Source organism: Lepeophtheirus salmonis, chromosome 7, assembly GCF_016086655.4.
Source record: "Lepeophtheirus salmonis chromosome 7, UVic_Lsal_1.4, whole genome shotgun sequence".
Lineage (NCBI taxonomy): Eukaryota > Metazoa > Arthropoda > Copepoda > Siphonostomatoida > Caligidae > Lepeophtheirus > Lepeophtheirus salmonis.
Window position 1 is genome coordinate 15,562,932 of NC_052137.2, and position 144,179 is coordinate 15,707,110.

General features: G+C 29.1%; 1 protein-coding gene across 1 annotated transcript; it reads left to right on the forward strand.

The window, feature by feature from the left end:
• The first annotated feature begins 3,939 nt into the window (after positions 1-3,939).
• On the forward strand, positions 3,940-104,905 carry LOC121121597 (short-chain dehydrogenase/reductase family 9C member 7). Its single transcript, XM_040716558.2, has 5 exons — positions 3,940-4,646; positions 92,502-92,654; positions 101,810-102,005; positions 102,071-102,248; positions 103,458-104,905. Exons 1-5 carry the CDS (start codon positions 4,289-4,291, stop codon positions 103,728-103,730), a joined length of 1,158 nt encoding a protein of 385 aa, XP_040572492.1. The 5' UTR covers positions 3,940-4,288; the 3' UTR covers positions 103,731-104,905.
• The last annotated feature ends 39,274 nt before the right edge of the window (positions 104,906-144,179 follow it).

A 144,179-nucleotide genomic window follows, 5' to 3' on the forward strand; every position in this document is an offset into this window, starting at 1 on the left:
ATAAAAAATAATTACACTAGGGTGGTTCTAATTTTTTAAATTTGAGAAATGTTGAGCTGCGAGGGTCACACTATTTCCTTTTAGATGAAAAACATCATATACAATTTTTGAATAGTTTCCAAAAAATTTTAGATGAATCTCAACGGCTACTAAGTTTTAAATTTTAAGATTTCAAAATAAAAAGTATTTTGACCTAAATATCAAGCAAATCTTTAGTGTTACAACAAAATTTATATGACAAGAAAGTTCATTTAACAAATTTTCAATCAAAAATTTTTATACCTTTTTATGATGACGTTTGTTTCTAATTGATAAAAAAACAAATTTTCCTATAACTTGCATTTATTATTATATGTCTATCAGCCCCCTTGTAAAATAAATATTATCTATATTTACAATTTATGTTTCCAAAATTATTAGCAATGGTCAATTTATTACTTTAAGTGGACAGAACAGGTTAAATTAGACCTTTTCCCGATATTTTTTGATTAAAAAACCTTTATAATCAAAATTCATCTTATATACCCAAAAACTTTGTAGTAGTGGTAATTAAAAACTATTATGAGATAGTTTTATTTGAAATGTATACTCTCAAAGCAAGATTATTATGGGGTAAGCTTAAGAAAAATCATAACGTAAAGAAAAAATATTTTTATTTTTTCAATGATAAAACTTTCAAGTATTTTCCTAATTTATAATTCATATAAATTTTGAACATAACGTAATAAAGTTCTAGTAATTTATTTTGCACTAAGAAGATTAAAATCTTAAAAGAGTATTTTCCTTGAATTGTCGACCACTTGGAGGTGGAATTGAAGCTGCGATTCATCAGATATAAGTAGACCACTATATATATACATATAATTTTTTCACAGGATATTCATTCTAAACAATACAATGGAAACATTATTATCAGGTTCTGATTTAAAATAAAAAAACTTAAAAAGAAAAAACGACAACTGTATGTTTAACTAATATTAGGTAATTGACAAAGGATAAAAACAAAAAAGAAAAACCGGCAAAACCAGAGATCTGATAAATAAATCATATAGTGAAGAGAGGATCTTGAACTAGTTCTGACAAATAATGGAGATTCAAAGGTAGCTCTTGGTTCTTGTGATTCACTGTGTATAATATACACTGTATTTTGGAGATGAGCCACTCAATCTTCCACCTATAATAATGAGCATTCTAAAATATTGTGTATTAGTATTTCCCGTCGATGGAGAAGGAATTGAGGACTATCATTGCCTTAGAGACGTAATCATGGAGATTCAAAGGTAGCTCTTGGTTCTTGTGCTTCACTGTGTATAATATACACTGTATTTTGGAGATGAGCCACTCAATCTTCCACCTATCCTTATATCGTGAGGATTTTACAATGAACCAATCTGAGGGACTCAATCTCACATGAAACTTTCTCCAGACATCTTCTTCCACCATCCTAAGGATCAAGGTAATTTTTTAAACATTGGTAGAGTACATGAAAAGAGGTCTCCAACTTTTTTTGGCAAAAATAACGGTTTATCCCTTAGGGTCTTCCCGGGACTTGATTGTATAAATACAGAACGCCCCCAGTTTGTACATCAGCCATTTATGACGTGCGTCAGTGAATGGGTCCTTCAAAATAACGTTTGGATCTGAATTTTCCATGCCATCGCTAATACCAATCCGTTCAAACCCTGCCTTGTGATTGATGAAGGCTCCTTCTCTTCACGACCAATATTAACAATCGAAGCTTGCCTTATCATTTATCTAGGAATGACTTCTAATGCAATGAATTCAGGGATCGGAGGACCCAGATAATTACTTTTGAAATCTCGGCCAGTAGACCACTATATTATTGAATTATTCCAACTTCACGTTCAACTAGATCATTAACAGCTTTTAGATGAATGATAGTATCAAGAGCTTGTCGGTAGTCATCTCGATCATTTCATAAGTCTGGATCGTCTCAAGAAATTTCTCTTGGAGATGCAGAATTTGAAACAGTTTCTCTTATTTTCCTGTATCAATATCTTCCAAGTTTTTGTATTTTCATTCATTTGTAATAAAGAACGGTTTTTTTAGTTTCACTACTCAAATTTTGCATGGCCTTAATTATACGTAATTCGTAACAAGCCTTATAATACAATAAATCTAGTAAAATAAATAAAATATCCCAACGTTATGTACTAATTGGTCAAAAGGAGCAAAGACTACCATAACTTGCATTATTAAATCTATGTCCATCTATCTGTTCGTCAAAGAAATGATGTCCATGTTTACAATTTATGGGTACAAAATTATTAGCATTTGTTAATTTATTACTCGAAATAAAAAGAAATAGGTTAAATTAGGATAAACTTAACCTTTTTCCGACCTTTTTCCAATAAAAATACTTTATAAGCTAAATCCATTTCATAATTCTTAATTCAGTATTTAAAAAAAACCTCATGGCAAAGACCTTTTTCTGGATTTTATTTCATCCAAAAAGTCTTTATTTTAATCACTAAGTAAAGTAATTAAACCTTATTTTATTTCAACTAAGATAATATCTTGAACAATTCTATTTAATTCAAATTTTTATTTCACAGAAAATACGTTATGAAATTCAAGATATGTGCTTTAAGACAACAAATTCAAATACGGATTGGACTGCTAGACTTAGTGTTACTCTTCAGAAAAAAAACTAGGAAAAAACCTTTCAGCTCTCGCATGTAGAGTCTATATTATGGAACTAATCATACGCACAGCATTCTAGTCATGTTTTGGACCTATGTCTTTTTCTGATTTTCAAATGTTCAAAAGATTTCAAGAAAAATGACAATCCATTAATACAGCTAAGGATGATATTAGAATTGAAGATCGTGAAATAGCTAGTCTCGTAGACGATATGAAACAAGAGACCCTTTATTATGTAAAGAAATGTATGGAAACAAATCTTCCTCGACACGACTATAAAGGATTCCTTAACCTGGTAATTATGTTCCTTGGTAATATACAGTGACGAGGTGTAAATTTATGTCCCCTGATTGTTATACACGACGCCTGATGGCTATCAAAAGTTTTATACTCCCTAAAAATTTAAATGTTTCAATCTCCTTTCAAATTGACTCACATAGAGGAGCGAGGATTGCACAATATTTCTTTACAAAGTGTTTAGATTATATTTAGGTCAGAACATTAATTTTTGAAAAAATCGTCAAATTTTAAAACTTTGGAGCTAAATACTTTTCAAAACCGCTCAATATATATATATGTTGTTTTTCGTCTAAAAGGAAAAAAAACTGCGACCATCGTAATTCAACATTTCTCCAATTTAAAAAATAAGCTCACCCTAATGTCAATTCAAATTATATTCTTCTCCTTTGGAAATCATCTCGCGACCCCCACTTTGGGAACCACTGACCTAAAGGATATGTAGCAGAGTTATAATTGTAAGCCCTCGTAGGACTTTGAGTATAATTAAGGATCAAAATCGGAGTAATTCTTGGCAATGCCCTTGTTTACTTCCTCCTCCCCTTCACCCTTGTCACATCAAATTGTAGCTGATATAATGATATGATATGACAGCTAAGCTGCTTTCCTCTAAAACATTCTTCAAATTGTTAGGGTTACCAATTTGACTTTCGGTTAGTTTTTTTTTATCATGCCCAAAATACAGAGGATTTTTGTATCCCCTAAATCCTATCCACTTACAACATGAAGAAAAGAAAAATGCATTCATGTATTTTCTATGTACTCTTCATAATACATATTATAGGTAAATTACAAAATGTCAAATATCTTCAAATAACTCGCGCTCTTGGAATATTGATGAAGGGCCTTAATATAATCATTTTCACTACTAGTAGTACTACTCTGCCTGACCCTTACCTATGATGAGTATGAGTATCGTATATTGTACATACCTGGCCGGAAAACCATTACAAACCGCGCTTGCCCTCACTACTATGTGAATACCATCATCATCTTCAACGTACTATCACATCCACGCTGCTGCTTAAAAAACCGCTAAATATCCATAAAATGCGTATTCCATTTAGTACATAATATCTTTTCAGATAGATCAGTGAGAGTTTTCCGATTTTTGATAATGATTAATTTGTGCATGTGGCACTGAATAAAGTGTGGTTAATTTCAGTTATGGTACATATCATGAATTGATGATCATTTGTGTGTTTTGATAGTGAATTATATTTATAGCAACTTTGGCTCAGAGTACTGCATTGAACTCGATATTATAAAACACCTATACTCATAGAATAAATATCGATATACTTCAAATTAACAATTGACTCCAAAAATGACGGATGATTGGTACTTATTCTCTTTCCAATTATTGGTTGCAGGGACTTGCATTGGAAGTCTCTTTACTTACCTCATCCGAAATCTTGTATGCAAGGCACGAAATGAAGTAGAATGTAAAGTGGTTCTAATTACGGGATGTGACTCTGGGATTGGCCATGAATTGGCTCGTCATTTGGATTCACTTGGATTTCATGTCTTTGCAGGCTGTTTAGATACAGGGAGTGAGGGAGCACAGAGACTAAGGATTGAGTCTTCACCCTTTTTAAGATTAGTGAACATGGACGTTACAAAAGAGGATCATGTTAAGCATGCTATCCATTACATTACAGAGAATTTACCCGCTGGAGAATCAGGTAAGAAATCAATTCTAGCATTACCCAAGTTTTCATATAACACTCTTACGCATTTTTCTTTTCTACTTTTTCTTACGACATGAGCTACATGAAAAAGAAAAGAAAAATAAGGTCAAGTTACAAACATATAATATGTGGCCTGTCAACATAAAAGCTAGACATATTTATTTTTTTCAAAATTATTTGTATTATAATTGGAGTTATAGTCAATTTCTATCTACAAATTATTTTTACTAATCCTTTGGGAGTATTCCAAATTGCACTTAAAGTAGTATAAAATTCAAAGTCACAATAATAAAAAAATTGACAGATTTTATTTCAAACACCATATCGGAGCCTATATAGGCCCCTAAAATCAAATCAAGGTTCTAAACTATAGATAAAATTATTGGGTATCTGGGCCCATTCCATAAATTTGAATACAAAGCTTGTAATTGACTTCCATATGTCTATGAAATATAAGGCAGTATGTACGAATATATAACAAATGAAGTTCAAAATAAATAAAAAAATTGGATTTTCTTCCTTTTCTTGATTTTTGCCAAGATTTTTTTATGTTGACACTCGACATATATAAAGATTTAGATCAATTTTTAATATTTTATTTGCTATATCAACTGAGTAATATTTTGTATAAAAACAAACTTGAGCAATGGTCATGAAAAGGAAAACTGATTTATTAATTTTTTTACTTAATATGTTATACCAATATTTCTTAGACATTTTTGAGTCAGTATTTGTATTCAAATATTTGGGGTGATTTAAGATACTCAAGAATGTAATCAATAGCTTATATCCTTCGTTTGGCTTATGAGTCTTCATTTAAGCATGATATGGTACCTTTAAAATACCATCAATCAATATATATAATTCTTTCAGTTTTAGTGTAATTTACAGTGTCTTCAAAGAAGTAATCAGATTATAATTTTTCAGATAAAAATTGACAATAATCCATCAAATAATACAAATATACATAGGACTCAATTTTTAGAAAATCATTATAGCAGACGTTTTCGTTGATAGGTTATATTGTGTTCTAAAACTTGCACACTAACCTTTTCTAGTCGGATTTTTTTAATGATAAATTATGTCCATTCACGTATAAAACTGTGAATTTGATGACGAAACATATAATCAACGTTATTATGACAAATGAACTTATTGCTTCTAAACAGGAATGCGTACACAATATCTCTATTGTATGTAGTATAATTTATATAAATCAAAACTATAATGACATTTGAGATTCAATTTTTAATAGCTACAAAAATGTTAAAAAATATATTTGTCATGTAGGTACATACAAAACTATACTTTTAAAATAACAATCCATGATTTATTTATAAAAGTTTTATTTGAAGCAACACATATGTGGTGGTGCAGGATAAAAAAAAAATCTTGAAAAAAAATCCAAAAAAAGACATAAATGTTGCGTATACTTTTGTGCATTCATAATACCAAAAATAAGTAAGGATGATTTCGGGCCTTTTACTGTTTCTTTTGAGGTAAACGTTGCGTGATAAATTAAGGTAATGACGTGCCATATATACTGTGATCCCTAGAGCATGCCCTGTCGGTATGTAAAAATAAAAGAAACCTCAAAGTAAACGTGTTAGTTCTGACAATTTTAAGAATGTTTGGGTAGAGCGCAGCTTAGCTGCCCTCAGGCCAGAATTACTCTGTTGTCGAATCTCAATTCTATTCTTTCTTTTTTTTAAGTCTTCCTTCATTAGTCAGAAAGAGTTGCACTGATTAAGTATAAGTCAACATTATAGTATTGTATTTACTCCATCTTCTTTGAAGTCCATATACATTTACATTATGTATATTTCCTTCTCTAGGAACTACCAAGCGCGAACATACGCACATTGAGTTAAAGAAAATAAATTTGTCCGAGCGCGTTGTCCATTGAGCTATGTTGTTCCATAATTCTTTTCTGAGTCCAACATGCACATGAACTTATACACCCGAGCAAACCTTCATGGTTACTCTCCATCTTTTATGAGCACAAGCATGAGTTATTACTTCATACTTTGATGCTCGCTTTTCAAGAATAGAATGATAAACGGTTTGGAAAATGAAATAAAACTATTCAGATTGCCAACTAGAAAAGGCCACTCCTGCATGCTAGGAAATGTACCTCTGATCATAGGCATACTACAAAATATTTCATATTTTGATCTCCGTCACTGATAGAATTGACTTCAAATACGTAAGATAAGTTAAGGTAGTCCATAATATTAACTTTTTTTTACTGTTTTCATTTAACTGAAGAGACTGTATTAGGCCCCGAGACGACCCCTTTCAAATAAACTCTAATAAATTTTATCAATTTTTTCATTGTGATAATGAAATTTTGCAAACTTTATGTACAACTTGCAAAATTTAGATAATCTGATGTTAAAAATTGACACTTATTTGTCAAAAGTACAAAAGAATGTTGTCAACATAAAGGCAGAACGATTTTTTTTTGGTCATGAAAATCGATCAGTAAGCTTAGACAATTGATTAAACTTCCGCTTTTTAAATTATACAAAAAAAATTATTTTTATTCGTTGTATGGTAGCCGTTATTTTTAACTGATTCATTAAGTGTTACTAAAATTCAATATACAATGTAAAACAAATAAATAGATTTGCTTTAATTTAAAAAAACTGCAATTTTCTAGGGCCTTCAATTTAAAATCAGAGGTATCATGAAAATATTTAAAGCCTTACTTATAATAACCCTATACTGACAAATAATATTTTCCTAATATAAAGGGGCCAAATGTTCTGTAAAAAAATAATAAAGTCTTTTCTTATAAAGTAAAATAGCTAGAAAAATCATTTTTCTAGCTATTTTCTTTTTTTACCACATATTGAATGTAATCTATATTTATTTTTTAGAAAAATCTTTCTAGCTTGCTTATGTGTTGACGAGGCCAATATTTAGTACTTTATAGATAATGAAGAAAAACATGAATATGTAGTCGTACACAAGAAGTAGATAAATTATATGTAAAAGTCTATAATGATCGTTACATATGTTTATCAACAGCAACGGTAGTTGTAGTGCTTTTTGTTCCCGAATTTTAATTGGAAATTTTATTAAAATTGCTGTTTTCATGAGGCAATTATTCATTTACTTTTAACATAGTAGTTATTTGTACTATTTTGTTTAATATATGTTAAAAGCTAATTCCAAAATGTTTTTGATATATTTGCCATCAAGTTTTGAAAAATTAAAATAATTTTATATAGCTTTTTCCTATGGCGTCAGTATTATATACGTTGGCAATTTTGGGAGCCTTAGCAATTCTATTTTAAAAGAATAAAAACTTTTTTAATTAGTTTAAAGGAAAATAATCAACTGATGGATGTCAAAATGAAAAGAGAAAATAAAAGTACTTCAATCTTACTGTCCATCAAAAATATACTATTATATCACCTAATTTTATTATATTATATAATCATGCTCTTAAATATATTAAAATATGTTGTTACATATTTATACAATCTTATTTACGTAGTGTAGATAATAAATTTACAATTACAAATGAAAGAATAACATACTTTTCTCTAATTTTCCTGCTTTTCACGTCTCTAATAGATAAAAAAATCTACCATTTGTACAGTATTGTAAAACATATTACTTTTATTCAATTCAATTATCACTGTTTATTTTGGACATCAAATAGTATTCAAGGTAGGTATTAATCTTTTTTAATCTTAAAGCTAATTGATGGAGATTTATTTGAAATGTTTCCATTTTATCTACTAAAAATATCAACTAGGAACCCCCCAGAATAAGATGGCGTTGCCTTAAATGGGCCATGCCCAAACAAAATAAAATATATTATCCGCAAGAGGCTGTACCAGTCTGTAGCTTGTTGCTTAAAACATGGTTCATGCTCAGGATAATTTTGACAGCGCCCTCTATGTGAGAAATATACGTATATATTATTTTTTAATAAATAATAATATCATTGAAGAAATTGTATTATTTCGCCACAAGACGGTGGAACTCTCTGTTGCTTTGTTTACCAACGAATATAAGTAAACAGTGTTCATGCACCATTATGATGCAATTGATAACGTCATTTAAAACGCTTTATAGAGTGTTTTTTCATCTAACGTCGGTCATCTTAAGGGCGTAAACAATCCCATTTACAGGAATAAATTTTTTATTATGGTTAAGTAAAGTTATGAATTACTGCATTGTATTTGCATATGAACATGGGATTGACAAAGAAAAGGTTTTATCCAATATTGCCAATCAAAAGTCCAAATGTCAGAATCCATTATTCATCAGACCATAATATCAATATTAAAGATGTTATTTATTTCGTTATAGTATCTTATTTTTATGTTGTAGACTCTAAACAATAAATTAACTATTACAATGGAAACAAAAAGTATTATTCTCTAATTATCTTGTGTTTTTCGTTTCTAATTGATTCTACAAAACAAAAACAGAAATGTCCAAATCTAGCCATGTTATATGGATTTTCAATAACTAAACTTAATTCAAATATCACTTTTTTTCTTTTGACTCAAGTAGTATTCAACACAGGTCTATGTTTTTTAAGCCATTTGATGAATGTATATCAAGACTACTTTGAAATTGTCTCATATTATTAATTAAAATATCAACTATGAGCCTCTTCAATAGTTATGATGTAATTTCTGACGCTATTGAGAACGTTCTATACAGAGATAACTTCATAATAATCTTGATGTCACTTCATTAAATAGCTTTACGTCTAATAAAAAACTTAATATCTATATTGAATACTACTATAATGTAATTTCTATTGAATATCCCTAAAAAATGGATAGATTTTTACAATTACTATTAAATCATGGATTAGGGTCGAGGCTAGTTGGTTAATGAAATAGTACATTCTACATTATAGTAGTCAATTTAATGTCTGCACTTGATATCTATTTAATAAAATATTTTTAATAAATATTAGGGTTTGATATGTAACAAAACTACGGTTGAAAGTGACACATACATACTTTTTATTTGTTTGTCCCATTGAGACATTCAGTATTTTAATATTTTCCTTCATAGTAATGAAAAAGGTTATTTAAAAAAAAAAAATATGCTACAGTTGTTTACCCCCCTGTCAAACATGAACAATACTGACGGTCACATAAAAATGCTCCATATTTTACCAAATTATTTTTTCTTAATTGAAACCCAGGAAAGGAATATGTTTAAGGAAAAAAATGAATGCCAGTTTGGAATGTTTTGTAAATAAGATACATTCTCTAATCAATTTAATTGTTCAATGCATGCCCTTATTTTTGCCATAGAACATATAGTTCTTGTGGGTTGTTTTTTCTCAAATATTATATTGGAGACATTGATAAATATTCCTTTTCATTCATTAGTCAATATGAGGATTAATTAATAGTTTCAAATGTATTTCCGGGAACCCTTTTAATTGTAAGTCAATTCTTCAGACATTGCGACTAAAAAATATGATTGTGCAATTAAGGTATGTATGAAGATTGTAGATCGATCAAAACAAGACCAAAAGTTTTGACTTTTGATAATAAATTTTAGCAAATTGTTAAGAGATTACTTTTAAATGCCAGTTATAGTGATCATAATCAATAATTTGATAACAATACTGGGATAGGGTAAAAAGTTATCGGCCTAACACAGAGATAATGCTGCAATCTTCAAAAAAAAGTGAAAGGGTTATACTTTAATATGACTAGCTTCCTTCAACGAACTTTTTCAGTAAACATCTTCTTTTTTTTTTTGTTAAAATTGATAAAATTGATATCGTAGGGTTATGTTATTCTTCTTTTTGGATGGTTTAAAACCTTAGGAAATTCATATAAAATTGACAAAAGTGGACAATTGATAATTGTAACCTTCTTTGGCAGCTGGATGCCAAAATTCCTGGACAGAAAGTCTGGCTTGAAGAAGAAGAATATCAAAAAAATGTGTAGTAATGGAGAAACTACGTAATTTGAGCTGTGGGTTTCTCGGATGTTTCCATTTTTTCCATAATTTCCTAATTAGTCACCCTCAGACTTCCATCTGTTCAGAAATCTAGATAATTTTTTTGGGGGGAAGTGTTTCGCATCCAATGAAGAAGTTAACAGGACTGTATATTATTTCCTCAAATGTAATTGGTAATAATGGAGTTAAAAGATCTTTGTTAGATATAAACTAATACATAGATTGGAACAAAAATCCCGTGATCATTATTTGGCCAAAGTAATGGTCTACTCCACACTTTTTTGTCTGATGGAGGTATTGAGGCACCTACCTATAACTCTAATCTTAAAAAAGAAATGAAAAACAAATGCTTTTTTATATTTTGACATTTTATTATAATTATTTTTATACTTGAGTTCGTATATTAATAAAAATAATAAAATATTTTAGTTCATATTATTCATATCTTTTTACCATTATAAGGAGTACATCTATCAATGCTCACTTATCTCATAGCCGAGTACCCTCTTAATTCAGTTGATGCTTTAAATAAAATTGAAGCTCTTCCTTCTTATTATTAATATGATATAAATCAAAGAGTAGGGACTAAGACTTTAGCACCACATGTTAAATGACATGTACCTATTAAAAATAATCATTTAATCAAAATATTAAAAAAAAAATTACTAAACTTATATCACAATTCTTATTTAGTGTTTTTATACATTAATCTATGAAAAAAATAACATCTGTTATTTTTTGTTCTTTTTTAGTCATTTTTATGAACATGATTTAAAAAATTATTATCCTAATTGTGAAATATAAAAATCAACGGCAAAGCTATACATGAAAAACTTTGCAATTATACGTGTTGTTTAACATGCAAAAAATAATTGCATATACATAAATTCGTCATGAAATTTCATACTACATATTATTTATAAATACCAAGAAAAATTAAAAAGTGAAATCAGTTTTTATAATACATAAATAAACCCCATTCTAGGTAATTAAATAATAATAATCAGTAGGATGAGCCTTAAAAATAAATGTTTGACTTTTACTTGTCTTGCTCTGCAAAATATTTCCAACTTTAGTTGATATTTTATGGTGACCCTTGTTTATGAATGTTTTGCGCTATATTGAAAAATTAGCAGGAAAAATAAAATATATTTCCAATTTTAATAATAACATTGTCTGTGAGCATAAATTAATATTTAATGTCAATACCAATACATTCACTAGTTGTGTAGTAATTTGTCGTTTCAATATTCAATTCTTTTTAATATCAACGGTTTATGATCGTTATTTACTTTAATTAAGTTGTACACAAGTAACGTAGAGTGGCGCTTTCTTGTGAAGAAATAATACAACATTTTGAATGATACATTTGATTCTAAAGACCTGGAATAATCAGCATTATTTTTATTCCCACATGAGGGGAATATTAGAGGAAAAAGGAAATAAAAAGTCCACGTTATTTTTACTCCATTCCTTCAAGAGGGGAAATAACAAATTATAGACGATTACTTTTTATGACAGTTAGAAAAATTTCGGGGTTATAGTTTACCTATTCATGACTCAAATAGGAGAATTATATTTATAAAAAATCTTAAAAGATATCTGTAAGAGGGATTGTAACCGCAAAATTAATTAACCTATCGCTAGTTTTACTTAGCATTTAGATGTATACAGAGATATGTGATTTGGAGACATATCTGCTAGTAAATCATAGTATTCAATTCTTAAAAGTTATACAAAAATATTGAAATGTGTTCATTTAGTATTCACATGAACAAAGTTTTAATAAAACAACTATAGGTATTCTACACTCTTGCCTTAAAAAATAGAATATCCTTGAAACTGTCTCTAAAATTTCGTTAACACTAAGTTATTTCCTATCAAAACAATATACATTTCTAAGATGCTTAATTTTTTAACCAACTAATTTCAAAATGAAATAAATACTTAAAAAATAAATGGAAATGATTAAAAATGGGTGCTGAGCAATATTAACTATTATAAAAATATTTTTCATTGAAAATTAATTTATAGATATTATACTTAATGAGATATTCGCCTTTTTCTGGAAGGCATAATTTTGAATTAAACAGCACTCTCCATTCGAGTTAGACTTTTGAGTAGTGCTGCGCCCCAGAAATAATTAAAACTTTTTTTTATATTATGTTAAGTAAAATACTCAAAAAGACAGATAAATAGAAATAATTGTTGCTTGTAGATTGAAAAAATCATACTTATATGGAGTGGTAAATTAATTAAGATATCCCCTGTGATGGGTTAAAGAAAAACAAACTCAGCTGCATGCGGGATTATTCAGTTTGTCTAAAATTCCATGAATGATATTATTATTTAATATAAAATATAGGTCTATTGACACACACATAAAGTGCGCTGCGAAAATTTTTCTCTGCATGCCCCATTTTTTTAAAACAACAATTTTAAATAACAAACTAGAGACTGTCGCACTACCTTGCATCTAATATACATATATTTTTTAGTTTGTTCATTAGATTATTCAATATTTATTGCATGTGTTACAAAGTACTTTATCTACAAGATGAACCATTATTTGGTGGATTTTTCTCGAGTCCATAGTGATAAAGTGTACATTTATTCGTCAATTATGTTTCATTTGTGTTTCAAGAATAAACAAACGTTGGCTATTTCGAGAAATTTCAGTCAAAATTTTAGGGGCATGGGCAAAAATAATAAAATATTAGGTGTAGAATACAAGGAAGTTGAAAGAGGGTTATGTATTTGCCTCTGTTTGTTAGTTTATATGCTGATCACTAGGATTTTGGTCAACGTTATAAATCGATGTTTATCTAACTTGGAACGAAAGTTATACTTGGTCACAGTAAGGAACCATTAAATTTTGAGACGTGGAGGTCAAAAATCAATATCAAGGTAGCACAAAGCTTCAAAAATGCATAAGCAACCATAATTTTGGAATATATGGATCTCGCATTGATGTTCTTTATGTAAGTTTAATAAAGATGCTTCATTTAGCAAAAAATGCAATTTAAAAAAATAATCACAGGCGGAGGTTTGCGCTCTACCGTGTACCCATTCTAATTTCTCTATTAGAATTGATTGAAAGGCTGGGTGACCGAGTAAGTTTGAAGTACAAGATAGGAGCCACCCTAACATGGATGTATTCAACTCTTTTATATGTATATTATAAGAAACTTGATAGATGGAATCATTATTTAGCGTTTTTCTTATTGTATTCGTATTTACTAAAAGCTCAATTCTTTTGGACGAAGAAAAATTACTTTGATAATAATGGTTATTCAACTTTTATGTCTATGAATAATACAACTGCCCATATGATAAAAGAATAAGGGGAAAAAAATAAAGAAATAATAAAGTCAGGACTTGCAAATCATCGTAAAATTTTCTCTCTATTTGTTATTTTAGTTTTCTTTTTCTTCTATTGAGAAGTGAAAACACAACTATTCAAAATATTCTTTTATAAACTTGAATCATCAAAGCCTTATTATGCAATGTTCATATTATATTATAATTTCCAAACAATCCCCTTATAGCTACTCCATTAACGATGATCAAAGGCTCAATATCCATCTTTATTTAATATGCATTCATCATTTTTACCCCATGATCCTTATTGATATATGTATACTTGTAAAAAATATGACCTTCCTGTATGTTGGAAAAAAGAAAACCGGGAAACAACATGGTTATACTGACAATTTGAAGGAGAACAGTTTAACTGAGATGCTATTTCATTATACTGTCTTCAGGAAGCTATGTGATTAAGGAAATAAACACAAATTTCACTCTGTATCTTCTAAAGACATAGGTAGATATTACTCCTATGTCGATCCTCAATTCTACTTTGAGTCCAACAAGGTCTTACAAGACCTTACAAATTTGCAACAAATCCTCATTGTTACTTTTTGTCTTTTACGCACTAGTGATTATTTTATATGTATGATGCTCTCTCATCAAGAAAAAGAAACTGAAAATGAACTTGGTAACCCTGACAATTTGAAGAATATCTGAGAGGAGATACGCTTACCTGTCATGACGTCTCATTAGAATGGCTGCAATTGTCCGTGGGAGGGAGGAAATAAACACAAATCCCATTCCGTATCTATCAAGGATATAAGGAGGAATTACTCCATATTTGACTCCTAGAGGAACTTACACTTATAACACCCTAACCAATCCTCAGAATTACTCTCCATTATCCATACACTCTGTCACTTAATACTTAGATGTTCCTATCTCGAAAATTAAAGAATAAGTATAACGGTTTTGGAAAATAAATGATAAAATGACAAAAAGTCTCGCACTGGTCTAAGATCATATGTCTCCAAACTTAGATGTATGTTGTGTACAAGTTTACAATTCATGAACAATTAGTAATGTTTATAAGCAGATAAGCAGATTGTACAAATTACTATTTTTTCTTCTCTTTAATTTAATTATGAGTCATTCTAATTCGATTTACATATTCGCGTCGTTACCTTTATTGTATTTCCTTCTCTCTCCTTTAATAAAAATAATAATAATAATAAAAGTCCCAAAATCAGTTGATAGTGTGTTAATTCCTCCAAACAATTGAACAATTATTCAACAATGTTCAAAGCCTGATAAGAGCTCATTCTAATTCAACCGGTCAAAGTTCAGAGTCTGATTAGGAAAGTTTTTCATCTCACTTTTTTGTCTTGCAATTTGCTTATACAACTTGAACATAACCTATACAGGGTTCAAGGGATCCTACACCTTCCCCACCCTCGATACTACTACTCCTGTTATTTTACTCCTCAGAATACAGACTATCCTGAGAGCTACTCAAAAATTTAGGGGTAAAGCTCATATATCTCATTTTTGAACTCCTTGACAATTTGCAGAATGTTTTGGAAGAGAGCAGCTTAGATCCTATGATACTTTATTAGATTAGCTGCGAGTACCTATAAGATTGGAAAATCCCACTCTGTATTCAGCAATGATATGTCAAGGATTTACAACGATGTCGATCCTCAATTATGATCCGTGTCCAACAGGAACTAGTTATTGTTCATCTTTCACACACTAATGATTAATTTATACGTATGGTTCTATCTTCAAGAATAAAATAATATTGATAACAGCTTTGAAAAATTAATTAGTCCCCTGTAGATTTCTAGCTTCTCACAGCTAATCTAATTGAACATTATCACAGCTAAGCTGCTCTTCTACAAACCATTCTTCAAATTGTCAGGATTACCATATTTGCATTTGTTGTCTTTTTTTTTTAATAGCATATTGCAGGACATATTTTGTACAATTATAGTTATGATACTCCTCATCTTTGTAACAACTATTAAACAAATTTGCTTATTCGTTATTCATGAATGTGAAAAAAAATAAATAAATAAAAATAGAAATTCCACTTAATCTTCTTTTGAGTTTTGTATTTATAATATTATTTTAATACTGAGTTTCTCTTTATTTCTTTATACATATATGGTTCGATTTGGCAAGAAACCTGTTCGTTGTTAATTTATATTTTCTTCTTCATTCCCGTACACTTATGATAATTATTCAAATAGTTACAAGAAATTTTGTGTACCTACACAATACCTATATATTGAATAAACAAATTATATACTTTTTAAAGAGGTTAGAGGTTAATGAGTAATTTTTAGGATTGCAATAGTTTATGCAATTTTTCTATGAATGATCATTTTGTACTGACTTGTTTCAAGTCAAGTATATGTTATAAAATGATATTTATACATAATGTATGGACCTTTAAACAGCTTATATGTGACGTTTCAACAAGGAGTGGGGGCGCTGCATATACTTTTTTGGGGCCAAGGTATGACCCTGGTCATTATATACATATAATAACAATCAGATAACATTGATTTTTTTTTTTTTTTGGGGGGCTCCCCAGTTTCTACAATCCTGGAACAAGAAAAATAACTTCATATTATTGAATTTCTTGCTCAAATATACATATATAGGACATATTCGAGTGTAAAATTTGAACTATTTATGAGAGTAGATTAATATGAAATTTCAAAATCCAAGGTTACAATTCGACTACCTAGTTTTCATTGCTTTAAACCATATTAAAGTACCCATTTCTTATTTTGTTGAATAAAGGTTATGCCCTTGAGATTTCTCCTTTGCTATTGGTCAATATATGTATTTCAACACAGAACTATTTCCTTTTATACTTAACTGTAAAGACATTGATGAATAGATAACCATTTTTCTGTATAGGTAGTATTTAAATCATCACGCTCAAGGATAAGGAATTGAATTTGACTTACTGTTTGTGAATGTCCGTGTTTAAGTGGAGGAGAGTTCAATGTTCCATGTGTTATTAATATGGAAAAGTCTTTTTCTACTTTTCCTACGATTTACATTTACCTGCGTTATAGTTAAACCAATTATATTTTTAACTTTTTCTTAAGAATTTAGTACTTCATTAATCACAAATCTTGAATTTTGTAAATTAGGGATTTAGAAATCCCAAACTTTTTATTTCTTGTGTTAAATCTTAAGGACGTCCCATTGAATAATCTCTGCTAAATGAAATCATCATCGTTATAAGCCTATGAACTCATCGTCAATGTACTTCAACTATGGAGACTGTTTAATGCACAATAATATCCAATAGGGTGTCTTCTTTCCAGTAAACGCCTGAACAGATCTCAAATTTTAAACACTAAGAGGATGCCCAATTTCTGTCAATAAATTCAAATGCGTCAAGGGTATCGTTTTCTTGTGATATAAACCTTGTATTGAGCTTTAATTTTTCACATATAATAATTTATTCAATCATAACTATAGGTTCAAATCCTATTGAGTTTTGCCATAATACAAGTACAGTGCATCTGTAAACAAGTCGTGCCAGACGTCAAACAGTCCTTATAGTGGAGCTCTGTCCTCTGTTTGTAAAAAAATATTATCCACATGTGAACAACTACCGTTTTTTGGGATTTAAAAAAATATTTCGATTATCAAAGTAGCTAAGTGACTAATTTATCAAAGCAAGTAAATCTGGAAAACATCATTTATTCTGTGGAGGCAAGGGGAAAAACTTAAAAAAATATGGATATTACGTTTTACAAACAGAATTATTGACGTTGATCCTTATAAGAAGTATATATACTTTAATTAAGCCTTTAGGAAAACCTATTAATGACGGATTTCAGGTTACCAATAAAATATGTTTACTACAAAAGAAATCCCCCAGATCAAAATTACTTTATAAATTTCGTGACCAAACACTATAATAATTCTAATATGTTAGTATTATACAAACTTATTTATTTAAAAGCTCGAGACAGAATTTAGATTATCTTTTGTTTACTTTTTATATATAACTAGTGAAAAAAAAATCCTAAATATGCTACTGTTTAGAACATGTAAGAATAAATGAGAATAAATTAGTGTGTATTAAAAAACCTACGTGGTTTTTTTTTAATTTAAACAAGTTAATAGTTTTTATTTTTATTCTTCTTTGAGCCTGCGCTACTTTTAGAGGGAAAATAATGCACTGCACAAAAAATAATCATCCTTTATAGCAAAAGTCCTTCCGAAATCTTCCTTAAACGAAGAGCCTCATTGTATACTCTTATACTGAGATACGCGTACCACTTGTGGAATGAGTTTTGGATTTTGGTGTGAAAATCCTAGTAACGGTCGGAAAAGAAGTTTAGTATGCAATGTACAGAGACGGAAAAATTCTTGCACGATTTGAAAAAATTTCCACCAAAATATTGTTCTAAAAAAATCACGTAATACCCTTTAGGGGATCAATTCTGGCTAGGCCCCTAGTTTCAATCCCAGGTGGTACGTAGCAGAACGTCATAAATATGAGGAGCTTCTGCTATTGTATATGCCAGTGTTATGTTGACCAGAAATGGACCCAAGTACTCTATTGAAATTTTAACTATAAGTATTAAGCTTAATTTTTGGAAGTATATAAGTAATTTAAAATTACCTGCAACGTATTTAAATACAGTTGTAAGAACTATGAAAAATATATATCTAATTATTGTTATGTCACAATCCATTTGTATGAGTTAGCTTACTTTTATAAGAAGTAAATTACTGGAAGTTCACTTCGAAATTCCATACAAGGGATGACAATTTATCATCTGAAATGAAGAAGAAAGATTTGATTTTCTTCATTACAATGAGTGAAAATATTTATGGTTTTTGAAAGATTTTTAAACAAAATACATGAAATTTCTTTGTCATAATTTTCTGTCAGAGAACTTAGAAGTACTTAATTATTTAATTATTCATAAGTACTACTTTTAACTAAATATTAGCATTCGTGTTGAATGAATACGTGTACTATTATGAATATAATTACTAAATTATAGGACTGAAAGACAGTTAAGTACATGTACCTATGTACTTAACTCCTACCTGATGTCCACTCGAACAATTATGGTCTCAGTTCAACTCCAACTCAATTTGAAAAAAAAAAAACATGTTTCGAATTCACATTTTTTTTGGCCGCCTTTTATTTTTATCTCTAAACGTCATCCAATTACTCGAGTTTTGTGGTCTTGCATTATGCACCAAATCACTTAAAGAACGGCAAAAAAAACCAAAATTTCATAATCTCCTCTATGTTTTGAATTTTGTAAAGCCTTTATTCATGAGGTATCAAAAATAAATTTTGTTTACTAAATCGAGGCTTCTTTTGCATCTAATTGTCACAAACAAAGTTATTGATAATTTCCTAACCTTTGGATTTTTTTCACCGTTCCAAGGCACTGTACACTGTATATAAGAGGTTCTTTTTTAATCAATCATAATTTTTTATGCTATTCTTCTAATATCTGAAAAGACAGATTAAAGACAATATCATAGTTTTCTGACGAATTGCATTAACTGCCACTTAATAAAAAATGTTCACTCAATTAGTGTTCAGAAAAAAAAAACCGAAATAATAAATAAACAATGGCTATTTGTAGCTACTTAATTGTTTATCTTTCTAACTGACTTACTCTAGTGGATCTTTAACGACTCAGTTTGATTCGGTTCAACATTGTTAGATTCAACTCAACTCGACACAACACTAAAAGATTCAGTTTGTCCATAATGGTGGTACTGGGTAGTTTCCAAAGTAATACAACAGTAAAAAGTTTGAAAACCACTGCTCTATTAAATAAACAATTTGGCAAGCTTTCATAAATGTCCATTATTAATAAATATCCGTATTATTTGGTGACGTTTTAACCAAGTTATATATACAATAAGTAGGTTTCTCCCCACCAAGGTAATGTAAAATTTCATACTATGAGTTTGAATTCTTAATTTTCTACTTAAAAATATGTTTTTCCATTATTTTTAGATAAACGAAAAATGTCCTTATTTTTCATACAGTTTCCTTTTTATAAGATTTGCAGTAGTTTGAATAAATTATGATTCCTTTTAAAGCATTGAATTAATGCTGCTATTAATTTGTCTAAGGATATAATAAAAAGAAAATTAATTCAATCAGTGTTTCTGTTGTTAAAGCCTATAATTATATTTATACATATATATATTTTTCTTAATTGTGAGAAATTTCTAATTTCTATTATTCCAACGTTAGGGTTGTGTCTAAAAATCCTAAACCGGTCTAATAGTTACATTAATGGACCGAACTCATTCGGATCTTTAAAAAAGTTCGGTCTCGGGCACTCTTAAAGAAAATTCGGTCTGGATTGCTCTTAAAAGAAAATCGTTCTAAATTTGTAAATTTAAAATTAAAGGTGAACCGATTCTATAAATAATTTGTGTTTCATAATTGTGAAGTTTTTTTAAAATCGCGTCGTATGAAGATAAATGTGTTGCATAAATCATATTTGTACAACTGATTAATCACATGGGTATAGGGAGGAAATTGCTCCATATATTAAGACCACATATATCGGTCCATGATTTGAAAATGATTAAATTTCGGTCTACGGTGTAAGATTGGGATTCTACCGAAATATCAGTACAAATTGGTCAAGAAAAAGTCCATTATACCAAACTGAAAAAAAAGAAATCGGGTTTTGGGCGAGTCACAACACCAATGAATTAGTTATGTATTTGTGACGTACATTGTATGTATTCACCAGTCATTTCTTATTTTGAAAAAAACACCATATTTCAAGATATCAAGTAAAATCACTATGAAATAATAATTTTTTTAGTGTTATATAGTGTTGAATTTGCGGTTTTTGCTTGGTATAGGCATCAGGAAGTTTTAACTTATATTGCAGATGTATGTATTAGAAGTGGTATATCCGTTATACCATACACCAAGTTATCATTTTTATTTTATAGTTTGTTTATAACGGAGTATTTAGATTGTAAACATTATGTGAGAACTTCTGATTTAAGTAATAGACACAGAGTGGGGACCCAAAACTTGCAGTAACATGATTTAATTACGAGAAACGTGAATTAAGAAAAGACAACTCAAAACCTAATTGTGATATTTTAAACTAATATATTAAGCCATTTCTTTATTCAATGTATGTCCTCCTTCATAAGTAATAACAGCATCGTATGCCGATGAACAGATTGGAAGCTCTGGATGATGAATGCCGTGTCCATAGTGTCATGATTGCATCTTGGAGTGAATCTAAATTTGGATGTGAGGTACGGTAGACATTCTGCTCTAAGACACTCCAAACTGAACAGTCTAGGGGGGGGGGGTTGTGAGGTGAGGGGGCTTGAGATGGCCAACAAAGAGGGAGGCCAGACTTTGTTGCTGCGGAAAGTTTTATTTTTTTGGTCTGCATGAGGCTATAAAGGAATACAAAAATTGAATTATATTACTGATAAGGCAGATGCGAAATTGAAAAAAGTAATTATTATCATAAGTGTTGTGCCGAATCCCTTCAACTCTATACTAATTAGCAGCCAATTATAAAATTCGAAAAAAAACCTAAAAACAGAAGAAGACTTCATTTTTTATTGATCCTGCTGATTTGCATCAATAAACTACAGTAAATGTTTTGAGTTTTGTTTGATGACTGTCCTTCAGTTACTTTTTAATATGCCATATTTTTTACGGCATCAAGAAAATACAACTCAAAATGTTTTTTTGAAATGTTTAAATACTATATTTAGCAATTTTTTATTCAATATGTCCTCTTTTACAAGCAATAATAGCCTTGATACACAGGTGAACAGATTGACAGCTCTTCTTCATTATGAAAACTGTGTACATGCCCTAACACGCTGTCATTATGGCAGCTGCGAGAGTATCCAGATTAGGATGAGAGGTACAGCAGACATTCTTCTCCAAAACACTCCCAACCACAAAGTTCAGGGGTTTAGGTAAGGGATGGGGAGGGCCACATGTAGGCAGACCAGAAGTTAGCCATATTGATAGTCCTGATGTTTTGGTTCTGTTTGGCTGTAGAATCAACAATATTCCCATCCTTAATAGACTTCTTGATGTTTTAGGTAGTCGGGATGGAGATGGTAACAGTCTTTGCAGCCTTCTCGACACAGGCACGGAGGAGATTGTACAAGCGTTGCTTTTTTTATATTACATTTTTACTTTTAGAAATATGGGTTAAAAACAAAACTTGTTTATTTTTGGTTCACCTATTGTTTGGTTGTCTGATAAAATCTCTTAGTTAAAAATAACAGGGATAAAATCGTAATTCAATACTACCGCAATTTTTAGATCACCAATCTGTAGGAATAGGATTTTTTTAGATACAAAATACCATTATATGATTAGAATAAAGAAAAACGGTTGACCTGCCCGTTTAAAAACAAAAAAATATTCATTCTATGTTTAGTCGTTGCTCTGATAATTTCACTCTTTAAAAGAAAAATTATAACAATTCTTACCTATTTTTGCAGTCAATTTGGTTAAAATGCAAAGTAAAATTATTTATCATTTTAAATATTGAAGTAAAAGTATTAATACATTTTAAGAATTAAATAAATATAATTACCACTTGGAAAATATAAAAAAATAGTTATATTCAAAATACACTAAGAAAAAGTATTGGGCGTGTTCCAGGTCATATTTTATGCAATTCTAATTATTGCCCTTCAAAGCAAAGTATTTTAAATTCTTATTTAATGTAAGTCTATCTATCTCAAATTGTTGTATTCTCAAGAATACATTTCAACAATATATATGAATACCAACTCCCAACGTATACAAGAATATACATATTTAGTTTTTATATATATTATAACATCAAATATATTTTTCATTGTTTGTAATTTTATTCACTAAAAATGTGTCTATATCTTTTGTGGCTGAAAAAAAACAGAATTTTATCAAATTATAATTAGATCAGCCGAGCGTTGTATTTTGTGTGGTTAGCCCTATTCAAGTGTGAAATACGAATATTCATTTTAATTACTTATTTCAATTCGAATAATTTTCTTATAATTATTTTAACAATGTACCTAACGGTAAGCAAAAAAAAAAAAGAAGTTTTCTCTCTTATTATATGTGGAGTTGTTAACGTTGAAAATAAATATTTTATATACACACACGAGGAAGTATTCATATTTAATCATACTGAATATGTGCCCCGTCAACAATAAAAAAGCTAGAATGATAATTTTCCAAATTATGAATGTGTAGATTACATTTTTATTCCTTTACAAATTATCGTCAATTTCTATCAACAAATTCTAATAACTATTGTCCCTTTTAGTGTGTCGGAAATTGCACTTGTAGAGTAGACAAAATAGACAAGTTTTATTTAAGATGCCATATCAGGACCAATATTTGTCTCTGAAATCAAATCAAGGTTCTAAATAAAAGCTTTAAATCGTGGGTATCTTAACTCATGCCACAAATTCGAATACAAAGCCTATAATTGACTTAAATATGTCTATGAAGTAGGAGGCTGTGTGTGCATATGACTTAACATGCATTGGGATTTTCTCCTTTTTTAGATTTTATTCAAGATTTTTTTAAAGATTGATGTACTATATAATGTAAAGCTGTGGAAAATATGACATAAACGAGTGCGATAATTCATTGAGTTTTGTTTTTTATTCTTCAAAACTGTTATCATTAGTCTTAATATTGTAGACAATATCGGAGATGATTAATCTACTGCATTTGTATGACTCTTGGATATGAATTTGGTTGATTTTTTCTTTTAAATTCTTAAAAAAATATGTTTTACAAGTATAAAGATAAATTATTTATTCTTATTTTTGTATATAGATATTATAAAGAAAGTAACTAAACCTCGATGAATTATTTATGGCTGTTATTATTATTATTTCTTTCATTTAATAAGAAAGGTGCACAAGTTGAATAATATACAGAAAAGTCTCTAATGTACGAAGAAAAAATAAAAAGGGAGGAAAAAATTAAATAAATCATTCTTAACAGATCATGAAAAAAGACAGAATTACAAGTTCCAAATCAAAGAATAAGAAATGTTGGGAAATATATGTACACATATTTCTAAAGAAGTAAAAATCGATCCAACCATTTTTTTTTGTTCTTCGTAGATTGATCCTCTCAATAAAAGAATGAGAAATTGATAAATTAAATAAAATGGTCCCAAATCTGTGGGCAAATCCATACCAGTGTACATTTTGTGTTAGTGATGTAGGAGTCTATCTTATTCAACATTAGATCCTTGATTGTACAGATTGATTGATAATGAAATCACTGGCTGATATCCACCATGACGTCATTTAACAAAGATGTGTCTATAGGACGCATTTTCTCACATCCCATTCCGAACCAGAAAAAAATATGTTATACATCAATAGTAAATCCTAAGTATTCTGAAATAAACATGCGTCTCATTCCGTATCAAGCATATACATTAATCGATATTAATCTGTTTTCATCCTCACTTATACACGAAGTACAACAAGGATGTAAACTAATAACTTCTCAGTGTAACTCTCTGTCAAATATGAGCACACTCATTGAAATGTAGCATATTTTTTTCATATATTATATTTCCCAATGTTGTTATCCTCCTTATTATTTCATTCTTCCAGAGATCACATCTAAGTGTGAAGTAAGTACTAGTCGGTTTGCTCATGTTTGACGGAGACTAAAACTGAAGTTTTGTTAAAGAGTTATAAATATACGTACGTGCAAGACTCAGTAGAATTAAGAATCGACATGGGAGTGATTCCTGAATATAATTATGGTCAAGGTATAGACGGAGTGGGATTTGTATTCATGACTTTTCCCTCATAGTTGATCACAGCTAATCTAATAAAGTGTCAGTACAGTTAAACTGCTCCCTCTCAAAATATTCTGAAACCTATAAGGTCACAACACTAAATTTGGGGTCCTTTTCTTTTTACATAACGGCAGGTCATATTTTATTCAACTATATTGAGATATGCATTTCTAATGTGTGATATAAATTATTTATCAGCTTTGTAGGTTGTGAGCTTCAACTAATGTAATTTATTGCATTTTACAACATAACTTTTATCTCATTAACCTCCATTATAAACTTTTTAATGTTTGTAGAATTAATAACAGCGTTTTAGCTAAATATATAAGTTTGGATATTATATAATAGATAATAAAAGATGAACTTTGATATGGACTAGTACCTAGGATGAGAAGAAATACCCACTAATATTTATTATAGTTTGAAAATTTTATTAGATTTATGGATCTTAATTTGTCAACGATATTATGGTCTTTCAAATAGAATCTACCAATTTAAACTAATTCTTTCAATGTGACAATTAACTTTTGCTTATTTAAAAGCAATCAGAAGAAATTTTTTTGATAGAAATGAACCCTGATTCATAGAAGAATACAAATGTAATCCAGATTAACTTTTAAGAAAAATCATTCTGGCTAGATTTTGTTTTAACAGACCACGTATACAGATAGATATACGGAAAACATTTGATTGAGCCATAAAGGTATTATCAAATAGTTCAATAATGTCCTAATATTTGCACATATTTATAAGTCTCCGATTATTTGAAATCCTTTATTCATTGTACGTGTTGAGATTTTATTCAAATCTATGTATGAACAACATCATTCCATTTGAAGATCAGTATTCCAACAAAGAAACATGCTCCTTATTGATGGTACTTACGTTATATGAATCACTTTGTATGACATTATATGCAATATAGTTCTTTATAAAAGACTAAGAACATTCTTTCATCTACTGATATTTTCAATGAGCGAGTATTTCGATTATTTAATGCATTAGGTACTTCACATCTCCTTGTGTTTATTTAATATCAATTGATAGAAAATTTCTGCACAAATGCTCTTTCAAACAAGTTCAATCAAAGAATGTAATCCATTAACAATTTTCTATTTAAAATAAAACTAACATATACAGTAAATCCTCGAATAGCAAGACTCTTTGTTTTACTACGTTGATCTTTATTTATATCATGTTTAGATATATACAAAACATAAGATAATATTAAATGAATGGCTAGGAGGAATTGCGTTACATTAAACTGAATAAGCCTTTTAGCTTAAAGTTAAAACCCCCAGCCAAGATCTAACCTAAAAACAACAAACATTTTAAAAAGACAAGCACAAAATTATACAAAACTGTCACATACTAAATATTTTAAAACATAGTAATCAATCAATTAAAAAGTTCTGACCTCCGAGCAATTCTTTTTAAATACGTCATGCATTTAGCTGAATCTCACAGATTATATTATATTAATGTCAATAGCATGATCCCATGAATCACCACTTATCCTTGTTATTGTAATAAAAAACGAAGAATATATAAATATAGATGACAAAAATATTGATCTCAAGTTTTTTCTATGAATTGGCTCTTCACATTTTTAAATTTTTTGGCTATAAGAGATATGGCGCTCAAAAGAACAAAATCTATTGTTGTTTGGTTTGATCTTGCTCACAAGGCAAAGATTTTAAAGAATCGAGATCAAAACGAGACATCGACATTAAAAAATAGGTTTCAAGACCATAACAGATCTCTAAATACCATATAACTAATGTCTTAGAAAATTACAAGTTTCTTGTTTTTGTCACTCTATGAAAACAAATCTATATGGCTAAATGCAATATACATTATTACTATACGCAGGGACCATTTTACCGAAAGCAGGTCCTATAACAAAGATAATTGTTTTATATCTTTTTTAAATCTGAATTTAATTTGGAATTAAGTTTTTTTAATAGTTAATAGCTATTTTTTTTTCCCCCAGCATTTTTACTTGTTAGCCATAGAATACGAAAATAACAACTCAAACTTAGAATCACTGTAGGTTTGGTCTTTCAAAACTTTAAAAAAAAATCATACTTTCTAAAATATAATTTCAATTCAAAGCCATATTTGGATATGCAAAAAATATATATTTGTAAAGTTAAGGTAATGACTATAGAAAAAAATAAAGCAAAATTTCTGCATTCAATAGATAGCAACAGAATACAATTCATACAAAATGTGTATAATGATACAAAAATCTTGTAAAATAAAAGATGGAAGCTAATTGTAATCAGTTATTAAGGTTTTAGAGGTAGGAGGTTTTACTCCAATTAAATTACTTCATATCCAATATATTTGATGAATATTTATTGATATGACGTAAGTAATCTAAAACACAAATTTATATTTAATTTATGAACTTTCAATTCCCTCTAAAATATTGTTTACTTCTTACAATTAGTCAAATAATTGACCTTCATTTCGAAACATTTTCACACAACCCAACATTTCTTATTTTTATTCTATACAAAAATAAAAGATAGAATGAAAAATCAATCAAAATCGAACTTTTTTTTCACAACAAATCCTTTTAAGTTGTAACATAATGTTTACTATTTAGTTATAGCTATAATATTATAGAATTGAAAAAATATACAATAAATATTATTTTCCATAAAGATCCTTCATCTTACTTGATTTTTTTTTGATTAAACCCTTTTTACAAGAACTGTATTCATCATGATAACTTAATAAATATTTTATCTTTCGAATGCTGAAATGTTTTACAGATAGCATAGAGAGCATGTCTGTGATTAGTAAGGTTTTTCTCACCGGATATTGAAATCCCATTTTCTGGCGATTTTACACTTATAATAATTATTAATTTTAATTATTTCATAATAAAGTTGCTTCCTCTATGAAATTCATAATTAAAAAAGTTGAATACATATTGAAGATTCACTAGAGATAAAGTTTATAACGATTTATACTACAATGCAAATGATGTTCATTGACAAAAAAGATGCCTAACGAAGCACATATAGCAATCCAACAAAGGATTCTTTAATTATTACTTCACCTGTTAAAGTAGGAAATATTAATTAATTTTAGATCGTTCACAAGTTTATAAGTTATACTAGCTTATAATCAATGTTTTCTTTTTCAAAGAATAAAATAAATTACTTAAATTTCACATTAAATACTCTTTACTATCTACTCCTGAATAATTTTGGGATCTGTAAGTTTAAAAATTGATTTTCTGGGATCTGACTAAAGGACAATGTCTTTGGAAATGAGAAGGCCTTGTTATTTTGCTTATAATATAAAATCATTAACAAGACCTTTTTTAATTGACCAAAGAATGTATTTGTATTTTTATACCTAAATATGTTTAATTACAAATAATAATTATGTCATGGATTACCTTAAAAGTATTTAGATATGCTTACATGCATATCTAAATACTTTATAAAATGTAAGTTTATATATTTCCAGTATTCCTTAAATAAAGGGCGTGGAAAATGAACCTGTATTATTCGTAATTGTTTTTTACCATTAACGATTTTTTATTATAATTTTCTCTTCCTTGAAGAGGTTATAATTATATTACATTTCCTTGATTGTTGTTATGTCTACCTATATAGAAAGGTTAAGTTTCGGTCTCAAACTCCAAGACCCGTCTCAGTCCGTTATGATTTATGGAGGAAGAAACTAATTCGGTTCTATAAATCAATTCGGTCTAGATCAGACATATTTAAAATTCGGTCTAGACCGATTTAATAAATACATTTTGATAAAATCAGTTTTTTTTAAAATATATAGTGGCTCGTCTCAAAATCTTAGATCTGTCTAAGACGACTATGGTTTTTGGTGATTTAAATTTTTTGGTCATTTTAAGAAGTTTGGTTTGAATCAATTTCACTTTGAAAAATTGTCTTAACTCAAATATTTATTTTACAAAATTAAGCTTATTCAATTCTTTCACTATGAATATTCTAATTCACGTATTCTAATTTTTACAATATAATGTATCTGAGAAAATCTTCTAGGATGGTATTAATATTTGTAATTTTTGGCCCTCAATCCTGGAAATTTGATGACGTCATTTGTATTTTGAAATTCTGAATAATACCCTACAATAACGTAATATCAACTTATATGTGCTGGATAAATCATATTTGTACAACTTATAAATAAGAATAAAGGACAAAATCGCTGATAGACTGAGACCAAAAACATCGTACTACAATTAAAAAATAATTACATTTCGGTTTATGATCTGAGATCGCATTCTAGACCGAAATATGAGTATTAATCGGTCTACAAAAAATCGTTAAGACTAAACTGTTGGTCCGAGTATCATACGACTATATATGTACATAGTCAATAGACATATACAGGGTATAAAACGAAATCCCGCGCTTTTGATCTTTTTACTTTAAAATAAAATAAAATAATTAATTTAAAAAACAAAAACAGAGCACCAGATACAATCATTGAGAATATTCCTCACTCAATGTGTCCTCTGTTTGCACAAATAATGACTCGATTGGGGTCCTGAACTACGAACATACCCTGGAAACGAGAGCCCTATATAAATTATTGCATTCCAGGACGATAGAATCGATAAAGGACTTCTTGGTGGTGTAAGGAACTCTGTTGACCTTTGACTTAAGGTAGCTCCAGACAAAATAATCCATCTGTTTCAGGTCGGGGAGCAAGGAGGCGAAATATCCTTGGATACGCAGTCGTAGCAGTTCTCCTGGAGCCAATCCTAAGTCGCTTTAAAGGTGTGGCAGGGTACATCATCCTTTTTCTATTCTACAACCCTTCTTTTGTTGAACTTTGTCATCTTTTTATACCTCAACATTGCTAATATCCAGATTGTTGTTCCCCAAATTCATTACAACAGCCCACTTGCGTTCTGCCTCTGAAAATGTAAAAAGCTTGAAATCTACTATTATTGACTTCATGGCGGTGTTTTTACATGTAATTGAAACGTTGTTGTGTATATCTCACTAAAAAAAAGTAATGTGTTATTTCGTCAGCATAAATGCTGGAAAAGTTCGTATACCTAAAGCTGTTGATGTCGTTGTTGTATCCTGTAAAGTTAAGAAGGATGTCTTGTTTTGACAAAACAATGCCATATTATATACATTAGGTCTTTGATATGGGGCTATGAATGCCTCCAACCAATTGATGATCTTAATTGTATAATCAAGTAAAACTAATTGTATATATACAAAACTAATATAACTATTTCATGATAACGATTGTCCTAAGGGCTCCATATTTTCTCATCAAAATAATTATAGAACATTTTGCAATCCCCGAATATACATAAAAATAGATAAAAACATTAGTTTCTGTTTCTTATACCTATGTACATACATATAAGTATTTGAAGGAAGGAAAAAATACTGACCTGCTTCAAGGCCCTCAATCTTGTTTATTTTTTATTGACTCGTATAATATACTTTGATGTGGTTATATTTTACCTATATAAATACAATATGAAGCAGATAATTTTTTTTTCACCATACTAGAAATATCCTCAAACATAAGTATGTGGATGTCTACCTATATAATGATTGTAAGGAAGAAGGGTGTGGCCTTCTTAGTGCCTCAGGAGTTCATGCTTTATGGAGAAAAACACTTGCATTGGGATACTATGTATCTATAACATACCATTAACGCACTTATTTATCTAACATTTTGCTTACATAGGCCCTGTTTAAGACCTGGATATTTTTATACCATAGGACCAAGTTCTACCGTACATAAATGGGTTGCAAGTAAAATATCAATACAATAAAAGTGTTCTTTCTTTATATGATTAAGTTAGACGGATTACATGACCTGCAGGGAAACGTCAATAAGACAATACGGAGTACTCTAGCAGTCTCATTTATACCTAAAAATAGGAGGTAACACTTTAGGCTCAATTACTTGGAGTTGCATTGACTAAAACACGCCAAAATATATCTTATCTCAATTATATTTACCGAGTGTGTAGTTGAAATCTGGACACTTATAAAAGAGAGGAGTTAATAATCCCTCCCATCAGCTAACATACTCTGTGTTTTGAATAACCCCTCCAAAGAAAGAAAAAAAAGAAGAACACAATCAATCGAAAAATGGCCCAACAAAGATACAAAAGAATCGAGATTTCATCTCTACTTCGTGCAAAACACACACCAACAAAGATCCAATCTGGATTTAGGAAAGCAGACAGACTAATTAAAGGCCAAGAAAGGCGTTAATGATTATATTCGGGTTGAGACGCGCGTCAACGAGATAGTGTACCGACATACACAGTTACAGTGTACCTTTTCGAGACTAACATTCCATTTTAGCCGCCATACTCGCCAGATGCCAAACCTGCTCGACTTTTCCTTCTGGCTGCATATCGAGATCAGGTCCTGCATGATCTCGAAGCACTCAAGGAATTTATTGATGAGTAATGCAACTCCATGGGTCCCAATTAGATTATTACCACATGTTAGAGCCTCCAGCGGGGCATTGAAACCATTATTGAAGTCGACGTAGGCGATATTAAGGATGATAAATGTCAACACATGTGTCTAGATCTTGTACAAAGTTTATTTCATGTAGCTTATCTAGTTGTTCAAATTAAGCTACTTAAAATTCCCGATTCAAAATGTCTAGTTGTCAATTACTCACTCGGTATCTATGTGCTATTGTTTGAATCTATTTAGAAATTATATCAGTGTTGTATTTGCTTTATGAATAGCGAATGTTTCAAATCTCCTGTGGTCAAGAATGGTTGCAACAATTTCAAAAAATCAAATTTATAATTGTTGAAAAATGCATTAAAATCATATTTTTGAGATATATTTAAAAAATCTTTCAAGGTGTTGAATTATTTACTTTCAATTTATTATAGCAGATTAAGATGTAAAAAGATTTATATTATACATCAAAGATAAGTATAATAGATCGGATAACTCACTCTAACAAACATATTCAAGGCCCATCCCTGACTAATATACATGCTTGCTGTGAAGCGAAAATATATAAAAGAATAAACAATACATACATGGAATGTTTTAGCACTTTTTGCAAATGTCCTTTTTGTATAATAATTAAAATTTCTCAATTTATTCTCAAGGAATTAGTTTTGAATTTTGATGTCATAATATCAAATAATAGCAAAAAACACGATTGGACCAGGATTTGATCTCATCCAGATCCTTAACAAATGCATTATGACGAACTTTTCGGGTTTCGTTAATAGCATAGACGGCAAATTTATATAATTTTGAATATGACCTCTATGATCATCAATCACTCCCTCAATTCTTCCACGCAGTATCCATTTTAAATCATAAAGAAAAATAGTAATCCTGCATAAACTGTCCCATATCTTATAATATTGATAAGTTATGCTTTTTGGTATTTGTAGATATTTTTAATATACACAGGTTTACATTATTTGACCTAACTTTCCATTCATTTATATTTTGAAATTGAAAAATAATTCTAAAACTTTAATATTTTTTTATGGATATATTTGTACAAATAATCATTATTTGCATTTACATAGTTTTTAAAATTTCAAATTAGCAAAATGCTATATTTGATGATATCTCACTAAAAATAAAAACAAATAGAAATTCACTTTATTAGTCACCTAACCTCTTGTAGGAATAGGGGTGAGGAACATGCCCGCGAAGCAGTCATACGGGATCTGTATAAGGTCAAAATATGTTATTTTTATTTAAATTTTGTAACTGTTAATACAACTCAACGGTCAACCAATCATATTAATTCATTTATTTTTAAACTTTTATTATTATACTTTCACTCTTAAGGAGAGAACACGTCACGTGATCGAATGTAAGTTTTGAGTATTTAAGTGTGAGTGTGCTCATGAAAAACAGAAAATAACAATGAAGTTTTCTTGGGAGCTGTCTTCTATATTATTGGTGTTCAAGAAAATTGGTATTCTGCAAGTAGCAACTGTTCCAGTCCCCACTACTTCCCTTTGTTTTTCCTTAGGTGGACTAAAAATATTTATTCCGTTAATAGATTTTTTTTTGTCGTCCTTGAAGGAATCCATGATTCCTTTAGTTTTAAATCATTTCATTTCAATATATGCCATATATTATCATTAATATCCTTAATTAATATAATGTTTTTATCGACTACTCAACAGTTGTTTTTTAACATAAGTTTATGAAACATTTTGAATAGAATAGTATAATTACTTGACCTTGAAAGACAAGTTTAATAAACTGTATGTGTAGGTACATACTTAATTTTTATATATGTAATAACTAGATTTAACAGCTTGCACTTGCAATAATACCTTTTTTATTGCTCTAATTTATTACATATTGCAAATGTGAGTAAAATTTGATTTGATTACAAATAAAACATTATTGAAATTCGTATTTTATTAACATTAAGAGGTATATATTTGTAGCCTTTATCAAAATATTTAATTTCTGTGGTAGTATTTAATGTAAGAACATTCTTAGACTTTTTTAATAATAATGGAAGGAATGGATTTTATAAAGTATATTTTCGTTTTCCTTTATGCTCTAATAGTTATGGTTTGTTTGATTTTGAAGAAATAATAGTCCTACTTTGTACTTATCATGAAAAAAAGTATATAATTTCAAGGGGAAAATATCTTGGTTATGACTCTGTCCTTAAATGAAATTTAAAACTTAAAAGCCACTCAGAGGTTTCAATTTATATTACAAGTTCTAGGAGAATTTGCCTCAGAGAGAAATAAGTACTTCTTAGTTCTAATTAATTGAAGTCTGGGCTTAGGTATGAAATAACAAGTTGACTTCCATAATTCCAATAAAATAAAAATATCTTTATAAGCTTGAAGTTTCTTTTTTTTACCGTTCCATCACTATTCGAAGATACTAGAAGCAAAGACATCCACGAATGGCTTAGCACAATGCAGAATGTTACATGTGTATAGTTTTAAGATTCATACTAGTGTATGAATTTTGGATAAACTTGACGAGGCAGACTATTTACTTTTCATTTTATAACTTTTGACGGTGAAAGTGCTGGGCGGCAAGTATGTAGCACGGCAAACATGTTGGAGGCAAGCATTTATGACGTTAAAGAATGTTGACGAGCAGGGCGCTCTAGGAAAAAGAGTGCAAGGCGAACGTGTTTGAAGCAAAGCTGCCTGTTACTTATGTTATACTTGATCAGTTTTACAAACTTCCATACCTTTATCTTTAATTTTTCAAGTAATAAAAGAAAGGTAATGACTAGTTTATGATTGCAGAATTCCCTTTTTAGCATATTACTGAGATTATAGAAGTCCTTTTGGGATTAAAGAATTTATGACTATTAAAGTAAAAAATAAATCTGCTATTTCCAGCACCAATTTCATACTATAGTTAACTTATTTCTTTTGTGTATCAACTTACTTCGTTGATGGTGTAAGTTGAAATATCTGAGGATGTGATTTTTGTAGAGAATAAATACAGTTTAGTTATTAGAAAAGAAAGGAAGGTCGCGTGTCTTCTTTTTTGTCCATTTTTGATTAAATTGTCGTGGTATAACTATCTTTGATGGAAAATTCCCGCTTATTTTTGTTGTATTTAGAAAAAAGCATTGTTAAATCATTATATATATCATAGAAATAAAGTAAAGTTTATTTGTATGTGTGTATAAATGTATTATAAAAACGGTAAAAGAGTGTATATCATAAACATATTTTGATATAACACATAATAATCTAGTGTTATTAATAACCTATTGCAGGCGTGTGCATATAACATTGGGCGTGTATACAGGGTGCACTGTATATAGTACTCCCTAATGTATATCATGAACATATTTTTGATCTAAGCAATAAGAAATTAGTCTAACAATGACATATTGGAGGGGTGTGCATGTAGCATCCAGTATGTATACAAGGAAACTGCTTTTTCATGTTATGGCTCTCTTACGTACAATATCAATATTAATATGCATTCACAGTGCATGTTCAGATTTGAATAAAATATAAAAGCTGGTATACGCGGATCATAGGTTTGTTTATTTTTGTTTGCTATCACTCTAGAGATTAAAATACTCATCAGTCATCCCATCATATTATTTTTTCTTTTCAAACTATTATTATTATTCCTTCATTCTTGAGGAGAGAAAAAATACATATTTAGTAGTTACGTTTGAGTTACGGAGAGTAACACTGGAGATATATTTGGGAGTTATCTTCTGTATTATTTAAGCAAAATTTGTCTGTTAGACGACACTTAATTACTCCGGTTAGTACCAAACACTCTTGCTAGTATTTAAATTTAACTCAATATAGTTTGTATTTCGGGGTAGCTGCGGTCTTTTTCCTTTTTTTCTTCTAATTAGTATTTTGAACGTCGATCAGTTTAAATAGAATTAACTCTTTTTAAGCTGGAAACAATTCTCAACAATAGTTTTATTTTTGGGAAGAATTGGCTCAAGTGATTTTAGGTCTTTTTCTGGTTTCTTATCGGAAGAAAAGTTGAGTGATACAGCGCGCTACGTAACATAATTTGGGGCATTCACAGATCCAGGGGGGCATATTTAAAGCTTCTTTGACTTGAATAACATGGGAAGAGGGCATAAATGACGTCACAACGATATGGATTGTTTTACAAATTAAAGGTTGTCTACAAAAGCCAGCTGAAAACCATTTTAGAGAGAGAGAGAGACTTAACAAAAAACTTAACACGGGATTTTTGAAAGAATCATGCACGTCCACGGGAGGGGCGAGAGGTGGACTAATTAGAAAACAACCACATGATTTATGAGTGACTCATTTTTAAACTTAAAATAATACAAAAATAGACAACAATAATAAGAAAAGCAAAGGAACAATGTTTTATTCCAATTATTAGACTGAATAATAGTCTTTTTAAAAGATATATTTGTATTTTTTTTAATTGACCAACGATTTTCCTCCTCAAATGAAATGGATTATTACTTTTATTATATAGACATAACTTATCTCTCTGTCACTTCCCTCAGGTGTTTAATTAATTATAACAGCTTCAAAGAATGTTTTTACGAACCTTCTTATTATTTAATATAAAGTAAATGTATATCAAATAGTATAACTCTGAGGCTGTAAAATCAGAAAATGTGTCACAGCTCAGAAATGGGTGTTCTTACCATCCTCAAAGAGCTGTATCTAATGTAATACTAATAAGTGGTTGACACAGCACAGAAATATTTGTTCTCACCATCTTCAAAGAGCTGTTGCTAATGCAATAATGATAAGAGTTTGTCACAGCTCAGAAATAAGTGTTCTCACCACCCTCAAAGAGACTCAAAATACTAATAGGTGGTTATTAGACAAAAGTGCTGAAGCACAACTAATAGAAAGTGGCTAGAAAATGAAAATAAGTCAACTACCCCCTTTAAAAACAATTTTCATAATCTAACTTGGACATTTGAGTACAAAGTATGATTGTAATAATATTTTTTTGCAATTTGTATAAAAGTTTCTTATAAAAAATGTAATATTTCATCATTATTCTCAATTTATAATTAATATAAAGTGTTCAATGCTATTGAATTTTACGGACAAATCCCCTTGGAGTAATATACTTTCAATTACGATGAAAATAAATAAAAGAAAAAGAGGAAGGATCATTTTACGGATATTTGGTTTTTCTATTGTCCACAAATTATGACTGTCTCATTTCTTTATTACATACATATATATAAAAACACAACCACTGTCGTCTAGAGTTTTAATGAGTAAGAAATTGAAAATAAAGTAATCTAATGTCAATACATATATCAACTAGCCCTGCTCTCCCTTCGAAGTGCCAATTAACCCTATTACGCTCACTAAATTAGTGTGTGTTCATGAATGTTCAATGTTTTTAAATTGAAATCAATAACCATTTTTAAAACATAAATCCAAGATTATTGATCATTTTCATACTCATATTTTTCAATTTTTCGTCGAAAATTGATATTTTTTTTTTTTTTTAGATTTACTGACTCGCTATTTTTGCTGGTGTTTATACAAATGATCAATTTATGAACAAATTTATTTTACTTTAGGAATATTTTTTTGTCGCTAATGGCACTGACGATATCATGAGTTATACTTTGACTAATTATGTAGCCTCCATAAATTGACAAGGGGAGTTTTGCAGTAAAAAAATATGCATACATCACACAAAAAAAAAAATTACAACATCTTTAAAATTAAATTTGTAAGAAACACACGTGGTTTTAGCACTTTTTGGAAGAGCCAATACGTTGATAACACTTGAAAATCATAAATTACAAATTTCGAGTTTTTTTTCTTTCATTTGAATGATCAATTGATTAGTTAATTAGTTGCTATTGCATTCATAAAGTTTTTGATTAAATAAAAATTTTCAAACAACAGACAATGGATGATTTCAAAACTTTTGTTATCAAAAACATTATGGAGGTGAATCGTTTTTGAATGAATAAGAAATATTACATATTCACATAATTAATTGCAAAGTTCAATTTACCATTCTGAGAAAACTACTTATATTTTTTATAATGCCTCAAAATATTATTTTATAGTATTACGGACAAATATTGTAGTAATGACACTTTTTGAAAATATACAAATTTATTTTATAATAACATAGAATATTATATGAATAGAGAGGAATAAAAACAAGGAATGAAGGTAGAGAAAAAGAGACAGAGGGAGAAGAGAAGAGGGGACAAATAGAGAAAAAGGAAAGGAGTTTTTATTTCTATTAGTAATTTTTTACAGCTTAACAAAACCCAATTCAACCCATCAAAGTTTAGGACTATGGTTATGAGAAAAGAAGCTGAAAAATTAACACCTTATAGTAAAATACTGGGCCAATCATTATTGTTTCCTCATCTCCACTATGAAAAATTTGAGTGGTTAAGAGTATTTTTTTACAATAGTCCTATAATCAATATTGTAGAACCCATGATTAGCTGTCAATTGCTAAGAAAAGCATCGTCCTAGTTACTACCATGAGGAGACAGTACGAGATGAAGCTTGAGATAGTAGAACTCTTCTGCGTGAAGAAGGCCATCGGGGAGGGGGGCTAGCTGACAGGGCCTCGAGGAAGATGATTTAAAATGTCTCCATGAAAAGGACACATTATAAATCATCTTCCTCTCGGTGGAATAATAATAGTTGGCCTGGTAGATTGTTTAATTTTGCAATTATTAGTCAATGTTTTTAAGTTATTGTAGAGTACAAATGAAGCAGGGTGAGTTTCAACCCATCACCATGATGGGTTTGCTTTAAAAATAATTTGAATTTGTAAGTATATATAAAATTAAAAACCAAACCATTGATCAAATCGTAGTAATATTTAATAACTAAATTATTCGTGCTTTAGGCAAGATTTGTGAAGAAGACTTTAGTAGTTTCCGCCCTTGTGTCGAGATCCTATCCCTTTCGCTGGAGGGAAAGATCATAATTTATAAAAAAAATTTGAGAAAACTCAATACTATTCACAACCTTTCCTAACTTCTAAGAAGATTTATTATTTTTTTTACATGCATAGTAAATTCATATTTGTAGGAAATGGTTTGTATTAAAAGCCCGTCTACTGAATTATGACTTTTTTTAACTTCAAAAATAATTAATATTTTCCTATTAACACATTGTTGTTATTTTTAGTAACTTAATTGTATCCATTTTAAAGCAAACTTTAGAATACACAAATTAAGTGAACAAAAACATATAAAAGATGGAAAACTAGAATAAAAAATAAATATTCTTCAAGGAGGTTGTTAAGAAGACGTTTTGTATATCGGTCCTGTTATTGTAATAGACTATTTTAGGGCCTTCCTTTGGTTTATTATAACATAAAAGTACCGTATCTGCTATTAAATCATGAAAATATATCCCAGGCTTCAGGGTATGTGGTGTGTCAACATAAAAACAATAATGAATAAAATTCAAGAAAAGGAGATAATCACTATGAATTTTTTACTTTAAATACCATACGTACAACATTATATTTCATGGACTTATTTGAGTCAATAATAGGCTTGATACTTAAATTTGTTGGATTAGTTAAGATTGAGTTTATTACCATTATTTGACTTATGTTTGCCCCAACATGACCTTTCATAGAATTATATCTATTTATCATTCATTTACTGTAACAATACATTTTGATTACTTTAAACGCGATTTGTAACGTACCCAAAGGGTTAATAATTTGTTGATATATATCGACGTTGATTCGTCAAAGAATACGAATGTAATCCATTCACAATTTTGCGAAAAATCATTCTAGCTTGCTTTTGTATTTATGGGTCCCAATTTTTTATTTTAAAAAATACAAAAAGGTAAGAAGTCTTAAATAAGCCTTTCAAGCAAAAAAAAAAAAAAAAGTCAAAGGTGGATGGGAGTGTCAGACAAGTTAATTTTGTATAAAAGTTTGTATTTTGCCAATAAGGAAATTTTGATATGCTTAAGTTTATGATGTCTCTTTTTATGATTTCCACGATTAATATGGAACAATATTGTAGAGAGGAGGGGCTCATTGAAGTCTCAATACTTACTAATTCTATTATTAATGATGGTTGAGTGATTGAAATTAATTAATATTTTGATATATTAAATTAGTTACGGCATAAACCAACCAGATCTCCCTGGCTTACGTATAAGTCGAGGAAGTGACACCTGAGCGTAATCGACGAATTTTCGTTCGCGCACCCTAATCAGTTAGGCGTCTCCAGGATCACCGTCTACATTGTCAGCAAGCCAGAATGTTAGAGAGGTAGAAGGTCCAAACTGAACCCAGATGAGTTAAATAAAACAACCCAGGCCCCCTAGTCTATGAAGGCCTATAAAGAGATTTCAGATTTCGGAGTTTGGCATCAGACTGTCCAGACAGCTATCAAACAAGTGGGGGAAGAATCTTATGAGGGGAAGTCCCCACTTTGGACACCAGCAATCAAAGAAACCTATCTCCTCCGCTGTAAGACTGTTTTGAAAGAGTCTTTTAAACTTTTTTTTGACACTGCTGGTCCCCTACAGCCCAGATGCCAAACTCCTCGACTATACCTCTTAGGTGCACGTCAAGGGAAAGGCCTGTAGTGTCCTTTATCCAAAAACCAAGGCCCTCAAAGCATCTATCAGGTAGAATATGCTTTGAAAGAGGACTGCAGCGGGTGAACCTTCTACTGAAAAGGAAGCCATCATTTTGGCGACATTAATGATGAAATTTTTGTTTAAATTACATTGCTAATTAATAAATTATATCTTGTTGAACTTTAAAATTCAAAGTGTTCAGATTTTAATTGACCACTCGATATAAACAAAATATTTATGTATATATATTTATATATGTTGTGTACAAGTCATTACAGCTTGTAATCCGTATTTGCAAATTGTAAAAGTTGTACAATATAGTAATAATGTAATTTAATGCTTTTTTAATAAAAAATAATAATTATTAGTATTCTGTGGCACATTATAAAGTTGAAAGGCCCACAGCTTAAGTACATTACTCGTAAATACAATAATAAATCAGTAGTTTTAATATTGATAGAATTAAGTAATAGTGGACTGATAATTAATTAAATAAGGCATTATTAGGAGTTACAACTTGTAACTACATCAATTGAAACTTTTCAAAAAAATACAGATGTTATAGGTGGTCTGTCAACACAAATGGAAGCTATAACAATTTTTCTCAAAATTGAGCACGGATTACATTTGTACTTTTTAACGAACTATCGTTATTACCAATTTGAGAAGAGTCGCAAATTTCAGTTAAATTATCCTAAATTAACTTAAACCTTAATAACATATGCCAAAAAAAATAAAAGTTTGAATTACAGTCAACTTCTATTAACAAATTATTCTTATTAACCCTTTGGAGGCACCGAAAATTACGCTTAAAGTAGCCAAACTTAATTTAAACTTAAATAATGTATAATTGATAGATTTTATATGAAAAGGGCCTTAGTGGGGCATATATAAGTCTCTGAAATTAAATAAAGGTCATAAAATATAGCCAAAAATATTGGGTATTTTAACTCTTCTAACCAATTTGAATAGAAAATTTATAATTGACTCAGATATGTTCATGAACTTTTTCAAATGTATATTTATCCTTTTTTTAATTTTTGTTCTAGAGTTTGTTTATGTTGACGCACCAAATATCTTTATTTAATATTTCAGTACATACTTCATCCCATAAACAAAATGGCATACTACATACATTAGAAACAGACTTATATATATATACTTTAATAGACAAAGGAAAAATTATAATATTATCCAATAATAACATTAAACTGAATACACGGCCACAAATTTTCTTCCTGATCCATAAGTGAATTTTCCAAAGTATCATATCCAATAAGTATATTGTGGAATTGTTATCCAATACTCTTTGCTTATGGATAAAAGTAAAAAAAAAAATCACTTTTGACAACGTTATATTTTGAAAAGTAATTAGTTGTACAAAACATACATATATTATTTCTATAAGGGAGTTTCATTTTGTGTAGTCGAATGTGTATGGCGTATAAGCTGACGACATAAATGTGTATAATAGGGGGGCTTGTGTTTCAACTTTTTTAGAACTTTGATAATTGCATTGACCTACAAGGTCATCTGTAGGTAGCAAATCTCGATAAAATAATGAAAAAAGATAAAAACTATTTACTTTGTCAATAGTGATACGAAGAATGCATTTTTAGTTCTTTTCCATCACATTATTTTCATAGGCAATTTCCTAAGCTATAAAGAGCACATAATTTTTTTTTCTAAAACTATCATATTGAGCAAAAAAAAGAGAGAAAAATTTGATGACCCAAATATAGTGCATTATTATATTTTTTTTTTTACATTTTATGAAAGGAAAGATCAAAACTTTAATAATTTATTCTCTCTTTTTCCTCAATAGTGTGGGTCTAGAAAAAACTTTATAGGTTAGAATTTTGTCTATCATCATTAATACATGAAAAATAAAGATTAATGCCGTATTTTAATCTTTATTGAATAAATAAATGGCTAGGGTCACCTTTCAAACTTTGAACTAGATGTGCTACCTAAAGATGACATTGTAAGGCAATGAAATTCTGCATAGTTTATTTCCTTACCACTTCACAACTTTTCCAAGGTAACCGTCATCAAAATTCGAAAAAAGTTGAAAAACAAACCGGCCTAATCTATAAGTAAATGACTATATATGTATAGTCATATATTATGCGTATATACATATGTACTTGAGGATGCTAATGAGCTACAAAAGAAGGAAGGAAGAGGGGATATTCTTTCTCCGTTTTCCCACTCCCTGACATAAAAAACACTATTTTTCTTGTATCAATGAAATATTATAAAGGATTTGAGTGAACACAAAGAAATGACCTTCTCCATAAAATTATTTAATACTTTATGATGGAGGAGATAGAAAAACATGTTTAATGGATTGGCGTTACTTACCCATACAAACATCATCTTCAATCTTGTTTTTTTTTTTTTAAGTTTCATATATAGTATTTGGCACATCAACTCAAAGGCATGCTTAAATGATTTTTCTCCAAACTATGTATGTAATTCATTTGTATTTGTAAACAAATTATTCTAATTAATCCTGTGGATGCGATATTTAATGTAGGAAAAATTCTCTACAATTTATTATAATTATGAATGATAAATAGATAGGTTCTATTGGAATGGTCATATCGTAGTTAAATTAAGTCTAATAAATAAAAATAATACAACAAATATATACTTAAAATTATTTGGTGTCTCAACTCATCTTAAAAAATTGGAATACATTATGTGTAAATGATTATAATATAGCTATGATATATTTTTCTATGTACAATATATATGATGTAATAAAACTAATTGGGCATATTTTATTTTCTTGATTTTATTCAAGATTGATTTTGTGAAGAATTACGACTCTTTATGTATTTTACAAAGAGTTTGAATGAATGTTGAATACTTTTTCTTTATTTAACAAAAAAATAAATCTTAAAAAAAAATACAAAAAAAATGATACACCATTATCTTTTTTTTTTGTATCTTCCAACATTTCCGTCATAAGTAAAAAAATAACCATATAATTAGTTGATTACTTTAACCCAGTGCTTCATAATGTAAAAAAAATCAACAAAATAAGTTTCTTTTAACCTTCCGTTAGTGAATTGAGATATAATTCACTCCAATATTTATAAAGATCTGTCTTATTCCTTTTAGTGAACATTTTATTGTCAATAAATTCAGTATGATCCTAAAAATTAAATCTGAGTCTAAACAATTATTTATATATCTTGCTAATGTTTTGGTAAGGATTTATTTGTATATTTAGCCAGTTTTAAACGAGCTTAAGTTAATTTATATGAAAGTAGTTAGTTTGTTTTTCCTATTGATTTCTAGGTAATTTTTTTTTAAAATATTGTAGCTATTATTTTATATAATCTCATCAAACAATTATGGACAAAAATTGAATGATCAAAATTAATAAATATTTTACAGAAATTTTCATAAAAAAAAATTCAATATTTTTATTATGAGAACATCAAATTATATCTTGTTGAAACTGCAAACTCATGTTCTTAAGATTTTTTGATTAAAAGTTATTTTTTATCGATGTTTTATATTCATACAAATATTTTTCGCATTTTAATTTATATATATAAGTGCAAAATAGATATATTAGTCAAATAAATTATAAACATTAAAATTCTCTGATATTTATAGTCTTATAACTGTTTATCATGTAACTAAATACACTTATCATTGTAACATATTTTTTACCCATTTCAATAAATATGTTATAAAAAGGATATGAGAGGATTAATAAAAACATGAAATCTGAAAATATACATATACCCATTTAAAACAACCGTCAATAAACTTATTATAACCACATCAAAAAATGATCACATAGGGAGAACTTTATTGATTTATTTGATTATATGGGACTTGACAAACAAAATAGTTTGAAAACCAATGCTTTAGCCAATTATTTTCAACTGTGCAACGTATTAAAAAAGTGCCTATACAATTTAAAGGGCAGAACTTAATCCATCAGTTTAGCTTACTGATCGATTTTCACATAAACATTTCCAATCTGCTTTTATGTAGACACATGACGTTTATGGAATTATTTTTATAAAGATGAAACAACAACTTATAAAATAAATTTTTATTTATTATTATTCATTTATTTTATTTTTTTATTTATGAGGATGTGTGCATCACTTTGTAATGAAATAGTAGTTTAAAGGTAAAATAAAAATGCACTTGTAAAATATGGATTTAGCACGTTTTATCTACCTTTTATATTAATTACACATCATGATTGAATAAGTGCCGTATTTTTCAGACTATAAGTCCCACCTGAGACTATTAACATCACTTAAAGAATATACAAAGTAGTCTTTTTTTTATCTATAAAAAATGTATTCAAAAATTCATATAAAGCAAGATCATTAAACTATTCAAAACCATTGAGTTCTTTACCTACAGAATCACTAAAAAATATCTCGAAAAACTCAAGAATAGGATATTTATCATACATGCTTTTTGCTAAATGCTAATATTTTCTTACTGATCGATTAGCATTTTTTTATTCATCCTTTATCACATTAAGTTTAAATGTTGACTTTAAGTTTAAATATTGCAGTATAAACTTTTATATTTGAATATAGCTTGATGTAACAATTATAATAATTACCTATTTAAAAAATAAGAGGCATAAGAATGTATATTCAATTGGGGGGGGAGTTGACAAGTTAATATGTTTTATAATACGTTAAACGGTTTTGCCATAAAGGATTTAACGAATTTAAAACCTGCTTTAAATGATGTACAGTATATACTACATATAACTTTATATAATTTTTTTATAATATGCGACAGTCAAACCTGGTTGAACGACAATCTGTTTGAAATCTATCGCTGCAATCAATACAGATTTGTCTGTATTCATATTTTAATAAAATTTATGTTATTATAGCAAATTTTGATAGTCTGTGGAAAACTCATTTTTGAGCAAGCAGTTAATAACATCGAACTGCATGACAAATGGATCTTATAATTAACAATGTACCAATGAGTGCAAGTAGCTAAAGTTCAAAGCTTCATATTAAAAAGGAAAAATGAAAGGGGAGTGGATATGTATATAGGTATAACGACGTGAATATTGGCTAAATTGCGGTGAGCGTAATTTTGAAAAAGTACATGTTGATACGAGAATAATATGAATGCTTATATATGTTATATCTCCATATTTTAGAAATTCAAACGATTCGGCGAAAGGAAGCACTATAGTTAATAATAATATCTGTCAGTAGATATGTCGTCTCTCAAATTTATCTTAGACATGGTTTTTATGCTCCCCTCAATTGGGTCTATATTTCTATCACTAGTAATAGCTAGGACCAGAATATTGACTATATTGTAGTGAATCTAAATTTTACAATTAATTATATGAATGCTCTTATTAATTATTCCTCTCTATTTTGAAAAAATCAAAAGTATCATGTATTCAGTGATCACTATAGTTTATTATTGTTGTCCCGGTTCGTACTTAGATTCCCATCCCTACTCATTAGTAGGGATGGGAATATTGGCTAAATTGCAGTAACAGCAAACTTTAAAAAAAGATTATGCGGACATGAGTAATAATTAAATGATTAAAATATTAAAAATTATCACGTATCAGCGAGCGTGAAGCATTAGAGTTTATGATCTCTGTTAGCAGATATGCGGTCTTCAATGTTACCACAGTATACAATATGTATAAGATTAAATAGTATACAGAGTGTGCACGTACTAGTGTTTGATGTTTGGCAACAAAAATAGTAATTTATGTTGAATTTGTATATTTTTTAAAGATTCACTTTTGCAAGAGAATCAAAATTCTCTTGCAAAAGTAATCCATGATTTTCCTGCCTTAACGCATATTTGGTTAAAACAAACATAATTTCAGTTTGAAATTTGTTCTAGAGGGAGCTAAATTGTATTTATTTAAAAACTACGTAAATAAAATATGCATTTTCATACAATATATCCTAAGGGTCAAGGATAATTTTCTCCCTCCGGCTCTCCGGTAAACTTTGCTTATGGTTAATAGGACATTGTTATGGTTGTTAAAGTACATGTCCACTCTGTTCTACGATTACAACATGCCAAAAATGTTACATAAGGAACGAAGGGCTTCCAAGGAAAAGCTGTCATTACGAGGGAATGGATCAAAAATCCAGAGAATGCTGTCATGGAAGCTTGTACCGTGTTTAGGACGAGAGTCGAGTCATGTGGTCAAGGCTATTTTCTGACATATAAAATAAGTTGAAGATTAAAATATATACATTTCATTATCTCTCAAATTTCATTGTGATAATAAATCTATTCATTAAAAAGTTAGATTATCAAACCGGACATTTTTATGTATGTAATCTGTAGATACAACTGATTGAAATATCAAATATATATGTACATAAAGGTGTCCAGAACATAAAAAAGTGAACAAATAATATATTTAATCCGAACTTATTTAATTTTTATACTTTTTTTAGATGATATAACTTGACCTTAATAACATATGTCAACATAAAAGCCAAATTCTACTTTTTTTAAAATTGAATGTGGATTACATTTATTTTCTTCAATAACAAACTGTTGTCCATTTCTTTCTACAAACTGTTATTATCAAACCCTTTAAAGGCCCTGCAAATTCCTCTTAAAGTAGCCAAATTGGATCCTCACAATAAAATAATGAGAAATTTAATGAATTTTATTTGAATGGCCATGTTGAGGCTGATATATTTTTTAAAGTAACATAAAGGTTTTAAACTATGGTTCATATTCTTGGTTTCTTGAAACTCATCCCATAAATTTAAATAAAAAACATATAATTGTCTCAAACATTCAATGAAATATTGGACTGTATGTTATGTATAAAAAAAAAGTTCCGGTCTTTACAAAGAAAACCCGTTTTTTTTTTTTATAAAGAAAAAATATTCGCCTTATAAAGTAACACTTTTCAATTCATTTCCATTGAATCAGTGTAAAATTAACCCACGAATTTCTTTTTGATCCATTGTTTGAGAAATAACAAAATTAGTGTCACATTTAGTACAATCACTCACAAAGTACGGAACAGATGGTCATGTAATTTTGTCAGCTGTCTTTTGAAGGTCGGTACTAATTGAAAGTAAATTGAATTGAAAAAAAAATAAGGCCTTTTATTTGATAAGCCCAGGACTTTTCAGCTCATGTGTTATATGAAATAAGTTATTACTTTGAAATTTTCTCCTTCTTTTGCACTTTATTCAAGATTTTTTCTATGTAGACACCTCCGAATATATTTTATGTGTACATAAAATTAAGAAATGTGTCGTAATTCAAGAGATTTATATCAATTCCTTTGAATTTAACCACCTACACATGATAAAAAGTAAAATATGTTGAAGAGGTGTATAATATATATTTATAATGATAAAATAATGGACTAATTTTTGTTTTATCATGGTCAAATTACAATCTACATACGTACATAACCTTTACTTCCCTCATTAAGGTCCATCAAGGTTCTATTTTCTATTTTTGAATCATTTTAAAGATTGTATATACTATGTACAGTGTGCATACCTATAAAAATCAATTAGGACCATCTACTTACAATTAATTATTACTTCCCTACGTATTTTCTACTTATATTCTTCATTGATTAATAATAAAAAAATACAAACATTTTTCTTTTCGAAAAAATGTCTTTCAATATCATTTGACTGAAAAAAAGTGAAAAAAAAACTTAATTTATCTTTAATACAAGTTTAAAAAAAGAAGAAATTAGTTGATTAGTATTGTATTGTTTCATTTTATTTACATATCGTTGGTTTTTAAGGGAAATAGTACTGTGTGACATTTTTTTTCTCCAAAAATTGAGATATTACCACTAATTATCTAATGGAACCATTATTAATGAACTAAGATATTATAAATCTTAATAAAGATCCATTTATCACAAACACTGTTCAGTAGTGCATTAAATTTCATTATATGCATTTCTTTTTTTATCTTGATAATGCCTTATTCATTTTTAAATCGAAGATACGTGAATTTATTTGACTACTTTCAAGTCGTTCCTTTGTTTATCCTTTTGATTTTTTTGTATCCGTCTGTTTTTCAATGCGGGGAAATATAATATTGACGCTATTATTTTATATAATACACTCATTCTCGTTCAAACTAATGGGTACTTATTTGAGTGCTAAAATTGGCATAAACTAATTAATATTTCATCGGAATATTCATACTAAAAACAAAAGTTTAATTTTTTTAATATAATAATAACAAAGTAGATCTTAGTGAAACCTCAAACTCATGTTGTTAAAATTATTTATAAAATCAGGGTTTTTTTCTCTCGATGTTTGTTATATATTCAAGTATTTTTAACACTTTAATTGTTTGGAAAATGAATGGAATAGTTAAAAAGACGGTACAAATTGGAATGATGCAATTATTATAATTGTTTAACTTAAATATTTTGTATTGAGGTTTCTTTTTTACCATTTCACTAACTGTGTCATGAAAAGGTTTTCTCTAATGGAGAGTTAAGTAGTATTATGATTTCCGATTTGATATTTTCCCATATTTCAAAACGAAATACGTTTTTAAAATTCCAAATTGGGTTAAGTCTATGGAAAGTTTAAGACAATATGTTGTATCTACCATTTGTATTATTAAAACGAATAATATGTCAAATGATTTACTGATAAACCGTTTTCAATGTTAGCCCTGATCTATCTTTGCTCATTCCATCTTCTAAGCTCTCAATTACAAAAACAGATCATAAACTTGTGTTATCTAACTTGACATAAGCTATTGGAAGTATAAGTACATACTTAAGCTTGGCCTATATTTTAGGCAAAATTACAAGAGAAGTTGTATGATAAAAAAAATATGATAATCTAAAAGAAGCATACAAAACCAAGCTATAATTAACTTGTTTTGAATACTATAAAAAAGAATTCACGACAAAAGATTTATTTTTAATTAAGCTCCTCAAAAAAAAAAAAATCCTTAAATAGAGAAACATCACCAATGTGTTATAAAATCTTTTGTGAGCATCCCAACTTATATTTACGTATATGTGTAGCTATTAATCTCATTGAGACCTACATCTGATTTAATATTTAGAGTAAATAATAAAACTGTTTATATCCCTACTTTTTCAAAATGCCATTTAGCACAATTGGTCTTTAAACCAAAGATATGATAATAATATAGCTTTCAATTAAAGGCTCAGGTATAAGGTTCATTTCATGAAAAGTTTATCTTGAGGAAACAGATATGACTCATATAATTAAAAAGTGTTAAAATTATGAAATTAGTATAAATGATCTGGTTTATAAATGTAAATTGTAAATTCATTTACATAGTAAAAAAAGTAAAATTGGTTTTATCAAACATATTCTATTAAAATAAAATTGAATAAATGTACAAAAAAATACTATATAAATTAGTAATAGGACAATTAATTTGAATCAAGAATCAGGTGTTTTTTCTGGAATCAAGCTCAACATTGTGAAAAAAATGTTTAATTTGGGATTCCAATTCCTATTTAATACTAGTCATTACTTTTCTAAGTTATGTAAAAATTTAATTTAATTTTTTAATTTTTATTTCCAAAAATTGAAGTTTTCAAATTTCATGTTCAAAAATATTTTTAACTACCAAATTGTATATTTGAAATTATTTTCAAAAAATTTTTTACTGGATTTTTGGAATTTAAAATGATAATTTTTGGATTTTGTTTCAAAAAATTCCAAAAACTAAGCCCCCTCCCCCTTAAAAAAAATCCTTTGCTCGGCCCTGATAGCAGGATGCCATTTTTTAAATATTAAATAATTGGAATAGGCATTTGAGATTTGACAAGAATTGCATCGGAATTTGGATTTTTTTAAATCGTCCAATCACTACTATAAATGAAGCTATTTTTAATATAAATCCTACCATCTCCAATAATTCAATGACTTCACCACTCTAACCTTTTTAAAAAAGATTTATGATTGTTTTATTTATAGATGGTAAAAAATTCAAAAAACTCAAAGATCATCAACCTTAAAATATGTATAGTCAACATCTCATCCAGGTCATGGTCAACTTTTTTTGCGTAATACAAGTTAAACATTTTTTTAAATCTAACTAATAGGTTTTTTAAGATATATTATACATCCATTTCTACGATATATCAGAAATCAAAAATTCATCTAATTGCTTATGTCTTTAAGTTTTAAGACCTCAAAACTCTGAGTTGGATTGAGTTAAAGATCCAAGAGTTCATTTATAAATAGGACTAGTATCAATAACTATTTCACTATACTTTTTTATTATGAGATCAAATAAAGGTCCAAATTACATCGACATCAAATGCTTAAAGCTTCAGTTATAACATTATTTGCAATCTTTTGTGATCATTATTATGGTTTTAAAAATAGGGAAATCCCAAGGAGACAATTTTAAAGAATCATCGTATATAATCATTTATACCTATCTTGTAGGATACAACATATATTTTATAAACGTGAGGTTTATAACTATGAATAAATGATTATCCCATACTTGAAGATCTTTAAATGTCGGTTAATCAAGCTAATTTATCATTAGACTAATAAATTTGAATATATGTAATTAGTAGCTGGGCCCTACTGCTATTTAACCTTCACCTATTCTTAAAATTGAGAACATGAAATGACTATTTCAATCAATTTGGACACTGATCGTGTAGCAGTTTACACTTTTTCTTTAGTATTTAAATAATTTTGTTAGGGCATAGTTGTACAAATATATATGTGTGTACGTATAGCTGTATAATGTTTAACCTTTGACAATAAAGATAATTTCCATAGAGTATATAGAAATTTTCCCTCTGTTATTCAAATTTAAAACATTTTTTAAATAAGATCAATACTATAATTATATAAGTATGCAAGGTAAAATTTTTATACTATCTTGAAACAAACAAATATTTAAAATATTTGCTAGAATAAAAGGGAGCACGACATTTTAGGCTTATCACAGACTTCTTTATTTATATATATATTTTTTCAAAATGATTTCATTGCTACTCTCCAACCTGGGTATAAAGGCGCCGTAGCAGTTCTTGATGAAGGCCTCGAACATGACCACACAGTTTTGCTCTACTAAGGCCTTGAAATTAATCTAATTTCGGCAAGGGGTAGGCTTTCTTTCACGCTGTTACACATAAGAGGCCTTCCCCAAATCCTTCACAAACCCTCTTAATGTCCAATCACTGACATTGAGAGCCTTGGCATGTTGCCTCATTGACTTGGGCAGAATTATGTTGATCGCAATCTAAGTCTCTAACCTGAAGCTACTATTCTTTTAATTTTGTAAATAATACTCCGGGAGTACCCTACGACTTTTGATGATCTCCTCGACATTCACTTTGGCCGTTGAACAAATCAGACCCCTTCACCTTTTCGCGTCTATGCTGAAAACTGCAGATTTTTGGAAGTTTTTTTCAAATTTTATTAACCGGAATGGTCCTAACTTTTCATATCGCAACCTTGTGTTTTTGAATATTTACCCTAAATCAATCCAGATCGATTTTAAGTCAAGTACACAATTTTACCCCGCATACTCTTGTAGGTTTTCTCATTTCCTGGTAATTTTTCTTTGAGCTGTATCCCATGGAACAATTTTCTATCTTTTATATCTGAAGAAGAAATAATAAATTTTAAGCTATTATTGTTTAAAATGACTCAAAGTAGAGGGGGATGATTTATGAGAATGAACCAATTCAAAATTAGTGAAACTTTTCTAATGACTACATATTAAGTATTGTATAAGTAAACGACTTAGGCTAAAAAATGCTCCCTAATTGTAAAATAGACATTTTAGAAAAGTTTAAACAGTTTTGAAAATTATTATTTTTGAAGAAAAACGGAATATATGCCTGAACCATTTTTTTAACCTAAGCTATTTACTTTAACAAAAAAAATTATTCTATTGTCACCCTACAACATATCTTGGTTGTATTTTGTTTGGAAAAAAAATCAAAATCAAACAATAGTTGAACTATTTTTGTCTGCTATAGTGTTGGCTCATGGTAGTCGTCAGGAACGCGAAAGATTTTTTTTTCAACTTATATTTAAGCTCAAATAGTATTTACGTATTAATTTTTAGTTATTTCTAAAATTAGTATATAAAATGAAAAGAAGTTTTGGGTAATATACCCAATAACCCCACCAGTGGCATGTACCTTGTAGTGCAAATTACTTCTGATTAATCGAATTTGTAAAATTTATAATCGACAGTATAAATACTTGATAAATATTTCGGAAAAAACAAACAATAGGAAAATTACTGCAAAATTTGATCAAATGAGCATTTATAAGAAAAATAAATTTTCGACTAAGGTTTTTTTTTTTGGGTTGAAATTCAAAATTATTTTTTCTGGAAAACTTGAAATATGTTCTTGCATCCGAAAATGAGGGGTAAAATTCAATTCCATTTTAATACCACTCCCTATTCTAAGGAAAGAGGCAATATACTGGTTAAATGCGACATTTGGTAGACTGCAAGGATAATATAACTGGAATATTCATTAAGAAAAATCCCATTCCAAACAATGACATGAACCGAAAGATGAACATAGCGCAATTTCAAATATTTAAAACCTATATGAATTCAAAGCGATAATTTCCCTTTTCATTGATGTGTCAACTTTTCCTGAATTCCTTTTCATAATCTAAGTAAATGCTTGTGACTGAGAGATTTCATTATCATGATTGACCTCCCATCTTGGATAGCTTTGTTAATATACCAAGGGTATTTATCGTCAATATTTTAAAATTATGCATACTTTACTTCCTTGTGCATAGAATTTATTATATTTTCAGGAACATGATTACTTCCCCATTTGAAATAATTACATTAAGCAATGGCAAGTGGGATACACACGTAAATATTTAGGACATTACTCGGTCATATCAATTGAGGTACCTTTACAAAAGACATATTGACAGAAGAATGCGTGTTTCAATTTCTATTATAGTCATAATATATTTCTTTAGCGCGTGCGAGACTTTTTTCTATTTGTCAATTTGAAGAGTTTATTATATTTTCCAAAACTATAATTAATTATTTTTAATTCTCGAAGAGAGAACGTTTGAATACAATGTAATCAATATTGCATTTGCTCAAGAATGAGGGAGAGTAACACTGAGGATTTGTTGGGGAGTAAATTACTGGATCCCAGTAAATTGATACGCAAAGTAAAATATTTATACTGGATTGGTATTGTTTAGCTAATCTAAAGCATTAAATGCTAGTAAACTTTACGGACAAATCTTATACTTTTAATCACAAAGAAGTATAATCACATATGTAGAAGAATAGAGAAAAGAAAGAAGGATAATTTTTACGAATATTTGGTGGTTCCATTGTCTACAAATTATGTATTGTCCCATTTCTTTAATTTTATATATACGTATATATGAACCCTTTGTTTAGTGGGCTTTTTATATTTTACAATTGATAATTAAGATTCAGTGAGTTCAATTAAATTGTTCGCTTTAAAATCTTTCTTCTGTTTTACATTTCCTCTTTTTAAAAGTGGGAAATTGCATCGCTAATAAAGTAATACTGGGATCTAATTAGATAATTTATTAGATCTCAGAGTAATATATTCTGTATTTCATATATCCTCCGCAACTTCATCACTTTTGTGGAGTACTTGATTCAAAATATGACTCAATAATAAAATTATAATACGTTAACTTTAATGATAACAAATTATTGTTTGTTGAGGCCCAAAACTCCTGTTATTAAGATTTGTTTTTTAAATATAAAAAATTAATCCTTTGCTTCTTGAACTCATATATATATTTATCATTTTGATAAATGTTTAAAAGTTCAGAATGGATGAAATATTTCAGAAAATAATACAATTTAAAATATTATAATATTGAGTCTATGTCGACAGTGTAATATGTAATAATATCCATTTATATTTTCGGGCGAATAGATGTTACTCCAAAGAGTGTTAAACAACATCCACTGACCCATTGAGCTTTTATAAGATTGAAAATAAAGTCAAATAACTTTCATAACTTACCAATGGGTACAATTATAATCCAATATAATTACTGACTAACCTGTTTGATATATAAACAATTATACAATATTTCGGTGCATATGTTGTATGAGACGACCTTTAGAATTGTTTAGTTTATAAGAATAATTTTAATAATTGATAAGTTCAATGTACATTGAAGTCCTTCATCCAATAATTTGTGGTTTCCTTATATTTCAATACTATACCTACATGATTGACTACAACTTGAAATGACTACATGTACAAACCTACCACATATGTACCTATATACTTATTGGCCTACACGTCAAGAATGTATCACAAGAAGCAAATAGCAACATTTAATTAATAAATATTATTATGTTGAACACATTTCCTGCAAATATTTACAATATTTATATTGTGATACTTGGTTTCCACTTGTTTAAACACTAAAATAAATAATAAATGTTTATATTAGTGGATAAAGTAAGCACTTTTTAGATTTGACTATTTGCTTATGGAAAAGTAATTATTCGATACAAAGTAAATATGGAATTATTTTGCAAAAATAATTATTGTTTACACATTATTGAATAATTATTTAACAAATTATTTTCTATAAAAGTAAGGATTGATTTGCTCCTTAACATTGGACTTATAATTAATACCGTCTTATGTCCCATTTTCATTTATCAGTCCTTTTATAATTGCTCAAGTTATAAAGTGCCCTCTACAAGGCATTATTTTAACTAATATAACGTATCGTAAAATATAACTCAGAATTGATTAATTCGTTTTATAAAACTTTAAGTACATTAACTCAAATCCGACCGTCCGGGACAGGCAAATTGTTCTATCAGATAAGTTAATATAGTGTATACGCTCTACGAACGGAAAAGTGGTGCCAATTCATGCAAATTAAGTTTGTTTTGACATGTGATACAGTTGTGTGATTGTATAATCATTTTATTCGTCTTTATTTTGACAAATTTAGCACATTCACAAAACGTAACAGAGGGTATATTACATCATCAAACTCTAGGACTTGTAAAATGTAAATGCATTCAAGCACGAAAATTGTTAGCCATATTCATAATTTTTGTATAATCAAAAAAGTATTTAACCTTTTCTATAAATATAGGGTTAAAGATGGTCGTGATTGACTGACGATGAGAGCATTTAGTAAAAAATATTGTTGCATGGGAGATTTTTACGTTCGATTGGAGTGTATCTTTAAGATTAAGGAGGAATGTAAAAATTTTAGGACTCATAGGCCCTAATAAAAATTATAAGTGTGTATTCACAATAAATTTAAAAATGTAAGTCCCTTGTCTATCACACAAAATACTTTTTTTTTTGTATCACACAACCTTTCCTCCAAATAGTAACAGAGAAAGGGAATAAGGAAAACCCTTGACAATATGTTTATATTTATATAAAAAAAAGATCATTTAGCACAATTTGGCTTTAAACCAACGATATATAGTATTCAGTTGACAAAAAATATTATCTTCGAAAAAATACTTTCTTTTCATCTTTTCGAATTTATTTTCGAAAATGACTCTGTTCCTGTGAAAATTCACTAAACACTCAATTGAAACTTATTTGGATGAGTGTGAGCGAACGAGGTCCCCATCTCGCAATGAGGTTTCTCATGTTTAAATATTCAGATAATATGTGTTGTACCCCAATTTTTGAAATATCTATAATATTTGCTAGAAAGTGCAATTTCAGTAAACCAGTGCCGCTTTGTGGATTTTTTTCACAATTTCGGGAGTTGTCATCTCAGTTGGTCTACCACTGCGATGCTCATCTTGACAGCTCGTACGGTTTCCTTTAAACTCAGTTGCCCAAAACTCTACTTTTGTAAGCGAAGAAGCAAACTCATCCAGAATATAGTACAGTTCAGCTTTTATATTGGTTGGACTGAGGCCTTTCAAAGAAAACTATTGTTTCACATAACGATGACCAATTTCTCAAATTTTCCCAAATTTCCCACCACCCTTCTATGTAAAATCTTATATTTCATAATAAGATAAGATTCAAATTCATCTTATAAAATAGATCACTACGTGTATGTCTATCATATATTTTAAGGCGTTCTTTCAACCATTGGTCAATGTTGAGTTCGATATCTACTTAATCACCAAATGTTTTGCCAAAGTGGAGAAGATTAAATTGTATATGACCATTTTAAAGTAAAGCTATTTACATAAATTTGTACTAAAGGCACATAATTATGATTTATTCACAAAATACTATTTAGATTTATTACCATTTGTATTTTTTAATTGTTAGAGCCAACATATTTGATATTTTAAAAATCACAAAAATTATTTTATTTGATGTATTTTTTTTAATCAAATTTTTTTAACTAATTTTCTGCCATTTTTAAATTATGTAATTTATAAAATCACTAGTAAAAGAAGAAAAATTTAAATTACGTAAAACTTTATCGTACATATCCCTTGTAAATATTTTTATTGTATCTAACAGCCTTTATGTCTAAATAGAAACAGAAAAAAACCCAAAAATTAATTGGTAGTAGTTTAAATTTTTATACAGTTGAGATTGATTAATGACTACGTTACTGGTTGATATCCTTGACGACTAGAGATATAAAAATTGTATAAATCCCTGCAAATGTACATTTTTAAAAGCAAGTTAACGTTCAAAACACTGAGAGGGGAGAAAGCAGAAATATTTACAGCTGACAACAAAATATATATTCAAGATTATAACACTACTAGTTTCTTATCCAAAAAAGTCGACGAAATTAAATGTCGTTCAGAAAATTAGAAAAAAAATATCATCAAAACCTTTATATATAAAAAATACTAACTTAAGAATATTGCACAACTTCAACCTTAGAGACTGGAGGTCATCACTACGACGTTAATTGAACCTTTGGTAATTTATTTAAGTCTACTAGCCTACCTGAATTTACATAATACCTATAAACTGAGACACAGTATCAAAGTGTACTAGAAGCTTAAATACTTTCTTAATTAAATATACAAAATAACAAATTCTTCACCTATTATAAACAATTTTTTAAACATATTAAACCCAGTATAGGCTTATCATCATTAATCAACGTCAGGCGCCTTTTCATTGTAAGTCAAATGTAAATATTTACTATAATTAATGTTTAGCCTAAGAACTGAATCTCTTAATTGGAAATTAAGCGTAATATTTATATTAACTAAACACTTAGTATACATTATGTATATGGACTTCTTTAAAAATAATTCCTAGGTTAGATGGAGTAATTGTAATACTATAATGTTTACTATTACATGGTCAATGCAAATCACATCTGATGAATTAAAGGAACAATTATAATGACCCCCCAAAAAAAAAAAAAAAAAATAATAATAATAATAAATAAAATAATATTTAGCCCTGATTGTAATGCATTAATACTTTATTTATTTTTCATTAAAATTTTGGCACTAATTGAAATGGACGGTCATAGAATTTTTTTATGAGAAAAAAAATTAGTAACATAAACACGGTACATAAATTTAAAAAAATACAACAGAAAGAAAAACCTCTTTCAGACATTTGTATAAAAGAAAACCCAAACTTAAATCTCGAAGTTAATCCTTTCAGCTCTCAGAAGAAATATAATGGATCTGCAAAAGGATGATAGCCATTGTATGGATATTTCAAATATCTGATTTACTGTCAAATATATCTCCGAATTGTAATCCTAACGATAGATTATCTAGGACTAGAATACTGTTGGAATATGGGACCATTCATGTTAATGAGTGCCAAAACTTTAATGGGGTTAAAATGGTCAAAAAACTAGTTACATAAAAATATTATTTTTCTTTAATAATAATATGTTTTCAACATAATGAAGAATAAGAAGGTAAATACTTAATACCTTGAAATATCCCTCTATATTAGTCGATACCAAAATAAAACAAGAATGAAAATCATTTTACTTACATACTTGGTTATGTAACATATACACATATCTAGGTATTTTTCAAAAAACAAGGTTTTTTATTATTGATATCATTCATTAAAAAAGATGACATTTGATTGTGAAGATTATTTACTTCTAGTATAAAGTTAAGTTAATGGAGATTTCCAATATGCTTCAACTTATATATCTATAAAAACTTTATGACATTTTTGTACAATTGTTGCTTCCACAAAATCTTTTTAATAAATGTTAGGGATATAATAAAAAATATAACTCATTAATGATACCAAAAAATAAACAACACTGAATTGATTTCAAGTATGAATTTTTAATCCAATCGTATTTCTTTATCAAAATAGCATTTTTATAAGAACCTTATGAAGGATCTTTAGTGTATTTCTCCTTAATTTGAGTCTCCTTGAAGATATTTTAAGCTTGTTTTCTTTTCTTCTAATCTATGTTATCAAATATTCAGAAAAAAAGTATATAACTAAATTTTTTTATTGGTTATCTACAGTTTATTTTATATATCAAAGAATAAATGGCATATTTTGTAATCAATTGATTGTATACAAGTAGGATTGTCCTTAAAAAACGTCCTAAATTATAAACCACCCTTTACTTTTGTATTGAATAAGTCTTGCAACACCCTGCATGCCGTACTCCATTTTAATTTGAATGAAGTCAAATGAACTCAGACATAGTAAACATCAAAGGTGTACTTATTAAAATATATGTTATGTAGAAGTTGCAATGTTTATACAAGTTGTAACTTGTATAAAAAAATTGTATGAATTGTAATTTATACCTCTTACAATGCAGTTTCTAAGGACAACAATGTTCATTCAAATTACAAATTATTAATTGATACTATTTTTTCATTTTGATACATTAAAATACATGTTTATGATGTATTTATAAGATATATGACGGTGGGTATTTGTACTTTATAATGTAGCAGGGAATACATTTATTTTAGTAATTGGTATCAAAATAGTCGAAAATGACACCATGAAATATTCCATTATTGTATTATCCTCATGCCATGGTCTATAAATCCTTCATTTAAAATTACTTACCCCATCGGTTGGTTGTAACTTGTACAATGTGTTTATACAAGTTACAACTCGTATAGACATTGCAACTTGTACATAGCATATATACAAGAAGAATATTTCCAATCGGAGCCTGAAGACTGCGCACACATATAATGAAAATAATAATAATTGATTATGATCATTGTTTGGTAATATTACTCATTTGAGTAATAAGTTACATATTACTCCATGGAATATTAATTTAGTTATATTACAGATTACTTATAACAAAGAGTAATAATGTTTCTTATTTTTTGATATCCCCTTAAAAAGGGATGAATGCTACAAGCAATTTGGCGAATTTCTTACATTTTATAATGATCAGGTGAATATTGTAGATTAATATACTGTATTTTCCTTCAAAAATTAATCCCTACTAGATTTTCTGTAATGGTATATTTTTAAATCATTGTTTATTTTGGTTCCTGGATCATCCGAATAAAACTAAAAAATATATTACATATTACTCAATTAAATAGTAATTTCCTAATATTAATTATTACTTCTTTATCAAAATAATATTATTATAGCACTTAATTAGTAACGAGACATTACTAATTAAGAGTTATTATCAAACCCAGATTATGAATGGCAATACAAGAAAAAAAAAATTGTATATAAAATAGCCTTTCGAAATTTGTAAACAATTCAGACACTTTTTATTGATGAATAAATCCTCTTAATTAATTATATGGATAAGTAATAGTTTTGTCTCATATTAATTATTATTTGAAAAGTAAAATATATTATTATTCTTATTGGATAAAGTTGTGTACTATTCAAAAGCTATCACAGCTTAATTACCGAATACATTGTTAATTTAAGTATATGTATCCTCAATTTTATTATTTTTCCATTTCAGGTAAGCTAAATTTATGGAAACATGTGTACATTATACATGATTTTCTTCACTTGTTATTATCTCCTGATAATCAATAATGTTATTATCTGTTATACTTAGATGTTCTTTCGTCAAAAATTAAAGAATAATAAGAATATAAAACACTTTTCTGTTAGCCAGAAACAAAATTCCCTCTCACGCTAAAAAATGCTATGGATTTACAACCTTATATATGGTTATATTTAGGCACGTTAAGAGCCATTTAATTGGTTTTTATTTTTAAATATTACTATTATTATTTTTTGGCAACCAAAACTCTAACTAGATATTCATAAAACCTCGGTTTCTCAACCTTAATGCATAAAAATACATCACTACCTATTTTTTACACATATCTGCATATATATATATACCTATAATTTGATGGTAGTGGCGTTTATAAAACGTACTAAAGTCATAGTAATTATCATTATATATACTTATTCGAAGAAATTATAGGTTAGAACAATATTATATCTACATATGTAGATAGATAAATCCTTGACTAGAATACAATGTACGTCATAGTGTTATTAAAAAACAAAGATGACTTTATTCAACAAGTGGGTCATCGTTAAGTTACTAGTTACATAGTTTATTGTTTTAATCACGATGAATTAATAAAAACCTTACTTCAAAATTAAATAGTATCTTGCTTCATATAATTAATTTATAAGTAAAGATGTGGTGAACTAACAAAAAATAATCTTAAACAAGAATCTACAAAGGATAGAAATCACAAAGGAATTTCTATACATCGTATACTACTCAATATTTTATTGACATATTGCAGTACATTATACTTATAGGCATTGTGTTCCAATTTGGCTAAAGAACGTTAGCTACATTTGAAGTGATTCATTTGATATATGTGACTTAATTTGGTCTCTATATGGACCTTTACAAATAAAACCTATCAAAAGTGTGAGTCATATTCTAGGACAGGGGGTAATCAACTATTTTAAAGTTTTTGGCTACTTTAACTTTACCGAAAGGCTTGAGGACTACCAGCTCTAAAATATGTCTAAAAAATCAAAAGGATACAATATTTTTAGAACATGTTCTGGGAGCGACTAAGAAGAAGCCAACAGTTGACAACATAATAGTTGACAGTTGAACAGCAACAGGTCCCCAAAAGCTTAGGGTTGGTAATCCCTATTCCAATACATAAGAGAATACTGCAAACTTATATAAGACCCTCAAAATATGCCAGATTGCCTGAAAGTTCTGTAGCTTGTGTGTTATTGTGCTACGTTTGTCACTACTTTTGTTATTTCCAAAACAATGGACCAAAACAATTTGGTGTTTTAATTTTACACTCCTTCATCATTGTAAAAAATACGGTACAAGCTAAGCAATGGCTTTAAAAGTGTTATGGGAACTATGTTCCATAAAGCGAACAAAAATAAGATAATAATACTATAAAAAAAGTAAATTATGAAAGAAAAAAAAACGTATTTTCATTGTTAAGTCCGGGACTTTTCAGACCATATGTTATATCAACAGAGGTGTATCTGAAAAAGAAATTATATATTGCGTTAGTATGAAAAAAATGAGTATGAGCAAATTAATATATAATTAAATTCCAAGCCTTGGTGATTCAGACAATAGCACACACATTTTGCATCAACACTAGTTTTGTAAAATCCGCACTGATTAAAAGACAATTAGAAAATGAAAACGGAATAATATTCCAATGTCGAGAATAAATATTTTTTTAATATACTGGTGCATAGTAACCTATAAAAAATCAAATGTGCCTTTCTTATCAAGTAAAATAGCTAGAAAATGAATTATCCTTTTTTTTTTATTCCATCCTGTTTTAATGTTGACGCATCATATATTATGTTTCAAACTAATTATCTACTGATATAAGAATATTTGTATAGACAGTAATATAATCATTGTTAGTTGAGTACTTCTTCTTGCGTGTTAAACAATAATAAATTTTATTAATATATATATATAACAACAAAACAAAGTAAAATATAATTATTTTTATGGAAGCTCAGTGTGGATTACAATTGAGCTCTTATACGCTTTATTGTCAATTTTTATCAACAAATTATTCTGATTAACCTTTGTGGGGGTGTTACAAATTGCACTTAAAGTAGCCAACATTTATCCTCACAATTGAATAATTATATATTGATAAATTTAATTTAAAAGATCATATCGGGTCTAATATACGTCTCTTAAACCAAATAAAGGGTCTAAACTAAGGCTAACCCTATTGATTCATTGCAAAAATTTAACTCAAAATCTTTTAATTGACTTAAATATGTCTATGAAATATTGGCTGTATATTTATACATATATCTATATATATAAAGTAAAAAATAAATTCGGATTTTTTCCTTGTTTTGGTTTTTGTTCTAGATTGTTTTCATGCTGACAAATAGCATCTGCACTTTTTTATTATAACGAATATTTGATTAGTGTAATGGTTTTTAAATATTTAAATAAATTAATTTCACTTTTTGATCAATGATAAGTAAGGATTTTTATATGCACTTTTATATTTATTCATTTCTTGAAAAACAACTTCATAATATAATTTATTTCCATTATGTAACATCATCATATTGAAGTCAATTAGGGTCATTTTCCCTCCAAACATATTTTAATTAGATACTTAAATAAATAGAGAATTTGAAATCATACTATTACAAAATATCCATTATAAAAGTATTGAAATAATGGTGTAAGTCATATTTTAGAACGAGGGAAAATTAATAGAAGATGTGACCATATATATAATATTACTCTTGAAGAATAAGTTAAACTTCATTTTGAGCATTCTTTGTACAGACAAATACATAAATATGCTTATATTTTTATGACACGTCACGATCTTGAGTGTTTACTTTGTTTCATCGAGTTTTTGGTTTACATATGTAAGAATTGGACAATTTAAGGAATTTAATTATAGGGGCCTATATACGAAAACCATCTATATATATAAGTGGTGCGTCAATATAAAAACAATCTTGAACAAAAATCAAGAATTGGAGAAAATCCCGGCTTATTTTTTTATTTCATATATATATACATATGTACAGCCCCAATTTTTATAGATATATTTAGGTCAATTATCGGCATTGCATTCAAATTTGTTAGATGATTTAAGATACAAAAGTATTTAAGCTATATTTTAGAAAAGGGATGCCCTACCCGTGGTCTACATTGCGGCCAGTTTAATATTTATGCGCGGCCTACTACTCATTCTCACTTCGAGTAGTAGTATTTTTTTTGCAAAATTGAAACAATATCATCAAAATGCATCGAACACCCATAATGCGTACAAACATTCAAAAATATTTCCCCAATAAAGGGATTTTGAAAAATGATGTGGGGAAAATAAGTTATGAGAAAACTTAATTTTTTTTTTTAAGGTTTTTAAAAATAAGTAATTCAATCAAATTATTCATCAGACCCCCTTAAATGGGGTTGCTAGATTGTCCTTTTTTGAAGTGGTTTGTACGTGAAGAGTTATATTTTGCCTTTTTTTTAATATTTGGTTTAAATTTGAAATAAATATGTATTTAATAGTTTCGTTTTATAAGCTACTTTTCAAGTGTAAATGCGGCCCATTATATTAAAAAGTTGGATATCCTTGATTTAGAGCCTTTATTTGTTTTAAAAGTCATATATCGGCCCTGAAGTGTCTTTTGAAATAAAATCTGTCAATTTTTCATTATTTTATTGTACTTTAAGTACAATTTGAAGTGACTTCAATGGGTCAATAAGAATATTTTGTTGATTAAAATTGGCGATTACTCGTAGAAAAATACAAATGTAATCAACATTCAATTTAGAGAAAAATTATTTTAGAATTCTTTTGTGTTAGCAGGCCACAAATCTGTAGAATATAGTTGAATTTAATTCTTGAAATTAAATTAAAATTATCAAAGTTATAAAATAAAGACAAAATAGATCAAATACATATGATGTGGCTCGACAACACAAAATCAATATAGAATCATTTTTCTCACAATTGAGTATAGATTACAATTTTTTTTTTTTTGATTAATTATCCTCAATTTTGATTTAACAAATTATTATTTTTAACACTTTGGAAGCGCCGTAAATTGTACTTGATTTAGTTAAAAGTGACCTTCAATATAAAAGAATGAACAATTGATAAAATTTATTTTAAAAGGGCTGTATCTGAGCCAATATAAGTCCCTGAATTCAAATAAAAGTTCTGAATTTTAGTTAAAACCGTTGGGTATCCAACTCATACCACAAAATGGAATACAAAGCCTAAAATTGACAAATGTATGTCTATAAAATATTGAAGAAAAAAATAATACGGATTTTTTCCTGTCTTGATTTTTGTTCAAGATTGTTTTTATATTGGTGTACCACATATATATGTAATTCCAAATAAATTGATAGAAATTCAATTGGTTTGTTTCGAAATATTTAAATGAATAATATAATCATAATCATAGTAGTTTTATCATTAGAAATTAAACATTTCAACATTTCATTTATTAACCTTTTTTATACAATCATTGATTAATTAATTATTACTTAACTTTCAGGTATTTAAATAAACCAACTAAGGGCTATAACTTATTCTTCTTTTTTTTTTTTTACATAATTAGAAAGAAAAAAGACCTTCAAATCATTTTATATACATTAATTTGTTTGATAATTGTATTTATTTTTAGTTTGACTCATATTATGATGTCAGAGGATTTCTCCTCTTGTCTAATAACTCCAAGGTTAATGTTGAATATTGATGTTATATATTTAATTTTTTCTTCATATTTAAATTCCGGTAGAAATCTATAAAATATAAGGTGACGTACGGAAAAAGTACAATTTTTGATACATACAACTTAATTTTGAGATCCCTCCCCCCTCCCATCTATGTATTTGTAAATAAATTATATTGGTTTTCTTGAAGTGCGCAGGATTATATTTGGAGCTGAATTAATTTTTGATATTATTTTTGCAAAAAAAAAAAAAAAAAAAAAACCTTCTTGGACAATCGACAAATTTGGAAAGGTTTTGTTGATCAATGAAACAGTGATCACTTCTGAATGTAGTGGACTCGAAAATATCCCATACAACTCCCTGCCCCTCATCCTAAAAAAATCTTTAAGTCAGTACCCCCCTCAACTGGACATCATAAATTTATGATCCATCTCAAATTTCAATTGAAGAATATCCATATATGTTTACAATTTTTAAATTACATATTTTGATATTTTCCCATTAGATTACACTAATTCGGTCCTTTAAATACATTTAGTTTAGACCTGTATAAAAAAATAGTTCTAGATTAATTAGTCTTGTATAAAATTTGATCAATTCTATAGATGCATTTTTTATAACGTCAGTTGTGCTTCAAAATTGACCTAAAATACCATGTGAAACGAAATATCTATCCAAAGTAGTATAGAAAAAATCACTTAAGACACAACCAAAAAAAATCGGTCTTGGACCGAGTCTCAACACTAATTACTTCGCAATAGTACATAATTATAATCTCTTTGATATTTATACTGTAATAAAGACATAAAAATTAGTTTTATTTATGCATATTGAAAACTAAAATATGTACGTTTTTCTTTTGAATTTGAAAAACTTTTTTTAAAAAAAACCCTTAAAATTATGATGGTAGTTCCAACAATTTGAAGAATGTTTTAGAGGAGAGAGGATCATAAAATTTCAATTACATTAGCTGCAAGTACCTATGAGAGGAAGGAAATACATACAAATCCCACTTCGTATCTGGCAAAGATATTGGCAGGAATTACTCTAATGTAGATCCTCAATTCTACTCTATGTCAAACAACGACTTACACATATAACTCCACGACAAATCATCAGTGTTACTCACATCCTTTAATTATAACACGCACAAGTAATTACTTTAGTATATCTGTGATGTTAGATGTTCTCTCCTCAACAATTATAGAAAGTTGATTGCCGCTTTGGTAATCTCCAAATAGATTGTTAATTAAAAAAACTTCACGCAAGAGTGAATGCCTAGAATTTACAACTCTATGAATGATAATATATACATAGTTCTAATGTTAAATAACGCATCAAAAAACTATTACCTGTAGATAGGATTTTTTTTGTCAAGAAATCTTTGTAGATTTAAGTTTTTAACTATTGGCTAAATAATGCTCCTTGCTGATATTGTTTTACTCACTACTCGCATATAGTTTTCTATCTTCAAACGTAATGTTTATTGCATTAATATTTTATTTGAAGTGTATTCTTAAATTTTCAAATCACACGTTATTTTTTTGATGAAAAATATTGGTATAACTACTCTGTAATATCTAATATCCCTTTTAACAGTTATAAAAAGTTTAATTTATTATTAAAAATAATATTAAAAACCTTTTTTATGAGTTGAAAATGATATTTATTTTTTTTAGAAGGGATCTTTTTACGCAATAAAGCATTTTTTTTTTTTCATTTTTATAAATCTGTAAAACTCAAGGGTATTTGGTTAGGAGTGTTCCTAAGTATTTATTTTCTTATACATATATATTTAAAAAAATATATTTATCGAAGGATAGGTTCTGTATTTAAATAGATTTAACTATTTTCGTATATATATGGTGAGTCACCATCAAAACAATCTTGAACAAACATTTAGAATAGGAGAATTGATTTTTGCTTCATATATACAGGATCCTCTACCTATATTTACGAACCAATGTAATTTTAAATAAATGAATTTTCTCCTAAAATAATCATATAATCAATAACCAATGTCAATGTCTTGATGACAGTCTCCTTTGGCAGATTCTGGAATTCCTCCCAGATATACTAGATATCACCTTGGATTTGGTGTTGCAAGATTATCTCAAAGTGTATTTCTCAACTACCCTCCACATAAAGAAGTCAATGGGGGATATGTCCGGTGAGCTTGAAGGCCAAACACTGGGTCTAACAAAGTTCTTAAAACATTATGAGAACACGATCAACGTTTTCTTTGCAGTGTGGTATAGATCAGAGTCTTGTTGCCTGACAAATGGCCTCCCAGCTGCTATCTCGACATTTCCCGTTTTAAATAGTTTGCAATTTCAGTATTTTCTCTTCCGACGCGGAGAACTCTGGCTTTTACACGACTGTGGAATAAATACTTTGTTAATCGATATCATTTTTAAAATGACGCCAAACACTTCTGGCCACCTGCTAAAACCACAAACTCTGTTTTACCTGTGCATTCTCTCCAAGTTAGTGTTTAAAAAATAGCCACACGTTAACCATACAGATTTATATTTCACAGACATATATTCGAGTCAGTTTTAGGAGATGTGTTCAAATTTGTGGGATAAGATAAAATACCCTATTACTTAAGCTATAGTTTAGAAACTTTGTTTGATTATTTTAAGAGTCTTGGCCTAATACGGTCTTTTTAATCAAATCTGTCAATTTATCAATGTTTTACAATGAAGAACAATTTTGTCTAATATAAGTGCAAAATGCAGGCCACTCAAAAAGTTAATAAGAATAATTGCTGATAGAAATTGACGATCCTTAGTATAAGAATACAAAAGTTATCGACACTCAATTTTGAGAAAAATCATTCCAGGTTGCATTTTTGTTAAGAGACAGATGTTGGGTGCATTATAAGAACAATTACTATATATGTATTTTTTTAAAGAGCAATTTTTTTCTATCTGCCAAAGTATAATTTTGTATCTACCTATATATGTTTGTAATGGTTACATGCAGCAGAGTTCCCAAATTTATTTATGTCTACATTCAATTATAACTCGTGATTCTACAAAAATATCTAATATACAGATTATGTAAATTGATTTAGGTTTCATGATGAAAAAGAATATAATAGTTTTAAACTTTATAAATAAGATTTTATCACCAGAGAAGAAGTAATCAGTAATGTAAGTAATGCATTGTTTTCCATTATTAACAAATTACATTTAAATCTAAAAAATTATCAAAATCTATCATTCAAAAAAGATGTATGAAATATTCAACAATGAAATTATTATAACCTTCACACTTTAGTCTAGGTCAAAGTATAACGACCTGTATAGTAATGTGCATATATCTTATGTATGAAGAAGTAAATTGTACATACCTAAAAACGTTCTAGGTATCGTAAAAATGATTAATGTATAAGGTGAGTTAACACAAAAACTATCTTGAACAAAAAGGCAAAATGCTTAATTTATTTTTTTACATCATATATAGCGGTATTTCATTCAATTTTAAGCTTTGCATTAGAATTTTGGAATATTTTGAGATATCCAATAATATTAATTAAGGTTTAAAATCTTAATGAAACTTAATTTGTAATCAATATGATTAATTAAAAAAAAAGTTTCCATTTCTAACTCTGATTAATTGTGCTGTGTAGGTCCTAATTGATTCAGTCCAGTCGTAGAACCGGTCCTATAAGTCCTTGGGATCGGTCCTTACAACTGTTGGTCCTTCAAACTGTCAGTACTAGAACTGATTTAAAGAAAACTGTGTTACGTCATTAAGGGCCGAACTTTATAAGTATTATAGTTATATGATTATATTTTATTTATAGCTATATAACTTGCAGATAGTGTTGTTATGATTCCCGTATTTTTGTTCTGGTACAAATATAGGTACTTTTCCATACTTTTTTGGGTGTAAGTAAAACATGTCGTTAATACATACATTAAAATGAAGGAAAATGCTTTTTTGTTGCTTTTTTGTTTATGAATGACAATTTTGTTTCGAGTCAGAAATTTGAGGAATTACCTCATCAAGGGGCAATTGCATATGAGTTGGTAGAACTGCAAGTACCGCCTCTAATGTTAGTTCAGTTTGGACTAGTACCGTTTTAATTTAGACGGTACCCCGGTAATACTATATTACCCGTATACCGAACAATACTACAAGCAAATTATGTTGATTCATAAGTTGTTTACTTATTGGTAATTTTTTTACATACCTGAGGATAGTGGGTATGCCTTATGTCTGTTAATCTATATTATTGGTATGTATACTTATTTTTTACTAGTCTTAATACAAGGTATAGTCCGGAGTAATTAGGCGTCAGCTAAAATACAAATTTCTCTTTAAAAATATGGAAAATAACTCCCCAAGAATTCCTCAGTGTCACTTTCTGTTTTTCATGAGTACACAAACACGTAACTACTCAATACTTTTATCAATTCATATGACGTATTCTGTCCACAAGAATGGAAAAAAAGGGAATAAGAGTTTAAGAAATAAAATAATATAAGGGTATGACTTATGAGCTTTTTAGTCTCTATGGCGCTCACTTACAAAAACTAAACAAACGAGTGTGTCAAACACCTGCGTGGCTTAATTCATTTTTTCATAACAGCCTTTCTATTTTATTAAAATCTGAACATTAAGTGAAAATGTATAAAATTTGTGATATACATAGGATATCAATATCAAACAGAAACAGGTCTACATATTCGATGCGACATGCCCACGCCTGCAATATTTCAATGATACGCCCACATTTTTATTTCTTAGATCAAAAATATTCATATGGTATAAATTTGGGACCATTATATACAGTGCACCTTGTGTGTACATGTCCGATTATATATTCACAGGTCTGCCATATTTCATTAATACAACTATATTGTTATTTCTTCAATCAAAACATACATATGTACACCATGGCCCGCATTATATTGTGCACCTTGTGCTTGTCATTCATACATTCAGAGAGTCAAACTTTGCTTTATCTTTGTTTATTAGTGCAAAATAGTACATCAGCACGATTTTGTGGATATAGATTTTTGCTAATTTGCTCATTCTCTATTAGATACTGAGTTTTATACAATAAAATTAGTTCCTCGAATGAATTTGAATTATGTTATTACGCTATTGGCATTATATGAATCTTTATATATAGAATAGAGTTGATATAGCCAAAGGAATTGCTAGAAGTTCTTAACATTATTTCTTCGCAAAATGTCAAGGTTATTTGATGTATTAAATGAAATAAAATCTGTTGAATTATGTAGCTGATATGGCAGAGGCGAATTGAAAAAAGTAATTCTTATCATTAGTGTTGTCCCAAATCCGTTTGACTAAACAAACATTAACGATAAGACGATATTTAAATTCGGAAAAAAATTCATGCACTGTCCTTAAGAAATTTTCTAATCAACTTTTATTTCTAATGAGTTCATTTTAATCCCAGAGGAGACAACTTATACATATAGAAACGAGTAGACCATGTTTTTTTTGGGCACAGCAATATCTTACAGTTACTTATAAATACTAAGTCATTACACTTACATGTAGCGCCTATGCAGCCTTGTTGGCACTGACAACGGCGCAGATTTCACATGCGTTGCCTTTTTTCTTGTCGCTCCAACATTTTTATACTTAGAGACATGAGGGGAAAAAACTTGTTTATTTCTGTTTCAGCTATCCTTTGATTACGTAATGAAACCTCATAGTTAAAAAAACCGGGGATAATACTGCAAGGATTGGGTTCCTACTCTGTACAAAGGGAAACAAATCATAAACTTTTTCTAGGTGCGGTTTTTATTAGGAAGTTGCAAGAGTTCACTTTAGGACATAATACGTGCAACTTTTGCCATTGTGATGAAAAATTGATTCTTTCTTTGAAAGTCTAATAAATCCCTTCTATTTTTATTTATTTTTTCTTTTGTACTTACAAGGTATTTTCTCGAATTCAGAAAGAGATACATAAACATTGAATATCTTTTTTAAATCTAAAAAAAGGTACTTATAAACTATATTCTATGTTTTTTTTCTTTTATTTAGATCTTTCAAGGTGAAAAATAACACTAAATCATGTTGATGATGAAAAAATATTTTTCAAAAAAGGACTTTGTAGGCCACAAAACCATAACTCTTGGCTTATAATAAAGATTATTTCATGTTTTTCGGGCTAAAATAATTAAAAACTCACCATCCCAATCAAAAGAGAGAATAAGTTGAACTTTTTTTTACCAGTGTTATCCTTCTTAACGTTGATAAATCATGAATTAAGCCTAAGGTTATAAATATATTGTTATTTAAAAAACGTATTTAGTTGTTTAAAATTATCATGTTATAGGTAATTAACTGAACCAAATATAATATGTGAATGCTGTATTTTCATTGGTAGGCAAAATAACTACCAAATGCATGAACGTAATTGATATCATTTATGTAACTACTAAATTTGCTATTATACTTGACATATGAGTAAATTGGGCATCCATAAACTGCTTATTAGAAGCTTTGTTCCTAAAAAAATGATATCTACAAATAAGCGTTAAGGTTCAGTCTGCAGATGTTAGACTGGCCTATGATTATTATGATTTTTAGTGGAGCAAACGAATTTGGTTATTTAAACAAGTTCAGTCTCAAGTGGTTTTGAAGAAACGACCGGTTTCTTTTAAAATTCAAGCTATACCAATTCTGTATATGGGTTGTTAATGACGTCAGTTATGTCTCAAAATTCTGAATATCTTATAATAACGTCATTTGAAGTTAAATATGTTGTATAAATTATGTTGGTACAAATCATTAAGCAGTGTAGGGGAGAAAATTGGTTCTTAGATTGACACGATTTGAAAACAAATCAATTTTGCCTGGAATGACGTAGTTGAATGGACAAGACGTTTGGGAGATATTATTCTGTTGAAATAAATGCAGGGAAGTCCGCAAGATTATATTATTATTTTCTTGAGGGGACGTGGGGGGCTTGAAAAAAAAAAAAAAAAAAATTTGAAACTGTTTACAAAAAAAATTATATTTTCCCTGTGATGCTATATCGTGTGTAAGAGAGATGGAATACATAAAAAAAATGAATGTTGAAAATCAGATTACTTTCCTACCATGATATAATTTGTCAAACAAAATTTAAAAATTAAATAATAAATTTTTTTGAAAAAAAGTTCAAAAATCCACAACTCTTTACAAAAAATGAAATTTTCAATTTTCAAAAAAAAAATCCCAAAAATCAAACGCTATTCTCAAAAGTTTCAAAAATCCACAACTGTTTGTAAAAAAAAATTAATCAACTAGTATACATATTATGTAAATATAAATTTTGAGTAAATACCAAATAACTTCACAATACTTGATGTCTAAATTGATTATTACAAGAACACAAAAAAGCACTTAATTTAGAATTGTTTCCTCTATAAATAAATTATTGATCCACATTAAAGAAGAACAACATTTTAAAAATGCCTAAAGGTCTTAATGTTCAACATTAATTACAAATTGAATTACACTACTTTTAGTAAATAATAAAAAAATATTTTGGTAATCGTCAAAGTAAATGATATATTTTATCAATATTCACCTTAAATTGTTTATGTAATAAAAATTCATTTGTATTAATGTTAAGAATTGATGTAATATGATTTTTTTTTCTTTTCTGTCTTAAAAGATTTTTATAAATTGATTTACTTCCTTATTTCAGTCCAGACCTCGATCACAGACCGTAGACTGATTTTATTTTTTAAATTTACTCTCACAACTCTTTTTGAGCTTTAGAACAATGGAACTCCAAATATGTATAATAAATTTTCCATTTTCCCATATGAGTATTTTTTTCTTCTAAGTGTACAATAAAAAATATAAGTAAGGGATGGATATGTTCTATTTCAGATTTCCTAAATGCCAATTTACAAATGTCAGCAAAGGTTAGACTTCATCTCAAATTATGCACTACGCCACTCTAAGGTATATGCAATAAAAAGGATGTATTACTCAAGAAGGAATAATAATGGGGGGGGGGTAGATAAATGGAATTTCTAGAATTCCATGTCTTGGCTAACAGACATTCTCGAGGTGAAGTATAAATGTATAAAATAATATAAAAGAATAAACAATTGAGAAAAATGGAAGCATTAATGGTTGCTTCTGTAAAAGCTCTTTTTACTGAGCATTATATTATCTCAAGTTTCTCCTCAATGAGTGAATTTTGAATTTCAATAAAATGATATTAACTTATAGCAAAAGATTCAATAGTTAAATGACATGAAAAACAAGGAAAAACGGACTACATTATTACAAAAATATTCCCTCTCTGAAAAAAAAACTATGTAACTTAGAGCAATGATAATGGGAAACTGACTGCATTATTACTAAAATACATTTCTGAAAAAAAAAAAAAAATTACGCCGTCCTTAAAATCGATTTTTATCTAATATCTTGAATAAAAATTGATTAAAACTATTGATTCCACAATAATTTGCGTTACATTTAAATAGCTGTAATGTAAATTTTGTGGCTGTACCTATTTTGATGTTGAAAAAACAAAACAAAACAAAAATTGCCTGCTACAACTGACTCCGATCTTCCCTACGTGAACTTATATCTACCGCTAATTTTTTTCCCTTATGTTAGTTGTCTATTGGTTACCAGAATTACGGCAAAAGCTACTGATCGATTTTGATGTACCAAAGTATGAAAATTTATATGGTCATACCATATATGGAGACCATTCAATTTTGTCATGCCAAGGTCAAAGGTCAAGTTAGAACAAAACATTAGAAATACATAATCGACCCGAGCTATGGAACATATTGAGGTACAGAGCTCAAATTGTTTTCCTCATGTTGGTTTAATAAAGATGCTTCATTATGGCAAAAAAGTTCAATTTAGGATAAATGACTTTAGGGTGAGGCTTGCGCTCTACTGAGTTTCCATTCTAGTTATTAACTTATTTTGGGTTCTTATTTCTTTTTCTTTAGGAGGAAAGGTTGCAAAAGTACACTTATGGTAATAAAGTGATATTTCTTTCATTCTAAGATGCCATTTTTATTATGTATTGACTAAATACTTTGATTAAATACAAAAATATTTAATTGACATACATATTTACTAAATTATCATTCTTTCATGGCAATGAATATATTGGAGAGCATCAAGAGCGTGTCTGGATGAAAAAAATATGATTTCTAAAAAAAACAAAAAAAAAAAAACAAATATCAGTTTTTCATTTCTAATTAACTAAACTAATTAAAATCAATTAATTTTATTTAAAATCCAAAATAGTTTTATCCTTACGTTTCATTCTTGTTAAATTACTCTTTCTCCGGATGTACATATATGTATTATTTACAGAGGATTTCTCCATGACTTTGTAACATTAAATTAAGGAACTTGAAACATCAATTATGTATTAAGAACCCAATGGTAATTAGTACATCATTTATCTAATTTAATGGAATAAATATTTATAATTGCTACAACTCAAACTGAATTTTGAACTGATTTTAATAATTTATGTATTGTGATAGGATGGTCGCCTTTAAAAGAATCAAAGTATGGTATATTATGAAATTATGAGGCAAGGGTTTCGAATGCAAATTCTAAAAGTTTTAGAAAATGTTATAATGAACATTATTTTTCTTAATTAAGATGGCTCCTAATGGATTTATTTTTACTCCATAGTCCATGGTTGAATACTTATACTATAATGATTATCCCTTCTCTTATTAGTGATATCATATTATATCAATCATGCTGACATGGATTACACATTTACATCAGTCTACAAAGCCTAACAATATATGTATGTAATATTTATCAATCCATAATCATTATTCCGTTGACTGCCGTTCATACCTACGAATGTGTACGTTCTTATACACATAGGTAGAGTGATAATGCAAAATTCTTATTATGATATGCTTTTATTATTTATAAATATCTTGTAACAGAGTATATGGAGAACCATACGTAATGTGTATGACTATACAATATGAAATATCCACTCAGTTGTAAATATATACATACATATAACAATAAATGCCACGTTCTTTAAAAAAAAAAACCTTTATTTTTTAAACTATTTTTATTCATAGTTATTTGGAGATAATTTAACATTATTCATTTACCAAAATGGCGATCAAGTGTTAACAACAACCAAATTTAATCAAAGACATTCAAATACTTAACGTATAAAAGGGAATAATATATATTGTATGAATGACAGTCTTAAGGACCTGCCCAGTGGACTATTAAGATCGGATCTAAGACTAGAGTAAATATTGACTAACATTACACTACAATAATTATACAGGGTCTAACAAGATAACTTCCTTTTCCCAAAGACAATAAAACAAGTTTTATAAAACCGAAAAGTTTTATTTATGTTTCTTACACATTCTACAGTGTGCATTGTATAAACCGAACTTCGATATATTAATACTTAATTATTTTTACCATTAGTTTTGTTTCTCTTTGAATAAATTTTCACTAAGAGGTTTAGAGGATATTTATTTAATACAAAAAGACGCAAAATATAATAAATAAAAATATTTTGTTTTGTTGAACAGCTAAGTTTCAATTAGTTAAATTAAGAAAAATTTTTGTCCATCTCTTTTTTGGCAATATATCTTTTCGAAACCAAAGGCATGTTCCTCACTACTCCAACGAAGGAAAGAAACTGCCTGTATGTCCAAGAAAACTTTAGAAAAATCCTGCTAGAATGAAATCATGCTTATTCAGCTACTACTTCTAAGCACTGATTCCCACGCATTATAAAAAAGGGTGTTATATTGCTTCACCCTGATAATTTATGGGGCTAAGCCCCCCTTTCCCTGCCCCGCTAAAGGAAGAAAGCTAGCATAACCTCTGATTATATGTATTTTTAGAGTATAAATATGTAATAAATTAATACGTATTTTCGTTGCTAAGCCCAGGACTTTTAAAGCCATTTGTTATGCATGAATAATCGAACCTTTATAATTACACATATATAGAGTGTTGGGGTTAGCTCTCAAAAATTCTAAGCTGGTCTGTGAACGCTATTAATTTTAGTGGACCGAACTAATTGGGTCTTTTAAAGCAGCTCTTCTTATAGCGGTTTCAATGGAAAATTCACTTTAAATCGGTTTCAGATAAAAAATTGAATCTATATACATTGTTTATGACGTAATATAAGTTCCAAAAATGTGGTCAATAATATCATATGAAAAAAATAGTTCTACGATTTTAAAACGATAATATTTTGGTGTGGGTTCTGTCAAAGCGGTCTGGACCAAAATATCGGTCTTATCATTCTATAAAAAATTATTTAAGACCGAACCGAAAAAGACATATCTTGTACCATTTCTCAAACCTAATATATATATAAATATATTGAGTAGACGGCATTATCTCATTTCCGGATTTGGTATCCTACGAATTAATTTCCTTATAATATTGAATTGTAAATTTTAAAATCTTGAAACTTGTTTCTGCATATTTCCATAATAAATATCAAGGTTTTCAGATGTATGTTATAGGCTAAATTGAGTCACACTTTCTGTTTTTTCATTTTTTTTTATTTAATTTTTAAATTATCACTCATATTAATTGATCGTTAAAATTAATCCACATTAATAGATTATCAGGTACATACCAGGGCCGTAATCACAGGGGTTCTAGGTCACCGCTCCAATATTTTTTTGTAGCATTGCATATAATCAATATATCAAATTGACATTTCTGTTGTGTCAACATAAAATCTATTTTGAACAAAAAATTAAGAAAAGAAAGAATCCCACTTAATTTTTTTTACTTCATAAATTATTATAGGCCAATATTTCATAAACATATTTGAGACAATTTTAGGCTTTCTATTCAAATTTTTGTTATTGCTTAAGATACCCAAGAGTATCTTAGCCATAGGTTAGAACCTTTATTTGATTTAAGATACTTTTTTTTTGCGGTAATTGATAAGAATTTGTAGAAAATACATTTGCTTGTTTTTGCGTTGACGGAACACATACGACAATTTGCATTTATTCTTTAACGAGTACGTATCCAGAGCCGTAAACAATATTGAAGAGTGATGTCCGTAAAATAATAATAAAAATGTCAGTTAGCGACCTACTTTATCTAAGGAATTATAAATTTTGATTCTCTTATTTTGTTGTTCTTGTCATTTCATTGCTTAAAGAAAACAAAAGTAAATTCAATTAACAAGTGTTATTCATTCCCATTTAAAGTTGTTTTTATTATTTAAGTCTTTTTTACTTTTTGTTAATACATGAACAAGTTTAAAGCTTTTGTGTATATGAGCCTATATGAAAAGTATTATCTGCTAGGTGGTCTCACTGCACATAGCAATTTGAATAAACAAGTATAAAAGCTACAAATAAGCAAGAACAACGTATATTATGTATCATGTTTTCAAATTATTAGCTACAAGAATATTCCACTATTCTTGACCATCTAAAAACACTCATGTCAGATATAAGTCACTCTCGATAGAGAAGTACGAAGATAAAAAGCACATCTGATGTCATAAAAAGATATGGTAAACATGTCAGCTGATATACTTAGTAGGCTGGAAAGTACACATTTTTCAAAAAGGTGACTATAATGGCTAGTAATGGGTAAAGCTGGTCAAAAATTAGAGATATATAACGGGTCTGATATTTGACAAGGAAAAAACTGTTGTAACGTGTGCTTGGAGCTATTATTGGGAAGGATTCAATGGACTACAATCAGAAAGAAATTATTTCCCGATTAAAGAATAATACAAATCTAACTAAATCTCTTAACTTTCATATGTGGGAGCGAGTTCAAATTTGCAACTGATAAATAGTTCCAAAGGTAACTCATCTTTTGTGTATATGGATGTATGTATGACATGTATTTTAAACATTGCAAGAAATTATTTAAAAGTTTTAATAAACTAGGGTTTTTACTTATTATGTTTCTTGTTTTTTGTGTCGTTTTATTATTCTTGGAAAATGTATAGGGTCTTTATATTTTTCTTTGTACTTAGATAATTTTACTATTTTTGTAATGTTATTAATTGAGCACCAGAATAAATTGATACTGGTTAAAAAAAAAAATCTGTTTTAACGTGTACTCTTTCTTCTCTTTTATACATTATTTAATAGGTCGTGTGATGTTAACTTATCCCTCTGATGTAAGCATAATTGTTTATCTTTAGAGTAAATTGTTTTAAAAAGTACATCCGAAAATAAATATATATGAATTTAAATATAATTACAATATTTTCCCTACACTAATGCAATTTTATACTTAAAATATTATCCTCTTGATAGCAGTAATTCATTTATCCCCACCCCAAAAAAAAAAACAAAATCATATAACATGCAGCTGATATTAACAAGACTCTTAATACAGTAAACTATACGCCTCGCTCCCGCCTTTTCCTAGCGAAATATCATTGCTTTCGTATAATTTCATTTTTTTACGCCATTGCATTTATAAATAATTAATTATTTTCAGATGGATTATTGTATTTCCAAAATATATAAACTTGCATTGATCGTCTCTATTTAATGAAAGTAGATTAGCAAAGTAAATTTACAAAAAAGATAAAGAAAATGAAGCCATATTTGAATTATAAAGAATTAATGTCTTTTAAATTTGCATAAAAATTTACATTTTATTTAAGAATATAACTACCATAACAAGGAAAAAAAATATTTTTTTTTGAAACAGGAAGTGTACAACTATAGATAAATAAAAAGGTAATTTTGAGGTTGGGTTAATTCCTTGTTAAATGGCCTTGATTTTTTTTTTTTTTTTTACATTACATGAAAAATTTCTATTTTTTTCTTTTTTTGTTCATTAACAACAATTATATATTTACATATATCATTAATATACATAAGTGTAGGAGCATTTGTATTTTCAAACAATTTAAAGTAAGATAATTATTTTTGGACTATAATATATATGATCCGTTAACACAAAAGCCTGCTAGAAATATTTTTTTCAAAATAGAGTCTATTTTACATTTGCATTCTTCTGTTCAATTATTGTAAATTTATAAAAATAAGATGGGTAAATCAAGTGAAGGCTCTAAATTACATCTAAAGATCTTAAGTACCTTAACTCATCCCACAAATTTGAATACATATCTTATAATTGACTGAAATATGTCTAGGAAATATAGGGATTTTCTCCTGATCTTGGTTTTGTTCAAGGTTGTCTTTATGTTGACGCAGTATATACGTAATTTTTTTTATAAATATATATGCAGCACGAGTGTCTTGTATCCAGCAGTCATTTTGTGTATTTCACAATTATACAAGCTCCACTTCGATCCAAAAAAAATCGCTCCTCCATGATTAATTGATGATTTAATTTTATATTTTGATAATTGAATTTGATTACTGAATTTAAAAAAAGTGAGAATTGACGTATTTATCTAAAAAAAACCAGACACATCAGTGAGAAAATACCCAAAGTTAGGGATGCTACGGAAAGTGACAAGCTTTTTTGATTCACTGAAAATATGATGAAAATTCTATGAATTTATCTTTGAAAGACCAACAATGTTAAATATCATTTTGTAGGGAAGTGTTTGAGGTACCTAAAAATTATATTTGTAAAAACTTTTTTTTTTCTTGTCAAAGAAAGAATCACAAAACATTGCCGTTACGGATGTTACATTTTTGCATTATGGGTGTTACAAGTCTAAAATAGACAAAAGGCAATATCATAAATAGGGCTTCACCCACATATTTTTAACTTCAGTGGCCAATTTAAAAGGTCAAACCAGTCTGGAGGGCCAACTTTTGCTTAGTTATATTGCTTAGTTTAGGAATTTTCTTTACAACCAAACAGAGAGAACTCTCACTCGGGGATTCATTATTTTGTGTTATTTGTTGATTTTTACTTCTATTTTTATAATATAAAAGCATATTGAAAACATAAATTTATTGAACCAAAAACACCTCATTTTTTCTTAGGAATTGAATTTAGGTTCTTGTGCCGTCTTTTTGTGGTTCGGGTGGTTGGAGAAAGAAAAGTGTAGAGGTATGATGCCTGAGCAGTAGAGTATATCCTTTGTTTGATCCATTCCCATCTAAACCTCGACATGATGCACACTCTGTGTGCCATCAAGGGTGGGTACATCTTCCCACTTGCCTCCCAGCTCCTGTTTGTCTGTGAAGCTCTTAATCTCATCAGGAGTCGCCTCTTCGATGGTGATGTTTGGGCATCTCTTTGCAGCGACTCTGGAAATAGTATATATTTATTTATAAATACAGCAATTTTAGCATTAGCATTGATCTTATATAATTATAGCCGTGTCGACAAGTAACGTTCGTAACACTTGGAAATAATAATAAAAATAAGACTGGGATGTCAATTGTTGCTAATATGTCATTGATAAAAAGTAAGGTTAGAAGGCATCGACAGGAGGGATATTTTTGCCGTACTACCTATTAAGAAAGTCATACAATTTTTCTCACTGAAAAATAAATGTTTATAGTATTGCGTCTCATCATTGTATTGAGAAAAACATGTATTTGCAAGAATACTGTGATCAATTCTATTTTGTAATTCAAAATATGACCTTGACGATACATATTATGTTGGTTTTTTATTTAATATGTCAACCTTATTTTTTCATGGTGAGGTTGACATTTGCATGAAATTGCGCTTAATCATTCTAAATTTAGATTATCCTGGCTTTGCTCGAATATTCTAGGAGTTATTCTCAATAGTTCATAGTTTGAGTTATTTCTGATCTCTCGTTTGTGAACCATAATACCTTTAATCAATTTTTACAATTCTTATTGAGTACATCCAATTTTGTTTTTTATCTATCAAAATTAAATTGTCAGATTTTATTGACAATCAAATATATATGTATTTGATCAGAAAGACACACAAAAGTGATATTCAAGGACATTGTAAATATCATGTTCATATACCTATAAAAAATAAAATTTTGTATGAAAAATATACTGATCTGATGTTTAAAAAACTTAGGAAAGTGTAAGGATTTGAAGTGAAAATAAAGCTATTTTGATCATTTCCTGATCGAAATACCACGTGGCACATTAAAATAAACCAATATACAACATAACTTTTATATATATATTATTAGGGATGGAATTTTTGTTGAGCAAAAAGAGAAGGCAGGAACAAGACTTGTTGTATTACTGAATTAAGACTCTACTTAACATCATCTGCCTGTTTTATGATTTGGGTGATAAAATGAATTACTGCTATAGAGAAGAGAACATTCTTCATTTAAAATAGCAATAGGGTAGGGAAAATATAGTAATTATATTTATATTCATATATATTTATTATCAAATAGTTTACACCAAATGTAGTGGAGATTGTTCTTTCAGAGCCAGATGTTAACACCAAGACAATATATTAAATTATCCATACAAAATATTTTTAATCATAAAACCCATCCATACATACAATATATTTCTACTTAATAATTGTTTAATATTAGTAATTGCGGTTTTATAGAAATCAAAATACAAGCCGCTAAGGTCATTTTGATTTATTTTTTAAAAACTTTATTAATCTATCACCAAGGTTTTTCTCATAATACTTGGGAAGAATGAGAGAGTAATATCCTTTTAAGACCGCGTTATCTCACAACCATGATATATATTATTTTCATATTATGTTGGTCAGATGTATATTTGTCAACTTTTGTCCCAAATGTGGGATAAAGTTATAAATAGATCAAACTATCCAAAAATGACAGCAGTATCTGTCTCACCTGTCGTTATTAATTATGTTTATTGATAAATTGAGTCGGCTGTGTGATAAGGGCAGAAAAAAAAAATATATATAACTCATAGAAGAGAGAGAACATAATTACATTTTAATAAAAACCGTTTCGTTGCTTATATACATAGATATGTTTTCATTACATTTTTTTCTTTTACTTCAGTTCGTATCCAAACATGTGGCCTGTCAACATAAAAGCAATCTAAACAGATTTTTCTCAAAATGGAGTAGGATTACTTTTGTATAAAACAATTTTCTCGTTTTCTATATTTTTGTTAAATATTGTTTTCATATTGAAGCATGGCATGTTATCGTTTTTGTGAAATTGAGGTTACAATTTCACAAGAATTTATACTGTATTTTGTTGTCAGCTGCCACTTTTTATTTTCTTCGAGTCAGTGTTCTGAATTGGTTGAATGAGATTTTCTTGAGCTGGGAATAATTTCCAATAATTATTATGTAACGAATAATTCCATAGTTGGGAAGAAACAGCTAAATGTTATCAGATTTTCGGATTTATTTTTTGTTTGATGAAAGATTGTGATTTACAATAAAGGTGAAGACGAGTCTTATATTTGTTTTTTCTTGCCATTATGTAGCTGTCGTTTCTTATAATTTAATGATTGAGTTTCATCTTCTTATATTAATTTATCTCGGCTTCAAACTTATACGTTGATTTCGAGTCAAATTCTATTCATTTATGAACAATTAATCTAAGTTATAAACATATATCCAAATAAAGAGTTTCCAGTGCAAAAAAAGAATGTCACTACCATATAATTTGTAGTATTACTTATTCACCATTTCAGTAAAAGGTTGAGATATGTAAGATTGTGTCAGATTAAGCTGAGGTTGTTTGACAAAAAAAAACTTCGATTTTGAAATTAGCTATAATCCTGCATAAATAAGTATATTAAAATTGGGAAGATAATGAATACTTATTTAATTAAGACTTTAATCTCAATCTTTTATATTATCATAATGGTCACTGATTTTTACATAAATTAAGTAAGGACACATTTAAACAACACAAATATTGCACAAAAATTAATGTAAAGCTAGATAAATAAGTTACAAATATTTTATTTTATTTTTTGAAAATAACTTCGAAGGAGTGTTACCACACCTACCGTACTTGTATTGTACATGTAATACGTGTTTAGACAGTTTATTACTAAAAACTTTGCATATTTTAATTTTTAAGCCTCAATCATTCTTCTTTTCAAAGTAATAAGATTTTGTGATTTATAATGGGTTCTGTTAGTAAGAGTGAAAATGCCAAGGTTAATTAAATTTTAAAGTATGAATATAACTAACGTGGCTTTTCTCTACCCAATCAAGATATATTAAGAATCACAGAATTTCTTAATTCGGCGTCAAGGAGTGTGTCGAAGAAATTCGTCAATCACGTTCAAGTGTCATTTTCTCAACTTGTACGTAAGCTAAGAGCTCAGGTTTGGTTTGTTTTGCAATTAATTGTCTATGGTTTAATATTTCAGAATATGAAATAATATGAAGCACTCAACCTTCATTAATTTTTGTACTAGCAAGTGTTCTAATTTCAATGGACCACCCGGTAAATTTAATGTTTACTAAAAAAAACCACTATAAGATATTACTCATAAAAGTTCAAGTTTTAATTCAATCTTCATTTTCTGAAATTGTCACGTTAGTTAACAGTTATTTGTGTTCAAAAACTTTGAAATAACATAAAAAAACGGATTACATAAACTTAAGTCAAAAAAAAAAAAAAAAAAAAATACAATATTCATACTCTTGACACCTAAAAGCATGGAAAAAAGTAAGAAATCATAACAATATCAAAAAATATTTTTGAGCACAAATAATGTGCATGTATTTATGAGAAATGAACAATTTTTCTACCATGAACTAATATTGCTCAAAATGCAAAATTGGGCCCCATTGTTGTTTAATATTAAAAGATTATTACGTAACATTATACTAATAGTTTCCTAGTTTCACTTTATCAGTTCTTGAGGAGAAATTATATAATTATGTAACATACCATGACTGTTATATAATTAATTACTAATGCCAACTGCCTTATAGCTTCTTAAAATCAATTTACAAATGTGGTATGAATGTTGTGTCTTTGTTCGTGGACTCTTTGTTATTCGTTCCATTCAAATGGATTTTATGAATACTTATTATTATTTAAAGATAAGCCTCGAGGTAATAATGACTTTTTCTAATCTCGAATAAAAATAAGATAAGTATTGTGCATTGTACAGAGTGGTCCAGAATAAGAAATCCATTAACTTTAATAAATAATATGGTTCGTGTCGATAGTGTTGTTAGCTATACTGGTAATTTCGTAATCAGTGTCGCCAGAACAATTGGCGCTATTAACTCCCAATTTTTAGAGTAGGTATACTTCTATAATAAAACTTTTAGGTTGCAGGATTATGACGTTACTATTATATATTTGATGTCCCTTTTTTTCACTTACAAATTCATTCCTATGCCGCTGATAATGATACTGGGGCACTGACGCATTTAAAACGATACCGTACAAAATTAATATTTGAATCAGTAGTTTTAACAATCTTGGCTGTCAATGACGTCATCTCTCAAATTTCTGAACTAGACCCCCTATCAAAAAAATGAAAATGTCTTTTATAAAAAAAAACAATCACAAATAAAAAATATATTTTTCAATAAAAAAGTTCTTTTTTTCTTCTTTTTAATGTCCATTCAATTGGTAAGATGAAGTTACACTGATTAGGTTGCGTATAAGTAAGCATTATAGTATTACAAGTACTTTACCTGTCCTAGGAATTGTCTTTGAAGTCCATTTACATATATAATGCATACTTCCTTCTCTAGGAGTGACCGTGAATTGAACCTAAGTACAATAAGTTCAAGAGAATAATTTCTTCCGAGCGCGTTGTCCATTGATCTACGGTGGTCAATTCAAATTTCTGAATTTCACCTCTCCTTTACTACCCAAAAAAATCATGTTAAATCCATTGGGAGTCCATGTGAACAACCTATTTTTCGGTAAAAAAAAAGTATCAAAATAACGATAGCAATTTTGTTACAAAAATCGTTAAAAAAAATATTGGTATCGTCAACGTACTAGTGTAGAGATTTGAGTACCCAACTTCTGGATGAAGCCACAGCCACAATTCAGATGAAGTACAATAAGGACTATTTCGAACACTTTTGACCTCTTTCAACAAGACATCTCCTCTAAATTGTTTAAAACAAGGGCAATCACATTGAAGGAGATATTGATCAGTTGTAGGACTATATTTAATATGTAAAAAATAATTAAAACGTCATATTTTAATACAAACCACAATTTGTATGTATTTTAATGTTTTTGTATAAAAATCTAATTAAGGACCACTCTGTACATGCTTTAAGTCTGTATCAGGGCAGTGTTTAAAGTGAATACCAATTATTCCATAGTAATCAATATAAAAAATGTATAGCTATATGTCAGACATATAATAAATCAATTACATAGTTCCAAAAGACAAAAAAAAAAAAATATCATGATCAAGGTATTTACTAGTGTTGAGACTCTTTCCAAGACCGAATTTTTTCCTCGGTGGGGTCTAAGTGATTTTTCCTAATTTAATTTGGACCAATATTTCGGTATCGACAGTAACCAAAACTTAACAACAGTTTTCAAATCGTGGACCAATTTTTGGTTCGAATTTTCTAAATATATCGTGAATTATGAGTTATAAAAATATGATTTATTAAAAAAAATTAACTTTATATGACGTTATTGTAGGTTGATCTTCACATTTTTGAAACACAACTGACATAACCAACAATTCATCAATAAAACCCGTTAGACTACAACCGATACAGAACATTTTTTTTTGTAGGACTGATCCAGGCCGAATTTTTCTTTGGGGACCCATTTGTTCGGTCTCAATGCATATTTTAAATTGAAACACTAATGACGTCATCAACATCTCATCTACAGAATCTGTCTGTTTTTGTTTTTTTGTAAAACTGATTCAGGCCGAACTTCTTTAAAAGACTTAAACTTAACACCAATGTATTAGATATTTTGTAGCAATCATATATATTTATACGTATTCTTAATCTCCTGGTTCTTTTTATATTTTTTTTTTTTTAACCAATTGATATCTTTTTTATGTACATATACTTTCACCTTTATTCTTTGGACATGTACATAACACAAAAAAAAACCAGAGGAATGAAAAAAACTTAATCATTCTACTTTGATAAAAGTGGATATGTCGCAATTCTTACCTTTTCGTCTTGACTGTAAATAACAAGCATGATGGGAAGAAATACGATATGTAAACCTGTGTCTTACGCAATGGGTGCCTGAGTTATGCATTATATATAAAAATATATATTGAGGGCTTGACTGGCCTACAAGGTGTAATAATAATTATAAAGATATGTTATAACTCAGAGGTTACAGGAGTCATTTTACATTATTGCTCTTATTATGTATACAATTAAAACATCTATATTTTTATTGTCATTCTCATATCCAACCTCTCAGTCGGATCTAATAGAGCATTTTCGCTGACTTCATGAATTACATTATAATTAAATTCTTATTCTTAGGGGTTTCATTTTTGTTATGTTTACTACATAAAACGGACAAAGTTCCAATAAATCTAGATTAAACTCCATCAAATGCATTTTGAATTAAAAAAACAAAAAAAAAACTCGTCACCTGCATTGAGTACTACATAATACCAACAGCAATATTTTTATTGAATAAAAGTAATAGGTACTAAAAATGGCTAAATTTGTATAATTAATTATTTTTTTAACGATAAAAGTATAAAATGTAGTAGTATATTTTTAAAATAATTTAGGATCAGAAAAACATATAATTAAACTAGGCATTAGAGAATATATTTTTGATAAACAGTAAAATTTGAGCACTTTTATTTCTTGGTCTCATTTTGGCATCCAATGGTTCACTATTTTGACTCTTTGTCAACATTTGCTGAGTTCTATCGAGCAAAAAGTATAGCAACCTCAGACATGTCTATGATTTTTAGACCAAAACTCAACCTCAATGCCTTGTTGTATATACTAATGTCTTCGTAACTTTCCTCATTTATGAGTTTACTTGTATATTTCTACAGTTTATCATAGTTTGACATAACTTATATTCAGGATAATAAATATTTTTTCTTTGTCTACTTCTTAATAGTGTTGTCTCAGTCCTTATTTATTCGGTCGGGTCCAGTCCATTCTTACGACCGACCCTATCAGTCCTTAGGAATTGTCCTTAAGACTCTGGGACCATGAGTCTGTGTAAACTAGAACAGATTATAAAAAAAGTTGATTGATGCCATCAAGGACCCAATTTTATTAGTTTTGGTACTGTTTGGGGGACTGAGCTGGACCGGACTGCTCCTGAACTCGAGACTGCAGTCTTCAGTACTAAATAAGGACGGACACAACATGACTTCTGTATACCTATTGAGAATGTTATCTAAACTATAATTTTAAAGTTGGAGTTAGCATTTTTATCATTTCTTGGAGTTTTTCTTTCTCGCAAAAACAATACATCTTAATTCTTTAATATGAGTGTCATATCCTGAAGAAATATTAATACTTCTTATATTCTAAATAAAACATTAACTCAGTTAGTTCCAAAAAGGGACTTCTGTAAAGCAACATGTACATAGGCTTAGAATAGTTTTTATTGTCTAGTTAAACACCAAATTTTTATTTTTATTCTCTCAATTAGTTCTAACTTATAGTGAAAATATATTCATCTACCAAAAATTGTAAAATTTGAGTGACAGACAGAGGTGGCCACGTTTGGCCCTTAAACTTTTTAATAACATGTAAACTTCTTGACACTAGCTGACGCTATTATTTTTAAACAAAAAAACTACACAATTTGTAAAGTTATTTGCATAAAATTTATTTATGCTTACAGACAAAGTTGGTAGTAACTTGGTATATTTGGAAAAGATACATTTTATAATCACGTATCACCAGCCAACAGGGCTCATCAATTTTTTTTACTAGCCCTGTGAAAAATTTACTAGCCCAGAGTACTGCAAGTATTGGATTATTTTTAAACTAGTATAGAAGTATGTACTTTAAAAAAAAACGAAGGTAAGGTTTCTTAGGGGATGGAGCTTTTTAATTTATCAATAACTTATACATATTTATTATTTGGGCGTGCTAGATAAAGGCCACCTTGCACTAAGCCAACTGGTTTTTTAGTGTGTCTGTTGAACCCTGAATATGTTTTTTTTTTTTAAATAAACTCAAATGTCACATTTACTTTACAAAGTATACTTGGAAAGTTAATGTATTTACATTATATTTTTAAAATTGTATATAATTTATATTTATGCAAAGTATTATTGACGAGAGTCATTCAAATTGAACTTTTGGCACTAAAATAAAAAAAGTCTTTATATATACATAAATTTTACGTGAAGACAAATTTCTATTTTTAAAGAATAAACTAATGATTTTCAGTCTGATGTATTTTAAGACAATAATTTAATAATTATGCAAGAGGTCATACGGCTTAAAATGATTCACAATGAATTTTGAATTCAAAATTATAAAAGAAAATCATTAATCAAAAATTCATTCCCATTAATACATAATTCATGTGCTAAAAAGTCTGAGTTTCACACAAAGACGGTGCTATTTTTTGATTGACTTCATTTTCAATTATTACCAACCATTATAAGACAGCTGTCAAAACTTCATGATAATATGTTCTTTAGTTTATGAGTTATTGTGCTAAATATGACGCTAATTTTTATTATTTCGAAAACAATGGATCAAACAATACTGGAGGGGGGAATACTGTTCATATTTAGCAATGGCTTGAGTAGTGTTATAAGGACTCTGTTCCATAAACCAGATAAAAAAATTATTAGTATAACTTTAAAAAAGCCAATTTTGAACAAAAAAAAAAGTATTTTCTTTGTTTTATATACTTTTCAGCCTAAGTGTGATGTATTTGCAAACCTATGATTGTCTATTAACCAGATACTCTAAAAAGGTTGGATTGATTGAACTGATTTTTGACATTTGGCACCTTTTGAGACACTGTTCTGAAGATAAAGGACTTCTATTTAGACCACCTTTATAAACTCTAGTGCTTAATGCAGAAAAAATAAACTTTTTTTAGTGCATTAGTAAAAGTCATAAAAAAAGAAATAAATATTTCAATTATTATTCAAAATAAATTTTATATTAATAATAATTAAAAAGTTAGATTGAGAATCAATATAATAAAAAAATATGTGACTAGCCAATCCAATGGGTTAAAGCAGTTAGAAATAAAATTAAAAAAATCAATACTTTACTAATAGAATTAGTTTTATTATGTTTACAAAATTAAATTACTAGAACTAGATACAAATTGAGCTTTAATCAGTGTTGGATAGTAATAGGTTAGTTAGTATTATATTACTCTAATGAAATTACTTTTCTTGTAAATAACAACAATATTACATTGCTAAAGTAGTAATAAGTTATATAACATAATTACTTTTTAATTGAAAAATATTTTATAATTTATTATATAGGTAATTACTTAAATTATTAAAAAAATGTCTTAATCCAATCAAAAGACATTTTACAACAAAAACCAAAGAAACCATCTTCTGATTCTAGGTATACAACCATCAGATAACATATTTGTTTTTAAAAGAAACACTTTAAACTAAAAAATATATTAAGTTGAACAATTAAAGAAACAGCTGCTATGTTTTATTATTTGTAGAAATAACAAACTACAAAGTTCCTGTGAACCAGAAAATTAATTGTTTCTGAAGTGATAACATCTCCCTCTGTTTGAAGAAGTATCACCTTGTTTTTGGTAATTAGTTTTTTGTAGACTTATAATTTGTGAGCAATCTCTCAAATGCTCAAAAAAAGGCTAACTTTGACCTTTTGAGAAACCTTATTTTTGTGTAGAAATTGATTATTTTCCTTTATTGGTAAGGTATATATAGCGAAAATTTGGATTATACTTAAATTACACGACAGCTTTGGATGATTCTTTGATAATATTTTTCAAGAGAAAATCTACTTGCAAAAACCTTTCCTCATTAGGTTTTTTTTTAATGAAATATATATAAATGATCCAATCATGGTTATGATTACTTGATCAGATTCTGACAACAGCCAATCAAAGGAACGGGAAATTTGCATTGGATCGTGCTACAAAGGGAAAATACTTTTGCGCTAAATTTCGAAATCCTGATCTTTTGCTTATGTAAAAGGTTGGAGGCATAAGCATTGTTATCGATAATGAGATGCCGCCACCTAGCAAGACTCTTGAATATCCAACTTCAAATTTTATCAAACTACTTATGTGGAGATTGAACGGTCTTTAGGTATGTCTCAAATTACCAATACTGATAGAAGGCAAAAATTAACAGAAGAAAATATTTATACCATCTTGATTTGTGGATATAACATAGCAAAATTTATCGGTTAATAGTGATAAATAAAAAATAGCATTAATCACTTTCAATTTTCTTTATATAACTGTATCTTTCATGATATACTAATTGCTCAATTTTGATATTTTGGGCACTCATTTTTTACAATTTTCACGCTCTTTTTTTCATTTGTAAAAATTATAAACAAAAATTAATCATTCAGTTATTATAGAAAACATATTTTTTATTAATATTAATAATAAAGATACATTAGTTTAAAAATGCATTATAAAGGTCATATAAAATAAATATATACTCGTATGTATTTGACTATAACTATAATATTTTCTCAGCACTAAAGTAAATATAAATGTAGAAAAATCATATAACAAATAAGTGATGTTAACAAGAGTATTTATTCAGTAATAAAATAAGTCTCGCTCCAACCTTCTCCTTGCGCTCTACAAAAATCCAATTCCTAGAGATTTCTTATTTTGTATATATCTGCCATTATCAAAATAATTTATTAATTCAGAAAAATATATTCTCTTCAGTATTTGTGGAATTTTTTTTTAACTACTATTTTTGATCATTAATTATATTAGATCATTGATGCTTCTTTATTAAGTAACATATGTAACTAATACTAAGAGCAAATAAAGTTTTTAGGTTGTTTATCCATATAAATCTCAGGAAAATACTTGTGTTAAGATTTGAAGGGAAGTAACAGAGAGAGATATGCTCCTATGAATAATTATTCTATAAAAATAACAAAAATTCAATTATTATAATCATATATCTTACCCAAAAATTAATCACAAGGTTGAAAGTTATAAATGTATGCACATATAAACAGGTTGTTTTAAATTCAAAATAATATATGTATTCTAAATTAATATTTTACATAAATACACTTCAAGTTGATAAAAAAACAACCCAATGCAATTATATGGTAGAACGAATCTGTATATATTTTATTTCAATTTTAATAATGTTTATTCAATTTTAAACATTTTCATTATACAATTCGACAAGGATCAATATGATATAAACATATTGAAATAAGCAATTAAAAAATATTTTTTCTGATATACCAGAATAGTATATTTGGTTAATGACGTAGATCAATGGACAACGCGTTCGGAAGAAACCATTTTAGAGAACTCAATGTACGAAAGTTAAATACTCTGTCCTCTACAAAAAAGTAAATGTATTCAACTTATACGGACTTCAAAAGCAATTCTTAGGTTGGATGGAGTTTACTTATACTTTATCAATATAACTCCATCTGACCAATTAAAGAAATATTTAAAAGAAATTTTCGGTTTAGTCTTACGTGATTTTTTTCTAGACAGATTTGAACTCAGATTGCGATATGAGACCGTAGAACAAAATTTAATTGTTTTCAAATTGCAGACCGATTATTTTTGTCTCAATTTATGGACATATTTTCTTATATATTCTTATTCATTTACATTTAACTTCATTTGACGTTGATATTTACTGGGATCCTGCTCAAGGACCATTTCTCAGGGAATGAAAAAACATACTTAGTATGCAAATATTTTCAATTAAAAGCAGTGGGGGTCCCTATACTCTTTTTGGGGGCCTCAGCCCCCCTAAAAATTTATTAAGTCTTCCCCTAATATATATATATTTATAAGTCTGCTTTTGGTGTTATCATACATGGAATCCAAATTGGTCGAATAGATCAGTCTGAAATTTAGCAAGTAGACGTATAAAATAACCAACCTTGTTTTAATATATTTTTGAGGTTCAGACGTCATTAAAAGCCTGTTTTTGACCGAAATAAAACCTATTTTCTCTTATCCCTTTCTATATCTGTTTCATTCTCTCTATCTCCTTTCTTTGTATCTTTCTACATCCCTCTCTATCTGTATCTTTCCTTCTACCTTCATCCTTTGTTTCTATTTCCCTCTATTCATACTTGCAACGCAGGTATCTTCTCTTGTATATATATATATATAATATAAACTTATTATATATAAGTTATACTGCTTCAAGGTTTAAATATAAAACAAGGTAAAATTATCACTTTTTTTGTCTTTGTGAGTAAGAAATAAGAGTGCTATAAAATTGTAGTATATATCAGTCAACTTGTTTAGCTGTGATACGCTACCGAACAGACGGATAGAAAAAAGGTTAAATTTGGTTGAAATACCATTGTAGTTCTTAAAAGTGTATATTAGGATATAAATGATATTAAAACCACTTCAAGTTTTTTCTTTAAAAGAATGTAAAACTTCAAAACCTTTATAGTTTACATCTAAAAATTTCAAACTTTGTCAATTGTATTTTTTTAAATAAAAAAAACCACTTTTACTCGACATTACCCAGGTAACACAAAAATGTACAGTGCATTTGGTTGTCAGCTGTCGTTGTTTCTGCTTTTTTTAAATCTTTATGCTGAACGGTGATTGTTTGAATTATAATTAGCAATTGTTAAGCTATTAAAAATTTCCAACAATTATTAAAACAATTTTTTAAAGGTTGCGTGATGAAATAAATGGTAATTTGTGTTAAATAATTGACACTTTATTGTACATACTTTAGTGTAGGATATTCACAAATATAAGGTTCATTTTTTTTTTTTTTTGAAGGATATTCAATTATATACAATACATAATTTATTATAAATTGTATACACATACCTCCAACCACAAATTATAGATCACCCTTGCAGCAAAATAAGCCACGGACACACAAATACGGAAGATAATACGCAACATTTTGCGCACAACAATAGCTTCGACTTGCTATATAATTAGTTAATTCAAGCGTAGGATATCTTAAATATTTTTAATTCCACTCAATACTCTACCTTTTTTTTCTTTATTTCTGCTGTAATCTAAAATTTATATTATTTTTTTTAGGACTATACGCATTGATAAACAACGCAGGAATTTGCATTTGTGGAGAGTTTGAGTGGCAAACTTGGAGTCAATTGGAAAACCAAGTTAATGTTAACCTCCTTGGAGCACTTCGAGTAACAAAACATTGCTTACCCTTGCTTAAAGCAGGCCAAGGTACGTAGAATGTAGCTTATTTTTATTAATTGTTCAGGGTGCAGTTATATAACTTCCTTTTTCCAAAGGGGAATAAAAAAAATTTTAAATAGAAAAGTTATATTTTGATTCATAATGATCGTTGTGGGCTGAGATTCAAAGTGTTGTAACTCAAATATCTACTTTACAGAATTAAAATAGGAAACTCTATCATGAATAATGGTGTTTTTTAATTTTGACAATAAAATAGATATGAGAAGTTCATTTCAACAGTTATGATTTCTCTCTTTTTAAGTATTAACATTAATTGTTATACTTCTAGGTTGACATTAATGCAAAACCTAAATAAGTAACATATTTTATTACACAATGTGTATTATTAGTTGATTAGATCATTAGTAATTGGCAATATTGCAAGGATGTTATGTATATGTTACCTAAATGAACATATACACGTATATATTGTAAGTCCGCTTAGACTGTTTAAAGTTTGACAACCACTGTTCTACGGTGATGTCATCTTTAACTCTTTACCACCTACATTTTTTTGTTTATTTAAATCAAAAACTTTTAGATTTTAATTGATTGAGTGTCTTAAATGCAACATAATGCATGACATGATATAAAAATATTAATTTTTTATAAAATAATTTAAAAAGACAATATGTTCCAACCAGCCCTAGCACATATCAAAACATAAGAAGATTGTGTAGTCTATTTAGACGATTATAGTAAAAAGTGGTAAAGAATATACATTTGATTCATATTTAAGATTTTTTCTTAACAGATTCACAATATATTTTAGTAAAAAAACATTAAATTTTTGTCTGACCCCCCTACAGCAATCACAAATCAACATTTTCCTAAATTTAGTTAATATATTACAATTAACATCATCAACATCAAAAATTTACACATAATTTTAGAATTACATATGCAATTCAATAGTTTGTAACACATGTTACAAATATTATACATTCTAAAAATTACATACTCTATAACTTATTTTTCAAACGCTTTAAAATATTTTTTTTTTAAATTAAATAATGCATAAAATAGGATGTATAATTAATTATGGGTATAGAACAATCTACACAAATCAACTTTGCATAATAACAAATTTCACATGAATATATTTGATTCATGGATTATTAACATTCCTCTTGCTCTGGTCTTGAAAAAGAAGAAATCAAAATTGAAATTATTGAGCTCATTAATTTTGTGATCTTAGTCAACAATTCCTTTATTTCATTTGAGGAGTGTATGTATTAGATCATAATACCATAAAATTTACCTATAAGGGTTTCTCTCCTAGGATCCTGAGATTTTGTTTTCCAAGATTTCTGGAAGTTTTTGACCTGGGGAAATTTTTTGAGTATTTTATATCCTTTTTATAAGATAAAGACAATTCTGAGTATTAAAAAAATATATAATGATATTTGCAAAATTTTAAAGGAATTTCAAATATGTACTTAAATTTGATATGATATCATCCAATCCAAAAAAATGCAATTTAAATCTTAAAAACCATCATATTTTAAGGGTTTTGATCAAAATGGAATAACGCCTCGAGGTTTCAATTGTTTTTACGCCAAATGAATAAATTTGAAGTATAAATTATGAGGATTTTATTAACAAAAAGGTGTTTGGTTCTAGAAGGTGTATTAAAGCTGTAAGATTGGTTTGGATTGATTTTTTTTTGTAGCAGAAACTTATTGCTGCTTAGGACCTAAATTTTAAAATATTAATAAATAATATTATATTATAAATAAACCTATTTAAAATATAAATAGAATGTAAATGTTATTATTTTTATGTAGAGTATAATTTTTACTGTATATTAAACATTCAACTCCACTTTAGGGGGTTTTGAAGCCTTTTTGACTGAGATGGGTAGCTGGCATTAGAAATGTAAACATTGTGGTGTTAATCAGATACTTTAAAGTGGTTTAGATTAATGATGAGTCAAAAATGCAATGTGAGGGCGTGAAATTGATTGAAAATGCGTGAGCCTCACGCCAGTTTAATTAAACTTGAGAACCCTGCATCAATAAACAAACGATATAGATCTTTTTTTTAAATAATTGAAGTAATAAGTTTTACTATACTTATCCTGAGTTTCCAAAAGGACAGGGATCCACTTTGTTTTGATTTATTTGTTACATGTTATTTCAAAATTTGGGCTATGATTTCTAGTTTTGAACTACAGGGCTTATAATTTGTCTTTCATTTTGAATATCTTTTGGACTTGGTCCTTAGAATAGATAATCGACATCGTCTTTTCATTCAAGAATTCCTCAAGTTATTTATTACTTAATTAGTATGATACTTAAGAGTAAATGTAGAGTAGCTTATGTGATTTTAGGTTTTTTCTTTCTCTTTTTGGTACAAAAGTTGCTAAACACAATAAAGATAACGACGTGATATGTTATTTTAATTTAACGCTATTAACTAAATGGCGAAACACCCATGATAGCTTAAGTAGATTTCTTTGATACGTGAAATATTTTCCCTTACAATATGTCGCCTTAAAGATAACACAGATTACTTTATTTTATCCTTTTTCTTTCATGAAGTATGCAACTTATTCTTCTCTACGTAGAATTTACATAGTTAATTCAATTAAAATGGTGAATTAGTGGAGGATGTGTAGTCATTTAGAAATGTATATTCATGGCACCTTTACGCCGGTAGTACAATATAAAAGTGTCGAGTAGACCAAAACTTTGAAAAAAATATTGATCTCGGGGTCTCCATACCATCACTTTGTTTATAGATTTATTTTAATTCAACTATTTCACAAAGTATTGTGATCCATCCAAAATTCTTATGGGCTGAGCAAGCAAGATATATACAGTTTTATATTGACTTCAATTGACATTTAAGTATCCTGCAAAAAAACACACTTTTTTTTTTACTGAACACTAGAGTTAGGTTTGGTGAAAAATTTATTTACTTCCCATTATGACGACCTTTAAGCTTAATACAATTTTTATGCGTTTTGCCATCCTTCATACAGATTATTCATAGTTTCTGGAGAAATTTTTTTCAAGCTTTTATCAGTTTTTTTTTTTATTCATCCCCTGAAATTGCTGGTGCATTTTTGTTGAGTTCCCTCTGGATCAAGTCTCGCAAATTTTCAATGGGAGAAAAATCGGGACTGTTGGCAGGAATCCAAGTGGTCTGAACACCACTTTTGTGCCTTTTTGGAGTGGTGAGCAGGGGCACACTCCTGCTGGAAAATGGATCTTGATGTGTCAGACAACCTTTTCATCTTCAAAGAAGGTCCAGTTTCTTCAGGACGAGACAAAGCTGACATCAGAGACTTACTGAGGATCTTTGTTGGGTAGAACTCGGCCGTCACAGTTTGGTTTCGTGTAATCAGATGACGATCTTACATCTCCCTTATCTCTTTCCAAACACAATCTGTTTAGAGATTTGGGGCATGTAAAAGCTCAAATGGACGTTCATCACTGAAGAGGATACATTTCCAGTATCTGCAGTCCAGTGTTTCCGCTCATGACAGAATTGAAGCCGGGCCTTCCTTTGGTTTTCTGAAAGTTTGGGGTGCAGACGAGGTTTGTATGACAAAACATTCAAAGAGTGTCTCACGTATTTGTGGACTGATGACTTGGGTATAGGATAGTCCTTTGAAGTCAATCTTGCAGCAAGTTTCCTTGTAGATTGCCTCTTTTTGGTCAAAGATTTTGAAATCACCAGTTTGGGAGCTTTACAAATTTTTTTCTCCCTTCCTCGACCCTTCTGATTTGCAAGGGTTTTCTTACACCAATTCTCAATGGTCCTGAAAAGAATCTGTAACCTTTGAGCAACGTCTTTCTGGCTTGATCCACTTTCTATCATGCAAACAGCCTTGGTCCTGGTCTCCAAAGAGTATTCTCTCACCATTTCGGATATTGAATTTCAAATAACATCCTGTGAGGTTTTCTGATCCCTTTTATACTGATGTATGATGCAATCATCGAAAATTATTGCATCAGGAAAATTCAATATTGCCTAATGATTATATCAGCCAAATTTCATTTTATTCCGACCAAAAATATATTTTTTTTTACAATAAAACGGATATTTTTAATACCACCATTAATTTTATATGAATAGCTGTAGATTTTTGATATTTTTTCAAAAAAATTAATTTCTGTGAATAATTATGGATTTTTAAATTTTTTCCCCAAAAAAAGGAATATTTGAAATACTTTTCCAAGAATAGTAATATTTATTTATTTTTTTTCAAAAAATTTAATATTAAAAATTTGATTTTTGAATTTGTTTCAAAAAAATTTAAATATTTGAGAATAGCTTACGATTTTTGAAATTTTTTTCCAAAATTTTCATTAAAAATAATAAATTTCATTCAACAGTCTCAGATTATGGTCTAGACCGAAGTATGGGGCCAAATCGTAAACAAAATTCGATCCCGCACCGAGTCTCAACACTAATGGATACTTCATAAAAAGAGAATCTTCCTTTTAAGACATATGAGGCGCTCTATGGATGCTCATTAAAACTAATGGCTATAATATTAAAGTTATGTTTTAAAGGCAAGACCTTAAAGAAATATGTATAAATATATGCCCATATCATAATGCGTTCATGGATGATGAGCTATCATCTGTAATTAAGAATTCTTAAGAAAATTTAGACTATGTACACATATTCTTTTTTCATTATGAATACATGAGAAAAATGTAAGTTATTATTTTTGAAATTCTTTATAGAAAATGTGTGGAAGGAATAATATTAAACTACTCTTAAGGTATTTTATATTAAAAAATATGGATAATTAAAGTAGCATTTATTTATTTTTTGATGTTCATTGCGCATGTATAAATTAATTTACTTTGTTGAAACAAATAGTTATGAAGAACGTACATTTGTAGGTAGTATAGAGAAGAATTTAAGAAATGTGATACCTTAAAAATAAACTATTTTGCCTTTTAGATACGAAAATATACAAAGTGCTAAATCAAAACTTGTAGTAGCATTTAATTAGCATCTTATTCTTGTTATTTTTGATTACTATGTTTCATTACAAAACAAAACCACAGCTGCCATGTTTGTAAGTGTGAAAATGTCAGAGCAACAACAAAAAAGGTCATACATGCAAGATCTCTTCTTTGCCAATGGTTGCAGAGACCGTTGGTATGTCCATCTAGACTATTTAGGTATAGAGGATTACCAAGTCTCGGAAAAATAAATAAGAAAAACCTTGGCAGGGTCGCCACGTTTTTTTCTTCTTCTAAATACAGGAAGATTCCATTTGTCAAGGGACGGCTGGCAACCCATATTGTCCGATTTTCAAACTATTTGGTCCTAAATTGAAGTAGAAGTATATTATTGATTGACATGAACATAGGGAAAACAAGCTATTATCTAGCTATTCATTTGAATAATTAACCAACTCAACTGAATAAAATAAGAATCCTTCCTAAACAGAAACCCGACTTGCTCACGTAAAACTGTATATATTGATATAAAACAATAGATGGAAACTAGAAGATTTATCCTGAAATAGTGTATCTATATAACATCAGTAGAAAAATTGAGGCACATATTTGTGCCTCAAAGTCATCTTCCAGTGATATTTTACTATCCATTTTTTAAAACTCACAGTATTACGGGACAAACCTTCAGCTCATCCGATGTTATTTTTTTTTTTTTTTAAATAAACATCTTTTTCAAGGGCTGGTTGACAACCATAACTGCCTACTACATGTGGCCCTTCTCCAGCCCTGACTTCAACCTCCTAGAATTTCGGTGTCTTTGAGTAAAAATGTCTGCCGCACATCTCATCAGAATTTGGATACCCTACGAACTCCATGACAGCGTGTTACACCACGGACATGACCTTCATCATCAAGAGCTGTCAATCTGTTTGCAGGTGTGCCAAGACTGTTATTGCTTGTAAAAGAGGATATATTGAATGAAAATAAAACTAAATATAGTATTTACACATATGACAAATTAGTTTTGTGTTGTCTTCTTTTTATTCCATCAAAATCTGGTCTCTCGTAATTTGGTCATGCTACTGCAAGTTTTGGGTCTTCGCTCCGTAAATGTATTTCAAATGATGTATAAGAGGGACTTTGTACCTTTTCTATAAACTTTTATAGAATTGTTGATCCCGTCAATCGTGAAGATTGGCAAAGTAACGTCATATAAAATTAAATGTTTTGCATAAATCATACTTTTACCTCTCGTACTCCGGATAGGGGAACTCACAGATTGTTACCAAAAATATATGTCCACGATTAAATTTGGGTCTTGGGTCTGAGATCTGGGTCTAGACCGAAATATGGATGCAAATTAGTCAAGAAAATATCACTTAAAACAGAACTGAAAAAAAGTTATTATTCATATGTGCAGGTTTGTAATCGACTAGAGGGAAATGCAATTAGTCCCACCTCAAAATAATTTCCTGATTGATATGTTGTTATTTTTTTTAGGGTTTTCCATATACGCACCCAGTTTTGAAAAATTGACTTCTTCACTGCCATAGCTATAAACCAATTGGGTAAACTTAGACTATGTGATCAACAATTTTCCTTTATAGTTATCTACACAATAACTGTCTCTTAGATCTCACCTTGAAAAATAACTACAAAAATATTATAGACATTTGTTTTAATGAGCATCCATAGAGTACTTTGTATGTTTCAAAATGAAGATGATCCTTGTTGTAATATATTCATTTCAAAATAAGTATTATTTTTTTGTAAGATACTTTTATGTCAATTTACCTCAACAGAAAAACAATATTGCTTATTCTTCCCAGAAGGATTTCTGATAGATCGTAATACTTTGTCAAATAGTTGAACTAGATGAAGGTGTACACCAAGTGACGAAATGAAGACCACTGGATGAATTTTGGCCTAAGTAGTGGTTTACTGATCTCCTTTTTGAGCACAAGGGCTGTTGAAAACAATAGAATATTACTCGATACATGCTCACTAAATTCACCCTTCCAACTGCATCCACAATGTGAATTTTGCGAAGCGAAGAAAAAGTTTCATTCGTCATGAATGAAAAATGATAAAATAATGTAATCTGTGCTATCTCCAAGTCAAACTCTAGTGAGGGAAAAATATTTATTTTTAGGAATTTTTTGTAGGAATTTACTCTAGCAAACAGGGGGGTTTGGAACATGGTTAGGGTAGTAAAAAAAATGGGGGGGGAGGGGGCTTTTTACAAATCTTTGACAACTTTGACAAAATGTTATTGATTTTTATAAATGCCAAATTTTGAAATATGACGAAAAAAACCTTTTTTGCATAAGACAAAATTGTCAAAGATTTGTCAAAAGACTCCATAGAAAAATTTTAGTCACGGCCCCTGTTAGCTAAATTAGATTCCTAGGCTAAGTTATTTTTTCCTTCCGCAAAAGATCACTTTTGAGACACCATAGATGACGTAATTTCAGTTTTGTTTATTATAAATACCAAATTTAGAAATATCCAAAAAACAAAGTTTAATATAAACTTTTTTAAAAATTGAGTTAAACTTTTATGGAGGAGACAAAATTTGACCAAATAACCTTTGAAATAAATTTTAATAAAATTATTTTCGAAAAAAATTAGCAGCACGTACATGCACTTGGTTTATAGTATTAGCCACTGCTATTCATGAATTTAGCATTTTGATGTTTGAGTATGTTCATAAAATAGAAAAATGAAGCAATATCATTTTTTTAGAATTTCCCTAGCCTCATATACTAGTCATGTCGATAAATCAGAGGTGACTCAGTCATGATTAAAGCTTTAAAACAAAGTAGTTAAACGCACTTGTGGACTTGAGGAGATAAATGGTCGTTGTTATATCCTTTTTCCTACGCAAGATGTAGCTTTTTATAATTTCAAAGACTACGTTATTTCATAATTTCCCCTTATTCCGTATGAAACTTCTTTTTCCCCATAATTTAATTTGTTCCTTCAGTTTAAATGGTGAATTTATAGAAGCTGTGTAGTTAGTTATTAAGTAATATATACATCGTAACTTTTATTGTTTCACTCAACCTATTCACTGAAAAGAAAAACGAGAAAAGGTACTAAATATGTTCCCAGCTATGGTATTATTATTCATTAGTTGTTGAGAATGGTAAATGACTTGTAATGAGCTAATTTTGATCCACTTAGTTAAATTTCAAACCTTTCCTCTGAAAAGGAACCAGGAAATGATATTAGATACAAACAGGGCCGCAGATACCTTATACGCAAAGTACGATGTTCCCCAAGTTCCAGCAGGGGCTCGAAAAACTAAGGTTGCTTAAGACAATGGCTTTCAAAGTGGGAACCGTAAGGGGAAGTAAGGAGTGGGGGGTGGTTATTTTAATATTATAAATATATATAATTCTAAATTCATTTTAAAAATTGTGAAGAAACAATATCAAAATAATAGTAATGTAGTACTTCAGAGAAAAATAGCAGTTGGTATGTTTTACTAATTTGGTTAACTACCAGATGATTTCGGACCTTTTTTTTCTTTTTCTTTGGAGCAAAAATAAAAATAAGGTAAAGACGTGTTTCATTTACATAAAATTATTTAGATGGAATATTAAAAAGTTATAAATATACTAAAAAATACAACAGACGAAAATTAGGAGAAGAACCGAGATCGATAAGCAATAAATTGCGATCTCAGCTTGACTTTGTAGCTTTGGGTTCTAGCAGTACAAGATACAGAACCGCTGGAACAGCGAGACCGATAAGGGCACAACTTTGGTAAAATCTTTTAAAAGTTTTAACATAATTTTCCGGAAAGAATAAGAATTAAACCATCCTCGAGCAATGCATGAAGGGATATATTAGTAAAATTTTGCACTTTTCCATCTTGAAAAACACTTTTAAAAAAAGTTTAGATCTTATATTGGTAATGCATAAGTTTTTGGCTACTTTGCATTCTAATTTTATATGGTAGTGTCCACATGAGTACTCCTATCAACTTCTTGATGAAGGTGTGATAACAAAATTATAAGACTTTTATATCACAGTTATACCTCTTATTACTTTTGTAATCATTGATTATATTATTATAAAATTTTTAAGTAAAAGTTTCAATAAAAAAAGTTAAAAATGTCAATTTGAAATGAACAAATCTTGCAAGTTATTTTAATTGCTACTTTTCTCAAGTCCACGTATAGTAATACAACTTTCAATTTTCAGGCCGAATTTTAAATGTTAGCTCAGTTGCCGGATTATATGGATATCCAGGTTTATCAGCCTATTGTGCAACAAAACATGCAATTGAAGGAATGAGCACTGTTATCCGTGAAGAACTTGCAAAGTTTAATGTGAACGTAATTACAATTCAACCAGGAGACTTTAGCAAAGCGACGCATTTACTTGATAATCATCATAGGTAAGTATCATATCTTATGATAAAATAGTTTCCCTAATTTCCTTTGGTATTTGTATCTATATTAGGAATATGAATGAAATGTGGGGAGAAATGTCAGATGCTTCTAGAGAAGAATATAAGGAATATTTTATCACCTATCACAACGGAGTAGCAAAATCTGGAATGACGAGAAAGAAAATGAAGCCTATGTCATATTTACCAGACTCTCTCATGAGAGGATTTGAAAACGCTCTTCTAACTAAAGTAATTCCTTCATAATTATATAGCAACCTTTTGTTGGCATATATCAAAATATATGCAAGTAGAAAATAGTGAAATGTCGATTATGAGCTAGCATTAACCCAGCGTTTTTACACCTATATACCAGGGTTATTTAGCCATGAATGGATACTTATCATATATTCAGTGGTGTATAAACTATGCCCAATTAAGCGGAAGCGGTTTTTTCTTGTTGGGAATCTGAACAAGCTTTATTTTCTAAAGCTGTTATCATTATCACTTAATCCTAATAGATATAATATTTAAGTATCAAAGAATCACTAATGTGTGTGCTCATGAGAAACAAAGAGTAAAACTGAGGGTTTGCTCCTCGGCAGTAATAAGTAACTCAAAATATAATTGTGGTTTGCTGTCGGAACAATAACTCTGTATATGTCCTTGCAATATACGAAGTGTGATTTGTATGTATTCCCTTCCTCCCAGAGCTGCTTGTGCATGATCTAATAAAATGTAATGACAGCTAAGCTGTTCTATCCCAAACATTCTTCCAATTGTTAGGATGAATACGTTAATTTTCTTTTTCTTTTATTTTTACATATCGACAAGACATATTTCACTGTGCAAGAAACTAAAAACTAACGTGTCCAATAAGGACTAACACTTATAATTCCCGAAGAGCAAACCCTCAGTGTTACTCTCTTTCATTCATGAGCACATGTACTAGTAGTTACTTTATACTTAGATGTTCTGTCTTCAAGAATAAAATAAAGAATAATGAATAAAATGGATAAACAGCACATGCAACACCCGTTTTTCCTTTTCTAATTTTTAAAGATAGTTTTTTCAATACAAAATGACTCACCTCTAGTCATTGTAGTAGTTTCTCAGCTCTTTTATCCCTTCTATAGCGGGCACGCTTGAGCCTAAGCTTACAGGTTTTATTAGATTTTAAAAGTCGATTTTTTCTTGCACGTGTAAAAACCACGTGGTTATAGGGAGGGAGGTAAATAAAAGAACCACATAAGTCCACATGGGCTGAGGAGGGTAAGAATCATGTGAAAAATAAGCACGTGGTTGATTAATGACTCATTTATTTATTCTCGAATCCAACACTAATATGAACAAACTAGCTTTCGAAGGCTCGGTGTGCTTTAATTGGCTATATGCTAGCTCTAAGCATTGTAATATCTGTTCATGAATTATTCAAATAATTTGATTTTACTTCACTTCCAGGTACCGGATGATAATTACCTCCTACTGCCAACTCTATACTCACAAATCAAAATGATCACTCTCTCTTTACTGCCACTACGACTCTCTCAATACTTGGTATCTCGTAGATACCGTCACTCACTGCCACCTGTCAATAATAATCCCTATTTATTAAGAGAATCAGTTCGAAGTTCTTCATGTTCAGTTATAAGCTATGACACTGCTTCAACCAAATCCTATGGATCCACTATATCTGTCTCTTCCTTACATACATCCAGTTCTATTCGTCTGTAAAATTGATGTTTTTTTCAACTGCATCACATACCTACAATTATATGCAATATTTTTATCCGTTGTTATTCGAAGACAAAAGGGTCTCTAGTCCACGTATCAATATAAATATACATACATAATATACATATATACCTATAATATAGGTGTAGGAGGTGGGGGGACTCTGAGGGTACTTGTTCAGGCCTAGACCCGTCACAGCGAGGGTTTTTTTTTTGGTTTTTTTTTGTTACAATTTTGAAATTAACCATTTCAATATTAACAATATATATTTGTCAAATTTGTCTTTGAAAAAACATTATATCATAAATTTTTCAAAAAGGCCAATATCACCAAATATATCCCTCAAAATATTCTTTTTACAGCCTTGTGCTTGATTGTTAATAAAAAAGAACTACACATTTTCTGTTTTTTTTAACATTTTTGTCGAAAATAGACTGTTTTTTTTTTTTTTTTTTTTTCAATAATAACATCAACTTATTTTATAGAACAAAAATAAAATTGAAAGGAAATTCAAATTTATAAAAAGAAAAGGGCCCAGTTATTTATATTTGCCTCAAACCCTCACAATAAACCCTGGCCTTGTAAGAGAGGCAATTGTCCTTCAATTTGTGATTAACCAAACAATACTTGGGACAATCGCCTGATTTTGCATACATTTAACTTCGGGGAGACAAAAAAATTGTTAATTTATTAATTTTCCATGACTCAAAATTAATTAAAACTGAAATGAATGAGGCCAATCAAAAAAAAATGTAATCTTTATAAAAATATATACTATGAGCTAGCAGAGACAAATCTTAGTCCCAATTTTGTACTGGATTAGTTAATAATATTCGAGGGGAATGTTAAAGTTGCCCTCCAACAAAAAAATGTATCATCTCCTATGCCTATGACCTATATATTCATAATATATGTACATAAATAAATGCACTTTTTATAGCAAGGTACTTGCGGCCTTTTCTATTTTTTTGTGACAATCAAAAAAAAATTATTTAAAAAATCTACGGTTGAATAATTAGAATACTTATTACACATTATAATATTTATTGAAATACTAAGTAAAGAAAGAAATTGTAAATAATTAATATATCATATAATTATAATCGGTACTTTTCATCACTTTGTCAACACAACCTTTTATTTGATGTACAAAGAATAAATTATCTTTATATGGATTTTTTTTCTCTTTCGTTTTTTTTGTCCAATTAATTTCTTTCTTTTATATTAGTAAAGAATAGTTTTAAAATAAAAGAGAAGAGTGTATTAAAACAATCATAAAATGAATTCAATATTGTCAGAGAATTACTTTTGTAAAATAAAGTAATAAATATTTTTTTACACGTCATCGAAATTGTTTTGGGCATCCGAAGTGATTAAAAGGTCCAAAATGACTCTTTTAAGAAATCAAAAGAACTTGTTCATTGATTACTATTGATATAAAGTGGAATAAATAGAGTAACTGCCCCCTAAACAATTTTATTTATTTCATAAAATATTGATTACACGATTGCTTTAATTCAGTCCCCTCTTTAATAACATAACTGATGACCAACTATAGGTGGATTATCACCATCGACAAAAAAAAAAAACAATTGAGGAATTATGTGAGAAAGAAATTGACGCCGTTATACTTGACAAAAACATTCAAATTGTAGTAGCAATCCTGTGACTAATAACATAGAGGGCGCTTCAAATTCCTTATGTTCAATCGTGACTGTATTTTACATTTGATTAATTTGTCTTTATATAACTCTTCAGTTTTTAAATAAGTATAGAATGATTTTATAATACAGGACTTGTAATGATTGATGTATAAATAACTATAGTTTTCTTTGTTTTGGTCAACTAACGTTTGGTTTTGGTATAAAATCATTTGTGTCTGTATAGCGTAGCCAATAACTACATGTATTTTATCTCTACGGTTACCAGATCAATTATGAGTGTGCATGTAATACGTGTATAGATAATTTATATCCAAAAACATTGCACATTACAATCAACAAACCTCAAGAACTCCTTCTATTATAATGAAGAGGTTTTATGATTTAAAATCAGTTTTGTTTCTTGAATGAGGGAAAATGCTGTAATATAATAAATTTTGAAATCACAAAAATGACTAAGGTGGCATTTTCTCACCGACAAACAAGTAATATATATTTTTAATAGAACCTCATTTTTTTTGACAGGGAAAGTTGTTGCGGTTTGAAGGTTATAATATGCAAAGGTTTTAGTGTGATGGATGGGGTTCCCCACCTTAAAAGTGAAAAAAAAAAAAAAATGAATAGTTCCGTGTATATACATAATGTTCCTTCTATGATTCAAATTAATATGCAAAATATCAGATAAAAATGTTAAGTTACTCCCTCCAGAAAATAAAAATGAAAAATATTAAATATATATATATATGGATTAATGTATATTACTTCATTGCACCTGAAATTGCTCAATTGTACTCTTTTTTTTTTCTTTTCTTTTTTGCTTAGGAGGGTCTTTTTTTGGCAAAATGTATCAAAATATATTTCCTTTTCTTTATGCACTCACTGTATCACTATTTTTTTTTCTTTTTTAAATATGTAAAAGGTGTTTTTTGATATCTTTGTCAATAGTATTTGTAAATTATTTGTAGATGTACATAAAAATTTAAGCAATATTATTTTTATATTAAATACCTATTTTACTATGTAAGCGAAATCATTTAAACTATTCTATCCATATTAAAAGATATAATGTAATGTTTTCCTTTCCAAAATAAATCATAAGAAGATTTAATACGATAAATATAAGTTTTATTTATTCCAAGTAGTGATAGGACGATTAATCAAAATCGGGAATCGGAGAATCGAGTGTTTTTTCTGTAATCGGAATTCGGAAAATAATGTTTATTTATTACTGGTATTCAACTATTTATTACTTTTCTAAGTTTTGAATAAAACAGCTCCCCCAAAAAAAAAAAAAAGGATTTCCTGCATTCTACTAAAAATTTAATATTCAATTTTTTTTTATCTTAATATTTAAAATTTTTTACCCAAAAGATTTTATTTTTTGTGAACAACTGTGGATTTTAGAAATTGTTCTCCAAACAATTTTTTTTTTGTGAACAACTGTGGATTTTAGAAATTGTTCTCCAAACAATTTTTTTTTTGTGAACAGCTGTGGATTTTGGAACCTTTTTGAGAATAGCTATGGGTTTTAGAAATTTTCTCCAAAAAATTTCTATTTTTTTTTAAATTGTCCCATCACTAATTCCAAGTAACTTTTATGACTTAATACAAATAGAGTTGTTGAAAATATGATCTTCCAGTATACTTAAAAAATTGAAACCAAAATTCATCATAAAGAATGTTGTAGAGGAGAACAGCCTAGCGATGTTCATTAAATCACCAGCAAGCAGCTATGAAATTAAGAAAATAAATACAAGTCGTACTTCGTATCGTTTTATTAGATCAGCTATAATCTGATATAACAAGGGAGGAGGGGGAAAAGGAAATGAGTAAGGGCATTGAGAAGAATAACTCCGATGTCGATCCTCAATTCTACTCTGAGTCCAACAAGGACTTACAATTTTACAAAGTCCCAAATTTTTTTTTAAACAACTCTTCAGTTTTAATAAAAGTATTCATATCTTCCATGGGTACACACGAATGTTCATTCAAGTTTTGCTTATAATTGAATGGAGAAGGAAACAAAGTTCACCACTATAGAGTTAAACAAAAAACAAAATCTTAGGAAAAGAAAATTCATTCATGATAGTACCAATTCCAAAAAAACGTGCAAGCTAAAAGAACAGACCGTCTACTCATTGTTACTCTGCGTCTTTCACGCACTTGTGATTACTTTAAACTTTGTTGTTCTCTCTTCAATTGTAAAAAAAAAGTAATGATAACTGTCTTTGGGAAATAAAAATAAACACTTTCAGGTTGCAACTGCAAAAAGTCACGCACTCCTCAAGGGTATTTTTTTTTATAATTATAAATATGGTGATTATAAGAATTAAAACGTTTTCAATGAAATAGGCAAATAAAACTTTTAATGACAACAATGATCATGTACACAATTTTTTCCCCACGCAACAATATTATCACAATTATTTTACAAGACATCCATATGTTTTCAAAATCTATTAATATGATTTTGTGGTTCAAATATAATTAAAAAGTGCAATTTAGAGCAATTATTATTGTTTTAGCAAAGGATGACTGATTTAATATACCCTTTGACACTTTTGTAAGTTGAAAACTCTAGAGTTTTAACAACTTTTACACATAACTTTGTTATGCTAAAATTGAAATAGATGTTTTCCCTAAACGATAATCTAGAGTGATATCCTATCTTGTTGAGATATAACCCAATTTATCTTGAAGATTATTATTTTTTTTTGATAGTTATTTCTTCTGCTTTCATTTTGGAAGCTCTAGGCTTCTTTTGATAAATATACCGTTCAAGGAAACTTTGAGGGTACTGCTGTCGAAAAATATAGCAAAACTACATTTTTATTGGACTAGGCCAGGGATGTTCAACCTTAAAATATAATAAGCTGCATTGCCACTTGAAATATTTTAATGGGCAACAAAACCTATTTAATTAAATTGCATGTAAAATGCTTCATAAAGCAAAACTGTAAAATACATATATATTTCAAATTGAGGCCAAATATATAAAAAGGCCAAATCTAATTGTTCAAGGCCAATCTGGCAACTCTGTTCAGGAGTGTTTGACAGATTATATGATAAGATGGGGTGTCTTTTTTTTCTCCCCATAGAGATAATTTTTTTTTTTAAATTCCTTCATATGTGAATTTTTCAATGTTTGTTCGTATTATGCGGGTTCTACGTCTTTTGATGATATTGTGAAAATTTTGCTTAAAAAATACTACTTGAAGTGAGAATGAGTAGTATGTCGTACTTAAACATTAAGCTGGCTGCAATGTGGGCTATGGAATTGACATCCCTGGACTAGGCAATACATTGTTCAGAATAACGGAGAATAGCCCATTTCTTTTCTTTTTTTAAGTTTTTCGTTGTCAGAAAATCCATGTACATATGGTTTTGTTGTTTTATCGAGTTCTTTATTTAAATCACATCCTGTGTTGCTATTAGGAACAAAGTACAACTTATTGGTACCCATACACTGGATTTCATTATGGGGGGCGTGAAACTAAGCCCCCAAAAATGATCTAAACCGTTATGTGATTATTTAAATATATGGATTTATTTTGTATATAGAGATGTTTCATTAAATAAATGTGGAGGATATTTTTCTGATCGGCGATCAATTGCGATATGGCGAAATTATATCGCTGATCGTAGTATGGCAATAGGTCCTGATCATTATATAGCTATATTGCAACAGAAATAGCGAAAAAAAAAAAGTGATCCGATCTATTTGTAGAATATTACGTATCATGTAATAGTGATGTAGTTCTTAAGATCGGTCTTTGTCTTGAGACTGCTCTCAAGGCTGTTTTTTTATGGTTTTGGTCTCGACACATCAAAGTCTTTGTATTGGGTATTATGCACTCGGACTTGATCTCGAACTAAAAAAAATGGTCTTGGTCTTGCTTTTCGCCTCAAACTTTATAACTTCGGTGTTGATTTGGTCTTGATACTTATATATGTCGTGGGAACTGATTTCGGCCGATAATTATAAATAGGCCTTTTTGGCACTGCAATTACAGAAGAGAGGGAGAAGGGGTTATGGTAATAGATTCACTTAAAATTACCATTTTTAAAAGAATAGAAGAACTATGTGTAAGCAGGGTTTTCCTGACAAACTCTACATGCATCAATATTTGGTTACTTGTAGAAGTTGGGAAAATAGAGGTAGAAAAAATGGTGCTATAATAATAAAATCTTTAATACTCCTTTTCTTAAAAAAAATAACTAACCCTCATATCGGCCAAAATTAATTTATTTCTTGACGAGGAGAAAGAAAACGTCCACAAATGCAAGATCCTGGTTGACGCCTTAATAGAGGGATTAATAAAAGCCTTTCTTACTGAGGAGACTCGAGAAAAAGTAAAACAGTTCCTTTCTTGAGGAGACCACCTTATTTGAAGATAAGCCATCCACCTAGTTGTCTCAAGAAGTGCAGAAAGAGATTAATTTCTATACCAAACGTTTCAAAAAATGGATACAGCCATACAGAAAGTGAAAAGATCCCTGAGTGAATGTCTGCAAATGATTTTGGCCTATCGGAGGGTGAAAAAGGTATTCTAAAGATACGATGTCGTGCTTTCCAGTAGTGCTAGCAGCGAGCATTTGTTCTCCAAAGCCAAACAAATCCCGAGAAGGACTCGTCAGATGCTTAGAGACGAAAACTTTGAAAAGTAGATCCTGTTAATGTCAAATTAAGAGCTAGAAGAAATATCTTATTATTTGCCGGCAGACTATATTTTAGTTTTTTTCTACATTTTTTTTATTTTTAAAAAAAATTGTAAAATAATGTAAATGAATACATTTGAAAAAGGTTTATAATTCGTTTATTTAAATTAAAAAGGTAACCATAAATAGATTTAAAGAAATTGCAGATTGGAATATGATCCCAATTAAATTGATGGAATCGCTGATTGCAAATGGCTTTGATCGTTAAATCATTACTTTCCGAGTATTTCAGTAGTTATATGAGGATGTGGAAATCCACGTATTTTTATGCATGCAAGGATTAGTTGTGACTTGTACAAGCAGATAACCAATAAATCTTAATTGGTCAGGTGAAGTTCCACTGATAAAGTTTAACTAAACACAAAGTTATTCCAATTACTATATAAGTCCATATATACATAATGTTAAATTAATAACTAATGATTTATATTTTCTTCTCAACGAGTGAGAAAATATCTAATCCATGCACGTTGAGTTCAAGAGAATAATTTCTCCTGAGCGCATTAAGCTACGTCGCTCCATTATTATGGGTATGTCTTAGAATTCCCTTAATCAGCAAAAGGATGGGGGTGAGAGAAGAGTTGTAACTACGTGGAAATATATTTAATTCATAGTGATTTGGATGGATCTTTTGCACGAAGCATTTGAACATATGGATACATATACACTCATTGTTTCTGTTTTTAGAAATTCATATTTATTCATTTCAATATCCTAACCACCCACCTTCTTTCCTCTCTTCATGTTCTGTTCAAGAGATCTCATCTCTTTGTGCCCTACTCCGTAGATACCACATCTTTTAATGGGAGGATCATTAATTTTACAGATGCTCCTTCACTTCAAGCTCTGTGATAATGACTTCTGACCTCTCTATACATATATTACTCCAGTTATTTTGCATAATCCTTGTATACTTCTCTAAGCATTAAGGAGTTCCTTAAAAAGACAGAATATTCGACGGAAATACTCATTGAGGAACAGAGAGAGTTATCATCCTACATCCAGAGCTCCTTCATTGAAATTCTAGAGTGCATTCCTCTCAAGTCAACTGTGGATTGAAATGTATTTCATTCTTAAGAAGTGTCTTTGATTTATATAACACAGTAATCACTCCTTTCAATCACATTTATGTAAATTCCATTTATAAATTGAAGTTTGTGATATATGGTCTATTTGGATAATTATGTAACATGAACACTTAAAGCTCAACCCTATATTTATTTATAACTTGTGAGTTTCTTTTCTCATTCGAAAACAAGTGAAAACCTCATAAAGAGAATGTGCTTTTTTTCGTAATATTTCAATCTGCAAGGCATATTATTTCTGCTCTTACATATAAATAGTTATTGGGAACTTTTAAATGATTATGTGTTTTAAATATATATATATATATGACCTCTTAACTTATGTAGACTTTTATTGGAATATTTGAATGTCGTTAGAATTCCCAGACTTATGGACTCGGGAATCCTTTTCCAAATAACGAAATTGGTTAACAACATATAGGAATATTACTCGTTTGAAGAGCTTGGATAGGGATTCTCAACAGGCTTTCCGGGGACCACGTCCGGCAAAAATTGACCATCAACATAACAAATACATAAAACAATGCAAATTTAGAATGTAAAGGAATCATTATTTGAATTCATTACTAAAAATAAATTATTATTAGTCGATAATATGGTTTTATTAAATCTATTAAAAATTTTGAAGTTTATTTTGCTCTTGTGTTAAATATAAATAAGTGCATATAATTAATTAAGATCTGATAAGCCTGCCATCAATAGAGCTTCACAAAATATTCGAAAGTTAAATTCATCAGTATAATCTATCAAGTCGTTAACTTTATTTATCTCGTAACCTTAATACCATAACGGGCAAACCCACCACAATTGTAAATTTAGAAGATTATTTTCGTGTTCTAACGCTTAAACAAAAATAATAAACATCCCTCGAATCATTCCAAGCTCAGAATTTTGTTGTATACTGTTATTAATAATTAACCAGATACTAAAAATTATTAAAAGTACATTTTTTTAGTCACAATATCATATTTGAGACAAGATGTCTAAAAATGGCGAATTTTCAAACAACAAATCCAATAAAGTATGCGCAAACTAAATTTATATATATATATATTATCTACAAGGTGGCGTGAAAGTCTGTAGCTTGTTGTTTAACAATTGATACATGCTCAGAAGAATTTTGTGAGCGACCCTTATGTGAGAAACAGACGTAAATGTTATTTTTATAAATAATATTAGCATTCAAGTAGATATATTATAATGCTGCAAGACGGCGCCACTCTCTGTAGTTTTGATTACTTACGAATATAAGTATGCCCCATTCACATTGTCCTCAGTAGAAAAGTTATTTGTACAATAGGGAAAATAATAGTCCAAAAACGGTACAGTCTAATGTAGAGTATGCAAGGTGTTATCTTTATTGTATCTAGCAACCTTCCTTTTTAACAGAGTCCGAAAAAAAGAGACCAAAAATCAATTAACAGTTAGTCGATTCTTCCCTAGCAATGGAATTATCATTTCACATTCATATTTACAACTTAAGAATAACTCCTACAAATTCACCCAATGAACGTTCAAAACACTAATAAAGGGGGTGGGTAGAAAAATCGACAGCTGACAACAAATTGAAGTGTTAATTTTAGGTTATTTTTATGCAATCATAACTTCAGTAATTAGGATAATTGGAAATGATTATCAGAATTTGTAAACATATAGTATTAGAATATAAAATGAAAAAGTTTTACCTTTTCAAAAATCTTGTACATAATTTTTATCTAATAATGAAATAAAGCAAAGAATATAATTTATTTTTGAGATCTGAATTCAATACTAATCTCCGTTTCAGAAATCTCTGAGATTATAGTAATTCCAATTACTTTTGTTCGTTGTCATTTTTCTTCTTTACGACAATCACCAAATTAAAATACGATGTATAAAGCTGATATAAAAGTGTTTTTATGATTAATAAAGTGTTCTGAACTCGACATATTTCCATTTTTAGACTGAAAAATGACAATCTTCTTGAGATAAAATTTGAAATATTCAACTCCTTTATCATAGTGAATTGATTTCTAAATTGCTACGATCCTTTAATCCCCTTCCCAAGGAAGTAGTCACATCTACTCGCGTATGAAGCATGGTAGTTTTCTTAGGATGAATTTTCATCCCGTCACCTCTCATGGATAACGGATTTCAAAATAAGAGAACACTTGAAATGGATAATCAAGTTAGAAGTATATTCCTTCAATTTTCTCTATCTTCCTTTTTGTAATCGTAGTAGTTAACGTGATGTTTACGAATATGGATAGAATTATTTTTGTCTTATAAAATTTGCTTCATTTTAGTAGCAATATTGATAAGTAAAAAATTGGTCGAGATTAAGTGCTGTATATTTAAATATTTCTTGATAACGAATGGTCTTAAAAATATAACTTTCAAATAAACAAGAAATAAAAAAAAAAGGTAAACAACGAAATTTTATTTTTATAATAGGTGAAGTAAAAAGTTCTGAGCATTTTTTCGCTTCATTTTGACAATAAAATTAACATAGTTAGCATTATCCGACTGAGATCAAATATTTTGGATAAAATTTTGTCAAATAACTTTTGTCCATTTTGAAGGTACTTTCATAATTCTGCGATTAAAAAAAAAAAATTATCGATATTTTCGATTAATGGCTACCAAACAGTGCCTCATTTGAACGCCCATATTACCAGAACGGACTCGTTGGAACCACGACTTTACTGTTGCATTCGATACTATATTAGGTCCATCACAGAAAAAAAAGGGCACTTGCTCCGTCTTTTCAACTTGGTTGTAGTGATACTAAAGAATGCATCGAATTTCCTGCTTTTTTCGTCCATTTTGGAACACTGTAACACAGGACTGGCTTCACCAAAACACAAAATTGTAATGAACTTTTTTTTATACCTTTAAGCAGATTTTCATCTTTTTTGATGCATATGTATTAATTTGTGAGATATAGCTCAATAAAAACATCTAGCGAACAACACTCATAACTTTTTACTAAACCTAAAATTTTTATATAAACAACGAGAAATATTTTCATACACAGAGTTGGGCAACAAAACTTTGCCAATTGATTAATGTTTTTTTATCAACATAGGACGTTTAGTGATTATTTTATAGACATTCTGGTTCAGTCGTTCCTTGTGCATAAAGAAGTAATTTTATAAAAAGTTTGCGATAATTAAATGTCAACTATCCACTATTGCCAAATCTACATGTAATCAATGATAACAGAAATACAAGGTTATACCATGATGCAATCGGGCTTGCTAGAATTTTCAATTTGATATAACCTACCGAATGCTGGGCAAGACAAACAGATTTTGACGTCATAGAGAATAACAACCATGTAATACTTGAAATTATATGATTAATAGTAATAAATAGTTTCACTATTAAAAAGCGAGGTGGAAGTGAGAAAAGTGATATAGTATAACCTTGCATGTAATTTAATATTGCTCCGCATTTAGAATGAAATTCATAAGATTTTACGAATATGTATTTTTTTTTTTTTAAACTGTCAATTTTTAAAATTCCATTTATTTATATAAAATCAAATTCACAGTAATATACTAAAATATGTATTTAATATTGATATAAAGCCTAATTATTATAACTATTATTTAAAATATATATATTTAGAGTAGACAGCTGTCTCTTTTTCACAGGCATCTATAAAGCTACATCCAAAAAAATCAACATCCCAATTGTATAGTTTATAACTTTTGTCAATTTTCCTTCGAGATATTGTATACAAACTTTTTTGTGGGGTAAACGTAATTTCTTTTATGAACTTATTTTTGTAATTATGAAGAAAGTTTTTTTTTCCTTTTTTTCATCTAACTTATATATTTTGAACTATCGATTATTTTGCTATCTTTAGACATAACTTCATCAAAATCCCAAGCCAATGGGGTCCCGGGAAAGAACTCCTAATATTTATTCATATAGAAGGGTTGTTTGACAAGTTTGCGCACTCAATGTGAAGATGGCAGCACTCGTAAATAAAAGCTAGTCACATATATTTAGCATTTGATGACGACTTCTCCCAGCAATGATCCCATGTCACTAAACCGTCCTGTATATAACTTCTCTTGGAGACGTGTGTAGAGTTACAACGAGACTAAAATAATAAGGATTCATAATTTGTTTTTGTTTTTAAAACCACTCACAATAACTGCTACATAACAACTGCCCGTCCAAAATGACTGAAACTCAGTAAGTAACAGCTCTCAACAGATCCTATATATATCTGAATATCTTTTAGTTGCAAGGGTAGTTATCTTAATCCCATTTTTTATTAATTTTTTGTTGAAATTTCTTTATTAATAAAGAACCTCTTAGGTCTAGTCTGTATGAAATTGTTTTGAGTTAAAAGTACGAGGGGGCTCTGAAAAATGTCCGACCACCACGTACAGATTAGACCTAAGAGGTTCTTTATTAATAAAAAACAAAAGATCTGAAAGCGTTCACAATTATACAAGGTAAAAATCTTAGTCAACAATCATATGTTCCACTTGTCTACCTATTTAAGAAATGATCATGTCCAGTTCAGTCATAAAACTTATAAATTTCGATCCTTGATATGATGTGAGTCAACTTTATTTCTTTTTTGTTACCTTAATTCTTATATTGACAGTCCTTAAGTACAAAACAGTCATAAGAGCCGATCCTAAAGACTGATAAGATCGGTCTTCAGACTAGACTGAACTGGACCGAATGAATAAGGACCGACACAACACCATTTAGTTGATTGTAATAAGGATTTATATATCTTATGCAAGACGGAAGTTTTAAAATTATTTTTTTTAAAGTAGTCCAGTGTCTTTCTTTGCAATTTTGAATTAATTTGAGTTTATGTTAATGTTAACATTTAATCTGAGGCACAATTATTCATAAACATAAAAAAATGAAACCTAACGAATAGAATATACCATGAATGTGGGTAACAACCAAAAATTAACTTGCTCATCACTTACTATTTTTTATTTTTTTTTATTTTTTTTTTGCTGGTCGGATAAAGTTACAGTATTTAAAAAAACTGAACACGCAGCCTTTAAAAAACAACCTGAGCACGATTAGTAATTAGAACAAAAATTATGTAAATTCATTTTCACACACTTGATCAAAAATGAAAAGGAATTGGGATTTTGTAGAGAGCAAGGAGAATAAAACTAGAATTATTTCTACAAAAATCTTATCCTTATGAATCACACGAATCAAATTATATTCATAGAGCTAGTAAACAATTTTATATTTATGAAGATGATAATTTCGGTTGTGAAAATGGAGTAGATCCTTGTGAGTGTATTTAAAAAAAAACATAGGTTGGCAATTTTAATTGACGACAAATCTCCTGATAGATATCACTAGAGATGATAGAAATATGATAAAGTTTTTGTGGTTGTAACCTGAAAATGTCATTTTTTTTTTCCAAAGCTGTTATCATTGTTCTTTTATTCTTGAAGAGAGAAAAATAAGTATACAATAATTACTAGTTCGTGAATGACGAAGAGTTACACTGATAATTTGTTGTGGCGTTATAAGTGTAAGCCCTTAAATAATTCAGAGTAGAATTCATGACCCAGAGTAATGCCTGGCTATATTATTGTTAGATACTGATTGGGTGTTTCTGTGTATTTCTTTCATCACTAAGCTGCTCGTCTCTAATTTAATTAGACACAATGACAGCTAAGTCGTTCTTCTCTCAAATATTCTACAAATTTTCAGAGTGAACACTTTAATTTTTATTTTATTTTATTTTTACATACTGGCTCATCTAAGTATTTTCAACCATGGATAAAAACTATAGGGCTCTTTACTCGCTAATAGCTTGAATTTTCAAAATAGGGCATATGCTTTATCTTAAAATGTATACTCACCAATAATGTTGTATCGACCTTACATAGAACCGCGGTCCAGTCTGGTTCCATGCAGTCTAGTCCCATTTGTCGGTCCCTTAAGAAGGTAAAATCGATTCTTTATTGAGAGTATTTTCCTTTTCATATTATTTCTTTATTTAACACGGCGTTACCACGCTAACCCAACAATACCTTTTGTATTTTGTTGTCAACTGTTGAATGCCTCGTCTCACTAGATAGTTCATGTCTATTTCATTACTGATCTTTTAGATATACAAAACAAAGTAATAAGTTGTACTTAAAGTTGAGTTGTTTGTTACGAAAAAACTACCTTGAAAAATTAGAAAAGGAAAAACGGTTGTTTCTCTGTCTTCTTTTCTGTTTATTATTTAATCAGTTGTCGTTGGTAAAACTTTTCCCTCTGGAGTTTGCATGATTGCCTAACCTTTGTCAAAATTTGTTTTAAAAATGCATATATACAAATTTAAATATAATTAAAATATTTTCCCTGCACCATTGCTATTTTAAATGCAGAATGTTTTCCTCTTTATATGTGTAATTAATTTTCTCCCTTCAAAATCTTATAACATGTATCTGATATTAACAAGGTTCTTAACTCATGAGTACCATATGTCTCTCTCTCTCTCGCCTTCTCCTCGTGCTCATTTTTTGAGTACAAACAACACAACTTGACATAGTTGCGTAATTTGTACTTATTTTGAAAATTTAAACGTACTACTGAGCAATGAAAAATATCTTTATATTAAAATGGCATAATACTAGAAGTTTTTTTTTTTTTAAAGATATAAGACATATATTTTATTTGGTTTAATAAATCATCGATCTTTTGAGGAAAAATTCCAAGGACCAACAGTTAAGGACCTGTCCTTAAGGACTGATAGTCCTAAGGATCGATAGAACCGGTTCTAAGACTGGATCGAATAAATAAAGACTCACACAACAGTACTCTTGAGGATTTTGACAATTTTTATATCCCTAGAGATATTTTATTCGATTTTAGGATGTTTCGCCCTCATATATATATAATGGCAAAAATATATCTTCCAACATATAATTCAAGGTTAAAAATGGGTCCCTGAATTAATAAAAAGAAGAATAATGTAGTTAAAAGCAATAATCTTCTTCTATTTATTAAAAGTTTAATAGCCCTAAAGCAATGAAACCTCCTGCGAAAGACTTTACCAAAGACTCATCGACTAAAGGAAAAGAGTGGTAATTAACATCAGAAAAAAGCTTTGAAGAAACTCCGATGATTATTTAAAAAATAATATTTATAAAACTATAAGACATAAGCCCCTTTATAGTAAAGATTTTTGTTTAGTATAGATTGAAGACGAAATCAAAAAATTGATTCAAATGGTTACCAGCTATTTTGAAGTTACAATTTGCCTTTTACAGAGGGATTACTTTTTTAGATTGTTTTATAGTTCTAAACAAAGACACTTATTAAAGACTAATACGGCAAGTAAAAATCAATTGCAAATAATTTCAAGTGAAAAACGATCCCTTTTCAGGCTGAAAAATAAACGTCCAGGTAAATTTATGCCATAATTTGTATATACATATAGTAAATTTCCCAGGGCGGAAAATAGAAATAACATTTTTTTCAATTGATTTGTCTCTCACCTCTTTCCTTAGTCTGTTTAGACTGGACTAGCTTAAAATATAAAAAGGAATATTTAAAGTTCACAGTATTGATATTTATAAACGGGATCCTGATATTTACCAAGTTTTTTGATTTAAACTTTTCATTATTTGGAAAATGAGAAATTCTTGATAGTAAGTATCAAGAGAGGTAAAGGGAAAGTAAAATGAACCTCGAGAAATTAAAGTTGAAGTGAATGCAACAAAATTATTCTGCAGCACCCTACTTTCTAACATTACTTTTTTTACTGAACATAAATAGTAAATAATGTAGATATCTTATAACAGAATGTATGTTTCCCTCAAAACAAATATTGCTTTAAATATTGACCGATTAAATGCTTCATAAAATAAGTGATATACATTATGTATACATAGTAAGTATGTATTACATCTATTTGACCACACGCTTAATAAATCGTTTGATTAAAATGTTGAAAGAAAAACATTTCATGACGTTCAACTTTTTCAATGAGTGAAAGCTAGACAGATATTTAATTCACAGTTTATGTTAATATGGAATATTGTTAAATGGTACAAAAATCTTTCGAAAATTGTACGTAGAGATTCGTTAAAAACGTAGAAGCTATCATTTAGTGCTGGTTTAACCGTAAGTGGGGCCTAGATTAATGCAAAAAGGAGGCTCTTCGCTCCTCTTTCACAAATTGTGAGAGGGGGCCAATATCTGTATTTTTTTAAATCATACATACTATAAATTGAGTTAAGAATCGTCCTCGCTTGCCCGAGGGGCAAATATTTATACATATAAATTCATTAAATGTCTGGGTTTTTTTGGGTTACGTACACAATTAGTGTAAAGAAAACAAACTTGAGCTCTCTAGGTTACGTACAAGTCGGGAAAATGACTTTTGATCGGGATCGACGTATTTTCATTCGCACACTCCAAGTAGTGGGACGTCTCTAGGACCACCGACTACGCCGTCTGCAAGTCCGAAACGTAGGAGAGGAAGAAGGAATCTGTCAAAAAATATGTCAACTGAACGAGGATGAGTAAAAGAAGACAGTTAGACCAATCCTCAAGTCCATTTGGGCCCATGCAGGAGATCTCGGGATTTCAAATCAGACTTTCAAAAGAGCTATCAAAAAAGGGGTTGGAATGAGCCTTTTTAGGATAGAGAGTCCACTTTTGACTCCAGCAATAAAAGAAAACATATCCTCACCGTTGCAAGACTCTTTTGAATTAGTCTTTTGAGTTGTTTTAACTTATTTTTCAACACTTTTGACAACCATATAGCCCTGATATCAACTAACCTCACTACGCCTTTAAGGTGTATGTTGAGGGGAAGACCGTCAGTGTCCGATATCTAAACATCAAAGCCCTCAAAGGCACTGTCAGTCACCACTGGGACACCCTTATAAAGGACTACATCTGCAGTGGGTGACAGGCCTTCTGCCTCCGTTGGAACTCATATTTGCAGCTTAGGATGGCTACATAAATGATTAGGAGAGCTCAGACGTACATCTATTTATAGTATTAATTTAGTATAAATCCTATTGTGAATTAATAAATTATATCTTGTTTAATTTTAAAATTCAAAGTGTTCGGATTTTAATGGGCCACGCGGTAATTCCATTGTTGGGAAGAATGGGCAAGCTACCAACTAATTTTGGGTCTTTCTTTTGTTTCTTTTTAGGAATATAGATTGCGATATAAGTTAAAGGAATCAGCCAATCCAATGTTATTATAATGATAATTATAATAATAACTAATAATTTTGTTCTTTTGGTATTAGCATTAAGTTATTCATTGTTTTAGCATCATCAATCAGTTAAAATGTGATTTTAATCCGGATCCTACTGTGTTAAGGTCCAAATTTTATGTGAAATACTCATAAAATTCCAAATAAGTCTAATTTGGGTTTCGGATTGGATCCGAAAGTTTTGAGTACATAAAATTTACTCGAATTTGTTTGTCTAAACATCTCACCCGAGCCTGATCCGAGAAAATGTGGATCCATCCTATCTTTAATAAAAACTAGTAATAAATAATAGTACATGCAAGATAGCACCACTATCCTCAGGTATTTAAACAAACCTCAAAAAAGTAAAAAAAAACCACTCATAACATTCTAATGTTTTTCAGAAAACAATGATTATTCAATTGACCTTTTGATTATAAATAATTATTAATGCATTACCTAAACAAATTTCTATTTAATTTCTTAAGATATAACTCCTACCTAATTCGTGATTGACTTTATTGATAAGACTGTGTAGACTAGAAAAAACTCTCGAATATTTTTGGCAGTATAGGTTATTCTATTATGTAATAATTATAGGTTAATGAACATAAGCGTTTGCTTTAATCAGACAATAAAAAATATTCTATGACTTTGTATTTATGCATATTTCTTTTGCAAATATACTGATGCTGTCGGAAATATACATATGTTGGCACATATATAACGGTTCTTTTTTGTAGGTAAAAACAAGGAGCAAATAACGTCGAAAAGGTACATAAATTTCATTACTCACCAACAGGTATACTAATATTTTTACTTGGTTAGATGGAGTTGCACTGATTAAGTATAAGAAAATATTATATTACTACAATTAGCCCATCTAACCTATGAATCTTTTGGTGAAATCCATATAGATATAGTATATTTCTTTCTCTAGGAGTCACCGGGGCGCAAATGTACACTCATCAAATTCAAGAGAATAACTCTCGAGTGTGCTGTCTATGAGCTATGCCGTAACTCCCTCTAACCAATTAAAGGAACATGAAAAAAATATATATATTTTGACACTTATAAATAAAAATCACAGATACTTAAATAATCGTGAAGTTCAAATCCTGCAAATGATATAAAAACGCCTTGTTTTACCAAGTCGAAGCTTAAATGACCCAAGCCAATAAAAACACATAATAGCTATTTTTTGAATGAAAAGAGGGAAATTGTTCCCGTTCAAAGACCTGAATACTTCTTAAAGTAACTTATTCCACCTTGTAATGAGTAGGAATAACTTAAGACGATGATTGGATGCGCCAAAAATGATGTTAAACCTTCCTCATTATGGTAACACTTATTTCCGCTCTAAGATACAAATATTTTTCTGTCTTTGATCATATCGGAAACAAGATACTTAGAGCTGAACTAGCTAGGATCAATGAACGATTTTAAAAATAATTGCTCAATGCATGATGACATTATTAAACTAAAGGCGGACATTTTTGGGGAAATGAAGGGGCGGGCAGACACGTCTAGTTACACAACTATTACATAATGTAGGGGGCTATAATTTTGAAACACTAATCACAAGCTTTTGAAATTATTAAACAAGCCAATCCCGAATTTTTTCCCGAAAATTTGTAACAAGGCCTTCATAAACCAACCAAAGTCCAAGCATAGGCTTGTTTACTACTTTTGAAGCGCTATGAACAAAACAAATTAATTAAAGGTATCATTAGCAATGTGTAAGTAGCTCATCAGAATAATGCCTATGTTTCTACTTTACATGTTTCATCTCCTTCTTCCTTCAGGCCTTAGATTCTTTCACATGAGGTACGGTTATTCTGGAACAAACGTTGGGTTTGGCAGGGAAACGGCTCCTTTGTGCTCTACGTTTAAAAGGAGAGAATCCAATCTAGATGTGGCGTCTGTGGTTTGAGGATACTCGATTAGACCTCAGAAATGAAAGTGTCGATGGCGTTCATCCGACTTGTTAGGACGCTTTCTTGGACATTGTGAATTATGGCGAGGTCAAGATTCAAAACGGCTGCACCATATCAAGTCCCATTAATGTAGACGTGATCTCTGTTTCTCTCTTGAGTAAAGACTGACTAGTTTATTATACAAGAGCGGGTTACATGGAATACATATAAAGAAACAAGTCAATCATGTGTAGAGATTCAATGTATATAAATCACGGGATGAATCCTTTACACAACTCTAGATATGTATAATAATATCCAACACACTTTTGATAAACTGAAGGATACTCTCAGAATTTTGAATTCATTGCGTAGAAGATCTGTGTAATAATAACACAACTCTTTTCATAGAGCTTATCCATCAAGTATTAGTAATTGATCATCGCTCTTGATTGATGAATTGATAGTTTAATTTGTGAATAGAAAATTAGCATTCTTTATGTAGTCTTAATAAATTTATTTAGGAAATCAGTTGAATTTTATTTATATTATATAAGCCACATTTTTATTAAAAGCAAAAATAATAAACATTTCTAATTAGTTTTTAAGTACCTTCCCTGCAGGCACTAAAAAAATTACAGAGAAATTATAGTTTCATTAATATGCATTGATATTACTATCGAGTTAAAATATGTTTAGATAATCACGCAACTTCTGCACAAAATCACAACTCAACCTCTCTCACAAACTCACACATTACGTTTTATTTTCTTGAACGTATAAAAAAATGTTAAGTTATATTATTTTATGTACCAAGAAAGGGAAAAAAAAGACAATTATCTAAAAGGAAGAGAAATTGATAATAGCCTTGGAACTTGCATGTATGTACGAAACTTCTTCAATGTATTTATAAACATTTATTGTATTATATAAGAGCGGCAAAAATATTAGAGTTTGAGAGAGACAACAATAGAGATTGTTGATTGCCGAGGTCAACTATTCGTTATTTACTTTTTATTTGAACATAACATATTATCACTATTTAATCAAAACCATGTATATAGTTTCCCGTCTGTCCTTATTTATTCGGTCCAGTCCGTTCCAGTCTTAGGAACAGCCCTATTAGTCCTTTCGACCGGTACTTAAGATCGTCGTTCCTTCGGACTGTAAACACTAGAGCTGATTTAAAAAAAAGAAAAGAAATAACTTTAAGTAATGTCAATGAGGACCATTTATTAGGTTTAGGACTGATATGCAGAACTGAACAACAGGACTCAACTGAGGACGGGATTACAGTATTCTATGCGAAATAAGGACCGACGTACATTTATGTATCCCCTTTTTTTTTCTTTGGGACAAATTAGTAAGTGTGCGAACTGATCAGCGCTGATTTTTACTATAAAGCTTAATATATCAATAGCTATAAAGTCAAACTTGTTCAAACAGCCACCTGTTTTAAGCGTGTCAGGGTACTAAAAGCGATTATATCCAGTTTTCAAATTTATAATTGTTACAAAATAAGAAATATCTATTTTTTGTTTTAAATGTTAACTAAAATTTGTATTGTATTAGGAAATAAAAAGGAAGATTAAAAATCTAATAAATCTACATTTGTAGATCTGAATAACCCGAGGGAGGATGTTATAAGCCAAAATTGTACTGTCAAACTTTAGAAAATCCGAACAAATTCGGGTATATCTACTACTACTAGTATGTTATGAAAGACCCTGAAAGATATTGTAATAATTTATCATTCAAAGGCGCACAATGTTACCTCGCTAACACAAAAATGTACAGCTGTTGATGTTTCTGTTTTTGTTTTCTTCTTCTTCTAAACAAAAGAGTCCAATTTAATTTTTATTTATTTTTCAAATCTGAAATTATTCTTACTAAATTTTTGAGAAGGGAACATCGAAGTATAAATCAATTACAAGTGAGTGAATTGCAATTAAATGCGTTATAAGTGTTAGTCCTTATTGTACTTGGAGTAGAATTGAGGATCGACTTTTGTGTTTATTTCCTTCATCTACCGGATACAGGCAGCGGATCTAATAAGACCTTATGAGAACTAATCTAAACTCGTTCCAAAAATTCATCAAATTGTCAGGATTACCACCTGCAATTTTTGGTTCTTTTACATAGCGACAGGATATGTTTTATGCATCACCACCAATCATTGCCGTAGTTCAGATTGCCAACAAGAAAAAACCACTCCCGCTTATGAGGACATATTTTATACAACTCTTGTAATGATAGGTAGTGTCTGAAAATGGAGGAAAGAGAGTAGTGAGCTAGAAAGGAAAAATGCAGACACAAATTCATTTATACTTATAAGTTATAAGTACCATTGTATAATATAATATTCATTTCACAAAATTCCGTGTCTATTTTTAATGTTTATTGAAATTCTTTTTTAATTCCCAAGAATCCTCTAAGTTGGAGTTACTCCTCCTCAAACTAATCATACATTGGGGGGTTTTTTTTCATCGGGATTACCTCACTATCAAAAAAATATATGGAGTATTTTTTTGACAGCTGTAGATGTTTCTCTTCTATTAATCATTGTTCTGAACGTTGATTGGTTAATAATTAAAAAATTGGAATACTAATTTTTTTGAAAAACAATTTCAAAAATCCACAGCTATTCACAAAAAAACTTGTCAAATTTTAAAAAATACACAAAAAGGGAGCTCCTTAGATCCTATGGTTTGGGTTACTAGTACCAACTGATTTTGGGCCCTTTTTGGTATGTTTTTGGATGAAAGATTCCGTGATGCATTTAAAATTTGTATAATTTAAAATATTGCATTATGCGTTATTTTTCATTCAATCCATTTGAGAGACATTTGTCTTATAATTTTTTTTTTTTCTCTCCATAAGTCGCCCTTTGAATGAACAAAAAGTGAAAATAACGTAATCAAATTGGTATCGTGCATCGATCTGAAAATATAAAAAAAGATACGCAATATAGAGTACTTGATGTGAGGTCAGCATTGTTTAATTCAGCCATTTCGGAATCTTAAAATATTGGTTGAAATGTCCCGGGCTTAACAAAGAAAACACGTTCTTTTTTTTCAAAAATTTTTTTTTCTTTTTTAATTATTATTATTTATTCTCTTTCTGAAATAGAGTCCTCGTAACACTTTTTAAGCCATTGCTTCGCTTGAACGATATTATTTCACATCAAGAAGCAGTGTCTAATTAAAACTTGATTTTTTTAAATACATTGTTTTGAAAATAACACAATTAGAGTCTCACTTAGTACAATAACTCACAAACTAAAGAACAAATTATTATTAAATTTTAACAGCTGACTTTTGAAGAAATCTATCTAAATATATCTGAAAACAAGGTGAATTTAAAAAAAATAGCAATATCTATGTGTGAAGCCCGTGACTTTTCAGTCCATGTATTAAACAACCAAGTTTTATAATAATAAAAATCCTTTTATTTTTAATATTCTGGAAAATAGTAAACTATTGGATCCCACAATGGGACTAACAAATAAAATGGCATTGACCTTACTGTCTATCAAAAATACATCCTTCTGATACCTTTTTTGTATATACATATATCAGACTATTATTACTATTTTCATAGTTGTCCTTTAGAAAATAATTTGATTCATATTTTATATTAGTTAGAAAAATTTCGTTTCAAAATGATTATTTGTAAAATAACGAATAATGCCTTTTTTTAATATTTATTGTTTTAAAATTTGTTCCTTTTTTTAAACTTTGAACGAGATGAGGACCTATAGATTACATCGTAGATCACTGAATTTTTGCATATGTGATATTCCTACTACATCACAACTTTTCTGCAGAAGCTGTAATCTAAATGCAAAAAAAAAAAAAAGTTGAAAAACAAACCGGCCTAATTTACATTTTGTAGAATTAACAGAGTTCTTTTCAAATCATTGAAAAATTTGTCAGATGATGTAATATTTCCTCCATATTTGTTCATTTAGAAATGCTATAGTTTTATATTATTTATATATAACTAAGACATAGGTACGCACAATTTTTTTCCTTTGTGACGTCGTGATCAAGGTGGGTGTTTGAACTCATTAAATTTCCTCTTTCTCTCCTTCTTTGAAAAAAAAAAAAGTGAGGAGGTGAGCAAAAGAGAAGGAAAAAAATAAAAATAAAGGAGAGATGGGGAAAAAAATGTGGCCCGTCAAAACAAAAACAAACTCGAATGATTTTTCTCAAAATGGAGTGTGCATTGCGTTTGTATTCTTCAACGACAAATTATCCTGTATTTCTATGAACAAAATATTCTTATTATCCGTTTGGGTATGTCGCAAATTGTACTTAAAGCACCCAACATTGATCATCACAATAAAAGAATCAGAAATTGATAGATTTTATGCCACATCGGGCCCTATATTAGGCCTGAAATCAAATAAAGGACCTAAACTACAGTTTAAATTCTTGGCTATTTAACTTATCCCACAAATTTGAATGCAAGGGCTATAATTTACACATATATGTCGATGAAATTATTAGAAAGTAAAAGAAGTAAACAAAAAAAACTTCTTCTTGATTTTTGTTCAAAATTGTTTTTATGGTGACGCACCACATATATAAATTGAATTCTTATATAAATCCAATGAAAAAATGTTCATTTATTTTATAGCATAATATACATACCTATCGTTAAAGTTTGTTCAATCTTGTATATAGTTTACCTGGAAATTCCAAAAAGTTGCATAACCTACTCCTCTGTTATGTAATCCTGAATGAAACAACATTATAAAGCAGGATACTATTAATAAAATTTAAATGATTAATATAATTTGGGAAAATGAGTAGTTTCTTTACAAAATGGTGTCAAACGTAATTCTTCTCCCCTTCTTTTTAGATCTTCCTTTCTCACTCAACCTCATCATTCCTTCCTCAAATAAATGCGTTTCTCTTGTACATTTTTTTTTTGACGCAAGCCGTTCATCAATAATAATAATAACAAAAGAAAGAAAAAAATACACACGCAAGTTTACGCAAAAAAAATCTTATCATCAATTCATTACTCAGGCGTGCCTTTACTACAGCTCCTCCTGAGAGGAAAGGAAGGGGAAAAAATGGACGTTTGTTATTGATTATATTTATATCAGAGTTGCTCTAGATGTCGCTGCTGCTGCGACATGCATTCAAAACAAACAACATTGCGTCAGGGAAACATATTTTATTACTATAGGATATTCATATATTATTATAATAAGATTGAATTAATTACGATCAAAATACATTCACGATGGTTATATGATACGATATTTACTACAATCTATCTATTTCCTCCCCCTCCCGCATCAGATAATTATTACATAACGAGGTAGGAGGAAGAAGTTAGTTAACATTATTAAGCTCAAGGGCGGATAGATTTTAAGGCCAAGAACGATTGCAGCGTAAGGAGTATGTTATTGATGGAATTAAAACTTTTTTATGCAGGCACATTATATATGTACTTTGATAGAACTATATAATGGACATTCTGTCAGTCATCATCAATATCATAGTTAGATTGAATTAGTACAGAACGGGACATGAGCCCATCATCACCAGCTTCTTCTCTCCCTCCCTCCCTCTCTCAACCAACTAACAAAGGAAAAACGACGCATATTTAAAAAAAAAATACATACTGTAAAAGTAATACTAACATGGAATTCTAGTGTCTAGAACTCCATGGTAGATTGTATTTAAAATATACAATCTAATATCTGCTCCTTATCGTCGGGAATCTTTTTACAAAGAAAATCCCCACAAATCACCTTGGGCATTCTTTGAATGGATATTATCTCTACCACGTAGACTAGCAGCCCAAAACAGATTATGGATTGAATCATCCTTTTGATCATTGTTTTGTGATCTTTATGTTCATAGTATGTTCGAAATGTATGGGTTTTTAGAGAACTCAAGAAAGCCTCCACAAACATAATCTATTAAAAACAAATAAAGACATTAATGGAAAATAGTTATTATTAAAGACTCTAGACAGAGAAAAGCGAGGGAGGGGGAGATTGAAAGCCAGGTAAAACAGTGTAAAAAAGGAAAAGAAATTTGCTCAAATTATATTATTATTGGCAAACATTTTTGGCCTATTTTTTTTTTTTTTTTTTTTTTTTTGCTCGTCTTCTCAGACTCAATATTGTATAACTATAAATACATTAGTAAAAGTTTTCTCTCCTGTTCAGACTCTTTGGTTTTTCTTCTTTGTAATAAGAATATTGTACTTCTCCCAAAATTAGACTGTCTCGTTTTAGGGGCATTGTTTTTCTTTCCTGCATAAAGACCTTTTCTGCCGTCCATAATCAAAAAATGACTTTGATTAAGTTTGAAGCCTATCAATAGTACTCGACGGTCATTAAAATTAGCCAACAGGCCAAATCAAATTTTTTTATGAGGCCTGCAAAAACTTACAACCCTAGAATACCACAAATATTGAATAATTTTTAAACTAGTATATAAGTACTTTTGTTTTAAAATAAGCAAAGTTATGGGATTAAAGAATTACACAAGACTTGAAATATTTGGAAATATCTCTTGTGAAAATATACTTTACTCAAAAATCCTCCATATTATTTGTTGTCAATGTATATTCGACGTATGAGACGTTGAGATAAGGCTTATGTTTTGAACCCAAATTTTTTGGCAAAGATTATATTCCTCATTGTTTTTCAACTATTTTGACTCCATAATATTTTTGACGGTATAACCAAATACTAAAATATATATGAAGTGAAAAAAGGTAAAAAGGGGTCTAAAAATGGCCAATTTTTATCAAAAATACAAAAATATCATTTAAAATGTTGTAAAAGCTCTGAAACTTTGTCATAGAGACTATTTTAATTGTACCCAGGAGAAAATGTTTTTGTGCTGGGAAAATATACATTAAAGCCGAATCACGTGGCAGTTTAATGTACCTAAATACAGTGTGCTGCCACTGTTTAACAACGAACTTTGAACTGATATGACAGCTGCTCATGCGCAAGTAGAATGTTCTTTTTTATTAATTTATTTTAATATGACATCGATCAACGAAGTAATTATTCCACAATCTTCGTTATTTCGATCCGCGCCGGACCAGATAATGTTTAAATTGGAAACTTTTTAAGCCTAGCCAGGATTGAGGAGGAAGTTGGAGCTGGGAGTCCATTTGTCTGACAAAAGACTCTGCTGCATGAGACACTTTAAAAAAAATGTTGACCTGGTTGTCAAAATTTGTTTTGGACTTTGTTAGACCCAGTTTTTGGCCTCCAAGCTTACCGGACCTCAATCTTATGAACTTTTTTATGTGAGGCACATCAACAGATTAATTTGCAATATAAAAATATATAATTTAGCTTTTATCTGGTATATGTTTTTATTCAAATCAGATTATTAGTTTAGGAGTAAAGCCATTTAAAAAAATATTGTGTTGGTTGTTCGATAGAGGTTTCAAAACTGTATCCAAATAAATCAGATAAATGTATCAATCCCAAAATGTTGACGCCCACTTCCAGTCCCATCCGAATTGGACACAAAATCCATACTATATTTTTGATTATTTATGGCATTATCATATATATCTACAACTAAATCTGATATATCTCCAATAAGCCTAAAGTAGAATTTAATCAGGCCTTTGATAAGAAGACAAAATATTCTCGCGGTTGAAAGGTACTAGAAGTTTTAATATACAATTTCAAATGTTAAACTGAGATAATTTATTTTAACATTAGTGAAAATGATGCATCGTAGAGAGTGTATAAACATTTGGGATGTAGTCATTTTTTAGTCTCATAATAAATACCACTCAGCAATTATTTTATTGGCAAGACTAAACAGACCGGCAAATAGGCAACATGCAGATTAAAATAGTAATAAATTAAAAAAATATGTAGATCAAATATGTTCACTCATTCGATCAAAACATGAATAGGGATTTTCCATATTTAGTGATGACAATCAGGTGTTCTTTTTTAGGTCGCCCATTTTCTTTTTTTCTTAAAGTTTGAAACTTAAGAGTAAATTTTGTTATCCTGAGCTGTTCTTATTATTATTGGATTTCGGATGAGTGAACTTCCTCTTTTTATTACATTCAATTATATTCAAAGTCTGATTGAACATTTGTGTGTTCTCATTAATGACGGAGAGTAACCTTGAGGATTTGTTGCGGAATTATAATTGTAAGTGTTTGTGGGACTCGTAGTATGATTGGAGATGGACATCGGAGTAATTATGGCCAATGTCATTGTTTACTTCGTCCTCCTCCTCCCTCGTCATAGCTGATCTAATGAAACACCATGACAGTTAAGCTTCTCTCTACTAAAACATTCTCCAAATAATCAGGGATATCATGTTGATTTTCGGTTTCTTTTTTTTAACATCCTCAAAATATGCACCATTTTCATTACTACCTATAGCACAAGTTAAAAATTTTATACATATTTCTTTAGTCAAGACTAATAAATGTACCTAAATAATAAATAGAACATACTATTACATCATTCATATTGTTATTGTTTTTAAATATATAAGTAAATTAGTTATAAAAAATTGGAGAAGGCAAGAATTTCCTGTTGAGGAGGATATTTTCCTTTCTCTCTATAAATTGGAAATTTGAACATCTTTTGTTTCATCATCATTATCCATTAATGTTCTTATGTTTTTGTATTAACAAACAAGGGAATCATAGAGCTTCTTTATCTAGCTGATCCTTCCGTCGCCGTTGGAGAAAGCTAATAAAAAATTAGAGTATTTAAATTAACTCCATTAAACATTATCATATTTAGATATGTAAAAATTGTCAAAATCCTCGTAAACATACATTTAAAAAAAAAGTATATGATATTAGCAAAGATGAGAAAATTGTATAAATCCTAGTGAGGGTAAATCAAAGAGAAAAGTATATATTTTGATAGAAAATATATCTACTGAAAGAGATCACTAAATGAAGTATAGTGCTCCTTACTTCCTAATACGTTTGAATTTTCAAAATAGGGAGAAATCATTAATAAGAGCTTAGCAAGTCGTTACCTTTTTTGTATTATGCAACCTTTCCCCAAAAAAGAAACAGAAAAAAGAGACAAAATTATCTGGTAGTTAGCCAAGGAAGTCGATCATACCAACTGTCATTTATTTCTTATGTACTCTCACAAGATCACTGTCACATTATTATCATTTTCAAAAATACATTTCTATTCACATATAATTAAATTTTTAGGAAAATACTTCTAATTTTTTGCTCTGCTGTATAATTTGCCGAAATGACGAATAAATTTGCTATTAAAAAGGATTTTTTTTTTAAATTAAGGGTGAAGTTACAGCCCCTCCATCCAACCCCCCTGCATACTTCCCTGCAGTTATAAATTTTTTAAAGTTTGGTCTTTGATGACGTCACTCAACTTTATTTCTTATTTTTTAAATTAGTTCAAGATCTCACTGTCCAAAGGATCGGTCCCAAGGACTGATAGGACCAGTCCTAAGACTAGACATTGCCAAATAAATAAGGACTGACGCAACACTAATGGTAACCTTCAAGATATTAGTGCTCTTATTAATTATTTCTCCCTAATTTGAAAATCCATACGTATTAGGAAGTATGGAGGTCTATTGTGTTTATGATGATTTTTGCCAGCAGAAATATGTCTATCAAAGTTGCCAAAGTTTCTCATTGATTTACACTAACAAGGATTCAAACAATTTTTACATATCTAAATAAACCATTACTAGCAAAGGATTACCTGGCATTGCTCGGGCCACAGAGGGAGCGGGGAATCAAATTAACAATGCTCAAAATTATTGAAAAAATATTCAGAAAATACTTCTACTCGTATATAATAATAATCGTATGCTAATATTTATAACATGAATGTTTATTAGTTGTCGAGAAATATCCTAATCATTCTAATTCTCTTACTATGATAATAACGATGGAGCAGGAAATTGGCTATATTTTATCCTACATATACTAATCACACTATATCAGTCAAAGCTAATTAATTTGTCAATATAAATCAAATTAAGGTAGTCCAAAAAGTATCATCTTATATTATGATGTTACTTTTAGGATTTCCTTAATAGCCACCCCTCCAAAAACTCTTACTATTGGCCTTAGTACGATCATTATGAAGTTAAATAAAATATATATATTGTATTATAAACTTCAAATAACATAGCAACAAAAATGCACCAAATAAATTGTTTAGATGAGAACTCCATTTTTTTATTTTGCCAAAAAATTACCAAATCAAAATTCATGAAGAAAATTACAAACAACTTTTTTTGCAATAATTTAAAAAAAAAAGTGGAAAATAGGATTTATTGTAACTGTAATTGGGAACATAAACCTACCAATTTTTTTTTGTACTTACAAAAAACAAAAAAGTTAGGTAAAATAATGTCGTTGAAAAAAATAAGTCTCAATAACCTATTCATATTTTTAACTATTGCAAAATTTATTTTATAAAATATTACGGAAATTGAAAATATTTTAGAATTAAATTTGAAAATTTTATGTTCAATATGTGTATCTTTTAGTGGCATTTCTTTTAAACAAAATTAAAATTGACGTTAATACAAAAAAAGTGAAAAAATAGAAAAAATATTGAGAAATGACAGATATTTCAGTTGAATAAAATGTGTCATATTGATATGCAAACGAGTCTCCAGACAAATTTCTACAAACTTTATTTGATCTACTAATCCAATATTCTATTGGAAATTCATTTTTTTTTTTTTTTTTATGCCCATGACTTTTTGGATTTTGAATAAATCTAGAAAACATCGTAAAGTTCTTTTTTGAGACGTCAGTCACTTTTTGATTAAAATCTCAAGTCTCGTTGAGCTCCAAAAAAAAAAAATTATGTTTCGGGTATAGAATAAGCCCCTTATATTACCTCCCCCCCCCCGAATATTACCACCTCTGTCTTTGTCTGACAATGTCAAAAAGAGGCACCCAAGCAAAATTTCAGCTTCCTAGGTTCAACGGTGTGGGTACCTATGAAGAAAAATCAGACAGAATCAAACTTTATTTTATATATAGAGATAATTATTACTATCACCACTCCGCAGAGTCCGTTGAAGAGGGAAGAATTTATCGCCCACTTGAGCCAATTCTGCCCTTGCTCTCTCTCCCCTAGGTAGCAGTATATAAAAACATTTTTCATTATAGGATCGAGATACAAACAGAAAATAAATGGGAGGAAATAGTTAACTTATCATTTAACAAAGTAACATTGATATACAAATTCAAAGGACGTTAATATCAAGTCCAACTCAAATGGATTTAGAGAGACTTCACCAACGGATTTATCGATCGATCTACTCATGTCTCGTTCTTGTTTTTATCCCATCGTACACTATACACTATGTAGTTTACACAACTATGTTTGTCCCACTCTATAACTACATACATAGATGCGTAGAAAACGTTGTATTTGCATGAAGGACGCTTAGCATCCAAGGACAAACTTGATTACCTTGTGCTTAAAATAATATTATTAATGATTTATACATAATATCGGGAGTGTTTCAACTGGAAAGGATTTGACATCCAGTATCAATTGTTTTATTGACCTATTTTCTTAATAAAGGATCATTTTTAAGACAATTTAGCTAATATAGTATTTTCATTAACGTCTTAAATTATATCATAATTGAAGGAGACCCGTTTTTGGGTCTCAAATTAATTATATTACAACATAAAATTGACTAATTTCCTATAAATCTTGATCAAACTTCATGAAATACCTTTAAAAATAAAATAAAACTTAACATCATCTGCATTGAAGACGAGTTGATGACAAGGTTAAACACTGAAATTTAAATTTAATCAAAGTAATATGTACTAAAAATAAATAAAAATGGCGAGATTTATACAATTTATTTGTTTTTTAATCGATTAGGTACGATAAAAGTTGAATAATTTATCAAAAATATCTCATTCTTTACATTGTAATAGTTAATTTGATCTGCAATATGGAAATAAGATTGTATAACAATGTAAGTTCCTATTTTTAATACATTTAAGGGTCAGATATACAATAAAACAAGACAACAAGGATACATTTTTGATAGACTGAAATGTATTTGTTGGTTCACTATTTTCCTTAATATAAATGAAAAAAGAGTTTTCCGTCTTACAAAACATAGTTGTTTAGGACCCAAAATGACCGACATCAACAATGCTGATGTCACCTAATAGCGCTCTATTGTTACTTTACAGCATTCCGTATGTTTGACTGAAGTAAGGTACATATTCATTAGTGGAGAAGTTAGTTAGTTGTAACTTATAAGAAAAGGAAAAGTCAAAGTGATGGGACTGCTGATTGAGGAAGTTTTTCTATATCCAGGGCGTTCTCATAATTATATATATATATATATTTTTTATATAATCTATATTTCAATAATCTACAGCTGTTTACAAAAAATATTTCAAAAACCCATAGCTGTTGAAAAAAAAAATTGAAAAATTCAAAGCAATTTACAAAAAATTAAATTTTTGGAGAAAAAATTCCAAATATATATTATTTTCAAAAAAAAATCCCAAAATCTTCATCTATTCACAAAAAATTAATTTCAAATATTATATTTTTTCCTCTGTTGCATAATTTGCCCCAATTACCTTTTTCAGAAAATAAATCTTTAAAATATAAATTACTCGTATTTCCGCATAAGAATTTTAAATCTTGATCAAAAAAAAATCTAGTAAACAGACAAATTCCGTCACCTTGCGAACGCCCTGGTATCTGATTATATCATAATATATATTCTTTGTAAAAAAGAGGTCTATGGAACCTTAGCTGCTTGTGTATATAAGGAAAATATAAAGAATCAAGAGAGAGAATTTTTACTATGTATACAGTGTGAACATTATATATTTTTTTTGCAAAAGAAAAAATAAGGTCGAATTTCATCTTATCTGAGAGACGTCCTTTCTTTTTTTTTTTTTTATATATAACATATTAATTTATTTCATTGAAGTAGGTATGAATCTAATCTAATATTAATAAAGGTATCAATTATTATTATTCTATAATTAATTCTTACGATAGAAACTGGATGTTTGTACGTATGTATGGGGACCCTCTAGCGTAGCTGCGTGCTTGTATATTTCAAATAAATTACATAAAATAGTACTATCAATGTAGTATTCCTCCTATACGAAATCTTATCGATTTGTTATAAAAAGAAATTTATATAAAGAGAGAGAATCATTACTAGTTACTACTAACTATTATACTATATGATTAAATTGTGTGTTGTCGCACGCCTTAGGAAAGAGTTAAAAGCTTCTATTCAGATGGTGAATGCAGACTCCTAATCAGATTTCTAAACATAATGATCATATCATTACTCTAATGAATAATTATACATATAATTATAATAAAGATTTATGTACCTTCCGTGGTTTTGTTATTTAAATTATATAATTAATTCATAATTACTTTATAGTAATCACTTCTTTCCTTTTAAAGACTTTATGATACGGCACACACACATTGATGTAGGGATTTGTGCCAAGTTGACGTCGTCGTTTTTTTTAAAAGTCAGGGCATCAAATATCAGAGTTATTCAACATAGCTCTAATTAAGACGCAGAAAAAGAAAACGTTTCCGTTTAAAGACGGGAAATCTCTTACTTTAGTTTTTGCAACAAAAGTTGTGTTTAAAGAATATAGCTTTTAAAACATATTATATAAAGTATGCGACCTATATTTAACAAACAGCAAATTTTTTTTTAAATAGTCTGTCTCCTAAACCAATCATGCGATTTTAATCAAAGCCAATGCAAATGAAAGCTGAATCACACAATTTGTATTATTAACCAATATAACCGCTTTTGGGAACGGAATCAAATCTTAATGACAGTCTCATTTGGCAGATTCCAGAATTACTCCCGGATCTTGGCGAAATGCTCGGATTTTGGGTTGCAGGAGGATATGGTGGTATGTCACTAAAGTCCATGGGTTAAATGTAAATTAAAGCTTGAATGCCCAAAACTTGTTCCAACAAAATAAAAATAAATATGACAACCAGGTCAACATTTTCTTTGCAGTGGGGTTTTGCTATTGATTCATAATCACTTCCAATCTTCTCCAGTTACTTCCTGCATCTCCAAGCAAAGGACTTGTCTAGGTTGAAAAAGTTTACAATCTCAACATTGTCTTGTCTGGAGCGGATTACAGCAAATACTTCGTTGAGCAATGCCATTTTTTTTAAATGACGCCAAATACTACTGGCGAACCGTCAAAACAATTCAAAATTGTCTACTGGACTATTATCATATTTTGACTCATGTCATTGTTAAAGATGTGATTTTTGTAAAGCAAAATTACAGTTTTTTTCTCTTCAAGCTTCAAGGTTGAAACAACCCCATTTCTTGTCATTTTTTGATGGAGACATTGTAGATGGTTGATTATAATTGAGAAATTTCTTGATTCTTCATTATTACAAATATCTTGTCTTCTATTTCCTTATAGCAGTGTTTTTCAAACTGTGTACCCACAGTTTTTTTCATGTGTGCTCCATACCATTCATCAAATATCTATTATGTCAAGTCCAAACATTAAAAGAAATCCATTATTGTAAGTATACAGTGTAGTATTATTAGTACCTCATACTGTATACAGTTTGAGAACCACTGCTTTAGAGTATATTTAACACTAACTATGTTAAGAATAGAATTGACATGTTTGTATTGGGAAAGTTACCTTTAAAAATAAGAAAATAAAAAACGGTTGTTGCGTTTTTTATTTCTTCTTTTTTGATCATTAAGTAATAGCTGGTCGTGATGTTAACTTCTTCCTCTAAAGAAAGCGTTCTTGCCCATCTATGGGGCACATTGTTTTAAAAATTCAAGATAAATAGTATATATTAATTTAAATAAAATTATAATAGTTTTCCTGCAATAATACTACTTTAAATTTTGAAGGATCTTCTCTTTATAGTAGTTATTCAGTTTCTCCCTCACAAAATCATATAACATGCAGCTGATATTAACGGAGTTGTTAATTCAGTAGTACCAAATGTCTCGTTCCCACCTTCTCCTCGGGATCTTACAAAAATCCCATTTCTAATTATGGAATACACTCAATATTAAAATATGAGATTAAGTAAAAAGTTCTACACCTTTTTCGCTAGATGTCTTAAGTGAGCTATAGCTCACAACTAATATATTCCATCAAAAAAGTTTAAAGTATTCTTAAAGGTTAAGCATACGCTTTAAAGAAATTCACTTGCAGTATTATGTTTGGTGAAGCCATTTGTATGTTATAACGTTCAAATTCAAAAATGGATGTAAAAAAAAGAGAAAATTCGATACATCCCCGCAACCAAGGCGAAAAGGCGGAACAGATTGGCAAAAAGCGGTGGTTCCAACGATTCTGTTTTTGTAATATGAACACCGAAAATTTTGATTAAATTATTGCAATCCTTGAGTTAACCGTAATTTTAAACTTATTTTATTGTCTATGGACTAAAGATTAGCCAGAAATCCGTTTGAAACAATCTAAATTGGATCATTCTAAATATGTTAATTTTATTGTCAAAATAAAAGTGAAACAAAGTATAAAGCATTTTACTTCACCAATTAGTAGATTAAATTGTAAATTAATGAGGGATTGGAATAAAATAAGTTCAAAATAATGTTTTCTCATATTTTGGCCCCTTGTCGTATTGACTATAATTTTATATTTAACTTTTTGAAAATACTTTATTAAACTGGTTTATCAAATCAATAAAAAATAAATATGTACATTCAACATCAGATAATTATTACATAAACCTGGCATAACATATTGTTAATACATATATCATATCAACACCTGTCACTTGAATTGCATTCTAAGTTATTTCGTTCAAATTTGTACATTGTAGGAGTACATACATTTCACGACTAGCTTTTTTATCCACTCTCAACCTTGACGACTGTCAAAATGAAAAAGAAAATTGTAAAAATATATAGTAGCTGGCCTTCTCTATTTTTTTTTTTTTTATTTCCAACAGTTAATTATCTTTAAGATAATAATTATTAATAATTATAACACTTTGAATTGATAATCGGATCAAAATAAGTATCAATGCAGGGGCGTCCGCTGGGGTTGGGATAATTGAGGAGTTGTAGTCCCCCCCCCCCCTCAAAATAAAAATAAAAATTTTTTGAAAAAAAATTCAAAAATCTACAATTATTAAAAAAGAAATATATATAAGTTTTTGCTCTGCTTCATAGTTTGCCCCGAATGACGAAAAAATGTTATAGTAAGAAGCAATTTATTTTTTTATTTTTTACAGCCTCTCCAGTTCACCCTCAGCGTTTGTACCCGAATCATGGAGGCATATTTTACAACTCTTGATGAGAGCAGATATCAACATAATATTAGGCATGGCGTTCCATGAATTATTATTATTATTATTGAAACCTGAATGTTTCTTGAGGTACACCATCATTATATAAAGGACAAAAGAGAGGAAGAGAGTACATATTATGTCATGTATATAAAATAACTCATACGAAAAGGGAGGTAGGTATTTCGAGTTTAACCTTTGAAAGTGGGGGGAAGAATTAAGAATACGTAATAAAATGATGGAAGGATCCTCCTTGACCTTATTTGCAGGGCTTTAAATAGATATTAGAATATAAATCCTTTAGATATTTGTAAACATAACAAGGGGATAGAGAGAAACATACCTAGACCACCAAAGTGGGAAGCGGGCCTGTTAGCTTGAGTAGATATTCAAGTTTAATCGACGCCAGGTTATTGCGTAGCCAGCAATTTTTGGACAAATATTGATCCTGTGGTCTTCACATGGTTTATCACAGCCTGACCTTACTAACAGAAAAACATATAGTGTATTTTTGTCAGCTGTTGATATTTCTGCCTCTTTCCCCCATATCAGTGTTCTGAACGTTGATTGGTTAAATTAAAATTGTCCTATTTAAGCTCTGAATACTTTTTAACAGTTATTTTTTTAAAAATGAGTAAATTTGGAAGATTTGGCTAACTACCAACTGATTTTATGCCCTCTTCCGTTTTTTTCTTCTTGTGTGTTACAATAAAGTTACTGACGTGTTATAGATAGAGGTGTATAAAATATGTCCAAGAAAGTGGGAGTGGTTTTTTCTAGTGGAGAATCTGAAGAGGGGTTTGTTATTTACCAATGCTGCTATCATTGTTTTTAATTCTTAAGATAGTGTATGTTCCCATGAAAGACGGAGAGTAGGAATGAGGGTTTACTGCAGAGTTATAAGTCTAAGTCCTTGTTGAACTTGTAGATTAAAATTGAGTAGTAGTTCCAGCCTATATGTCCTTACTATACAAGTAGTGGGATTTGTGCTCACTTCTTTCTCTCACGGCTACTTAAAGCAGATCTAATAAAACGTCATGACAGCTAAGCTGCTCTCCTTCCAAACATTCTTCAAACTGTCTGGATTACCAGGTTTATTTTTGTTTTATTTTTTGTTAACACACTGGTAGCAAATATTTTATATATCACTGGTTATTACATTGTTACATCGTTAGCAGAAAAGTATACAATGTATTATATTGTTAGCTGTCGATGTTTCTTCTTTTTTACTCGTAAGCAGTGTTTGGAACGTTGATTGGTTAAATTAGAATTAGTTCTTGTCAATTTGTCAACAATTTCCAAAAATTATTCTATATTAATAAAGCAAAATTTATCTGCCTATATGTATGTATGAAAGCTGTAAGAGGGTGCACCCCATATAGTGCTCCTGATGTATAACATATACGTATACAGTATAAATAAAATTATAAAAACGTATACAGTATAAATAAAATTATAAAAAAATTTCTATCTTTTAATATTATTTTTTTATTCTTGAGGTGGGAACGTCTAAGTATTGAGTAAGAAGCTTTGTGGAATTGTGCACATAAAAAACGAAAAGTAACACCAAGGATTTGTCGGAGAGTTATCTTCTATATAATGAAAAGAAAATTTTATATGTCCGTTTATGACTAAAAACTCCAGGCAATACTACAACTTGTTGAATAATAATTCGATAGTTGGGAAGGATTGACTAACTACCAATTGATTTAAGGTTACAATTAAGGTAACAATGTGTTATTACTTTGACCTTGACCTAAATACATGTATACATTACGTCAATTGCATCGCCAATGAGGAAGTATATTTCAAACCCAATCTATTGAAATATGATAATATTAAATATCATATAAACATTTTTTTATGTACTTAAGTAAAGTAATTATTATTAATTAACTGAAAAAAAGGTTTAACTAAAAACTGGAAGGGAGGTAGATTGGCATCCACTCCTTCCCGCATTAGAGCAATTCTTCTTCCTCTCCTCATCCAGGATTATATTTTGGGAGAGGCTGTGTTTTTGTTATTTATTAAAGAGAAAATGTTAAATTTTTGAAAAATTAAATCAAATATTAAATTTTTCAAAGTCGAATTTAAAATCAACAATTATTCACAACAAAAATAATTTTTTGAAAAAAAAAATTCTGAAATTAAATTTCAAATATTAAAAGTTTTCGAAAAAAATTCAAAGATCCACAGTTACTCACAAAATATTAAATTTTTTGGAACAAAATAACAAAAAGTCAGAACTGTTTCTTTAAAACTAAATTTTTTTGGAACAGAATTTTAAATAATAAATTGGTTTGAACAAAAGTTCAAATGTCAAATTCTTTGGGAAAAAAATTTCCGAAATCCGTAGCTGTTAACAAAAAATTTCAAATATAAAATTTCTCGGAAAAAAAGATTATATTTTCTAGAAAAACAAAAAATCCTTAATTTGGGGGCGGGGATACAGCCCCTCCAGCCTTCCCCTGCGGACGCCCCTGTATGAGCCCCAACAATTGTGACGTATCAATGAATGTAACAAATTTATGTTAACATTAACATACTTTATAGTGTACACAAAATCTTTTCGTCTATATTTCCTGTTTCTTCTTCGCTCAGAGGTCTATCAATATTCAGCTTTGCCTTGTTATATATGTAGTATAACATCCATATTTTATCAATGAACATACACGTATTATTATATCCATAAAATTTGGCAAAATTTACCATGCTATTATGATTGCATCACCATTGAAAAAAAGTCCTTGATAAATAGCTATGAGATTCTGATGTAAAAATAAATATAGGTAGAGAAACAAAAAAAATGGACTTGGAATCAAATGAGGGGGCTCCATCAAGAAACTTAATCTAATCTATCAGGGAAATATACAAAATGGAATATATATAAATTATAAATTACTATCAGCTTTTAACATGCTTTAAATATACCTGGAGTTATGAGAACATTATTTATTGTTAATTATGCAAATAAATAATAGTCAAACAGTTTAAGAAATTAATTGACTCCCTACAAACTACTGTCTGATTTGTGACCTTTTTGAATGGAGGGTTGTGAGATCAAATATGATGATTATTTTATTCTGACAGATGACGTCAAACAACTGTCTTGTGTCATAAGCCCTTAAGAAGAGGCCATCTAAAAAGAAAAAATAATGCAAATACTTATAGGTTAATATATGTTATGTACATTTTGTAACTTGTATATAGGCAAATAATTGTATACACCGTGTATAAGTCAGTTGTAGTTTCAACCAAAGAATGAAATGATATATTTATGTTGTACATGTAATGAGGACAATGTAATGATTGAATCCTCCTTAGATGCTTGATATCTGTCAGTCCTTAATAAAGGACTTGAAATGAGTCCATTCATGTCTTGTCCCTGCTATTGGTCATTAAATTTTTATACAAAAACATCATTTTCACTCCTATTAAATTAAAATCTCTCTGTTTACAATTTGAATTAGTTTAGACAAAAAGTAAGTATCTTAAAAACACGTAAATATTTTGGAGCTATTCATAACTTAAGCACAATTAAAGTAAAAATTAGGCTGATTAGAATGATAAAAGATTCATTTATGAAAATATATATCCTTATGTCAATATTTTTGATGACTTCATTTACTGAACATTGTTCTATGTGGTGGATTTTGCGTCCAATTAGGATTCATTCTGAAAATTTAGAACAAGACCGGACGGGGCATCAAAATGTTGAATCTGATATTACACTCATTAATACTCTAATTTTGACTTCTTAAATGGAAATTATCTCTATATAGATTCATTTTGTGGGTAATGAGATCATTTAAGTGTCCACAGTTCCATCACTTTTAAATATATATTAATTAACTAATTTTAATATATCAATTAATATTTATACATTAAAATGGTTTTGGAGCTGTAATCAAATAAGGCACTTTAAAATGTATAAATTGCAACTAGGTCAAGTTAAACATCGTCCAAAATCGCAAGTTCCGTACAACATAGATCAACGCCACATGTACAAAGGGTCTTTTTTCTGCATAATTATTGTCTGTCAGAATTGGGTTAGCCCTTTTTAAAGATCTTATAGCATTATTTCACTCCAAGGCTGAACAAATAACTCTTTTTTGTTTTCTAAATTCATTGTGATGATGACGAAACATAAGGAGCACCTTATTGAATACTATAATTAATATTATGGGCCTCATTACTGTACAATATATTTCCTGGAATAAAGAGAGAGAGTAACAAAGAGGTCAAATCATGAAAGTTGTGCTATTTTCTACATACATTATTGTTGTTTCAGTTATGTTTCTTTTGAAAGAAGAATGAGAGAGAGAGGCCTAATGTCTGAAGTGTATATGAAGTAAGTAGGCCAAATTAAAGAAAGAAAAAAAGAGAAGAGGGAAATAAATACACATGTACCTACTTGCTTGAATAGAAAAAGAAAGAATGCGTAATTTTTGACGCTAGCTCCTTCAAGGCACGCCTCGGAAGAGTATTATTATTTATTATTGTTTAAGTAATAGTCTTGAGACTTGGTCCAATTTTTTTTTTCTTTCGGTTCGATCTTAAGTGATATTTTTTTGTACCGATATTTCTATTATTTTTTCGGTCTTAATATAGATATTGACCTATTTTTGCAAGTCTCAATCTATTTACCAATTCCCTACCCATTCCTGATTTTTGAGTCGTAAAAATATGATTTATGCCATACATTTAACTTCATATGACGTTACTGTAGATAAAAATTACCTATTTAATTTTAAAATACAACTGACGTCATCCGTCCATACAATCGTTCTTGACCAAATTTTAAATGAGACCGATTCAGACCTACTTTTTTGTAAAACAGATCAGGGCCAAATTTTTCTTTAGGAGTAATCTAGACCTTTTTTATAAAATCTGCCGAGAATAAACAATATATCGGCCAAAACATCCAGAAAAAAAGTACTTTTAGTTTCAATCTAGTGCCCAATTTTCTCCCAAGCCCTGAGTTTTGAACCCTAAAAGTACGAAGTAATTGTAGGTCGATTTTCACCATTTTGAAACAATACTAACGTCATCAACAATTTATCTATAGAATGGGAACTACCAAATATTTAATTCAACCAATCGATAACTTATTTTAAGGACCGAATTAGTTCGGTCCACTACAAATCAAAACGGTCTCAGACCGGTTTAGGATTTTTGGACAGTAACCCAACACTAATAACTATGCACTATGAATGTAATTTGTAATTTTCTTGACTGAAGAAGGGAAACATGACGTTATTTCTCGGTTGGGGATATTTTTTCCTGCCATTAAATATCACACACTCTATTAGTATATAATAAAGAAAAATAGTTATTATTATTATTGAGGTTACATGATGAATATCCAGAGCAACACCGTTCCTCGATGGCATGGACAACATATTACGATGAAATGAAAAGGTGCTAAATTTTAGAGAGGGCTCACAAATGTAAAAAAGTACATATTTCACCTAGGAGCAATTCTTTAACAACTATATGAATGTAGGGCATTGAACTGAGAGTAATGAATGGAAAAAAGTAACAC

Excerpts from the sequence above, each read along its gene's own strand:
- LOC121121597 (XM_040716558.2), top strand. The coding sequence starts at position 4,289 with ATGACGGATGATTGGTACTTATTCTCTTTCCAATTATTGGTTGCAGGG. Across the intron at positions 4,647-92,501 it reads TTTACCCGCTGGAGAATCAG|GACTATACGCATTGATAAAC; the intron begins GTAAGAAATCAA and ends TATTTTTTTTAG. Across the intron at positions 102,249-103,457 it reads AAAACGCTCTTCTAACTAAA|GTACCGGATGATAATTACCT; the intron begins GTAATTCCTTCA and ends CTTCACTTCCAG.